The 121,896-nt window shown below is 39.4% G+C and overlaps 18 protein-coding genes and 3 long non-coding RNA genes across 35 annotated transcripts; 9 read left to right on the top strand and 12 right to left on the bottom strand.

Moving 5' to 3' along the window:
• Nucleotides 1-2,025: 2,025 nt before the first annotated feature.
• LOC103404130 (nodulation receptor kinase-like) lies at nt 2,026-5,899 on the top strand. 2 transcript variants are annotated; one of them, XM_070816856.1, is made up of 9 exons: nt 2,026-2,318; nt 2,646-2,718; nt 3,100-3,317; nt 3,423-3,631; nt 3,998-4,124; nt 4,248-4,319; nt 4,538-4,724; nt 4,896-5,028; nt 5,342-5,899. In XM_070816856.1, the coding sequence occupies exons 3-9, from the start codon at nt 3,167-3,169 to the stop codon at nt 5,603-5,605; spliced, it is 1,143 nt and encodes a 380-aa protein (XP_070672957.1). In that variant the 5' UTR covers nt 2,026-2,318; nt 2,646-2,718; nt 3,100-3,166; the 3' UTR covers nt 5,606-5,899. The 2 variants fall into 2 exon arrangements, with proteins under 2 accessions (XP_070672957.1, XP_070672956.1); XM_070816855.1 differs by lacking the exon at nt 2,026-2,318 and having other exon boundaries at nt 2,463-2,718.
• A 1,050-nt stretch (nt 5,900-6,949) lies between these two features.
• Nucleotides 6,950-10,702, bottom strand: LOC103404131 (uncharacterized). Its single transcript, XM_008342990.4, has 15 exons — nt 10,231-10,702; nt 10,016-10,110; nt 9,756-9,869; nt 9,511-9,615; nt 9,309-9,380; nt 9,094-9,206; nt 8,770-8,886; nt 8,478-8,546; nt 8,290-8,377; nt 8,095-8,166; nt 7,879-7,979; nt 7,656-7,773; nt 7,506-7,565; nt 7,267-7,377; nt 6,950-7,191 (listed from the first exon to the last, which is right to left on the bottom strand). The coding sequence occupies exons 1-15, from the start codon at nt 10,319-10,321 to the stop codon at nt 7,078-7,080; spliced, it is 1,440 nt and encodes a 479-aa protein (XP_008341212.1). The 5' UTR covers nt 10,322-10,702; the 3' UTR covers nt 6,950-7,077.
• Nucleotides 10,703-11,560: 858 nt separating this feature from the next.
• Nucleotides 11,561-17,479, bottom strand: LOC103404132 (uncharacterized). 2 transcript variants are annotated; one of them, XM_008342992.4, is made up of 10 exons: nt 17,102-17,479; nt 16,044-16,449; nt 15,817-15,953; nt 15,249-15,362; nt 15,057-15,140; nt 14,687-14,854; nt 14,334-14,490; nt 13,623-13,783; nt 13,410-13,536; nt 11,561-13,244 (listed from the first exon to the last, which is right to left on the bottom strand). In XM_008342992.4, the coding sequence occupies exons 2-10, from the start codon at nt 16,359-16,361 to the stop codon at nt 11,910-11,912; spliced, it is 2,601 nt and encodes an 866-aa protein (XP_008341214.3). In that variant the 5' UTR covers nt 16,362-16,449; nt 17,102-17,479; the 3' UTR covers nt 11,561-11,909. The 2 variants fall into 2 exon arrangements, with proteins under 2 accessions (XP_008341214.3, XP_008341215.3); XM_008342993.4 differs by having other exon boundaries at nt 16,044-16,418; nt 17,102-17,424.
• Nucleotides 17,480-18,617: 1,138 nt separating this feature from the next.
• On the bottom strand, nt 18,618-19,698 carry LOC103404133 (N-alpha-acetyltransferase MAK3-like). Its single transcript, XM_008342994.4, has 2 exons — nt 19,125-19,698; nt 18,618-19,006 (listed from the first exon to the last, which is right to left on the bottom strand). The coding sequence occupies exons 1-2, from the start codon at nt 19,545-19,547 to the stop codon at nt 18,794-18,796; spliced, it is 636 nt and encodes a 211-aa protein (XP_008341216.3). The 5' UTR covers nt 19,548-19,698; the 3' UTR covers nt 18,618-18,793.
• Nucleotides 19,699-21,853: 2,155 nt separating this feature from the next.
• LOC103416934 (cytochrome b-c1 complex subunit Rieske-4, mitochondrial-like) lies at nt 21,854-23,703 on the top strand. Its single transcript, XM_008355141.4, has 2 exons — nt 21,854-22,261; nt 22,766-23,703. The coding sequence occupies exons 1-2, from the start codon at nt 22,081-22,083 to the stop codon at nt 23,407-23,409; spliced, it is 825 nt and encodes a 274-aa protein (XP_008353363.2). The 5' UTR covers nt 21,854-22,080; the 3' UTR covers nt 23,410-23,703.
• A 1,277-nt stretch (nt 23,704-24,980) lies between these two features.
• LOC103416935 (protein COFACTOR ASSEMBLY OF COMPLEX C SUBUNIT B CCB1, chloroplastic-like) lies at nt 24,981-26,645 on the bottom strand. The gene is made up of 4 exons (XM_008355142.4): nt 26,107-26,645; nt 25,896-26,014; nt 25,421-25,573; nt 24,981-25,305 (listed from the first exon to the last, which is right to left on the bottom strand). The coding sequence occupies exons 1-4, from the start codon at nt 26,515-26,517 to the stop codon at nt 25,119-25,121; spliced, it is 870 nt and encodes a 289-aa protein (XP_008353364.1). The 5' UTR covers nt 26,518-26,645; the 3' UTR covers nt 24,981-25,118.
• A 1,867-nt stretch (nt 26,646-28,512) lies between these two features.
• LOC103404509 (histone-lysine N-methyltransferase, H3 lysine-9 specific SUVH4) lies at nt 28,513-48,845 on the top strand. Of its 2 annotated transcripts, XM_029097972.2 has the most exons (16): nt 28,567-28,717; nt 28,943-29,392; nt 29,500-29,589; nt 29,689-29,751; nt 30,424-30,478; nt 30,653-30,768; nt 44,293-44,469; nt 44,962-45,060; nt 45,273-45,371; nt 46,152-46,201; nt 46,293-46,381; nt 46,667-46,826; nt 46,958-47,063; nt 47,180-47,362; nt 47,877-48,113; nt 48,509-48,845. In XM_029097972.2, the coding sequence occupies exons 2-16, from the start codon at nt 28,964-28,966 to the stop codon at nt 48,620-48,622; spliced, it is 2,067 nt and encodes a 688-aa protein (XP_028953805.2). In that variant the 5' UTR covers nt 28,567-28,717; nt 28,943-28,963; the 3' UTR covers nt 48,623-48,845. The 2 variants fall into 2 exon arrangements, with proteins under 2 accessions (XP_028953804.2, XP_028953805.2); XM_029097971.2 differs by having other exon boundaries at nt 28,513-29,392.
• Nucleotides 38,474-39,689, bottom strand: LOC139193525 (uncharacterized). Its single transcript, XR_011577724.1, has 5 exons — nt 39,597-39,689; nt 39,416-39,513; nt 39,235-39,332; nt 39,054-39,151; nt 38,474-38,878 (listed from the first exon to the last, which is right to left on the bottom strand). It is a non-coding gene; the product is annotated as an uncharacterized lncRNA (long non-coding RNA).
• A 159-nt stretch (nt 48,846-49,004) lies between the features above and the next one.
• Nucleotides 49,005-50,803, bottom strand: LOC103425761 (uncharacterized). The gene is made up of 2 exons (XM_008363860.4): nt 50,279-50,803; nt 49,005-50,005 (listed from the first exon to the last, which is right to left on the bottom strand). The coding sequence occupies exons 1-2, from the start codon at nt 50,684-50,686 to the stop codon at nt 49,139-49,141; spliced, it is 1,275 nt and encodes a 424-aa protein (XP_008362082.3). The 5' UTR covers nt 50,687-50,803; the 3' UTR covers nt 49,005-49,138.
• A 926-nt stretch (nt 50,804-51,729) lies between these two features.
• On the top strand, nt 51,730-59,694 carry LOC103425762 (probable alpha-mannosidase At5g13980). Of its 2 annotated transcripts, XM_070816578.1 has the most exons (28): nt 51,730-51,871; nt 51,962-52,036; nt 52,244-52,332; nt 52,417-52,591; nt 52,741-52,860; nt 53,050-53,133; nt 53,231-53,302; nt 53,409-53,522; nt 53,900-54,000; nt 54,085-54,178; nt 54,277-54,444; nt 54,532-54,621; nt 55,311-55,376; nt 55,487-55,543; nt 55,830-56,186; nt 56,403-56,483; nt 56,652-56,711; nt 56,798-56,869; nt 56,997-57,044; nt 57,143-57,262; nt 57,454-57,519; nt 57,921-58,033; nt 58,141-58,225; nt 58,394-58,504; nt 58,597-58,692; nt 58,875-58,922; nt 59,081-59,149; nt 59,229-59,694. In XM_070816578.1, exons 4-28 carry the CDS (start codon nt 52,427-52,429, stop codon nt 59,454-59,456), a joined length of 2,685 nt encoding a protein of 894 aa, XP_070672679.1. In that variant the 5' UTR covers nt 51,730-51,871; nt 51,962-52,036; nt 52,244-52,332; nt 52,417-52,426; the 3' UTR covers nt 59,457-59,694. The 2 variants fall into 2 exon arrangements, with proteins under 2 accessions (XP_070672679.1, XP_070672680.1); XM_070816579.1 differs by lacking the exon at nt 52,741-52,860.
• A 499-nt stretch (nt 59,695-60,193) lies between these two features.
• LOC103425763 (uncharacterized) lies at nt 60,194-64,524 on the top strand. Of its 6 annotated transcripts, none has more exons than XM_029097970.2 (10): nt 60,222-60,543; nt 60,755-60,807; nt 60,928-62,038; nt 62,114-62,235; nt 62,506-62,594; nt 62,838-62,940; nt 63,037-63,141; nt 63,231-63,348; nt 63,808-63,984; nt 64,147-64,524. In XM_029097970.2, the coding sequence occupies exons 1-10, from the start codon at nt 60,321-60,323 to the stop codon at nt 64,305-64,307; spliced, it is 2,262 nt and encodes a 753-aa protein (XP_028953803.2). In that variant the 5' UTR covers nt 60,222-60,320; the 3' UTR covers nt 64,308-64,524. The 6 variants fall into 6 exon arrangements, with proteins under 6 accessions (XP_008362083.3, XP_028953802.2, XP_008362084.3 ...); XM_070816581.1 differs by having other exon boundaries at nt 64,150-64,524; XM_070816582.1 differs by having other exon boundaries at nt 64,153-64,524.
• A 939-nt stretch (nt 64,525-65,463) lies between these two features.
• On the top strand, nt 65,464-69,006 carry LOC103425765 (sialyltransferase-like protein 1). Its single transcript, XM_008363863.3, has 11 exons — nt 65,464-65,787; nt 65,897-65,976; nt 66,218-66,304; nt 66,403-66,480; nt 66,570-66,661; nt 66,789-66,990; nt 67,184-67,274; nt 67,436-67,494; nt 67,610-67,758; nt 68,003-68,084; nt 68,190-69,006. The coding sequence occupies exons 1-11, from the start codon at nt 65,661-65,663 to the stop codon at nt 68,568-68,570; spliced, it is 1,428 nt and encodes a 475-aa protein (XP_008362085.3). The 5' UTR covers nt 65,464-65,660; the 3' UTR covers nt 68,571-69,006.
• Nucleotides 69,007-70,397: 1,391 nt separating this feature from the next.
• LOC103425766 (aspartokinase 2, chloroplastic-like) lies at nt 70,398-75,017 on the bottom strand. 2 transcript variants are annotated; one of them, XM_008363864.4, is made up of 14 exons: nt 74,439-75,017; nt 73,746-74,261; nt 73,557-73,639; nt 73,419-73,459; nt 73,058-73,212; nt 72,769-72,918; nt 72,586-72,681; nt 72,383-72,499; nt 72,004-72,123; nt 71,828-71,920; nt 71,622-71,744; nt 71,243-71,359; nt 71,031-71,093; nt 70,398-70,789 (listed from the first exon to the last, which is right to left on the bottom strand). In XM_008363864.4, exons 2-14 carry the CDS (start codon nt 74,151-74,153, stop codon nt 70,649-70,651), a joined length of 1,707 nt encoding a protein of 568 aa, XP_008362086.1. In that variant the 5' UTR covers nt 74,154-74,261; nt 74,439-75,017; the 3' UTR covers nt 70,398-70,648. The 2 variants fall into 2 exon arrangements, with proteins under 2 accessions (XP_008362086.1, XP_008362087.1); XM_008363865.4 differs by having other exon boundaries at nt 71,628-71,744; nt 74,439-75,009.
• Nucleotides 75,018-75,616: 599 nt separating this feature from the next.
• Nucleotides 75,617-79,229, bottom strand: LOC103425767 (transcription factor ICE1-like). The gene is made up of 4 exons (XM_008363866.4): nt 77,887-79,229; nt 77,167-77,388; nt 76,901-77,071; nt 75,617-76,043 (listed from the first exon to the last, which is right to left on the bottom strand). The coding sequence occupies exons 1-4, from the start codon at nt 78,967-78,969 to the stop codon at nt 75,960-75,962; spliced, it is 1,560 nt and encodes a 519-aa protein (XP_008362088.3). The 5' UTR covers nt 78,970-79,229; the 3' UTR covers nt 75,617-75,959.
• Nucleotides 79,230-80,544: 1,315 nt separating this feature from the next.
• LOC103425768 (momilactone A synthase-like) lies at nt 80,545-83,528 on the bottom strand. 5 transcript variants are annotated; one of them, XM_029097836.2, is made up of 3 exons: nt 83,231-83,528; nt 82,999-83,082; nt 80,545-81,595 (listed from the first exon to the last, which is right to left on the bottom strand). In XM_029097836.2, exons 1-3 carry the CDS (start codon nt 83,248-83,250, stop codon nt 80,785-80,787), a joined length of 915 nt encoding a protein of 304 aa, XP_028953669.1. In that variant the 5' UTR covers nt 83,251-83,528; the 3' UTR covers nt 80,545-80,784. The 5 variants fall into 5 exon arrangements, with proteins under 5 accessions (XP_028953669.1, XP_028953670.1, XP_008362092.3 ...); XM_029097837.2 differs by having other exon boundaries at nt 80,545-81,592; nt 83,231-83,516; XM_008363870.4 differs by having other exon boundaries at nt 80,545-81,592; nt 82,999-83,148; nt 83,231-83,516.
• A 5,543-nt stretch (nt 83,529-89,071) lies between these two features.
• Nucleotides 89,072-92,073, top strand: LOC103416938 (uncharacterized). The gene is made up of 2 exons (XM_008355149.4): nt 89,072-89,972; nt 91,037-92,073. The coding sequence occupies exons 1-2, from the start codon at nt 89,412-89,414 to the stop codon at nt 91,751-91,753; spliced, it is 1,278 nt and encodes a 425-aa protein (XP_008353371.3). The 5' UTR covers nt 89,072-89,411; the 3' UTR covers nt 91,754-92,073.
• A 1,367-nt stretch (nt 92,074-93,440) lies between these two features.
• On the bottom strand, nt 93,441-94,221 carry LOC139193523 (uncharacterized). The gene is made up of 3 exons (XR_011577722.1): nt 94,036-94,221; nt 93,838-93,907; nt 93,441-93,752 (listed from the first exon to the last, which is right to left on the bottom strand). It is a non-coding gene; the product is annotated as an uncharacterized lncRNA (long non-coding RNA).
• A 4,788-nt stretch (nt 94,222-99,009) lies between these two features.
• On the bottom strand, nt 99,010-103,337 carry LOC139193522 (uncharacterized). The gene is made up of 7 exons (XM_070816583.1): nt 102,872-103,337; nt 101,092-101,227; nt 100,877-100,985; nt 100,608-100,730; nt 100,269-100,348; nt 99,524-99,649; nt 99,010-99,420 (listed from the first exon to the last, which is right to left on the bottom strand). Exons 3-7 carry the CDS (start codon nt 100,918-100,920, stop codon nt 99,386-99,388), a joined length of 408 nt encoding a protein of 135 aa, XP_070672684.1. The 5' UTR covers nt 100,921-100,985; nt 101,092-101,227; nt 102,872-103,337; the 3' UTR covers nt 99,010-99,385.
• A 297-nt stretch (nt 103,338-103,634) lies between these two features.
• On the top strand, nt 103,635-106,577 carry LOC103404138 (pentatricopeptide repeat-containing protein At3g26782, mitochondrial). The gene is made up of 2 exons (XM_008343021.4): nt 103,635-105,203; nt 105,305-106,577. The coding sequence occupies exons 1-2, from the start codon at nt 104,286-104,288 to the stop codon at nt 106,346-106,348; spliced, it is 1,962 nt and encodes a 653-aa protein (XP_008341243.3). The 5' UTR covers nt 103,635-104,285; the 3' UTR covers nt 106,349-106,577.
• Nucleotides 106,578-107,282: 705 nt separating this feature from the next.
• Nucleotides 107,283-110,333, top strand: LOC103404139 (mitochondrial phosphate carrier protein 3, mitochondrial-like). The gene is made up of 6 exons (XM_008343022.4): nt 107,283-107,937; nt 108,423-108,784; nt 108,898-108,941; nt 109,471-109,685; nt 109,770-109,894; nt 109,985-110,333. Exons 1-6 carry the CDS (start codon nt 107,632-107,634, stop codon nt 110,043-110,045), a joined length of 1,113 nt encoding a protein of 370 aa, XP_008341244.1. The 5' UTR covers nt 107,283-107,631; the 3' UTR covers nt 110,046-110,333.
• Nucleotides 110,334-118,767: 8,434 nt separating this feature from the next.
• Nucleotides 118,768-119,495, bottom strand: LOC139193524 (uncharacterized). Its single transcript, XR_011577723.1, has 4 exons — nt 119,309-119,495; nt 119,128-119,225; nt 118,947-119,044; nt 118,768-118,863 (listed from the first exon to the last, which is right to left on the bottom strand). It is a non-coding gene; the product is annotated as an uncharacterized lncRNA (long non-coding RNA).
• Between the last annotated feature and the right edge of the window lie 2,401 nt (nt 119,496-121,896).

Below are 121,896 nucleotides of genomic sequence, written 5' to 3' on the forward strand. Positions count from 1 at the left end.
TTGATTTCAGCTTATTCTCACAGCAGCTTCCAAAATAAGCCATTTTTTTCAGTTTACCAAACACCTAAAACCCTCACAACTTTTTTTTATGAATGTGTTTTTTTTTAAGCACTTCACTCCCAAACCAGCCCTTACTCTCACTCTCCGGTAACATATACATATGTACACCTCGGGAAGGGCTGAAAACAGAACAAGGTAGACTTGACACTTGCCTTTATTCTAGTCAGACTGTTGTATGATGTCCAATGTTGACAGCCCACCTTTTCACATTAAATTTCTTACCAAATTTTATATGGCTATGTAACCTCCATAGTTGAATTCGATCATATGTGGAACGGAGTGGAACATTGTTCATTGAATATATGCTGTTCAATTCTCCGCAAACTGATGTTGCGCAGTAAAATATGTTTGAATTAAATTTCAATGAGCTTTTACTGGTATTTTTTTTCATAACGTTAGAAGAGATGTCAAATTTAAATATATAAAGATTAGTATAATTATTAGAGACACGAGAAAGAAATACAAAAAATAAAATAAAATAAAAAAATCAAAGGTTGCAATTAGTATTAAAAGATTGGAAATTATTGAACCCCCAAATAATTTTAGACGTTGACATTAACAACTAGTTAGGTTTTTTCTGGTTGGTACATATCATCATTATTTATCTAATATCATTCTTCCCGCTTCGCTTTGGTGTCGCATAACACTTGCAGTCGTGGATGTTATTAAACAAGTTACATTCCAATCATACTCATCAGATTCATACTATAAAATCCAAAAGCCTCGATGTTTTTTTGTTTTGGTTGTTTGTTCAAGAGCCAAGAAAAAAGAAACAATGAAACATGTTAGTTTCTCATGCAAACAACTCTGGCTGGTTTTTAAATATTGTTGTTATTATTATTTGTTAGCAATCATCAATCATCATTGTGGTGGTGGTAATGATATGATAAGAGGATGAATGAGAATCCTTTCGACGAGTTTATTACATGACATGAGTAAAAGGATTTAAAGAATGAAATTTTAACGAAAAGCTCTTGGTACTGTTCATTTTAACGAAAAATCATATTTTTACACTAAAAAGTCAATCTTGGTACTATTTATTTTATTATTTATTTTGTCCTTATCGTTAAAACTCAAAATTTTCAACCATTTTCATTAGTTTTTTTTTTAAGAAACTAATGGTGAAAAAGGCAGGAGAGAGACTGTGAAAGCGCCGTAGAGGTTACATTGCTTATTATGGTTTGTATATAATATATGCATTTAGTTAATAGTTTAATGTCTTATTTAATTGCTCAGTAGGAGCCATGTCAACATAGCTGATAGCTGGGCGGCCCAACTCCCTCTCCCTCTCTCTCTCTCTCTCTCTCTCTCTCTCTCTCTCTCTCTCTCTCTCTCTCTCTCTCCCCGTCTCTTTTTATATTCTTTGTTGAATGCCTTTATACACAAAAACAGAAAAAGAGATATATATGAGTATATACGTATTACACTAATGTATATGTGTCTAAAATTTGTAGTCAAGGTGGGCTTGTATTGTTCTCATCTTTCTGTTTTTTTTTGTGCAATCAAGTTTTAAGTTAATTGTGCATTATTACGTTTTTAATTTTTTTAGATTGTTGTAGTGTGTAATTGACTTGGATAAAATGGCGAGCTTGGCGCAGGAGTAAACAGTTTTTTTTATTGTGCCGCTAGTCCCACCAGTGGTGTAAAGTAACGTAATGTAATTTGAAGAGATGTGTTTAGACTAGAGCCAGCCAAAGATGTCCTGTATTGGTATTTGCTGTACACGACACGAAATAAGACCACTCCCTCTCAGAGTTCCCAACTTGCATAATTGCATTAGCAGACAACTTATTATTTATTCTGCTTTACAGCCCACACAAAAAAGAAAAAAAAACACTAAATTCAATTATTATTTTTTCTTTTTTGAAAAAAAAGAAAGATAAAATATAAATACAGAGAGACTGACAGACACGCACTCTCTCTGTCTCTCTCTTATTCTGGTTCATACTTGATCCATATGCCTTTATTGTATTGTTTTGGTGCTTGAGAATAAACATTTGGTGGGTTGATTGCAATTGCCTGGGGTGGGGTGGGGTGGGTTTTCCGTCTGGCTCTTTGATTGATTGAACTAGAGTCTACAACTATAATTATATATCCATCATCATCAAAATTCAAGAGAGAGAGAAAGAGAATATAATTTGTATTTAATTTGGTTTGTTATATTAGTATACGATGAGTTTGTACTGATCAAGTTGAGTTTAGGTGGTTTGGTAGAGAGAGAGAGGGAGAAGTAGCAGTACAAGTGTTGTCGGCGCAAGGTCACTTTCTGTCGCCATTGTCTGTATCCAACGATGATATTGATATTTGAATGTCTGATTGCATTTCCCTTTAATATCCAAATTACAACCCGAATTGATGCTTCTCCGCTTCCCGTCTCTTCTCCTCTTCTCTTCACATTTTGATTTCCACCTGCATATTCTTCCATTCATTCATTCCTCCATTCAACCTGCATATTCTTCCATTCATTCATTCCTCCATTCAAACATGCCTCTTTTCTTACTGTAATTATATCTCCTGCCTGCAACTTTTTATGTCATGAAATTTCAATTGGATTTGGGTGGCAATTGCCTTTGTTGTTGTTGTAGTATTGGCAAATGAAGTTCGAGTTTTTAGACATCCGGCTGCCTTCCTTCTCTGGGACTGGGACTGGGACTACAGGTATATTTTGTTACTACCATTTCTGTTTGTGTTTATCTGCGTTTAAATCAAATAAATTGTTTATATGGCCTTATAGATATACTGCTACTCAGTTGGCATTTTAAAGGCTCTGACTTTGATTTCTAATGATTTAAAGTTTCCAACTTTCACGTCTGATTTGCTTTTTCCAAAACACTGCTTTTGCCTGGCACCCTTGATTCTCAATCCTTGTCTCACAACTTGCTGCCCAACTTGTTTTCTAGATATCTAATTGTGGACCAATGATAAGGATACAGGAATTGAAAAGAAATAGATAGATCTGATGGATTTAAATTCACTTGCTTTCTATGGACACCTTCTGTAGATTATCATCTTCTAAATTTTGTATCCTCTGTATTCCAGGTTCAATGTATGATAATTCGTTTTACAACAATACTACCCCGCATAGTTGAAGTGGTTCCCATACCAAATGTCAGCGTCTCTTGCAGCAATATTAGGAGGTGCTGCAGGAGCCGTGGCTTTGGTGGGGATAAGTATCTTACTCATATGGTTCTGTATATCTCGCAGTAGGAGTGTTTCAAGAACTTCTGAAACGGGTTCTTCTGATCCTTCTGTTCAAGGTGATTCTCATCAGTCTTATGTCATATATGTTTTCTTCCTAGGGGAAACACACTTAGTGTAGTGTAAAGAACAACCTTTTGATTATCTGTTTTGATAACTCGCAGTGGGAAGACATGGTGGGGTTGAGTTGTCAATGCGAGAAACAAGGCGTTTTCAGATGGAAGAACTGTCTCTGGCCACCAAAAATTTCAGTGACAAAAATTTGATTGGGCAAGGGAAATTTGGGGAGGTGTATATGGGATTTCTCCAGGATGGGATGCTCGTAGCCATCAAAAAGCGACCTGGAACAGCTAGTCAGGAATTTATCAATGAGGTAATGATCACCGTCCTAATCTTACAAGGTCTCTTGATGGATTACGGTTTTCTTCTTTAACGGCATTCGAGTATTATATGTGATTTTGAGTTTGTTTTAAGGTGTCAGGGGTTTGCATTGACTTATATGTATATATTTGAAGAGTGACTACTATATGCTGTTTGAACAAAAACATAAGAACAAAAAACTCCTTGTACAAGTCGTAAATTTTGAATGAGATTTTTCTTTTGAAGCTTCATTTTTCTTCCTTACCAACTTGGATGGACTGGTATATGCTTTAGTTTTTTCTCTCTTTGAATTCCTATTTGTGTTTTTGCATTGAACATTGTATCATGGTTGATCTAACTGGACTGAATATTATATCAGGTACACTATCTCTCAGCTATTCAGCATCGGAATATTGTTACTCTCTTGGGTTACTGCCAAGAAAATAATCTACAGTTTCTTGTGTACGAGTACATTCATAGTGGAAGTGTTTCCAGTCACTTGTACGGTAACTCTCTATCCCCCATTTTTTAATTCGTGAGTCAAAATTATACCCTTTTGTTTTTGCAATTGTTGCATATATAATGCCTAAATTTGAGCATATGGAGTTTTTCAATTTTTTTCTTTGCAGGCACTGGTCAGCATTCACGTGAAAAGCTAGAATTCAAGAATCGTCTAACAATAGCTCAAGGGGCCGCTAAAGGTGATCATCTGCAAAATCAGTGAGCATTTGTGGCTTTCCTGGTATCAGGTTTTCATCTCTTTAGACAAAATATCCGAATATGAGTATTGGTCCCTCAAATTCTTTGGTCAGCAACTGTAAGACTTTCACTTGTTTCAAAGTTCCAGCTTCTTTTTGTGAGAAGTCTGGAAGCAACGCTCTCCTATTTGTTAGCACTCATTAAACTGCTCTGGTTGCAGGTTTGGCTCATCTTCACTCTCTGAGTCCCCGTCTGGTGCACAAGGATTTTAAGACAGCCAATGTTCTCGTAGATGAAAACTTCATAGCTAAGGTTGCAGATGCAGGAATTCGCAATTTCCTGGGAAGAGTTGATATTGCAGGCTCGTCTTCTCAAGTGACTGCTGATGAGATGTTCCTTGCTCCAGAGTAATAGTTTCTCCCTCTCTCTTTGTTTTTGTTTCTCTTTTTGTTGGATAAGGTTGGGGGAGGGGGGTGTTGAAGGTTATTGCTCTTTTGGTTCTCGGTGTTTCATATAACCTTCAAGTGACTGCTGAGAATAGTTATCATTCTTAGTCAAATTTCCGTTTGATTTTGCAGGGTCAGAGAGTTCGGACGATTTTCAGAAAAAAGTGACGTATATAGTTTTGGTGTCTTCCTTCTGGAGTTAGTGAGTGGGCGAGAGGCTAGAGATTTTGCATCTTCTGACTCAACCCAGAACATGGTTGAATGGGTATGTGCTTGTCTCATTGCAAATGTTGGTACAATGTTGGAATGCATTAATCATGTGATCCTATATATGCATTCAAATGTTTGCATATATTAGTTTCTCTTCTCTAGATCATTCTTGAAGGACCGGGGATGGTACACTAAAAAGTAAAAACTTGCTGAGGTGAATGTTACTGTTTATAATAGATAGCTAAAAGTTTAATTGCTACAACTTGTCAACATCACGGTTGAATCTTGAATGCGTTGGTAATTTCTTGTTAACGTGTGAAAATCTTAAACTAAAGTTGTTTAATATTGTTGTTGGGTCTTGTATAAAGGTGCAAAATATTCAAGAGGGCAGCAATGTATCGTGCATCATCGATGAGAGGTTGGGGAATAGCTTCACAGGAGAAGCTATGGAAGGGTTGATACAGTTGATCATGCGATGTGTGGAGGCTTCAAGTGAGAGGCGACCGGGCATGAGCCATGTGGTAATGGAGCTGGACCGGATAGTTGAGAAAGAGATGAGCTTGACAACAATCATGGGGGAAGGAACCTCTACGGTGATCCCGGGAAGTCAGTTATTTAAAGCAACAAAATAAAAGACATTGTGTTCATATGGCATCGCATACCCCAAATTTTTCAGTGTGTGATATTTGTGAAATAGTTTTTTGTTTTTTGTTTTTGTTCTTCTTTGAAAAGAAAAAGGAAATTGTTATACTTTTTTTGGTTTCCTTTACTTGGTGAAACATGAAAGAAGAAGAGAAGAGAAAAGAAGGGAAGCGAAGTGGAGAGGAGATATATCAGGTGGTGTTTGATAAGTGTATAAAGAAAGAAGGGGTGATTTGATAAAAATGTAAGGAAGTGTTGTTAATATAAATTGGAATTTGGATGGAGCTGTTTTGGTTTGGCATTTAATTTTGGAAGAGACAAAAGCGTAGTCATGTATGCTTAAGACTCTCATGAGAGAGACTTATGAGTGACTGAATTAGAAATTGCGATTCCTTTCATTTCATACTCTCTAAATATTATTGTAATAGAGTGGAAAGGAGAGGAGAGGAGAGGATGCTGCAAATGCAAATGTTTCTCACCGAATTCGTCGTCGTCGTTGTAGTCGCCCTCCTCCTTCTCATCACCTACAGCACCTCCCAGTGGCAATACTCATCCTCATTTACCTCCCCCATCGCAAGGTACTGCTCCGGCTTTGCCATTCGCTTTCTCAGTGCAATTTTAACAATTTGGTGGACAATTTCAGGAGCAACGAGCTCGGAGGCGTCGCCCTCCACCATTCTCATCCACGAGTACACCCGCGCCGTCCAAAGCCAATCCTACAATGAGATTTGGTCCAAAGTTCAGCTCCATGACCATGATCAGCTGCAGCTGCAGCTGCAGGAGGACGACGACAATTCGCACCACCACCAGTCAGAGGCAGCAGCAGCTTCTGTTGGGGCAAGTGCTTCAGTCCAACTGAGAGTGCGTCCAAGAGGCGCTTCGCCTCGCCAAGCCCAACACCCTCACTCGCCTAGCATCCAACTACTTTGACCAGAGCGAGAACACCACCCAAACCTGCCCGCTGCAGCTGCTCATCCACCGCAGCGTTTATTGGAAGAAAACGTCAAGTTTGATGCGGTCATCCGGTTGATGTGAATGCTTACTGTACCCAAAACCTCACCAGGAAAATGCTTGAAATTCAAATTGGATGTTGGGAATTTCGTTGTGGCTGTGACCGAAGGACTGTCTAATATTTGTGAATTGATAACTTGGATCTTTCTCAAAGTAAAGTCCACTCTAATCTCAAGATTAACTTACAATCAAAGCTTGTCATGTTTTGTCGAGTGGTTGCTTGCTTGGAATATTTGCAATATTATTATTAACACCACCTCTCAACATGCCCTTTATATTTAGTTTTTACTTGAACCAAAAAGTATTTTAAAGAAAAGAAATGATGATCTAGGACAGTATGCCATTTATTATTAACAAACTGTGACTAGGAATTCCAAACAAGGAAACAAATTTAATGGAGTTAAAAGATGACAAACACTTGTGAGTTTTGAGTTGTCAGCAGCACAAAATATCAAGCATTGGCCGTGAAGTCTTGTTTTGCCTTAAGAACAACCTCCTCTGTGGTGGTGCCAATGATCTCGTTCGCACGTTTCAGCCCTACGCAGTTATATCGTCCAAGGGTATCCTAATTCATTCATAGCCATAGGTAATTAATTACAACGAGTCAGTAATAGGACTAATGTTTCATCATAAGCCTTACCCGAGTTACAATTCCCAATTTCTCCAACTTCTGAACTGCATCGTCCACATCAAAATTACAGTCGTCGTTAAACTGTTCTTTGATTAGTTCCTCACACCACTTATCCAGATCCTACAACACATACATATATATAAGACTTCAATTCACCTTTACTACTACAGCAGTGTTACTACTGCATATTACATATTTGTTGCAATATTATTATGATAGGAAGAGATCCAAGAGGAGATATATCATACTAGTGCGGTAGCTTTCCCTTGTTCCATTAGTATGTAAAAAGCAATTATCACCTCCTTCACCTGCAAAAACATTCAACAAAAATTTGTTGCTGCACCAATGAAAAAAAACATTAATGTCCAACCAAAATTCATCCGAAAGTAGCGGCTTACTTCCTGTTGAATCACATCATCGCACAAGTGAAGGAGAGTACCCCGTCCGCTATCCAATTGTTTTTCGTACATGGACTGTGTTATCAAGTTCTGATACTGAGCCAAGTTCTGCTGATAACTACACGTATGGCCATGGGGATGCATATTATTGAAATTGAAAGAAAACGTGCCAACCCAAGCAACCAATTTGAGGAAATATGAATATTAGAACAACAGAATTAACCTGAAGTATGTCTTAGCAAAGTAACCAATCACAGTGGAAATAATCGCAAACATGACCCAAACATCAATTTTAGGCATTTCAATCGAAGTAATAACTGCAACCTGCAGTAAACAAACACATGGTGATTAGGATTAAGCTGTATTTTCACAAGATTAAAAAAATGACAAGATTACAGTGCACCAACACAAACTTTATTGCTGCTATCAAGAAACTGACCAGCCCTACTACAGCAGAGCCAACGAACGTGAGCCAATCCATTGGAGTTAATCCCGGGTTCTTCTTCTCAGGCTGTGAAAAGGCCAAAGGTTTCAATCCATATACTCGGGTCATCTTTTGAAAAGAGAGAGAGAGAGAGAGAGAGAGAGAGAGAGAGAGAGAGAGAGAGAGAGAGAGAGAGAGAGAGAGACTCACAAGAACAATCTCCATATCAGCCATTGGAATGTTTTTGAAATGTTTAACATATATTCCCCGCTCTGCATTATCTTCGGCACTTGCTCGCCTGAAAAGTCATAATTCTTCTCGTCAATAAATTACTTTTCAAGGTCCTTTCGAAAAAGTTTGTGCAAAAGAAGATAGTTCATGAAAAAGAAAAGCAGTACCTGTAAACAACAATAATCCTATCAAAAGTTGGCTCTTGGATTGTGTTTTTGCACAGCAAATTTTGAATGCTGAAGGACACACAGCATATATTTGTCATGAAGTTGGAATAATCAACATCAGATTGAAACGAAGGCATGCTTGCAGGAAAGTCAAAAGAAACGTCTCCAGTTATTTGTATATCCGTGTCGAATGCACATGGAATCAATTTTTTTTTTTTTTTTTATATATAAAAACATTGTAGTTGCTGTTGTATTTTGCCAAATGAAGGGAAGAAGGCATATAAAAGTCAACCTCAGTTCCATTTTTTCAAGACGGATTCGTTCAACAAACAAGTCCTCTTCGTCAAGGAGGCTAATATTCTTCTTCTTGCGCTGTGCCTTTTTCTTCTTCGAAAAGAACTTGTCCATCCTGCAGGAACAAAATAATCAACAAGACTCTATCTGCACAATGACGTTTCGAATTTATACTTGGTCAAGTGACTTGAAGTTGTTCAAGTATGTTGGATTAAGATTATTAATCATAACTAGTTTCCAAGCTACAAATACGAATATTCCATTCAGAAATTAAGAAGAATGACAGACAACAGGCAAAATTTAAAGCAAGCAAGCAACTTACTTGGTTAGTCGTAAAAGATATTTCCAGCAACGTGCAATGATAATGTCCACTTTCTCCATGATAAAGTAATCTGCCGTCTTATCAAGTCCAATGCCACGTCGGAAGATGACGTACTGAAGCAAGACAACATCAAATGAGGATATATATAAACACCCACTCGAATTTTAGGAAGGGATTTGAAACTTGCAGATGTTTGTTGCAGTATTTGAAAATACCTTATCAGCAAAATCTGGAATGTTTGGGCAAGGATGCTTGTCAAAGTATTTCCTCAAAAGTTTATTGTCAAGCTACATAACATATTGGGATCAGCAAGCAAACGTGAGGATCGCATCCCATAAAAACCAAAGTTCCACTGAAGCAATAACTGAACTGAAACTAGTGATGGAGGGAATACATTTTGATGAGTACGATACAAACCTTAGATTCATCAACAACGATGGGAAGATTTAGAAGATACTGCCCCGACTGCGCAACCTCAACTTCTTCATTAGTTGCAATCTTGAAATTACTCTTTTCCATCACCTGTATCATATAAAAACTAAAAGGAGTATAGAAATGAAGATTTCCTGTTTCTTTTTCTCTTGTTTATTTTAGTTGTATGGGGCGGCGGGTGTATAGAAATGAAAAAAGAATAAGAAGGGGAAGCAGCCATAGAATAGAACCTGAAACAAGTACTTGAGGAAGTTCTGTTCAAGTACATCAACTTCTTGAGGAGAAAGCTTCTGCTGCTCCAATTTCTGACTCCCATGGACAGGATCAAACAGGGAGTATAGTTGCTATGTTTATAGAATAGACAAATATTCTATGTCAAACAAAACTTAATAAGATATCGGAAATAAATGAATAATTGAAATGCCTGAATAATATCTGGAAAAAGGTGAAAAGATGATCCGGAGCATAGCATATTTTCGCATATGCATACCATCAAATCCTCAAATTGAAGAAGATACCAAGCCCGAATTGTGTACTCGACTCTCTTGCAGAGCTTGAGAAACTCAGCACGATCAGAACTTTCCTCTAGAGAATATTTGAGAACAAGGTTCGATCCAGTTAGCAAATATTATGAAGACAGACAAAGGCAAAGGCAATGGCAATGGCAATGGCATGATTAGATGATTACAAGTACAAAGTACAAACCGATGAGGTTAGCCAAGGTCATGATGAGTTTGGGCTTGAGAACTTGAATGGCGGATTCACGCTCTAACCGAATCACCTCATTCTTCCCCATTTTGATTTTGTATTTCCTCTTCTTGTTGGGCCGTTGGCTTTGAGATTAATTCAACTCAGTTGTATTTGCAAACAATGGAAGTCTTGTCTGTAGCTTTGTACGTGTAAGTCTTAGCCTAACTAATTCAATGCATGCATTTAAGGGAAGGGAAGGGAAGAGAAAAGAAGAAGGCAGGGACTATATTAGAAATCCAAGTGTAACAGCCGCCACATTTTTCTCCTCATTGACGACTGACGACCCTGTAAACATTTCCCTTCCGACAATAGTGTGTCTTTAAAGTCTCAAGTCTGATCTGGGATTCGGGGGGATCCCCCTTTTTTTAGTACCTCTCCTCTCTTCTGCTCCACCTCCGCTTTATCCTCTTCTCTTCTTGTATCTAGCGGCCCTACACTTAATAAAATCATAACTTATAACTGCAATTTTTAAACCACAAAGATAAATAAATAAATACGCATAATTTTTAGGTTAATGCAGGTTTAATTTTTCGACTCCTTTTTGTTCGTTTGGAGGGGGCTGTTAATTTTCAGCATGGAGTCACTGGATTTAGGTGCTGTGCTAACATATGAATGCTGACGTTTTTTTTTCCGGCATGTGCGATGGCAAGTGCCTTCGCCCATGAGCGGTAGGTCTCGGGTTCGAGACTTGGGAGCAGCCTCTCCATAAATGGGGGTAAGGCTCGCCGACATTCACCTCTCCCAGACCCTGAGTAAAGCGGGAGCCTTGTACACTGGGTACGACCTTTTTTTTCTTATTCTCTTCAAACAATAAACCAAAAAAAATTCCATTTATCTTTCTCGTGACAAATGTCTTTCATTTTGTCTGTTTATGTTTCAATTCACATTGACCTTTTTTTTGGTTTGGAATTGGCATTCATGTTGACGTTTTTTGTTATAGTAAAATTAGCAAATAAAATCATTAGGCGTCCGCGGGGAATCAATCCTCTCGTTCAATTCATACGGACCTGTCTACACCTCCTCAAGTCTACTGTAAAACAAGGTTGCCCACCAAAAGCTGCTGGTGTTATAAACAGCGTCACCCCAGAAAGCACCACCTACCTACGAGGCTACGAGACTCGTGTTTGATCATCTCAGTGGATGATAATGGTGACGGGGCATACTCAAACAGCATGTAATATTGAGAAATCTTTTTTGGACGATAATGGTAAAAGCATTCAACATTTCATGAGAGGAAGAGAGTTTGGAAATGCCAGCCAACAACCAAAACCACGATATGCTAGTATTCAAGAGAGAAGGAGAGAGCCTTGATTATTTTAAAAAGCATTTGCCTCTACAGAAAACTTTTAAAACCCTCCAAATACTATTCAACGATATTTCTCCAGAAACAGAGAATAAGAAGAAAAAAGAATCCCGACTATCTAACAGACAAATTAGAGATGCCTGGAACTGTCCAATAATCCCAGGTCTCCCCCTACCCCTGCTTGCTGCTATCTGCCTCTGCCCCATCTAACATATATAGCCCTTGTATAGGTATGTACAAAAACCTATCTCCAACTCTGCACTTCCATCTACTCTCACCCTAACTTGTCAACTCACATTTCCCGTTTACGTTACCATGCTAGAAAATTGTCTTACGGGTTCCACGACCTCAAGAATGGTTTTCCCATAGGATCACGTAAACCAGAGTTCTGACGCGGTAAATTCATCCATTGCATATCATCGTGCATCATGGGAGTAGCTGCTTCCCGCCCACCCAAGTAATCAAGTTCATGACCTGCTTGTGGTACAACATTTCCGATCCTTGGAGTGGCCCCACCCACAGTTCCATAGCTCCTAGAGGAAATGAACTGCTCGGTGGAGGCTACGTGCTGATAGGGGCTACTTGATCGCAATTGGTTACAATGGGATAGAACACTGAATAAGCTTTGATCTGCATTCGTTCCATTCGCAATGATCTGACTCATGACACTAGTACCACCTGACGCCGACCATCCACCATGCACTTGATGCTCACCAGAAAACCAATTATGACTCAACATTTCTCCACCATCTAAGTGAGATTGTAGAGGTCTTGGCATGCGAACACTATTGACAGCCCAATCCTGCACATCGACTGGGGCCGGATGTTCTGGCCTCGAATTTAAGTATCTACCTCCATCAGAGTAAACGTTCTCAGATAATCTTGGTTGCATGTAAACCTCGCTCTCTCTCTTCTGGCCTTGCTCCAGAGGCAGTGACTGGTGTTGCTGCTCTTCAAAATGCACTGGAAACTGACCCATAAACACATTGGCTGGTGTCCGGAAATCCAACCCTGTCTGTTTCTTCTCAGGATTGTAAGATAGCATGCTCTGGCCCTTAAAGAGAGATTGAAGCAATTCATTTCGATCTTGGTTATGGTAAGAACTGAAGGAACCATTCTCTGATTGTATGTGCAATAAATCTTTCCCACTGTCTCCTACAGGCAAGTCAGACTCCATAGCAACTAAGTGTGTCTGTTGAACTTCATTAACTTGTAGATGTGCGAGCGATAATTCACTGGCAGATGAATATGCATGACTTGTGGTAGAATCCTTGTAAGAATGTTGCACATTAACTGCCGTCCAGGCATCTCCACTAGCACATAATTGTGCTCCCGCAGTATCTGCAGTACTCAGATACTCCGCATAATCAGGTACATTTGGAGGAGAATGATCTGATTCTATAATGATATGCTTTTCTGAATCATTATCTGACTCTGTACTGAAATGTTCATCTGAATCTATATCTGTGCGGTTGCACTCACGACTGCCAGTAAGCTTCTCTCGAGAATAGTCATCTTCTTCCATGTCTGTGGGGTTGCACTCATCACCCTGTGGGAAACTGGGTACAGACTTTTCATCATCTTCCATGGGAGATTGATGCTTTGTTGCTCCAATAGCTATCTTATCTTGAAGCACGCTTTCAAGGTTGTGATCACCTTTGTCATCCTGAACATCCCATCACAAACCAGGCCATAAAATATCATACCACAATAGGGACTCCGGTTCATTAAGAAATGGATGGCTACCAACCAGGTTGATAAAGATACATCGGCTCAAACAGAAAAAAAAAAAAAAAAAAAAGGGAGGGGAGATAAAGGCAGAATCACAAACCTCTATCAGGGGCTTTAGCCACCTTTTCATGTCCTTCTCCAAAGAGTTTGTCATTTGCCGTCTTTGTAAATGCATTTCAATCCAGTTTGCATAAGCTGCCGGGATATCTTTAATTGCCAATTGCAACCTGTATCAACAAGACAATATTTTGAGAAGGCAGACAATGAAATGTTTCTCCAAAGTATTAAAATATATTTTTCACACCACACTAACCAGTGCTGATGCAACTTCTTCTGTTCTTCTTCCACAAAGACTTCATATGGTTGTACCTCAAAGCTATCAAGGTTACCTAATATCCGGTTGAGAGACCTGGACTGAATGCTTTTGCCAGACTGCTTCAGGCTCTTAACAATTTCGTACTGCTTCGTGCTAATCTGAAATAGTTAAAGCACACATTCAGCAAGAGCCTCATTAAAATTAGAATGTTCAATATCATGACCCAGAGGAACAAGTATACAGCAAAAAGATGGCTCTGTGTGTAGAGAGAGACATAGAGAGAGGAGTGTCTTGTCTATACGTTGGTTTAAGGATGTAAATTATCTGCTTTCTCAAAAAATAAAACAGAAAAAAATTAAGGATGTAAATATCTGCTAGTTGGCATCAGTTACGTAAAATTAAAACCCATTAAAATAAACAACTTCAAGGCACTGACTTCCAAACATAATTGTGTTCAAATCCTAACACCAGAATATTGTGAAAGAACTTTTTTCTAGTTGACTTGACTTATTTGTCCTACTTAACAAGAAAATTATGACAATTCTGAGTCTCTGCTCAGAAGCCATTAAGGTGTCTCTGGCCATTGAAGTTTAACACGGGACCACTGATCCTAAAACTCAAGCCTGAGAGGTGACTGATTAGGTTACCCAGGCTTACATAATCCATCTCAAAATTTTATTATTTCAGAATTACCAAATGAACACCAACCTTAACATATGACATGTATTTAGCACCATCGCTACTACAGATATTGCGCTTGTGTAGATTGTCTCCTTTTTTGGATCTTCCTCCCGCATTATGTGCCCCATCTGGTGTAACCAATAAATTTCTACCTTTGTCCTTTAGGAAGCTTTTCTCACGGATCCTAACACAATAGAAACTCATAGATCTCATGCCGTCCAAAGTAAATTGATAGATAAATGTAACAAAATCATCATAGAAATGTCTAACTAAACATACAGTAAGTAGACATAGCCAAGTATGTTTATAATTTAAGAAAACTAAAATGAACCTGGAGCACAAGGCACTCTGGTATGACTAAACGTGGAAAGCTGAATTACCTGTTCTGAAAATCTCCTCCTTTGTTCACTGAGGAAATCTGGTTATCACTACTGCATGCTTTCTCCCAAGAACAAGATTCAGATGTAACTATGGCATTTTCCTCAAGATCATGCGATCTGGATTCATTTGCATGTGAAAAAAATTGTTTCTCAACATCACTTCTTAACCTGCATAAAGCATAACCCATGAGAATAGCACCCAAAGGCTTCAAGCAGTCTGAACAAATGACTCAATGAAAGGAAAAACACAATTTGAAGAAGAATTTATCCTCCATATTAAATGGTACTTGGTTGAGCATCAAAGGGAAGGCTTGACATTCATTAAGCTCATAATTATGAGATGAAAAAAAAAAACACAGTGAGCATCAACCTCCACATATTCTGCACAATTTCCTGTTCAGGATCCTTACAGCTTGCGCATCTCTTCTTCAACTTCTGTAAATATGCAATCATACTGCCACAAAACAATAAAAAAGATTGTGACGGTATGTTTTAGCGAAAAAGAGCCTTTCAAAAACAGTCTTATATGTATTATACGAAAAAGTGGAAAAGCTTCACGTACTCATTATGATACACCTGCAACTCATTGTAGAATGTTTTCTTATCATTCTTTAGACATTGTTCCCTACGAAGTATTGCATCAGGATGGAAATCACCTGAGCAAAGTGAAGCACCCCTGAAAGCATATATTTCAGTTAAAATCATTGGTACACTATGGACTTAAATTAATAATGACAAAGAAGCTACTTTTTAAAACTCACAAAGCTACAAGAACTTCTTTTTTTCTTTCATGTTAGAAATTAGAATCATCTAAAAGTGATACCTAGTACATGCACAGCAACAGTGTTTGCAAAAAAATAGTAACAGAAAACAATAGAGAAGTTTCTTGTTTCAAATTTTATGCTCAAGAGACCGAACAGTACAATTGATGTAATAAACTTTTCTCAACCACATGAAACCCATTTTCTTACAAGAAACATGAACGTGTTGGAAAATTTTGATTAGTCTACAAAAAGCAATATTCAGCAGTGCAACATTTATTTAGTCTTAAAAATATAAAAGAAACAAAATCAATGGAAAAGAGGAGGAAAGGGATTGCATCAATACAAGTATAACATAACAATACATGCCATTTAAGAAAAGGGCTTCCAAAGTCAAAGCAACCCCCAGCAAGCAATGCTTGCACAACTTCCTCTGCCTCTGCTCTGCTAGGAAGAAACTGCATAAGGTGATTCTTCTCAATCTCAGAAAGATGAGTATTCCAAACCTGCATCATTGTATAAACAAATAGCATATTAGATGCACCAACAACATAAAGTAGATACGGCATTGTGGCTAATCATAAATTAAAAGCTACCTCATATGAAAGCACATCTTCCAAATTTTCCAAATCATAGATTCCCTCAGGAACAGCAAAAACATCTGCCAAAGTATTGTGGCTATTGAAAGCGGAATCAACGAACGGCCTCAAAGTTCTCCTACTTATGCCAATTTGATCCCTTTTGGCAACTACCATATTCTGATTCCCATCCCACTCAAGAGAAATATGTGGTTTTATGTTTGAATCATCCTGAAGCAATCTAATACTTTTCTTTTTTGCTTTATGTTGCTCCCTGGAATTGCAACCGGCAATGATAACACCATTTAGTCGCTTTCTCCGCTGATCAGCCGCCATTGGCACAAGATGTCAAACAAAGCTCCGTCAAAGCATTATACCTTCATACATTATTACCTGTAACACATGCCGTCATTTTTAATGCAACCTGAGATCAAAATTAAATAACAAACCATTTATAATCCATGGCTACAAAATGCCTCATAACTCAACTCAAACTGTAACCCAAAACACATGGTGAACAAAATCAATGCAACTAACTGGGCTGGAGTGAGTCTATCAGTTTAAACTGGGTACTTGTTTTGTTTGGTAAATTGTAAGGCACTTCAAGGGAGTAAGCTACACTATAAAGATTGAGTCAACATCCAAAGTCAATTTATTTATGGAAAATTCAATGGCATTTACCTGAACAATTTAATCCCTCAAATAGGAATCAAACACCCTCGGATTGTACCAATTTAAAACAAAACAAACAGTTAAATTGAAAAGATTAAAAATTGCATGCATTTGAAATAAAGAAAGCTGAAATACCATAAAAAGATTAAAAATTGAAAGCTACAACAGCAACTTCTGAATGAAAGACGCAATCCCCAAACACCCATACAAATTTGCTGACGATTGGAAACCCACTTAGGAATCAAATTGGCAGTGAGAACCAACCCGATATGAAAAATTAAAGAATAAAAAGGATAAAATATACAAGAAACGGCATTCATATGCCTCATGTTGAAATTGAAAACCGGAAGCCTAGACAATGGAAGGCGTAACTTAACAGGAAAAAGAAAAGAAAAGGACAATACCTGAAATATCTGGTGATTAGGCATCGAACAGAAAGCCAAGAATTAGAGTTGCCAAGGTTTGCAATAAGAAACCCAAAAAAATGGGGAATTTTGCCCTAAGAAAACCCAATTAAATGTGGAGAGAGGAGGAGCGTTTCGTATTATCGGATGGGGTTTAGGAGTTGGAAGAGAGACGGACACCCACAGAGCATGAGAGAGCGAGCAAGAGGGAGATGAGACGAGTGTGTGTGGCTTCGGGGAACCGTTAATTTAACATTGAATGGTTCATTCGCGCGCTCGGGCGCGGCGCGGCTCAAGTCTCAGCTTCTACGCTTGCTCGGAGGCTGCGTCGATCCCTCCCTTATCCTGATTCCGGATTTGGAATTTTCTTTTAACCCTAGTATCTCTACACCCAACCTATAAAATTTAAGTTTCACCAAAACCCGACCATGGTAAATCTTGACGGGACAAAACTAATAGTCTAAGTAGAAAATGTGAGTTAATGTACCACGTCGATACTTAACATCTTGAGGATATAAGTAGTAAAAAACGCACACAAAGATATAACCATTTTGATGTGATTGTCTCGTCAAAATCTTATTAGATTAGCAAAAACCCACAAAAAAAAAAAAAAGTGCTTTATCTAAATAATACATTAAGGTAAAGTAAGTATATTTCATGATACTCTCTTGAAATGGACAAAACTCTCCCTAGAAGCATTTCAAATAAGATAGGCATACTAATGCCTTGAACAAACTTATGAAAAGTTGACTTTGGCAGTGACTTCATGAATAGGTCGGCAATGTTATACTGGGATAAAATCAGTTTGACTTCAATTATTCTAACGCTTTTGCTAATGTGATGCAGACGTAATAAGCTTGGTCTTGACTTTGTTGATGTATCCTCGCTTGGTCTCCTCAATACATTCGGCATTATCTTCATAGATCGTCGTTGAGACTCAACGATGGATAAAAAACCACAAGTACTTTGAATACGTTCAACAATGTCGATTTTGTGAACATAGTGAGGTGTAGTGAGCTTGGCACGATTTGAAGATTTCACAACCAATGTCTATTTTGTGTACCTTCAAGATATTGCGATATCCCTAACGATAAAAATATAACCGTATGGTAATGTGTCTGACACTAAGTTGTTTTCGTTTAATTATGAGTTGGACCTTCTTAATGGTATCTATACTGCTACCACCATTGCAGGATTCGTATTCCAGACAGATGGTTTTTAAAGGGAAGTAGTCTACCCAGTTTTGTCCCCATAATCTTTGTTTTCTACTTTGATGTTCAGATGGTATGTCGTTTTCTTATTGTTTCCCCTACCATTATTTACAACACAGAGGTAAGGTTTGAGATCCGCATGGACTATTATCCTCTTACCATTGAAATCTATCAAAGGCTTGAAAGAAACAAGTGATCCCTGGAGGCGCCGCGACTTCTTTGGGGAAGGGCTTAGCAAAGCAGAGGTAACATACTCAAACGCAACCTGGTAATGGTAGCTATATGAATGAATATTATAAGTTCGATCAGTGTAATCTATCTTGACGTTTTCAATTATATTCTCAAGCTCTGAGTTGTTTGATCAAGTAGAAAATTGGTAGGAAGAACAAGTGAATCGAATTCGAGTGCACACAAATTACAAGAAAAGCTTCTTGAATCTCTTGAATCTCATCATGTGAAAAGGTAATGCTGCGAGCCAGAGTCAATCTTCCATGGGCAATGGCATGGCCATGTTGTCATTATTAGCCTGGGATTGGGAAGGAAGAGAGTAAAGAGGGCGGGGAAACAGCAGCTTCAGACGGAAAGCATCCACCCCGTTCAAGTAGTACCGGAATAGCCTCTTTGCCCGTATAAATCCAAGATGCCCGTACAGCGCCAGAGCTCCTTTATTTGTCACTTCTGCCTCCAGCGTTACCTGAATCCAATCCAATCCAATCCAATCCAATCCAATCAAGTCATTCATTCGTGACAACAGCGGCCAGGCTAGGGCTCCAAAAACAGATTGATTTTATTTTACGAAAACAGAGAGATACCTCTTCGCAGCCAGATTCCTTCATGACTTGAATAGATCTGGTGACTAGTTGGGTGGCGATGCCTTTGCCTCTGTACGGCTTGATGACGACAAGCATGGCGATGTACCCTCTGTAGGTGTTGCGGTGCTCCCCCATCTTACACACCACCGTCCCCACGCACCTGCCTCCGTGGAACGCCATGAAACATAGCTGCGGCCACAGATACACGAAGTACCGATAGGTGAAGATGGAGTACGGCTCGCTCAGTTCTTGGTCCACCAGCCCCATTATTAGAGGGAGGTGCTCTTCTCCTCCATAGCTCACGTACTCTATCTCCGACGCCCCCGCCGACGACAAATTTACCTTCTCAATCTCACCCCCTCCTCCTCCTCCGCCGCCGCCGCTTTCTTCTTTCTCTTTCTTACTGATTCCTTCCAATTCCATCACTCACTCTTTCTTCAGTGTTTCTTTTTGCTGTCCCCTCTGTGTTGAGAGATTTTGTGCGGGTGGACTCGACGCTATTTAGACGACGCCGACGACAATGCAATTGGATTGGACTGGACTGGCCTGGCCAAACCTTTTAGGATGTAGGCCCATGTTTGAAACCCAACTCTTAGTGCATATATTTCCTTGACTGGCCCAATCCAAGTCTTTAGTCCACCATAAGTTTTCATATTTAAGTACAGGGACATATTCGGGACGAACGCACTTATTTAAGTTGCAGTTATTTTTTTCCATGTTGGCTTTATACATAGATATAGACATAGTCAGGTAGGTAAAATGGGTTAACTAACGTTATGTAATCCGAAAAAAGCCGAATTATTGTTAACTCTTGTCACTTTGGAGAGGTTCCACTTTGGTCTCAACAGTTATAGTTTTCACAATTTAAATTGGATAAATTATATAGTAGCTCCTTAAATTTGAGGTATATTACAACCTCATACAATATCTTTAAAACATTTTACTTTCATACCTCAAGTACTATTTTATTTCAATATAATACATCTATTAGATTTTCTATTCATTAATCCGTTAAGCGCTGACGTGACTACCACATTTGTGCCACGTGGCAAAACAAATAATTTTTTAATTTTTTTTAAACCTGAATTTTCTCAACAACAACAACAAAAATAAATACAACTCATCCATCTCCCCGCAACCCCCCCCCTCCCACCAAAAACAAACCCATATCCTTTTTCCCCCACCCCCACCCCCACCCCCACCCCCACCCACCCACCTCACAGAAACCTTATTACTCTTCCTCACCCTCTCCTCTCCTCTCTTCTCCCTCATATTCATCTTTTTCCCCCTACAACCCAGCCCAGCCCACCCCCACCTTCCCCGAGCGCATCCGCACCCTTCCTCTGCACCCACCCTCTTCCCTCATCTACACACTTCACTCCTTAAATCCACACACATTCCTCCCATTTTCACCTTACGAACCCGATGATGGCGGACGAGATATGGGTTTTTTTTTTCTTCTAAGTTGCAGGTAGGGGGTTGGGCGGACCCGCACCCACCCTCCACACCCACCCTCTTTCCTACTCTACACACCCCACTCCTTAAATACACAATCATTCCTTCCATTTTCACCTCATGAACCCGACGATGGCGGACGGGATTTGGGTTTTGTTTTTTTTTTCTTTCCCTTTCTTCTAGGTTGCAGATAGGGGTTGGGGGAAGAAGAGAGGGGAGGAGGAGGGGGAAAGACGAACTAAATGGGTTTTTTTTTTTTTTTCTTCTGGATTGCGGAGAAGATGAAGATGGGGAAGAAGATGGGTGCGGTGGGGTGTGTAAAGGGTGGGTGCGCGATGAGTGCGAGGGTGGGTGTGGAGGAGGACGTGGAGGATGGGTGCGGTGGGTTTGGGAAAGACGGGAGGTGCGCGATGGGTGCCATGGGGAAGATGAAGATGAGTTTTTTTTTTTTCCTCCTCTTTTTCTTCTGGGTTGCAGGTTGCAGGTTAGGTTTTGGGGGGTGGGAGGGAGTGGGAAGACGAAGTGGGCTTTGGTTTTTGTTTTGTTTTTTTTATTTTTTAAATTTTATAATTTAGTTAGAAGGTTTAGGTTTTTTTAAAAAAAATTAAAAAATTATTTTGTTAGCCACGTGGCACAAATGTGTCAGCCAGGTCAGCATTTAACGGATTAATGGATAGAAAATCTAACAGATGTATTATATTGAAATAAAATAGTACTTGAAGTATGAAAGTGAAATATTTTAAAAATGTTGTATGGGGTTGTAATAGACCTCAAACTTGAATGGTTACTATGTAATTTACCCATTTAAATTATATAATTCACTAATTATTACAATTTAAGAACAGTGACTTAAATATGTTAAATTTTTTAACAAAATTAGCAAGCTTTGAGCCAATGCGATGTGTTTTAGACTTGTTAGATGTCTAATTTACCCTTGCACTTGGCATTCACCTCCGCTAATTTTATTAACAAAAATTTGACTAAATGATTTTATTGTCCTTAAATTTTAAGAACCAGGAAGTTATATAGGTTACATATCAGAAATTTGTAAATAAGAGGTTTTAAGTTCGATTATTGTCAAAAGTGAATTTGTACCATATTATTGTTAGTTTATTGTGAAGCTTAATTTATTCCCTACTTAAAGTTAAAAATATCGTTTGTTAAAAAAAAATTAATGTTAATAATAATTTTTAACTAAAATTTAGGAAACACAAGAAAAAGATGAATGGGATACTGACGTGCCAAAATCAAGGCCACCAGCTAAATATAAATTTATCGATAACACGGTCATTTCCCTATTGTTCCAAATTCCCATCGCAAAGGGAAAATCTGGTTTGCCCATTTTATCCCTACCCTTTTCTCTCTCTGTACCCCGTCTTTCTCCACAGGCAGCATCTGTATAGCAGCGAAACGCAAAAGACCATTTCGCAGCGCAACAGTCGTAAACCTCAAAACTCAGAAGAATAATTACAAAAAGAAGAAAAATAAAAAGGAAAACAATATGTTGAGGGTTGCAGCGAGGAGGCTCTGTTCTGTGTCCGCGTCGCCATGGAGGTCCAACCAGGCCGCCACCGGCACTGCCACCTCCTCTATCCTGTCTCGAAATCTCATCGACGACCGTGACTCCTCCGATGAGCTCAGATCCGCCTATTTCACCCCTGACTTCTATCTTCCGTCCAGAGGTTAGGATTCCCCTCATTTCTCTCCCTCTTTCGTGGCTACTGGTTATTTAGGGTTTTTCTCCCCAAAATTATCGGCTGGAATTTCATCAGAATTTATCGCTGATTTTTGGGAATGGGTGATTATTGATCTTGATATTGTGTTTGCGTGTATTATCTTTATGAGCTGATCAATGAATATTTTAGTTTAGTTTAAATTGAGCTCCCATTGATGGTGAATTTAACTTTGGTACCGTAATAATGCTGTATATTTGTGTTAGAAATCTGTTTATGCATCCCTTTCACAAATTTCTGTTCTAAATCACGTATTGAAAAAGAAAGAAATAAAAGACAAAGAAAAAAAGGTCATGAAGCATCAAGTTGAAGTCTTTAAAAGCTAACTTTTCTAAAGTTCACAGCTTTTAGTAATTATTCAAGTCTATGCAGAATGATGCATATAGCTCCGTTGGGTCAATCAATGGCTTTTATTTTTATATTGCTCTTGTTCTAATCGATCGATTGCTTCAGGTTTTGTGTCTGGTTCAGTGACCCCATCGCAGGACAACAATCTAGTTCCAGACGTTCCTCCAACTGTCGCAGCCGTCAAGAATCCTAGTTCAAAGATAGTTTATGACGAGTACAACCATGAGCGTTACCCTCCAGGTGACCCCAGCAAGCGTGCATTTGCCTACTTTGTCCTCACAGGTGGTAGGTTTGTCTATGCTTCTCTGATTCGTCTGCTTATCCTTAAGTTTGTGCTAAGCATGTCAGCCAGTAAGGATGTTCTTGCCATGGCCTCGCTCGAGGTTGATCTCTCCAGCATTGAGCCAGGTTCAACTGTGACTGTTAAGTGGCGTGGAAAACCAGTCTTCATCAGACGCCGAACTGACGATGATATCAAGCTGGCAAATAGTGTAGATGTTAATTCTCTCCGTGATCCGCAGCAAGATGCTGAGAGGGTTAAAAACCCGGAATGGCTCATTGTTGTGGGAGTTTGCACGCATCTGGGTTGCATTCCCTTGCCTAATGCTGGTGATTTTGGTGGATGGTTTTGTCCATGCCATGGTTCCCACTATGATATTTCTGGAAGGATCCGCAAGGGACCAGCACCGTACAATCTGGAGGTACCCACTTATTCCTTCTTGGAGGAGAACAAGTTACTGATTGGCTGAAAACCTTGGCCTTGTTCTCTAGCGGACCGGTCGGTTCTGGATGAGTTCTTTTTCATAATCAGATAATGTCGAAGATTTGTTACAAACACTTTTACTTTTAATTTTACTCTCTTTTCCCCCTTTGGGTTGTTTAGAAATAGCGTTTTCATATTATGCTACTCTTTCTGGGTGGTGTTGCTATTGATTGTCAATAAGTTGCCTTGGCTTTGCTGAGCATCAACTGTACCAAAGGCTCCAAACTTTGCTGAACTGAGGATTCTGTTATTTAAGAATCAAGAAAACTTGATTTATTTATCTATTGAGGTTTATTAGGGTGCGTTTGTTGTATCGGACTGTCTCGGACTGGACTAGCTGCAGGGTCTAAGTTGGACTGGCTTAGACTAGACTAAGCTGGACTAACTTAGTGAAACGTTTGGTGCAGTGTCGGACTAATAACCAAACTAATAAAAAATAACTCTTTTTTCTTTTTTTTTTCATTTTCATTCTCTTTTTTCTAGTCAACTGCATTCCTTCTCCCGAAAACAATGAACTCTGTACATATATAATTGTGCACCAAATGGATCTAAAAAAAAATAAAAAAATTGTGCCCCAATTTCCCTATCTAGAATCTCTATCTCTCTTGAAAGTTGCAGAAGGAATTTGGTATGCAGAGCACCCTTGGGTTTTGGTTATATTCTTTTGGATTTGAGGCCACAAAATTTTCCTATAAAATCTGGGTTTTGCAAAGATTCAAACGAACTTGGTTTTGCAATTCGAATCTGGGTTTGCAATTTGAATATGGGATTTGCAATTCGTGTCTGGGTTTTGCGATTCAAATATGGGTTTTGCAATCTTAGCGAATTTGGGTTTTGTGATTCGAGCGGATTTGCGAAGATGTGCAGATGTGTGCAAAAAGAGGACGCTATGGTTGCAAAGAAGATGAAGTTGTGGTTGCAAAGAAGATGAAGCTGCGGTTGCAGAGAGGGCGCCAACAGAGCAATGGGAGTAGGACGAAGCATGCCTTAGCTAGTCCTGTGGTTTTCGGGGACTCTCACTAAAAACTGCTAGCGATGCCGTTAGTCTGGGCGAGTCCCAGCTAATCTCATTAATATTAGTCCCTCATCACAATAAACGCTGGACTACACTAAAAGCTAATCCAGTATAGTCCAATGAAACTTAGTGAAGCCAAACAAACGGGTCCTTATTGTTTTTACCAAATTGCATGATGGTGCTCTCGGCCTCGTTCATTAGATGTGTTTGGATGAGGGATTGCAAAGTAATAAGGGACATGGATTACTACGGTACTACGGTAGTATGAATTGTTTTAAAAACATGAGATAAAGGGATTTGTAAATGACTTGTTGGAATGATTATATAGTGCATTTTCAATCCCTATAACTAATGTTTTCTTATAGTACATTTCTTACTAATTGAGCCTAAATCCGCGAAGGTGTCGGTACTCAAATGCATGATAAGAGTTTGTGACAACCCTCTAAGGGAGCAGAGTTTTGAAGACAACTGAACCAATCTATTTAGTAGTAGCTTATAGCTATACATATATATACACACACACACACACACACACACACATATTTAGGTCAAATTGAATGATTGTGTCTACATATCTCAAAATCTTTCAAGGATCTAATACAAGAACAGCTTCATTTCCTAATTTCCTCTCTGACTCTGAGCAAAACATTGAAATTGAATATAGAGATAGAGGTATTTCTTTATCTCTCGAATATGCCCTTAACATACACCATTCCTTTCTCACTCAGTTGAAGCTCCTTTCTCATTTGCTCTACTTGCTGGTCATCCCCTTGAACGATGATCTCTGACTGTTCACCATCGTCAATGACCATCATTTTGACCTTGATCTGCTCCTTTCGCGACGCTCGCTTCCAGTAATATGCGCCCCTGTGTTCCATTTTGAAAACATCAGTACATTTTTTAGTTTTGGAGCACTCGTATGCAATTTGACACAGATAAGTGAATTGGAATTGAAGCGTGTGGGTGCTTTTGCACTACTTACGCCAACGGACTTAAGGTGGTGAGCCAAAACCAGTTATTGCCGAAATCGGGAACAGTTATGGTAAGAACAAGAGCTACGCTTGCGAGGCTGATGCAGGTGCAAAAAGTGAGCAATGCCGCCTGGCCTCGACTTGGAACCATCATGCCTTCAAACCTTCATACCATTCAAAGACAAGACAGAAATATCTGAGCATGTCTATTCACTCACTATTATGTATAGATATTGTTACAACACCCAAACTCCTTGGCAATTTGGCAATGGCAAGGCAAACAATAGAAACCACAGTAGTATATGCATATATGATGATGTTCATGGAGAATGCAACACATGGAAATTCCCAAAGAAACAGATAACATGTCCATATATAATTGCAGCATCATCTCGTCACTAGATTCAATGTACATTGAACGAAGAAATGGATGTCAACTTTCAAATTGTGTAAGTTGAAAGTAGGTAAGGTGGAGTTGTGGATTACGTAATGGTCTCCCCTCGATCAGTGACCACGAAATTGTTGCGAGTGAAAAAAGAGAGGATTTCACCGGCGACTTGGCTTGGTGCCTTCTTCTCTTCACCTACAAACGTCTTCTGCACGACCTGATATCCTCGCGTTTACATATGTTCATATTCAGTTCGGGCGCCCATGTTGTTTAAGTGAAAATTGAGGGCATAATTACAAAATTACAGACCTTGGATTTAACAGAACGTTTGATGAGGGACCAAAGGCCAGGAACAGAGATGACGAAGAGACCCAGGGATGTGTAGTAACTGGCCAACGAATAACCTACGGCGCCGTCTGCAGCTGCAACCACAAACATGAGGGAGCTGCTGATGCTGCTGCTGGATGCATTCAGTTGCTGCGGTGGTTCCAGTAAGAGAGGTACCAGAGACGACGACGTACTAACAAGAGACTCGTGGAGGGAGCTCATCACCACCTCTCTCTTCTTGTTGGTTCCTGAACTTCCTGATGAACGCTGGCTCAGCCGCCATGGCTGCTGCTGCCTCTGCTGGTGGTGGGTTACGTGGAGTATTTTCAGAGGACGGGAACTAAGAGGATTTGGATGCGGGTGCGGAGGGGATGATAGCACTTTCGCTGCCATAGCGCTCGCCCCCTCTCCCTCAAGAAAAAAGAGAGAGACAGATGGAGAGAGATAAGGATTGAGTTTTTCTGTTTACTAGCATAGAGACGCCTGGCTCTTCCTGTCTGTGGACTGTGGAGGTCCAACTCCTAAAGTACAGAGTGAAATATGTGAACGTGATAGACTGACTGACAGCCAAGCCAAGCCAAGCCAGCTGCCGGCTCCCTACGAACGAGGTGGATAATGGGCGTGTTGGTGTTTGGGCCTATTCCCTCGCAAATGGCCCAAATTTAAGAGCGTTGAGGCAAGTAGTGTTCGCTATTTGGACACACAAATTAACACATTCTTCAGTCCAAGTGGCCTCAAATAATATATAATAGTAAGCTCATCAGTGTGTCAAACAAGTGCACCAATTAAGAAAAACTAACGAAAAGTCTAAAAAAACGTTCATTTTAATGAAAAGCCATTTTAAATGTATAATGAATAGTACTAGGAAAATGTATAAATGTGGTTTTTCGTTAAAAGTGAATATTACCGGAAGTGTTTTGTTAAAGCTCCCTCGTAAAACAAATACAACTTGATAAAGGCCTTTCATAGTAGTGAGTTTGATCTTCTACATATAAGATTAGAAACACATCAGTAGCAAAAATTCATGTTTTTTTAATATAAAGATATATTTACACTACAGAGTGAGAATTTACGCTAAATCACAAAATATGTCTGCAAAATCTCATGTTCAAACACCAAAAAATTGCAATAAAAAAAAAAACTTAAACTAAGTATAGGCCTTGTAGTTCAAGTTCGATAATAGCATTTACTTTTACATTGGATGTCTAAACTTGATTCACCATATCACCAATATTAATAACTAAATGAATGAAAAGTAGATAGGTTTCATAAGTTTTGGGTATGAAAATGAAGGTATCCTAAGTAAACATACCTTAAAATACTTTAATTTAGTATTTATACTTTTTAATGTAGGAGCATCTTCAAGGAATATGTCAAATTTTGAAACATCATAATGATATTTGATGGTTTGTGTGGCAATTTGGTATTTTATACAATTTTTTGCTCCATCCAATATGTTAAATAATAATATTACCCTATAAATTTTTTATTCTCTCGTAGGGTCCAATTATTGAGATAATCAACCAAATACTTAAAACACAGTAACATTTATTAAAAACTTATTAAATGGATTTGACACCTTTTGTCAAATTTGACAGCAAAAGGTCTTGCCTTCAAATGACTCAATGTCACGTAAAAAACTGAAGGCTCGCGTAAAAAACTGAAGGCTCGCTTGAAAAGAATTTGATGTCATTTTTACTGTTATATGTTTATGTGACAATTTTAACATATTTTTTTTAAAGATGCCCTAAGTATCTCACTACACATATGAGGCAAACCTCACTTTTTTTATTAAAAAGCAAAGGGAAATGTTTTTATTTCCAAATTTACCCTTTCGTATCTTTTTTGTTTCTTTCAAAATAATGATGCTACATTTTGTGGACAATTTCTATACCTTCTTTTTGAAAGAGGTAGGATTATAATAAAGTAAATCTCACTTATACTATAGAGATGCTTTAGATATGGACTTAGCATTTTCTTTTTAAAAGTTAGTGGACTACACTTATAGCATTTCCTTTACTTATCTAATTTGATAATGTACTTAGTGCAATGTAAAATAAACTTACTCAAAACTTTATATTACAATTTATTTATCTTAGTGAAATATCAAAAAAGGATTTATAAGCAAGAAAAAATATCCATAAATGTCTAAAAAGATGGTTGCTCAAAGCCCATCTACGGTTGTCATCGCTCGATCACTTCCTTTTTATGTCATAACAGAAGCATAATTAGAAGTGAATTTTGATATTTTCGTTTTACAATTTACAAGGTACCAATAAAAAAAGAAATTGCTATTAATATTTTAAATTTTTCATTCTACAATCTTTATAGTATTTTTCTTCCTAACTATATAAGTTTGGAGTGCAAAATTAAAGTTTGAGTGTTCCAACAACAATTATCTTGAAAAAAAAACAGTTGATAGTGTACCTAATTATGGAAACTCTTGTATTGCTTTGACTAGAATAGCCCCTTCCTTCCTCGGAAAGAGGCCAAATCTGAGGAGCGATCAAGCCTAAAGTGAAGGAGAGAAGGAGCAATGGAGATGAAGGGGCGAGGGCGGTGATTAGGGCCTGTCCGTACTCTTCCGAAACCGGTACTCGACAGTCACTGACGTCAGCAAACCCACGAATACGCGCACACGCACCCCATTAACCTCCCACCCCCCCCACCCCCCCCCCCCACACACACACACACACTCTCTCTCTCTCTCTCTCTCAGAGCTCCCTAAACCAGCGCTCCAATTTTCATGTGCGACTTGATCCTCCTGATAAACCCTAGAATCTCAAGTTTCTCTAAAATCACTCTCTCGCTTCTGCAGATAACTTCGAGTGAGTGGAAAATGGTGGTGAAATCGCTGGTTCAGAGCTCCGCCGATGCTGAAGGAGGCGCTGACGCTGCAGACCCGCATTCCAAAAGCGACATTCCCTCGCCGCCGGGAAGGAGAACTAGTTCTCGCCTTCGGGGCAAAGAGAAACCCCAGAAGGAAATCCTGGTCCGCAAAAGAGTTGCATTACTTGATGAGCACAGAGACGGAGACGGAGACCGAGAGCAAGACGGAGGGGGAGACGGAGGTAGCCTCAGCAAAAGAGCCAATGTCGACGGTGGAAAAAGCTCCCATGCTAAAAATGAGGCCGGGGACGCCGGCTCTAACGGTTGTTTAGAAGGCGGAGCCAGCAAACCCACTGATTCTTCGGCTGAGAAAAGCGACCATGCTAAGGTCAAGGAGACCCTGAGGCTGTTCAACAAGCATTACCTTTATTTCGTACAGGTTTGTCCTTATGAGGATTGAGCTCAGATTTTACCCTATTTGCATGTTTAAATGTTGAAAATGTTTGGGTAAGAAGTACGGTCAACTTTTAGAAATTTGATTCATAGGAAGAAGAAATGAGGTGCAGAAAAGTGGAGGCTGATAAGAAGGCCTCCAAATCCGCAAAGAAGGGCTCGAAATCTTCAAAAAAATCTAAGGTCAGTTTATCTTACTTACTCTTTGCTTAACATGCATGTGGTCTGGAAACTGAGCAATTTGGTCTTTAATATGTTTCCAAAATGGACAAATTTCTGCAGAAAGAGGCTTCCCCGCTAGAGGCAAAGGCGTCAAAACGACATGATTTGAAGGCAATATCGAAGGCAAGTGAACATGATTCTTGCCTCATCACTGTCTTCTCTCGATAGACACACTCTTTGTGTTTTCATAATATATGACATTTTGAAATCAAACGATCTCAGGTGCAAATGCTGTTCAAATACTTCTGTTTTGTAAAGTGATTCTGGTGTACTATACTTAGGAATTCTGAAGTAACATGAAAGTGATTGTAACATTGGTGGTGGTGTCAATTGTTGTGACATGTCTCTTGTTTTATGGGTTTCCTACTTGCTATCCATATGATAACTTTGTTTTGTATTAAGAGCCAATGATGTTCCTGCTCGGGACCTGCAGTGGGAAGTAATAATAGGTTTTTCAAGAGCAAGGAGGATGAGGTGGATTTAATTAGGGATGAAATTAAGTTTTTAGCTTTTCTCTGAACATATTTGTGTAAACATTTTAGAGGTATTCTTTTGAGTTTTATTCTTATTGACTGGGGAATATCTTTGATTTGAATGTAATATAGTTTATCCTGGTTTTGATGGACATCATGTTCGTCTTTCCTACTTGTACCTTTTCTTTTCTAATAGAATTCATGTTGATCATTAAAAGAGTGATGTTCCTGTTTGGGATACGATGGTCAGTATTTATGATTATAACGTCTGATATAATCTGCCCCTGTTTTTCTTTGGCTTTTAAATAATAATGTCTAGCAGATGATGGAGAGAAAAGAAATCTTGAATGCCCCTAAAAGAATCGGAAGCATTCCAGGTTTGCGACTCTCACCTGGTTAATTTTCCCTTTGCTCTATGTGCTTTTGAGGGTTTGTTGACTGAAATACATTATGAGATTGATAATTGAACACAGTTGCCTTTGAAATATGTCCTCTTTTTTTTTTTTCCAAAGATTTTAATTTGTGGGTGCTAAAGTTTCCCTTCCTGGTAGGTATTGATGTTGGGCATCAGTTCTATTCTCGGGCTGAAATGGTTGCTGTTGGTTTTCACAGCCACTGGCTCAACGGCATTGACTTTATGGGGCAAAACTACGACAAAGTCAAAGGGGTAATTCATACTTTTCCTCTTTGGACATAAACACTTGAGAATGAACCTGCATTTGTTTAATTATAACTAGGGGTATTTTTCTGAAGGATCGGATTGGAACAATGTTTCCAATTCCCATTCCAAAATTTTGAATTAGAGTGGATCAGATCACAATTTTTAAATTTGAAAATTTTGGCATATCGGGAAATTTCAAAGTCGGAGTAATCTTGGAAATTTCAGAACATAATTCAGAAGTTCATATATTTTATAAGTTTTTGAATAGTCTCAAACTTTCCACACGTGGAATTTATTGTTCTTTCTTAATATTTGGTGTATGCTGATGTATGAATTCAATTAATTTTGTGGTATACTAGAATGCTTATACTTTTTAATATATATATATATATATAAGTGTGTTTGTACCATACTTGACCAATCCCGAAACTACCGAGCACCGGCCAACACTATACTGTCAAGGACCCAGAAGAGTTCCCCTCCGACCAGGAGGCCAATCACTACTCGACACGTGTCAAGATTAGAAGCCAATCAGAGCGCAGCACGTGTCGACATCAAGAACCAATCATAACATGACACATGTCAATGTGACAAAGCTACAAGTTTTTCTATAAATAGGGGTCATTCCCCCACAATATTGCCGAATGCCATTTTGTGTTAAATCATTCACAAGAACTCACTAAATTGAGAGCTTGATCCTTTGTACTTGTGTAAGCCCTTCACTACTAATAAGAACTCCTCTACTCCGTGGACGTAGCCAATCTGGGTGAACCACGTACATCCTGTGTTTGCTTCTCTGTCTCTATTCATTTACGTACTTATCCTCACTAGTGACCGAAGCAACCAAGCGAAGGTCACAAAACCTGACACTTTCTGTTGTACCAAAGTCTTCGCTGATTTTGTGCATCAACATTTGGCGCCGTCTGTGGGAAACGACACTTATTCCTACTCTCTTCAGCTGTGTCAAGCTGGTTTCTATCATTCGTACACTTTCTTTTGACCAGGCATCCCTCTCCAGCATGGGAAGCGAAGGAAGCCACAGCACACAGAATGACATCCCCCTTGCACATAGTGCGAAACAACGAAAGAAGGAAGGAAAACGAGTTATTCTTCAAGCTAAAGTCGATGAGTTGGAAGCTCAGAACAACAAAATAGCAATGAGGAATGAGGTCCTCCAGGAGCAATATGAGAAGCTCTTCGAGACACTCCACGAAGCTAGGCAAGCTCAGACACGCGAGCTTGTTGCCCCCGTGGAAGTCAACCATCAACTGGGTGCCCTCCAACATGGAGGGTCACATGCATTCGACATAGATATCCCTGATAGGGAACAGATTACCCCTCGACTTGATAATCAACATGAGGCTTCTCTTAACCCAGTTGCTTCGACCCGAACCATGAGAAGTGGAGGGAGACACCTCTTTGCTGAAGGGGCAGAGGGATCGAAAGCCGTCTTTCGCGATTGTCGGGATTTCCTGAAGCAACGTCGAGAGAATTCCATCCATATAAGCTCAAAGATTAATGACCCAAGGATTTCTGAGAGACTCGGTCCCCTGCCACGGCCCAAGCCGGCCACCAATTTGGGGAAGGGGCAACAAGTCCCAGAGAGACATGAGGGTACAGGGGACTCAGAGGTGTTCCGACAGACATACCCTGGAAGCCAGTACAGCGAGTCCAGGGAAAAATCACATGCCCTCGATCAAACCTTCCTAATTCCAAGAGGAGATGGAGATTTACGAAAGAAAGCTCCAGTGACACATAACTCCGCTCAGGACCCCCTTGTCCTACAACTTCTTGAGGAAGTAAACAAGTTGAAGGCTGAACGTCAGGCTGAAATACCTGACTGGAACCAACCCAGGCCTGGCCCTCTTACAAGGAGGATCCTCAACACCCCCCTTCAAGCAAAGACAAAGCAAAAGCTTGGCTTGCAACTTTATACTGGAAAAGAGGACCCGATTGAGCACCTTAACCTCTTTGAGTCCACCATGGCATACCGGATGCACACCGACGAAGAGCGATGTCTTCTCTTCCCCTCCACCCTCTCTAGTGGAGCTCTAAATTGGTATTGTCGTCTTACACCTGAGACGGTAGACTCATTTGAGGAATTGAGGAAACTATTTGTTTCCCAACACATTTTCCAAACCGATCGCTTGCACTCTGCAGATGACTTGTACACTATCCGCCAGAAGCCAGACGAGTCATTACGTATGTATGCTGGCCGCTTCAGCCATGAATACTCCCGGTGTGCCGAGGCAGACGACAAGACTGCCCTCAAAGCCTTCACGGCAGGCCTACGTGATTGTTTCTTTAAATACATGATCAATGCCAATACTTGGAAGACTTACTCTGAGGTGATGGCGCAGGCTTATAACCATGCCTCCGCCGAGGCAAAGACATATCAGGAGAAACCCCCTACAACCATCCTTTATCAACAAGTGGGAGGTGGAAGCCAGACTCACCTAAATGAGAAGACCTCGACTTTCCAAACAGCAGTGGCACCTCCCCATGCCTTGCATAATGCTTCACCGAATCAACAGACATATCAATTTCAAGGCAAGAGGAAGGATTTCCATCCTCACCACTCTCCTTTCAGTAAAAAGAGTAAGGGACACTATCCCGATAACCAAGGGTATCGCCACAATAACGCACGCCCCCAGGCAGTCAATGCAGTGGGTCAAACCCGCGTCAAGATACCCCCTACCCCAAGGTATGAGACATACACGCCCTTGAATGCCACATGCGCGGCCATTTACCCCAGCATAGCTCACCTGATACCAAAGCCAAAGCCGAGGCACCCAGATTACACGCCCCCGAATAACGCGGGCATGTTTTGTTGCTACCATGAGCATAACGGCCATGATAGCGAGAAATGTATCATCCTCCGTGATCGTATTGAAGCTTTGGCACGAGAAGGAAAAATTGATCAATTCCTCCTTCACCCTCAAAGGGATAACCGTAACCAACGCCAGGTGAATGTCATATATTCCATAAGCGGCGGCACACCCATATCTGAATCTTCCAATAGGGCCATGAAAAACAGTGAACGAATTCTGAGGCCTGGTCACCAAGTGTTTCACGTGGAAGACATCAGGGGAGGGAAGTATCAAAAGCCTAACTGGGATCCGATATGTTTCTACCCTGAGGAAGAAAGAGGCATCATCTACCCTCATAACGACCCATTGATCGTGGAGGCTCACATAGCCAACTTTGATGTTCGACGAATCCTCGTAGACACAGGGGCTTCGGTCAATATCATGTTTGCCGAAGCTTTCAGGGCACTCAGTGTAGCTGAACACTTGCTCGATCGCTCGATTTCTCCTCTGATAAGCTTCTCCGGTGATATCGTGCAACCCTTAGGGAGCATACATTTACCCTTTACTATTGGTACAGGCCCTTACACGGCTACCATTACCACTAACTTCCTAGTGGTTGACTGCCCAACGGCATACAATGTCATATTTGGGCGCACAGGCATCAATGATCTCAAGGCTATGGTATCCACGCATATGCTGTTGATGAAATTTCCAACCCCCCATGGCAACGGCTACATCAGAGGAGATCAGCTTAGTGCACGATCATGTTACAACACTTCAGTTAAGCAACAACACTTGCCCGGACCCAAGGAAACCCTGTCTGTACATGACCAAGTCACAAAGACCAGCCTAGATGAAGCGAACTTGGATCTTCCTGATAGCAACAATCAACCGGATGATCCTCGAGATGACTCTTTCACCCAGCAAGCCCAACCTGCTGAAGAGTTGGAGAAGGTACCTATCTCAAGAGATTATCCAGATCGCATGGTGAAGATTGGCACCACATTGTCACCACCCCTTCGGTTAGCATTGATATCTTTTTTGAAAGAGAACACTGAAGTCTTCGCCTGGTCATACGAGGACATGCCAGGCATCTCTCCCGATGTCATCTGTCATCGTTTGAGTATTGACCCCAAGATCAAGCCGGTGAGACAGAAGCGAAGATCTTATGACGCTGAACGATACGAGGCAATGAAAGCAGAAGTTGAAAAACTCAAAGGCATAGGCTTTGTCCGCGAAGTCAATTACCCGACATGGGTAGCAAATGTGGTCCTTGTTAAGAAAAATCCGACCAAAGAAAGTCTTTTGCTTCAAAAGGTCTTGTGGAGAATGTGTGTTGACTACACCGACCTAAACAAAGGGTGTCCGAAAGATAGTTTCCCTCTTCCTCTTATTGACAGACTTATAGACTCTACGGCCGGGTGTGAACTCCTGAGCTTCATGGATGCTTACTCAGGATACAACCAAATCCTCATGAACCCTTCGGATCAAGAACACACAGCCTTCACTACCGACAGAGGACTATACTGCTACAAAGTCATGCCTTTCGGCCTAAAGAATGCAGGAGCGACTTATCAGAGACTAGTCAACTCAATGTTCGCCGAGCAGATTGGGAAGAGCATGGAAGTTTACGTTGATGATATGTTAGTCAAGAGCAAACATGCTGACCAACACATCACCAACCTATATGAAACTTTCACTATTTTGAAGAGGTATCGAATGAGGTTAAACCCCAACAAATGTGCCTTCGGCGTAGGCTCTGGCAAATTCTTAGGTTTCATGATTAGCCAACGAGGCATTGAAGCTAATCCCGAGAAGATCAAAGCAATCCTCGACATGAAGGAACCGGTAACTTCAAAGGACATCCAGAGCCTTACCGGCAAGGTGGCAGCCTTAACCAGGTTCATTTCTAAGGCCACAGACAAATGTGCTCCCTTTTTTAAAGCACTTAAGGGAAGTAGGAAGTACATTACATGGACTGATGAATGTGCCGAGGCATTCAAAAACCTCAAGGAGTACATGAGTAAAGCCCCTCTACTCTCCAAGCCCGAGGTAGGAGACATTCTCATTATCTACCTATCGGTATCAGCTTCAGCCGTAAGTTCCGTTCTCATTCGAAAGGATGGGAATATTGAGCGACATGTCTACTACGCTAGCAAAGCCTTACAAGATGCGGAGACACGGTACTCTAACATTGAGAAATTGGCTCTGGCATTGGTCATGTCTGCTCGAAAACTCCGCCCTTACTTCCAAGCGCACTCCATCATCGTGCTTACCAATTATCCTCTTCGACAGATACTCCAAAGTCCTGACACTTCAGGGCGAATGATCAAATGGGCAATAGCGTTGGGTGAGTTTGACATCTCCTACCAACCAAAGCCAGCTGAGAAGGGCCAAGCAGTAGCAGATTTCATCGCCGACTTCACATATCCTGTTGACATTGCTTCTACATCTGAAGCAGTAGCTTCATTACCATCGGAAGCTCAGAAGGTAGAATCAACAACCTCAGCTTGGAGTCTGTATGTTGATGGCTCATCCAACCAACAGGGCTGTGGAGCGGGACTAGTCTTGACTACGCCCGACAAGGTAGCAATGGAGTATGCTCTTCGTTTCAAATTCAAGGCATCAAACAATGAGGCCGAGTATGAAGCCCTTCTGGCAGGATTACGTTTGGCCAAACACCTCGGGGTTAAACAAATTGATATTTTCAGTGACTCCCAATTAGTGGTCAACCAGGTTACCAACAACTTTGATGCTAAGGACAGCTCCATGGCAGCATATCTTGCGCAAACACAACTTTTGCTCAAGCACTTCCACTACCAGATCACCCAAGTTCCTCGAGCGGCAAACAGTCATGCAGACGCCCTGGCTCGCCTCGCCTCAGCTGTGGAAGACAAGATTGGAAGAAAAATTCATGTCGAACTGTTGGCAACACCAAGCACCATGGCCGCAGAAGTATGCAACTTACAACGGGGGGATAGTTGGATCACCCCGATCTATAATTTCCTTGCTCATGGCACCCTCCCAAATGATAAAGTCCAGGCTAAGCAAATTCGATACAAGTCTACTCGCTACCTGATCATCAATGATCAACTCTATAAGCGAGGTTTTAGCCTGCCATACTTAAGGTGTCTTACGCCTGCCGAGGCGGAAATCGTCCTTCGGGAAATACATGAGGGAGTCTGTGGAGATCATGCTGGATCTCGGTCCCTAGCACACAAGACTTTTCGCCAAGGATATTACTGGCCAACACTCCACCAGGATGCCATCAAAGTATCCCGCTCATGTGACAAATGTCAACGATATGCGGCTATTCCTCATTCCCCTCCAGAGCCTCTTACTCCTATGATCAGCCCTTGGCCCTTCGCCCAGTGGGGACTTGATTTGATCGGCCCAATGCCGGCAGGGAAGGGCAAAGTCTGTTACGCAGTCGTTGCAGTGGACTACTTCACAAAGTGGGCCGAAGTAGAACCCTTGGCAACCATTACTGAGGCAAAGATAGAAGACTTCGTGTGGAAGAACATCCTTTGTAGATTCGGCATTCCCAATGCGATAGTCACTGACAATGGGCGACAGTTTGACAACAAGAAGTTCAGGTTGTTCTGCTCTAAGTTCAACATCAACTTATGCTTTGCCTCTCCAGCTCATCCCCAGTCTAATGGACAAGTTGAGGCCATCAACAAAATAATCAAGCGCACTTTGAAAACCAGCTTGGACAAAGCTAAAGGCTGTTGGCTAGAATTTGTACCCCAAGTTCTTTGGTCATATCGCACTTCATATCGGACTTCAACAGGAGAAACTCCATTCTCACTTGCCTTTGGCACAGAGGCGGTTGTCCCTGTTGAGCTCGAGCAAGCAACATTCCGAGTCCAGAACTACATTCAAAGTGAAAATGACAAACAACTCACCCTCAACTTGGATTTAGTCGAGGAACACAGAAACCAAGCTCACTTGAGGAATGTCGCCTACAAGCAGCGCATCTCCAACTATTATGACTCTAGGGTCAAGCCTCGTTCTTTCAAAATAGGAGACTGGGTCTTAAAGAAAAGATTACTCTGCGACAGAGTCCCGAGTGAAAGCACACTTAGTCCAAACTGGGATGGACCGTATGAAGTCATTGGCATCAGTCGCCCTGGCTCTTACACACTTAGAAGCTCCGATGGCAAGACCCTTGGCCATCCATGGAACGCTGATCACTTGAAGTACTACTACAAATAGACTCACGATGTACAAGTGTTGAGCTATAGCCGTTCGGCATCCTATGTAATGAAGGCCATTTGGCAATGAATTCAATAAAGAGGTAATTTAGCCAACTCAGCCCTCACTCTTTTACATTCATAGCAAGCGATGCCGGAACCCTTCTCAATCAGAAAGCAATATGTCTTCCACAGTCACTACAAAACAAGCAAATGAAGACCGTGTCAAGCGCCAAAAAAAAAAAAAAAAAAAAAAAAAAAACAACTTCATCCAAAAAGCTTCACCCGAAAAGCTTCACCTCCAAAGCTTCACCCACAAAGCTTCACCTAAAAAGCTTCACCCAAAAAGCTTCACCATCAAAGCTTCACCTAAAAAGCTTCACCCAAAAAGCTTCACCTAAAAAGCTTCACCCAAAAAGCTTCACCATCAAAGCTTCACCTAAAAAGCTTCACCCAAAAAGCTTCACCCGAAAAGCTTCACCTAAAAAGCTTCACCCACAAAGCTTCACCTAAAAAGCTTCACCCAACAAGCTTCACCCTCAAAGCTTCACCCACAAAGCTTCAACACCAAAGCTTCACCTACAAAGCTTCAACACAAAACCTTGCTCCAAATAAACAAATTTTGTTCACAAAACCCAAGATGCCCTTGAACTTGTACAAAAACACTTGGGTAAACATAAACATTTTTTGTTTTACACCCACAAGGGCCCAAAATTTTCCTTCTTATTTATTCACTTATATATGTTCCCAAACATATTATAATAGATCCAACAACAAGCCAAAGTCCCAAATTTCATAATGGACAAAAGTACAAGCAATTCATCAATAATGAAGGTGCTACAAAAATTGGAATCTGCCCCAAAATAGAAATCCAACCCAAGAGACTTTTTCTCTCTCTCCCTCTTCCGCCTCCTTTCATCTATCAAATTTCTGCAACCTCTGCTCTTCTCCAATGGAGCTGAATTTTGGACACCCTATAGTTCTTGAGCATATGAACAACTTTCAAGAAGGAACCATTTCTGTTTGAGCGACGGAAATTAAAGTGTTGAAGCTCCAAACATGATAGTCGGCTTCTTGCAGATTTCGAAGCTGTTGTGATGTTTCGAAGATCTGGAAATATTTAACCGTTAGTTCATCCTGAATTTTTGATATGTTATGAAAGAGTCGATGAGGAACAACTTCAATGAAGAAAGCATACCGATCTGAACAAGAGAAAATGGAGTTTCGAAGCTCACAACAAATCTGACGGGTTGACAGACAAATAATAACCAGTCATTCATCATACCTGAATTTCTTGAGTTATACAGCTCCGAGGGATCTCAAATTTGGATATGTTGTAGTTCACAAGCTGAGGAACAACTTCAATGAAGAAAGCATACCGATCTGAACAAGAGAAAATGGAGTTTCGAAGCTCACAACAAATCTGACGGGTTGACAGAAAAATAATAACCAGTCATTCATCATACCTGAGTTTCTTGAGTTATACAGCTCCGAGGGATCTCCAATTTGGATATGTTGTAGTTCACAAGCTGAGGAACAACTTCAATGAAGAAAGCATACCGATCTGAACAAGATAAAATGGAGTTTCGAAGCTCACAACAAATCTGACGGGTTGACAGAAAAATAATAACCAGTCATTCATCATACCTGAGTTTCTTGAGTTATACAGCTCCGAGGGATCTCAAATTTGGATATGTTGTAGTTCACAAGCTGAGGAACAACTTCAATGAAGAAAGCATGCTGATCTGAGCAAGAGAAAATAGAGTTTCAAAGCTCACAACAAATCTGACGGGTTGACAGACAAATGATAAACAGTCACTCATCATACCTGGATTTCTGGAGTTGTACTGCTCCGATGGCTCTCTAATTTGGATATGTTGTAGTTAAGGAATTAACGAACAACTTTCATGAAGACAACTTTGTGATTCGACCTACAGATGATGGTGTTATGTTGAAAAACAATTCCGGTTGTTAGGGGAAATGAAAAACAATTCCACCAAAGAAACATCATTATGATGTTTCATCATTATGGTGTTTTCATCATTATGATGCTTTCATCATTGTGATGCTTCCATCATTGTGATGCTTCCATTATGATGTTAATGCACCAACGGTTACACCTTCTGCAATTCCACTTATTCGGGCCTAGCAACCTTCATCAACAAAATCTATGAAGAAAAAGTCCGGGGCTACCACTTAGAAAACAAAAGAATGAAGTTTTGGTACTTACGACATGGACTATTAGCAAGACACCTCATTCGTCAACTCCCTCGACTAGAGACTTGGGGGACTCCCACCATATGCTACTACGCCTTGGTACTCAAAAGTTCGTGACTACTCAGTGACTTGGATTTTTCAAGTCTCCAACCGAGAAGTTTTCCTCACTCGGGAAATTAAGGGAACACTACCTCAAACTACATGCTTCACTCACAAAGCTTCAACAATACAGGTTTCAACAAAAGCAAAAATTCAAAGAACTTTATGAAGAAGGCTTTGGTGTATTTAACACAATATGTTGAAATGAAGCAAAGCTTATTTATTAATATTTTCGATAAGCCACAAATATGTACATATACATGAGTCAAAATAAACAAACAAAAGGGAGCCTTCACAAAGGTTGCTTAGGGGAAGTCTCAGCAGTCGGTAGAGCCCCAGAAAGAGAAAGCACCGGAGGGTGGTTATCCGGAGCCTCAGTACTTGACAAAACCCCAGAAGGAGGAGGCATTGGAGGTTCATCATTTGAAGCTTCATTACCAGGTACAGCCCCAGAGGACGAAGGCAATAAATGCCTTTGGAACAAACCCACAAACCGCTGATGATCAAGTAAAACCTTACCATCAGATTCCTTCATCTGGTCAAGCTTCCTCTTCATGTTTGTAGCATAGTCATGGGCGAGCCGGTGCAACTGCTTATTCTCATGCTTGAGCCCTCTAATCTCCTGTTTGAGACTCATCACTTCAGCAGCCAATGATTCAACTTGGCGGGTTCTAGCAAATAGGCGTTGGGCCATATTAGACACAGAACCTGCACACTGAACACTAAGAGCCAGAGAGTCCTTAACAGCCAACTCATCAGACCGTTTGGAAAGTAGTCTGTTATCTTTGGGAGTGAGAAGGTTCCTGGCCACCACTGCAGCGGTCATATCATTCTTCATCACAGAATCCCCAACGGTAAGAGGACCAGTAGGGGATATGAAGGATGGGCGCCATATGTTGTCTGGAGAAGGCATGGCTGTCTCTTCTCCAAGGTTCAAGTCAAAACGACGGTCGGAGGGTCCAGACATTTTCAAATGTGTTGAAGAAGGAAGAGGTCAGACAAATCAAGATCTTAGAAGTGCAAGAAATGAGCTTCTACTGGTAGAGATTCAAGTGTGCTGTGGAACTTAATGCCAGCCTCTATAAAAATCTGCACTCGACGGAGCTTCAGAAATCGAAGAGGCGTTTGCTTTCTCAAAAGCTGGACTGCTCAGAGACCACGAGGGCCGATCTCAGAAATCGAAGAGGCGTTTGCTTTCTCAAAAGCTGGACTGCTCAGAGACCACGAGGGCCGATCTCAGAAATCGAAGAGGCGTTTGCTTTCTCAAAAGCTGGGCTGCTCAGAGACCACCAGGGCCGATCTCAGAAATCGAAGAAGCACCTGCTTTTTCAGCCTCGTCAGCACCTGTCACATGCACAATCAGCTTTGCGGAAATTACGGGCACTCTGTCGAAGATTTATGGTGAAGTAGAAAGCACGTGAATCTTACTGATCAATCACCGCTTTCCATATGCACCATCAACTCCTCGGGTACCACATATAACTTTGTCAAAGATTTCTGACAAAGTTTAGGCACGAGAATTTCGAAGTTCCAGCTACCCTACTATTACCCATAAGGGTAAAGGAACAGCACCACTGCTTGACAACTGGAAAGTCCCTATGTGTGTCGACCTCCGTGTTTTGCGGCAAGACAGGTTGGCAAGAACGTCCAACCTTTACTCACATTCGAGAAAAGACTCCCAACATAATTACTTTCTCAAAAACCGGAGTAGCACCGCTTTCCGAATCTCGAGAGTCAGATCCTCGACGGGATTGCTTGTTCGAAAACCGAAGAGGCACAACTCTCAGAACTTCGAGAGCCAGATTTCCTTAGATAAAGCTTGTCTGTAATCTCCACACGTAATATCAGCTTTCCAGATACCACATACCACTTTTTCAAAGTGCTCTGACAAAATTAAAACACGTGAAGCTGGCAGCTCCCACTACATTGCTGTGACCAAGAAGGGTAAAGGAATAGCATTACTACTTGTTATTGGGAAATCCCTATATACATTGACCTCCCTCCTCAACGGACAGGCAAACCTGCAAAAATGCTCAACCCTTTCTCGCATTCGAAAAGGCACCCTCAACATAACCTCTCGAAATACTCAGCTTTATTTCCCCCCGATAATACCTCAGCAAATAAGCCACACCAAGAACAAGAGTATCTCATATCATCAGGGTCGAAAGCAAGAGTATCCCATATCATGCTTTCTCCCTGTCTTTGTCTTTGTCATTGTCCACACCTGCAGGACAAGGAGAAAGAGAGCAGTCAGTCGGAACCTGAAATCAAACCTCCAATTTGGAACTGACTGCCTGGAGCCTTTGCCTGGTTGCTTACTTAGCATTGCTCTCGAGTACTCATCCTCAACTGCTGTCAAGGTCACGAATTCCACCGGCAAATGCCTCATGACAGTTGATCAGATATTGGCTCTTTACACTGAAGCTGCCAAGCGTGGATGAGTCACTATGAAGGAATGTTCTGAAGGACCATTTAAATGCAAAGGTTGCACACCACTTCTGCCATGCAAAAGATTGAAGCAGAAGGTTCAACGGTGAGCTGAAACAGATCACTACAGCACGACACCTTTCCATACCACATTCATTATTCCGTCAACAGCAAAAGTATCCCATATCATCAAGGTCGAACGTACTCTAGATTTGATGGACTTGTTTTGACCCTCAAATTTTTGAGTCGGCCTTATACTCTGAAGGGCACCAGAAAACCCTCCAGCACAGTTCAAGAATAAGCCTGTGGAAAGTTACTTCTTCAAAAGCAAAAGTATCTCATATCATCTCTTATCCATTTGCTTCTCCTTATCCTGGCAGTTGAATGAGAGACAAGGAGAAGGAGAACAATCAACCGGAAGCCGAAGTCAAACCTTTGATCCTGGGTTGCTTACTTGGAAGTTTGACTGCTTACCTTGTCTGTCACCTCTTTCGGCAGATCTCCTAGCTCGGCGACTTGGGGGACTCCTACTATAGGGTTTGTATCACACTTGACTAAGCCCGAAACTACAACTAAGCTTCATCCAAAATTGATACATTACCTTGTGCGTCAACATCAGCTAAATACACCATTCCCGGATGGAGGAAAGGTACTTCCAGAGAAGGGCAGATGAAGATCAGACCACACTTCGGTACTTAGAAGTTTCGTGATTACTCAAGGGATTGGATCTTGCAAGTCCCCAACCGAGGAGTTTCCCTCACTCGGGAACTTAGGGGAGCACTGTTTGTACCATACTTGACCAATCCCGAAACTACCGAGCACCGGCCAACACTATACTGTCAAGGACCCAGAAGAGTTCCCCTCCGACCAGGAGGCCAATCACTACTCGACACGTGTCAAGATTAGAAGCCAATCAGAGCGCAGCACGTGTCGACATCAAGAACCAATCATAACATGACACATGTCAATGTGACAAAGCTACAAGTTTTTCTATAAATAGGGGTCATTCCCCCACAATATTGCCGAATGCCATTTTGTGTTAAATCATTCACAAGAACTCACTAAATTGAGAGCTTGATCCTTTGTACTTGTGTAAGCCCTTCACTACTAATAAGAACTCCTCTACTCCGTGGACGTAGCCAATCTGGGTGAACCACGTACATCCTGTGTTTGCTTCTCTGTCTCTATTCATTTACGTACTTATCCTCACTAGTGACCGAAGCAACCAAGCGAAGGTCACAAAACCTGACACTTTCTGTTGTACCAAAGTCTTCGCTGATTTTGTGCATCAACAAAGTGTATGTTTAATATGAAACCAATGCACAAAATGTATTCAAAACTAACATTAACATACAAAATTTTATTACAAAATATAGAATTTGAGCAAATAACTATAAAATATTGGAATAGTTCGGAAGTTTTTCATCGGGATAAGTTCGGAACACTTCAGAAAAATTCGGATTGGAAATTCAAAATTTTCAGAATCTCTAAATGCATTCCAATTTCCATTCCAATTTTTTGGAAAAATATTTGGATTCGGAAGCTTTACAATCGGAACCAGAAACAATATTCCAACTTGCATGCCTAATGATAACTTAAATACTTATTTCATTGTTAAGGTTTTGTCCAGTGGGGAGGGGATTGTCCTTACTGTGACTGGTATGTAATTTACAAAGTCATCCAAAAGTGTTGATGTTGGTCCTTTTTACTTTTGCTTGTATGATGTTCTAGTCTAAGTTACTAAGAAGCAACTTCAGATTTTCCCCTTGTTGATAATGCAGGAGTACAGTAGCTATACATTCCCACTTGCAGTGGCCATTGTTATATCTGGCATGTATGAGGATGATTTGGATAACGCAGAGGATGTTGTGTATACTGGCCAAGGTGGTCATAATTTGTCAGGTGATAAGCGTCAAATTCGAGACCAAGTTCTAGAACGTGGTAATTTGGCACTCAAGGTGTGTATTGAGAGTCTTCTCGTTTTTGTTTTACAAATTTGTCCTCATTTTCCACTTGTAATGGTAGTTGTTTATACATTCAACGATTTTTTGTTGTTCATCCCATGTGTTTATAATGTGAGTTGGCCATAGCAGATACGTTTACTTCTGTTGGTTTCTTGTTAGTTGACACCGTTTCAAAGTAACTTAGTCCTATGTATCTGGTATTTTTATGAATTTAATCTATAAACTGATAGTTATAAGTTCTCTGTTAACTGATATTAAGTTCTCTAACAAGGACCACATATGTATGAGTTCTCTGTTCAAAACTTCAAATGTATTAGTTATTCTCTAACAAGGACCACAAATAAAGATTCGGTTTTAACTGTCAAACCTGAGATGATTTGATGATCTGAACCTTTGGTCTATAGGTCCCTATGGATAATTACAAACATGTTTCTACGTGTGGGTTCACATGTTATCTAAGAATTTATATGTTCTCACAAATTGCAGAATTGCGTGGAGCAATGTGTACCTGTTAGAGTAGTTCGTGGCCATGAATGTAAAAGTAGTTATGTTGGAAAACTTTACACGTATGATGGTTTGTACAAGGTAAAATCCTTTGAAGCTTGTTGTTTTATTATTTTTACTATTTGTTTACTCTATATCTCACTAAAACCATATCTATCACTTTAAATATAAAAAACTACTTGTTTGTTGAACTTTCTGCTGATGTTAACAATGAAAGAATTAGTTATATTTGCAAATAAAGAAATGGTAGATAGACCCTTTTGTTTCTGACTAACTTAACATTCATTTTACAGGTTGTTCAGTATTGGGCGGAGAAGGGTATTTCTGGATTTACTGTTTTTAAGTATCGTCTTAGGCGTATGGAAGGGCAACCAGTTTTGACCACTAACCAGGTTATATATTTTGCTGTACTATCTTTTTCTCCATTACCGATCAAGAAAAGCCTTATTTGAGGCAACTTAGTCAGGAAATTAATCTGTTATGATAGGATTAGTGTTTATTCGGGAAATATATATCTTGAAATTTATAAGGCAGAATAGATATTTAGAGTTTACTTAAGTCTTATTTGGTACTATAAATATTCATAATAAGGTGCACCAGAGTTCTCTTTTTTCTTAGTCCGTGCTGGTGTCACATCATTTGAAGTCACAATTCTCTTTTAATTTTGGAAAATCTCTCATTCCTTTCCTAGCAAGCATGCTTTAGTCCATGATGTAATTTGTTATGCTACTGCTGTTATTTTTAGTTCCTCTGTTTTAACGAACCAATGTTTTGGCCCGCTTTTCTGTTTCAATTTATTTTTTTCAGCTTTGTTGTTGTGCTTGTGATCCACAATTGAACTAGATAGCATTATTATAGGCGTGTGTTATCCACACACCCCTTTTTACTTTATAGTTTATACACACCCTCTTAACTTGCAGCCCTTGGATCGGCTGAATTAAAGAAGATCAAAGGACAGAAATTAACAAGGGGTGTGTGAGAAGTAAAAAGGGGTGTGTGGATAGCACAACCCTTATTATAACTGGGTATCGTAATATATCTCAGTGGGTTATTCCTGCTTATATTCAGAATGTCATGTCCAATTTTCATTTTGACATGTCTAGCACGGTGAATCATTGAGCAACTACGTATCGAGAGATAATTTTCTTTAACATACTCGACTTCTCCAACAGGTTCAATTCATCACTCGACGTGTACCACAGTCTGTTGCAGAAATACGCGGGTATTTGTTGGAACACAATTATAATGTTGAAAGTTTTTAAACTTGATTGCAAATTGTAATTGTAATTACATTCTTTTGTTTTATTGCTCAGATTGGTGTGCGAAGACATCAGTGGGGGCCAAGAGGATGTTCCCATTCCGGCTACCAATTTGGTTGATGATCCACCTGTTTCACCCACAGGCAAGTTGAATTATCAAATCTTCGAATTGTTGTCTTGGTCGCACATGAATAACTGAATAAAATATTTTCTTTTCCTAATCATCATTGACTTGTCAATCACAGATTTAACATCTCATTAATAATCTATTCACACTACATGCATGATTGTAACCAATTACTAGCTGTGGTGGTTGAACTTTTTCATGGACATGTGGCCTCCTCAAATTTGTTAAAAAGTCACTTAAATGATTTATATTCTATACTAACGTGAGTACAACAATCTGGTGTCAAATTCGTAAATTTCAGGTTTTACGTATTGTAAGTCTATCCAAGTTGCGCAAAATGTGAAGCTTCCCACAGATGTCACTGGATGCAATTGCAAAGGTTCTTGCACGGACCCTAAGACTTGTGCATGCACCATGCTAAATGGCGATGACTTCCCATATGTGCGGCGTGATGGTGGCAGGTGAGCAATACATTAAACATGCCATTATATATCAACATGAAATTTTGATATTAGATGCATAATAGTTTTGGCTGATTTTATTACTTTATGTTCTTATTTGAGGGTACTCTTGCTTATGTTGCATCTTCCAGATTAATTGAGGCGAAGGATGTAGTGTTTGAATGTGGTCCAAAATGTGGTTGTGGACTTTCTTGCCTCAATCGTACTTCTCAGAGAGGGCTGAAGTATCGGTTCGAGGTGGTGTTATTGTAGCTACTTTGTTTGGTTATTTGGAAACACAGACACACATGATTACACGAATCACTGCTTGGCTATTGTCAAAGTGGCACATTCTAAATAGTGGGCATTAGCAGGTTTTCCGGACACCAATGAGAGGATGGGCTGTTAGATCATGGGATTTTATCCCTTCTGGAGCACCAGTCTGTGAGTACATAGGAGTAATTAGAAGGACAGAAGATGTAGATAGTGCCTTAGAGAACTATTACATATTTGACATGGATTGTTTGCAAACTATGAAGGGGCTTGACGGAAGAGAGGTATTGCCACTAGCTGTATTCAACTATCCAATATGATATGCCTTGGCAATTCCAGTTTGAAGTCTCTCTGTGTCGATAAAAGATCACTTCTTAATTTTGATAACTTTTAAAACCTGGATCTCCTACTTGGTTTCTGCATGTATGAATTAATTGTCTCATTAGAAGGTTAGATAATGCTTGTTCTGGTATATTTTCAAAGATTGTTTGATGATGGTTTATATTTTGGCTTTAATGTATAAAATAATATAACTATAAAGTTTTGTATGTAGAAACAAATTGAGAATGAAATGTAGGCAAATGACTCTTTTGTAGCTGTTAGAACATGGATATTTTTGGATGAACACTGCCCATATGTGGCTGTCTAACTACATCACCTTCATGAGGAAATAGTCGTTTGTATATTTTCGCTAGAAGTCAATTACAGTTTACCATTTCATATGACATATTTCTTTGTCAGTTATGTATTTTGATCTTGCTGAGCTGGGAAATTTTGTCTCATTTATCTTTCTGACAGAGGCGTTCACAAGCTGTATCCATACCAGCAGCTAATTCACTGGAGAGACCTGATGATCAGAGCTCTGATAGCGGGCCAGAGTTCTGCATTGATGCAGGTTCAACTGGAAACATAGCCAGATTTATAAATCACAGTTGTGAGCCTAATCTGTTTGTCCAGTCGGTGTTGAGCTCACACCATGACTTAAAACTAGCTCGGGTGATGCTGTTTGCTGCGGACAACATACCTCCTCTGCAGGTGTCTCTTGTTCTCTCTCTCTCTCTCTGATTGTCGTTTTCATCACATTCAATCTTGTTTGATTGAAGTTGGAAATGAGAATGAGAATGTTCCAAGATAAGAATGCTGGTGATATTCCAAAAATAGTAATAGGTTGTGTGTTTATGAACTATGTAGCCAACAAGGTTAATGTCTTGATGCCTTAAATTCAATGTTAAAGTCGTCGTGATGAAGTGAATGTTTATTATCTGTATGGTACCATCACCAAGCGGCTGCTACTTATAGGATCCTGATAGGAATTTGTTCTGTTGCACGCACTTGGAATCTTCTTTATGTGGACTTTAACTACGAGTTCCAGTAATTGGATCTTAAACTTAATTTTGGAGTGGCTGACATTATTGTTGGATTTATGACAGGAGCTCACATACGACTATGGCTATGCCCTTGATAGCGTCTTGGGTCCCGATGGGAAAGTAAAAAAGATGTTCTGCCATTGTGGTGCGACAGGTTGCAGGAAGCGCTTATTCTAGTTGATGAAACTGATATTTAGACTCGGACTTCGCAACAATTCCAGGTTATGGGTTTATACTTTATTGTTGTATTCCTTTGTAATTCCGCCGGGCTGATCTAACCTCCATGCTCTGGGAGATTGTGCTTCAAATGCACAGAAAAGGTACATGTCAAACCATGGACACTCATTTGTAACACTCACATGTCGAGAGAGAATTGAAATATCAATATTTCGGTCAAAAACTAGGAACCTTGCAACGATTTGTACGTACTATCATTGCCTTGATCGGTTCCTCATCGATCCAGATTTCCTTATTTTTTGTTTCGGCATGAAAAAAACTGCTCCCCAGACATCCATCTTCCAAAAAAGTTGGATTCTTGCTCGAATACTAAGACAAGAAAAATTGCAAACCAGTAACCATTCAATCGCTATACGTGTTACAAACTAGACTGCCAATAAGCAGCTTTGTTAGAGAAATACATCAAATACATAATACGATAAATGGCAGTCTACTTAACTCTGAAGCAATTATTATTCACTCATCCAATCCCAAACTGGTTTTTGTACGGTATTGGCGTCCAGTTCTCTGTATACTGCTTCTTCCATCCATTGCTGTATCCGGTTCATCTTCCTCCATTGCACAAACATCTTCATTATCCTCTGCTGCAATGGCAAGTGGCATCACTTTGCAAGCCGCAGTTTCCCTTCGAGCACCCCCTGGTCTCTCTGACTCCCCATCGTTTTCTATCATTAAAGCATCACTTGATTTCTTTCTTGGTATAAATGTGACAGGTTTTGAAAGATCAACAGAAGCATCCTCTGCCTGTGGTTCCGTAGAATTTGACTTCCTCACCAGATTAAGGAATTCCATGTAGGCTTGCTTGTTAGACTCCTCGTCCACATCACCTGATGAATCAAACGTGTAATGCGTATATCTTGAAGGATTTCGTATATAATCCGGAACTGGAGGATTTTCATTTGAATGAGTTTCTACAGGAACATCTTTGGCTCCGTCTTCATCTTCATTACTTTTGCAGTTGGAGTCAAACCGGACACGTTTTTGTGTTTTGGACGAGTCTAACTGATTATCATTCTTCCTCTTCAGAATCGACTTTAGGTTGGCAGCATCTTCAGAGATGTTTTCAGCAGCTATAGAAGACGATGTGCCGTTCCCAGAAACCCTGAGGGAGTCACTTTTTTGAGCTGCTTCAGCATCTTGTTGGAGCCTAATCTTAGCTGCCAGGTGATTAGCACGCGGGTCTCTAGTGAAATCCTTAATGGAACTAGGAACCTTCTCTTGAGTATCAATATCGATCCCATAGTCGTTGACATCCCTCATATACAAGCGATCTCCGGCGGTCTCCTTGCCAACAGCCACTTTGTCATATCCATCTTCCTCTTCCTGTATACAGAATACAAATACATGTTAATACAAGTTAAAACAGGCAGTCCCAACTCCCGACCCTCAAGCAAATCGGAGAATTAATAACTACGAAAGCTTATAATTTGATTCAGCATAAACATCTGCACCTCTATCTTGCCTGCCTAGTTAGTGTTCACGGGCATTCCGATTTGCTCTTGCTCATACATCGAATTTGAATTACACTACACAGTGATGGCATGAGATCCTAATCGATCAAATTGTAAAGAGCAGCAAAGTGAGAGAGATAAATACCTCGAAGTCGAGAGTACAGTCCCTGCCGATTGAGGATTTAATTTCCCACTCCTCTTCATTGTAGCCGTCTGGCTTATCCTCAGTTGCGGGCTGACTGGGAGAACCAGATGCCTCTTGCTCCTCCTCGCCTTCGTCTTCGTCTTCGACGTCGTCGTCAAGGTCTAGAAGGTCCTTCTCCAGGTCGTCACTGAAATCATTCTTCGACCTTGAATTTGATTTTGAGTAGAAGGGTAGGGGTTCGGGTTCGGGTTCGGGGCTGCCCTTGTCTCTGTTCCATTCCCTCCTCTCGATTTCCTCGTCGGTTAGGGACCATAGCGAGCTCAGACACGACTGTTGACCGGACGACGACGATGAAACTGGGAGAGAGCCGAAGATTTTGCCTACTCGAACGTTGAACGTGTCTTCCATAGTGGGTGGGATTTCGAATTCCGATAGCTGAAATTCTCAATTAGGGTTTTAAAAGGGGAAACCTCCGGTTTTGGATTGCACCGACTAATAATGAGGCACGTACCGAGTTGAGTGGGCCTAGTCCAATTTAGGTGATTTCTCTCTCACATAAGCCTATGACGAGTCCGGCCCATGCTTTGCCCATGTACTAATGATAGCACTCCAGTTCATTAAAAAAGAAATAAAAACAAAGCATCAGTTGGGCAAGAGAGGTGTCTCCGCTTCTTTTGGCCTTCACAGAAGAGTTGAGGAAGACCTTGAAGTTGATCATTGTGCCCGAATGCTCAAATGGTGAACTTTCATTTTGCAGGATGGAAATGATTGGGTGAATTCTCATGCAACAACTTCCTCTGGATTGATCCTTCCTGTGCTTTACCAAACATGAGTGTTGTGAACTAAAGAAGTTGTTCCCAACGAAGAAGGTAGAAGCAGCGGATAAATATATGGTCCCGAATACTGAAATTGAATGCTCTTTCTTCTTTGATAAGAGTAGTATTTTTATAAAAAGGTAAGCTTGGTGAATAAAAAGACAAAGCCACCCATGAGATGACCCACCAAAGAGTAGAGTAGAGTAGAGTAGAGTACACTTGCAATAAGAAAACTACTAAAATTATTAAAAAAAAAGTCGAGAGAAAAGGCACACAGAGAAAACAGAGTGAGTAGAATTAGAAATATAAATGGCAGGTTGATCGACCAGCGAGTGATCATTTCATCGCCTCTCTTCTCTAGCTTCTCTCTTCTTTCTCTTCTCTCTTCAACGGTGTGTGTGTCATGCTGTTTGCGGCGACACTTCCCATCCATGCAATTTAACGCTGCTTTCTTACGTTAATAAGCGTGAATTGCTCTTGTTTCTGGAAAATGAGTCACTCTTTTTACTCTTGACAGCTGCTGCTGAGAGCTGACCTTCATCGGAGGAGAAGAGCTCTGCTCGTGCTTCCGCTAATGGCCACGACTTGGTCCCTCTTGTGCATGCTTACGTTGGTCGTCGGATTTCTAGTCGCCGACTCCAAGTTTATTGCATACAACACTTCCCAAGGCATAGTCCCCGGCAAAATCAATGTCCATTTGGTCCCTCACACCCACGACGACGTTGGCTGGTTAAAGACCGTTGATCAGTATTATGTTGGCTCCAACAATTCCATCCAGGTTTCTTCTGGATTTTGGATTCTGACTCTCTGACTTCTCTGAGGGTTGTTTGTTTCTTCTGATGATTTGATTTCAATGGATGGATAATAGGGGGCTTGCGTGCAAAATGTGTTGGATTCTTTAGTTCCTGCTCTGCTGGCTGACAAGAATCGCAAATTCATTTAGGTTGAACAGGCAACCCTCTTTCTCTTTCTTTACTTGCTTCTTCTTTCTGTTCTGCTTCCAAGTTGTATACCTCCAATCTTACCAAATTTATATATCCACGGTTAAAACTGGCACTTGGTACTTACTGCAAGATGACTACATAACATATATAACTTGTATCTCTTGCTGCTTAATCAATGCATTGAATTGCATTGCATTGCACTGCAGGCATTCTTCCAGCGGTGGTGGAGAGATCAGAGTGACGCCGTCCAGAGTATAGTCAAGCAGCTAGTCACCTCGGGTCAATTAGAATTCATGTAATCTAATATGCCAAAAACAGCAAGGCAGGTTTCTTTTCATTTCTTTTGGTACTAATGCTTTGTTTTTTCCCCATGCTTCAGAAATGGGGGAATGTGTATGCATGATGAGGCTGCAACGCATTATATCGATATGATAGATCAGACGACTCTAGGGCATCGCTTTATTAAAAAGGAATTTGACATGACTCCAAGAATTGGTTGGCAAATTGACCCCTTTGGGCATTCGGCAGTCCAGGCTTATTTGTTGGGAGCAGAAGTAAGCACGCCTTTGGCTTTACCTTTGAAGTTTGAACACAAAATTTCCTTTTTCTATGCCTAGAGTACACCTTTTGAAATTGTGGCCGGAGCATTTTTGCCAGAAAGTATTACTCATACACTGTGAACAACATTTTGGTGTTGTTGTAGGCGGGATTCGACTCACTTTTCTTTGGTCGAATAGATTACCAGGATAGGGCTAAGCGCAAAAATGACAAGAGCCTTGAATTTATTTGGCAGGGTTCGAAGAGTCTCGGTTCATCTGCTCAGGTGATGAACAACAATTGCTTTTTGTTTTATATAACATTTTTACATCTGGGATTCTGGGTTTGTCCAAGTCATCATGGATATGCTTCCTTTTAGTCATTATGTAATATTTAGTGGTGTTATTTTTATTTTATTGGCAGCAGAAGAAATATTATGTGCTGACTACTTCATTATTCTTCTAAACTGTTCCAGATTTTTTCTGGTGCATTCCCTGAGGCTTATGAGCCTCCATCTGGTTTCTATTTTGAAGTTAATGATGATTCCCCAATTGTTCAGGTAACATCATGATTTGCAAACAAGTTTTTATATTTCATTTGGGTTATTGAATATTTACTTGTTTGAATTGTTAAACTTAATTGCTGTTCTATTGAAGGATGACATCACTTTGTTTGATTACAATGTACATGATCGTGTTAATGACTTTGTTGCTACTGCAGTATCACAGGTAAATTACCTGGTTGTCTTCATCAAACACTTTTTTCTCTTTTCTTTTCTTTTTTCTATCATACAGGGCATTATTTTGGTGGCTGACAGCAATGATTTATTCTCAGGCTAACATAACTCGAACGAATCATATAATGTGGACCATGGGAACAGATTTCATGTATCAGTATGCACACACATGGTTCCGACAAATGGACAAACTCATTCACTATGTCAACATGGTAATAATCGCTTAATACTTTTTATTGATGCTGAGTTGGTTTTATGAAATTATTACAGTCTCACACCTTTTGTGCCTCTAAATATCATCATAACTGGTACTGATGATATTGGACATTTATGCTTGTGCCTGAGAGGCCAAATTGGTCGATTCAACCTTTCTGTAGTCTCTGTTCTGAGGTAAAAACGTAAAATGATAAACTGGATACGTTATTTCCAGCTATTACCTTCATTTTCTAACGCGTTCCCAAAAGATGCAATATATAAAGATGTTAACTGATTAGGAATGCATTTCCTTGTTGTCTTGTATGGGTTTGTTGATTATATTATGCTGTTATTAAAATCCAATTGTTCTTACTTTTTTTTGGAAACTTCCAAGGATGGACGTGTTAATGCTCTGTATTCTACTCCATCCATATATACGGATGCAAAGTATGCTACAAATGAATCATGGCCAATCAAGACCGGTGATTTCTTTCCGTGAGTTTTAGGTTTATTTTGTTTTGTAATCTTTCCTTTGATGTGTCAACCTTACAGTAAAACTGAAGTATGTCACCATACCAGTTATGCAGATCGTGCAAATGCATACTGGACAGGGTACTTCACAAGTAGACCAGCCTTGAAACATTACGTTAGAACAATGAGTGGCTATTATTTGGTATCTCCCTGCAACTTTTCTCTGTATCATGAATTAGTGTTTACAGTTAATTGACAGCTTTTCTATTGTCATACATATATGTCTCTCTTGACAAAAAGGCTGCAAGGCAACTAGAATTTTTTATAGGAAGGACTGATTCAGGGCCCAACACAGATTCATTGGCAGATGCCTTGGCAATTGCTCAACATCATGATGCAGTCACTGGTACAGAGAAGCAGCATGTTGCCAATGATTATGCAAAAAGATTGGCCATAGGCTACACGGAGGTGCGAATTAGCCTTAACTTCCATGTTCTTTTCAGTCCTCAACTATTTTACTCAAATTTCACTCTCTTGTTCATTGTCTTCCTGTAGGCCGAGCAAGTAGTTGCCACGTCACTTGCTCACTTGGTTGAGTCTGCATCATACACTGGATCTGTAAATCCAACTACGAAGTTTCAACAGGTAATTAATTTTGACCCCTTGAGCTTGTATGCTATTTTCATATCCTAGTACTTGACCTTCAACTAGACTTGTAAACGGGTCGGGTTTATTGGTTTGGGTCGGGTTCAACCCGACCTGTTAAGTTAACGGGTCATCCGAATCCAACCCGTTAAGCTAACGGGTCACCCGAACCCGACCCGTTAAGCTAACGGGTCACCCGTTTCACCCGTTAACAATTATTATTATTATTTTTTTGCATAAAGTTTATTTTTTGTTATTAAGACTTTACTAAAATTACTAAAATATCCTCAACTAACGGGTGTTAACGGGTCTAACGGGTTGACCCAAAGTGACCCGTTATTTAACGGGTTCACCCGTTAGCGACCCGATCCGTTAAGCATCCACCCAAATACAAATATTAACGGGTTGGGTCGGATCGGGTTAACAGGTTGGGTCCAAAATGCCAGGCCTACCTTAAACTGCATGGATGGTGATAATTTGGATATTGAACTTTAGTATGACTCATGAGGTAGTTGCAAAGATGGATAGGATTAGTATGTTTAAAACGTTCATGCCAGTAAGAAGGATTTTGATAACTGAAACAATGAAGTGAATGAGTGAAATTTCAAATTCAAGCTAAGAAGAACGGTTGATCTATCCATCATCTTTTCTGCCTTTTGTCATTTACTTTGTTTTCATTGATTCTCCAGTGCCCACTTCTGAATATCAGCTATTGCCCTGCATCAGAAATGAATTTTTCTGAAGCGAAACAATTGGTAAGGAAAATAAAGTACCTAATGCCATGCTCTTAAGTGTATCGACTATTAAGTGTTACTTTAATTCCACTTGTGAAATATATTTTCTGATGGTGTTTTCTTGTCTATAGATTGTCATGGTGTACAATTCCCTAGGATGGAAGAGGGATGATGTAATTCGAATTCCTGTGAGTACTTCCTTTTCCAAGTTCTATCTTAATGCTTTCTGTTGTGCTAGTGTTTCCTTTCCATTTATTTATTTTAGAAATAAATAAATATAAGAACGAGGAGGAGAATCCATGCAAGTGCTTAGATCATATATATATGTTAACCAGGGTTGGGTGAAGTCTTAGCGTATTTGGGGTACAAAACTTCTATAAATGGCCGCTTTATATTGATCGTGCGAACAAGCCGATGTGAATGCAAAGTTGATAATCAATGACTCCCTTCGTAATATTTATGTTAATAATGTAGATTATCAATGAAGATGTCACTGTTCATGATTCTGAGGGAAGAGAAATTGAATCACAGCTTCTCCCACTAGATGATGCCCATGTGGGCTTAAGGAACTACTATGCTAAGGCATACTTGGGTCAAACTCCAACAAAGACACCAAACTATTGGCTTGCGTTTACAGTATCCGTGCCACCACTCGGTTTCAACACATACACTATCTCGCTTTTGGGTAAAGGTGCTGGTTCCACCAGATCATCTGTACAGACATTTCAAAGTAGGGAAGAGTCCACTATTGAAGTTGGTCAAGGAAATGTGAAACTCACGTTTTCTACAAATCAAGGCAAAATGACTAAATATGTCAATAGAAGAAGCTTGGTAAGTATGCACCTAACAGTTGCGTAGATACTATACCTGATGATTGCATTTCCTTCTCCAATTGTATTTCCTTTTTACATATTTGTTTTTCATTGGTGCGATTCAGTATCAGGTTATCGACGTTGTGATAGCTCTGTTAATCCAACTGCCAAAAACGGCAATGGAATAGAAAACAAAAATTGTTGTAGCTAACTCAACTATTCATTCCTTTTGAAGGTTGAAGAATTGGTCGAACAGTCTTACGGTTTTTATAATGGATATAATGGCAGTGATGATAAAGCTCCTCTGATTCCTCAGGTATATAAATGCTGATAGAAGCTAGTGCTCTGTTGCAATATTTCTTATTTTCTATTTTTATGTTTTTAATTTGAAGGTCATGAAAACTGATTATTAAGTGACCCTTTCTATGGTATCTACTTGTTTCGATATAAAACGCTTTATTGTTCTTTTTTTCTATTTTTCTAGAATGCCGGGGCATATATCTTCCGTCCAAATGGCACGTTTCTCATAAAACCTGGAGAAAAGGTGTGTACTTTTACCTTGTGAAATATATTTAGACTCAGGCATAAGTTGGGAGATTGTTGATTAGCAACTGTTGTTTAAAATTTCAGGCTTCTCTGACTGTCGTGCGTGGACCAGTAATAGATGAAGTGCATCAACAAATTAATGCATGGATATATCAGGTGCCTTGCTTGTCAAGTGCTTGCTATCTCTGTATACGTTTTCTCTTTGTTCTCTTGCAGCAACAGTAGCATCATTATTATGTTCTAAAATAAAATCTCAGTAATGTTTCATTGGATGTGTGTACAGGTCACCAGAATTCACAAAGAGAAGGAGCATGTTGAATTCGAGTTTATTGTAAGTTTACAAATAAAGACAAAAAGGAAATAAGAAAGTTCGAATAAAAATTGAAAATTATTATTAGGCCTGTTCATTGAAAACGTTTGCATATTCAGGTTGGGCCATTACCTACTGATGACGGAATTGGCAAAGAAGTTGTAACTCAACTAGCCACTACCATGGCTACCAATAAAACGTTCTACACTGATTCTAATGGGCGTGATTTTATTGAAAGGGTACACAAATTACTTGCTCTTACAATATATTATCTAGTAGTTTTGATATCATGTTGATGCTCAAAATTTATTTATCTTGTAGACTTATAGTTTTATACTTTTAGAAAGCTATCAGAGTGCCTCTTAGGAGTTAATACGCATTCCTAATTATTGTTGGCATATAATAATGCAAGGATCCCTCTCTTTTGCAGATTCGCGACTATAGAACAGATTGGGACCTGAAAGTGCACCAACCTATAGCCGGAAATTATTATCCAGTATGTTTATTTTTCCTTCCTCAAAGTAAACCTCCTTTTTATGTGGCTTTACGGGGGCTATTTCTGTTGGTCTTATTAACTTTCAGTAAAAAAACTAGCAAACTGAGTTGAAGTTTGTATCAACATTTGGTTTGCACTTGCACAGTGTTGTGCATATGGCTGAAAGAATACGGTGTCCCACTCTTTAATTAGTAGAATTTCATGAATTGTAAGACATGATAGTTCTGTTTCCACTATATTCTTTTAAATAGAACAATAATTTCTCCGTCTCAAGATTTTCTATATCAAATGCATATGTTTCTTTATACATATTTTGGCTCCGTTGCCATCCGGTAGTCATTGGATAGGTGAGTGTTGTACTAGTTATTAGCTTCACATGTTTTTTTATGTTGTCTTTGCAGATTAATCTTGGGATATACATGCAAGATAACAGTACAGAATTTTCGGTTTTGGTGGATCGATCTATAGGAGGGTCCAGCACAGTGGATGGACAGATAGAGCTGATGCTCCACAGGCATGTTTTTATTCTTCAATAAGATTGACATTCATGAATGTAACTTTTTCATAGAGCATACAAATTAAAGTCATGATTGGGATTTCCTTGTTTCTCTTACCACACAGGAGACTACTACTTGATGACTCAAGAGGTGTGGCAGAGGCTCTAAATGAAACTGTCTGTATTGACAATGTTTGCAGTGGACTAAGAGTAAGTGCATGCTACCTGCTTTGCAACGACTACTGTGCGGTGTTATAGACCAAACTGGAGTTTTGGTTGCGACCATATCTAGATGTGGTATAACTATTTTGACTATCCTAAGAGTTTAAGGTTGCCTAACTTTTGTGTCCACCTCTTGCTTCTGTTAAAACTTATCAGATCCAAGGAAAATTTTATTTCAGAATCGACCCCCTGGGAGAAGGTGCCAAGTGGCGTCGCACTTTTGGTCAGGAGATATATTCCCCTCTTTTACTGGCCTTTTCTGAACAGGTGAAAATATAAAATACAAAAAAACGAAAAGACATTTAAGTTTGGTTTTAACCTTGTGAGCTGCTCAATAATAGGTGGCTCCCTTTCTGTAGGATGGAGATAACTGGAAGAATTCTCATGTAACCACTTTTTCAGGGGTTGGTTCCTCGTACAGTTTACCTAATAACGTCGCTCTTATAACTCTTCAGGTAACTTGGGGCTTATCTAGAATTTCGGATGTTATTTCTCTTTAGCTTTTTAATTTTAATTTTACCTAGTTAAGAATGGGGTCCAATTCAACTTTCCTAGAATATTGAATCGAAACCACAACGATAGCAGCAGAATACAGACTTGTGATATCCTGGTTTCCTGGTTTCTTTAATTTGCATAGGAGCTTGATGATGGAAAAGTTCTCCTTCGATTAGCACATTTATATGAGGTTCTAATCTCTCACTCGTTCTACTTCAACTATCTATTTCTGCTCTAGTACCTCATTCATTTATTTATAATGTACTCTGTTAGAGCCAGCATCTTCACTTCCGATCCTCCGCATTTTATTTACTACTATTGTTTTTTCTTGTTCAAAATTGTGCTCAGATTGGAGAGGACAGGGATCTTTCTGTAATGGCAAATGTAGAGTTGAAGCAGCTCTTCCCCAGGAAGAAGGTAAAAGAAAGAGCCACAAACATTAACCAGAGTTCATTATTGAATTCTTTTCTTATAATATCGTGCTTTTCCGGTACAGATTGGTAAACTTACAGAGATGAACTTATCGGCAAATCAAGAACGGACAGGAATGGAGAAAAAGAGACTCAATTGGAAGGTGGAAGAAGGCTCTTCATCAGAAGCAAAGGTTGCGAGGGGTGGAACTGTTGATCCTGCAAAACTGGTTGTGGAACTTGCACCAATGGAAATCCGAACCTTTCTCGTTGAGTTTAACCAAAGCTTCAATCATTATTCATTTGATGCCTAACCGAATGAGACTGAAAACGTAGAGGAGACTTGAGAGGCCCTTGGCTTCTGGAGTCCTGAGACTTTTTCTGTCATGTAAATAGACATTGAGTTATGTTTCTAGTGTTGAACGAAACAAGCAGAGGAAAAACGATAAACGCGTAAAAATCAGGGAACGATGTGGTTTATGAAATGAGGTTGTACTAAGTATTGAGTTGATAAGCTACTATTAAATGGCAGCTGCTATGTGACTTTTGAAACTCCTGCGTACAGATTGATCTTGATGGCCTCTAAGAAATGGAAGAATAAGAGGCTCATCATGTACCCTCCCTAGTAAATAGCTCACAAGATCGCTCCTCTTCGCCCTCCCATGATTCCATCTTATCCACATGCTTTGGTTGAGGGTCAACAGCCTATGGTGCCTCAACCCCCTTTGGTTCAACTATATATCATCGACTTTTATTCCTTCTAGTAGACGAGGCTGTACGGGCGCACATGAGAGACCCTTGTGCACCATATCTATAAAATCTACAAAAAGTATCTTAAAATTAAAGGAAAGTAATTACTAACATGTAACAACAAAGCTTAAATACCACCAAAACTTGTAATAATAATTGTTCGATGGTAGGGATCTGTTCGGCAAAACTCTACCGAAAATTTCTTCAAACATATAGCTTAAATTTGCTGAGGAAAGTCTACCGAAGCCATCTAAGCCCAGGGGTTAAAATGTAATTGTAGCGGTGGCCGAACCGATATTCGGTGAAGATGCTGAAGGATAGATTGGCGGGTCTGTCGGATAAATACATGAAAATAATAAATAGGGAAAGGCAAATGCTTGACTGGTGAGCCGATTAGCGAGAAGAACAGAGTTTTTGGAAGAATTTTCATGTCCATCTTGCCCAACCAAGACCAAGGATCTATATCATCGTCTACCTCTTCAGCTCCCTCTATAAACCCTAACTCCCAACATGGACACCGCCATCACCACGTTTCCCTTTCTCAATCCCAATCCCAGTCGCTGTCTCCGCCGGATCCCTCCCGCCAAATTCTCCAATTTGGATCGCTTCGGATCTCCGACTCTCAATCTAGCTCCTCCGCTACTTCTTCAGGTGTTTGATTTTCAACTTCTTCAATCTGTTTCTTTTCCGTTACCTTGTTTATTAGAAAGTAAATACCCTAGAATTTGGGCAAATTGGAAAGAATCAATCTTTTCTTGGATAAGTACAGCAGTTTGGAGTCCATTATTGATCTTCGCTCTGCTTGAAGGTGTTTGATTTTTACTACTTGAAATAGAATGTTGTTTAAATTATTCGTCTGCAGGCCTGTCGCCATCGGCACCAGCTGCAGAAGATTCTGGTGGATCTTCCCAGCAGGTATATTGACTTTATGTTTTGAATGTTTCGTTTTTCTGCAGTACCCACGCTTGTATGATCTGAGAGAGCAATTGAGTAATGACTTTCAGTTCTTTGTCGTTGTTTGTTTCTTTTATCTAGGTGACTGAGTTAGGGATGCCTTGGGGTAACCAGGCTTTACCCAATAACCTCCACCACACACATTCACAGTGTCACTCTGGTGGAGGTGGACGAGGGGTTGGATCACCCTGGTCTAGAGGGAAAAGGTCAGGAACCGATGGTTCTAGTTCAACTCAACATAGTATGGGGTCTGTTGCTTCTCATGGAAACTCCACTCATCAAACAGGAAGGAAAACCCAGCTGATGAATGGCAACCACTTGTTGAATTTTTATTATGACCCCATATCTCGTCCTCAGCATAGAGCTGCTCCTCCTTCTTCAAGAAGGCAACACAAGAGGAAGCCATACAACAAAGATCTATTTCTTCAGGCTAACTACAAATTCGTAGTGTTAGATTCAGTAAACTACTCAGCTGAAGCGATGGATCCAGATAAGGTGTTACAGTGGGAGGACATCATTTGCGTGAGATATTCCACCCCAACTGTGGTTCAGTGTCCCATTTGTCTGGAATATCCTCTATGTCCGCAGATAACCTCATGTGGACATATCTTCTGTTTCCCATGTATTCTGCAATACTTGTTGATGGGGAAGGAGGATCATAAAGGAGACTGTTGGAAAAGTTGCCCATTGTGTTTTGTGATGATATCCCCGAAGGATTTATACACTCTATTCGTGGAGAATGTTAAGCAGTATTGTGTTGGTGATACTATAGAGTTTATGCTTATTAGTCGACAAAAGGATTCATTTACTTTATCCCATAAAAGTAAACAAGAGAAAGGTGCTGTTGGAGGTTGCGATGATGAAAGCTATGATCCATTTTCAAAGTTAACATTTACTTCAGATGTAGATCTTTCAGTCAGAAAAGCAATATCAGAGTTAGATGGTTGGTTGGTCAGGGCAGAGTCGGGGCTTGTTGATGACCTAGAGAAGCTTCCATATGTATGTGCTGCAATGGAACAATTAGAACAGAGGAAGAAATATTGGAACGAGCACGGGGCTAGCAACAGTAATAAATCTTGTAAATATAATAATCATAATACTGGTTCCATCTTGTCAACTGAAAAAGCTACAATTGGTAACAATGAAGCATCTACATTTGGACAGGCAAATCCGTCCAATGAAGTCTATGACGGTAATGTGTGTTCGGACATTATATCTGTGGAGAAGTCAGATGATGGAACTTGTTCTGACCAATCTGTGGATGCAGCTGAATCTTTGGAAGGCCAAGAAAATGTTTTGTCTTCTTCATATGATGAAAGCAACAGTGCCCGAGGGGACTCACATGACTCTGGAAGTGTAAAGGAGAAGGAATCATACAATTTCTACCAGGTGACTGATACTTAGATATCATGTTTCCCTTTTGTCTTTTGCAATTAATTTCTACGGTTCACATTTTACTAACCTGCTCATTTCTATACATAGTAATTGCAACTATCTTTGTCTTGTTTGCAACAGTTGTTTAACTTTTTAAAACTGTTTTCCTACTGGTTTGTATTTGGTGTGTTAGTCGGTCATGTGCTCCTTTCTCTCTCTTTGAACCTTAAGATTGAAGAAAGTTTTCAGTGGTTTAGCTATTTATATTTTATGTCTCTATATCAGGCAGCTGATGGTCAGCACATCATTATTCATCCGTTGAACATGAAATGCCTTCTACACCACTATGGGAGCCATGATATGCTACCACACAGGTATGGTTGAAAGTTTACTGATTGTTTCTGTTGTATGGATAGAATATGCAAAATCTATTATAAGGGCCCCCTATATCCAGAAGGATATTCTTCTATAGGATGCATATTCTTTACAGTTCTACTTGTCTGACATTAGAAGACGGTATTTGAGTCATTTTTATTAAATATGGGGTCTTCTTATTTCTGAAATGTGGGGTCTTCTTATTTCTGAAATGTGAAAATGGGTCAAATTCGTTATTGCAGGGTAAGTGGAAAAATTTTGCAATTGGAGACTGTGACTCAGACAGAAGCTATGAGGAGGCGCTACCGCTACTTGAGTCATTTTTCTTTAACAACAATATTCCAGGTAGCTTTGATACATGATCCGAATGACATCACACTATAAGAGCATTATTGTTTCAGGTTGCGCATAGTATCTAATCACTATACACTCACATTTCAGTTTTGTGAGATTGATCTCAGTGAGGTATTGTCTCCTGATGCGTTGTCTCCCTTTATGGAAGACATAAAGAAGCGTGAACAGAAGAGGAAGCAACTTGCTAGGAAGGTATTATTAATTGCTTTTTCATTATATACTGTATAAAAATAACATTAGTTTGTTCATGCTTTAAAATTATATGCTATTCCTATTTATAGGAGCAAAAGGAGAAAATGAAGGCTGAATCTACCATGGCATATCCCATCCCCATAGTAGCAGGTTATGGGCAGTCCTTGCATGAGGGATCCCCTACATTCTCCATGGATGACTTCGAGGGTAATATAATGTTCCTTGTATATGTTGTATATGTTGTATATATTTAGACGCATGACCTTTTTTATGTAAATTTATTCCACTCAAGCAGTACCATTGGGTTGTTTTGGAATAAATGTATTGTCCAAATAAGGAAAAACAAAATTGAAGTATGGTGTGGCATCCTAGTTCTGAAACCTTCAGCATTTCTGGCATACTAGATCAGAGTTTTATCTTGTTGTCCTAAAGCCCGCAATGCATTCAAACATTTTAAGTTAGGTGTGCTTGAAAACTAGGCTTCTGAATTTTTTGTTATTGTTTATTGTTGAAGTTTGCAGATTCATATCTATATGTATGTTTGCTCTAAGCTGTTGTATTAATTATTACCCCTTCTTGTTGAAGTTTGCCGAAGTATATTTGTATATACTGTGCTCTTATTTTAAATATCATTTAATAGTTTATGCATATGCTTCCTGTTTTCAGCTTTGGGAAGTTGTACAGTGACATCATCAAGCCCTCCTGTTGTTGGGGAAAGGAAGCTCTTCTCGAGTGTTACAAAGCTTGGTTTTGCTGCTGCGCATGATTCTCCAGCGCTGAAACTAGAAGGAAGCAATTCTCTGAATGGCAATGATGCAGGGAGAGTCTTTCCCAAGACAAATGGTATTTATGAAAATCTTGTTATGCTGGTTGTTTTTTCTGCTTGAGATTAAACGGTTATGCAATCAAATCTGGGGAATATTTGATCAGGGTCATACTAAGATAATAGTATGTTGTATCTCGAGAGTAGTGGTTGCTCAACCCTGTTTCATGTTTTTTCTCCATCAGCAGGTACCCAGAATGCGGGTGTTGCGTCATTTGCTAATATAATCGCCAGAGCTAAGCCTGGTGAAAATATGGATCCACCCAAGATAAATGATTCGGGAAAGAAGGGAAAGAAACAGAGTCGAGTCCTTTTGTCAACCGCTAGTGGTCGGCGCTACTGATATCTAGTGAAAATCTCGTGAACGATAATGGTGTCGTCTTGTATCTATTAACCTTTGATGGCACAAAAGCTTGTGAATGTGTGATCATTATGTAGATGGGGTAGATGTAAAAAAATAAGAGCCATTACCGAAGTCCTCCGCCTCTTTTCTTGTGTTTGTTTTTGTATTTTTTTCTAGCTAATACAGAGACTCAATAAATGGTACGACTTATATGGAAGGGCTTCTTACATTGTTCTGAATGCGCATGCAGAAGATCTTTACCCACGTTTAACGGTTGCATCTTTTATAATAACCGTGAGCTTCATGTTACCAATTGGGTTTTGCCCATGTATAAAATTGGAATCCGTTGGTATTTTTATTCAACTTTCTAGGACAGTGTCCAATGCTCGAAAGATCACTTCCGTTCTCTAATAATTTCTTTTATTATTATTATTATTATTATTTTTTTTTTTTTTTTACTTACTTAATCTATAAAAATATAAAAAGAAAAAAGAAAGTAGTAATTGCTGTGGCATGTATTCAAGGAGGGGGAAGAGAGGAGAGGAAAATTGGTAAAGGGGGAGAAATTTGTTTTTTAAGTAGGAAAGGGATACTCTCCGGATCCCTTTCTCCTAATTTATAAAGTTCGGGGATCTGGACTGTTGAAATTTAATCCAACGACTAAAGTTATTATAACTTTTAAAGTAGGTTCCTGTTTATAATCGTTGGATCAAATTTCAATGGTCCGGATCCCATACTTGGTGAATTAGGAAGAAGGGATCCGAACTCCCTTCCCTTTTAAGTAATACAAACACTAATAGGAAAGATTTTCTAGATTTTATAAAATTCATATACATAATCGACTAAGATTTATAATGTCAAACGTATCATAATTTTAACTACACCAGTAACGTGAAAATTTAATGGAGGCAAATTGTCTGCGCTCCTGTTTGGGTGCCCTTCTCATCCCCTTCTATTTGTGCGGTCATTTTTAAGTCACGTCAACATTTTATTTTTTTATTATTTTTTATCTTATCATCTTTATAAAATAAATTAATATAAAATGTTGACGTGAATTAAGTAAAAAAAAAAAAAAAAAAAGGATGAGAATGGTAGCAAACAGAGGGCAGACAATCTGCCTCCAAATTTAATAGAATCGAGTACCAGTCATGTTATTATTTTGAATTATATATATGATAGTTTAGGCGAGTGAAGAATCAATTGCGTTGCTTGTCTGGTAATTCAACTGGTTTCCTTGGCAAATTGTCCTGGCTTGTATCCTTCACTGAATCACAAGCTCAGCCTCGAATCTCGAGCTACTAGAACAGACTTGATGCTGTTATTGTTCGTTCGAGGAGTAGTAGTAGTGGAGCAATGAGAAGTCACAAAGCGGCGTCGAGTAACAACCACCTCAACCGGCGGCCCACTATACTCTACCTGGTTTGCGCCGTCGCCTTCTTCTCTCTTTTCCTTTTCGCCATCCAATCCTCTTTATTCGCAGGTCCTCCCTCCTCACTCACCTTCATATCATTTCCTTTAAATCAAAACTAAACACTGTGTTTCACTCGTAATTCCAAATCTTTAGCATTAATTATATGTATCCAATCCAGGTAATCAGAAGTTACATCTCCACACTCAACATGATGTTCGGGTTTTATCGGAATTTCAGTCTACTGTGAAGCAATGCGTGGTTAGTTTCTCTTAATTTCCTTTATTTTCACTCGATCTGATCCTGCCCTTTTTAATCTGTCTTTTCTTTTAAATCCCTAATTCAAGTTGTTGATTCAGTTTTAGCACTTCAATTTTGCCATTTTTGCGTTGTGCTCATATAAGAAATCTTTTGTTTCTCTCCTTCCTTTCTTCATTTTTCTGTAATTTTGGTGAGTTTTTGTGTTGGATATGAGTTCTTACGAAGGTTAAGGTAAATGTAGGCAAACAGAGGGCTTGGTTTGACTGCACACATTATCGACCATTGCAATCTGACTCTTAAGTTCCCGGAAGGAACTAACAGCACCTGGGTCCGTATTCTACCCTTTACCTTCTCACCACAGTTTCATCTTGAATTCTTGTACTATTCTGGTCTCCGAGTGCTAACTACTTGAGACTCGAATTGCAGTATAACGAGCAGTTTAAAACTTTTGAAGCACTCGAGTACCACTACAATGTTTGCGAGGCACTTCTTTTATGGGAGCAGGTTTGTCTCTCTGCTACCATCTGTCTCTAAGTTTAATTACCCCCTTATGCCAATTCTTTGTACTGATGCTTTTTTAAGGATGGATGCAGTACCGGAACATGACGACTGTATTGACAAGGGAGTATCTAGATGTTCGGCCTAAAGGTTGGGAGGAGTATGCAGCACAAAGGATAGCACAATTGTACGTTCGTCTACACATTATCTCTTCCCAACCTGTGCTTGATTTCTGCCAATAGATTATAGCATACAAATGCCTACGAACCTACACTCCATCTGTTTTTTTCTTTCCTATGTTTTTTTGGTTGTAGGGGAACTAAGAAATGCTACAATAAGACACTTTGTGAGGAACATCTTAATGTGATACTACCAGCAAAGCCACCTTTTCATCCTCGGCAATTTCGCACATGTGCAGTTGTTGGAAATTCAGGAGATCTTTTGAAGACGGAGTTTGGAGAAGAGATTGATAGTCATGATGCTGTTATAAGGGATAATGAGGCTCCTGTTAATGAGGTAAAATAGCATGTCTGTTTCGTAGCATTGGTGAATATATGGATTTATTCTTTCATGACAGCCTTTGATTCTTCTGTGGTTCTAATTGGAACCACAGGTATACTGTTACGTTCACTGCTTTTATAGGCAATAGAAGGAATAATAGGCACTAGTTTGGTTGATAAAATTCTTATTTAGTCTTTCATATGTGTAGAAATATGCCAAGTATGTGGGTCTGAAGAGGGATTTTCGGCTTGTTGTAAGGGGTGCTGCTCGAAACATGGTTGCCATATTAAATGGGTCCGGTATGCTTCTAATATTTTGTGTGTATAAATTTTTATTTCTTACTTTTGTGTGGCCAAGTTAAGTTGTGCCTGCTGTATTAGATAAGTCCTAACCTTCGTGGCGCTTCACGAAAAGTTACTCAAGTGTGTTTTCATATTTGCAACTTTCCCTTCTTATGCAGCTGATGAGGTACTTATAATCAAAAGTGTTACACACAAAGACTTTAATGCAATGATCAAGGTGAAGTTCACATCTAAGGAGGCCAATATATTTCTTTCTTTCTTTCTTTAGAATATAGTTAACACACCCCATTTTCTGAGATTTCACAAACATTTTGGATCCTAACATATTGCAGGGTATTACAAATCCAGTCTACCTTTTCCAAGGTATTGTGCTCCGCCGAGGTGCCAAAGGAACTGGAATGAAATCAATAGAATTAGCACTATCTATGTGCGACGTTGTTGACATATATGGTTTCACTGTTGATCCTGGCTATACTGAATGGTTTGTTTCCTTTGGCTTTTACTTGATACATTGTTGTTATTTATTGGCTGGCATTATTATAGCAAGCAAGGAACCTGTTTATATTCATGCCTTTGCATGTGAATATAAGTTTCTTTTGCATTTCTGATCACGCAGTGTTATGGTTCAGTAGATGCCCTCTAGTTTATATATTATTTGTATCAACTCAGGTGTGACATTGTTTATATGTCTTCTTATGGCTTACCAATTTGCTGCTTTATTGTAGGACACGCTACTTCTCTACACCTAGGAAGGGGCATAATCCACTTCAAGGAAGGGCATACTACCAGCTCCTAGAGTGCCTTGGTGTAAGAACATACACATTTTTTCTTTATAGATATCGAAAATGCAGGCGCATGCCTGAATTCTCATCACCGAATGTTTCAACTTTTAGCTTTTTTTTTATATGTCAGGTTATTAGAATCCATTCTCCCATGAGATCTAAGAGGAAGCAAGATTGGTCAGATGTTCCAAGTCGAGAAATGATAGGCAGAGCTCATGCAGCTGCATTGCGATTAAAGAGGGGTGAGGCTGGTGACTTGGGACAGTTTGGTAGTTGCAAGGTGTCCGGCAATGTGGACCCTGACAAAGTTGGGCCTGTCTCAGGCTCTCCAGACATGAGTGATAAAAGAAAGTTTTCAAATTACAATAAATGGGAAGTTTTGCCTTTCAAGAGTCTGAGGAAGGAGGCACAGGACCACTATATTCAAATGGAAGGTGTTTCTCTCTACAAAATGGATGGCAATAAGTTGGATGACCTAGTATGCGTGAGGCATTCCTTATCAGATGTCTAGCCAAGAAATATCCTGTGTTTGAGTCTTTATGGATTTAACTTGGATGGTTAAGAGCAGACCCAGCCGTGTGTTACCGGTTTCTCCTTGACTTGTGGAATTTTCAGTGAGATGGTCTTCATCCCGGTGGATTATGGAGTGCGGCTTGTTTTACTTCTCTCGTTATACTTGGATCAGTGGTCGTGACATGGGAGGAATCTGAAGCTGCCTTAAGCAGTGGGAAAGATGTCGACAGAAATCGAATTCTTGTATTTTTTGGGTTACATTTGTAGAGATTTTTGGAAGTGGAAAGATGTCTGGAATACGCATATAAGGTGGCTTAATTAACGTTTGTAATAGATTCTTTTCAGTACATACTACATAGATATTCATTATCCAACGGAGGAATGTAAACTGATTTAAGTGACATTTTGTTTTATTTGAGGAAATTTCAGTGTCATTTTGTGTAGACAATTAAGCTTGTATTTTGGGTTGTATGGTTGTTTCGTTGATGTTTGAGCATCACCATACAACAATATATGACATACGTTGGCGCATCTTTCAACCATACAACAATATATGACATACGTTGTATATTCAACTGCAAGTATCATTTAATATTTTGGAAGAAAAGGTGATCCCGTCTCATCTAATGGTTAAGACATCTGCTGCATAACATACCATGGGACCCACTCACTAATCTATGTTAAGTACCTCTAGCATCCATGTCTTTTTACAAAAGGAACATGCAGGATGCAGCTGCGCGCTTCGCCTTCACTTCCTCAACCATCCATTGTTTTCCAAGTTCCATATGATACGAGTCATGTGACGGCACTTGGATCGTCAAAAGCGCTCCTCAAATTTAAAACTCCAACTCCAAGAGTGTATGAATCCCCAAAACCGTTCCTTAATCCCAACCTCAACGCCCAGAAATCCGTTGATTCCCGTACCGTTCGATCCCCACACATTCCGCTCCAATTTTCTGGTCAAGAACTTCCTAAATCGAGACAATTGTTCGACCAAATGCCTCACCAAAACACCATCTCCACAAACATGATGATTTCCAGCTACGTCGACTCCAGCAATCTTTCCAAAGCCGACATGCATAGGTGGGGAACTAAGCCGGATTATGTGGTCATCAGTTCTGAACTCGTGCAAAATTCTTAAGAACCAAGAATTGGCAGAGAGAGCAGCAGACCGACTTTTCAATATGGCAAAGCTTAGCGATGCAGGTGCTTATGTCAGCATGTCAAATATCTATGCAGCAACAGTTCAGTGGGAGAGTGTTGGCAAGGTGAAGAAGGCAATGAGGGAGAGAGGAATCAGAAAGGCTACAGCATATAGTTGGGTTGAAATCAATCACAAAACTTATGACCAGAGCCACCAGCAGAGTGTGAAGATAATGAAAAAGATTGACGTGTTGGCCTAGGAGATGGAAAAGGAAGGATACAAGCCAGATACAAGCTGTGCCCTGCACGACGAGGATGAGGAAATAAAAGTGAAGTCCCTGAAATATCACAGCGAACGCTTAGCAATTTGCTTTTGCATTGATCAGCGCACCAGAAGGATCACCGATGGTGGTGATGAAGAACTTGCGAGCTTGCATGGACTGCCATGCCGCAGTTTAAGGTGATCACGAAGATTGTTGGGCGGGAAGTAACAGTTAGAGACTCAAGCAGTTTCCATCATTTTAGAGACGGGCTGGCATCTTTTCATTAACACCATGGCATAATCCTTAAGCCACATTGAAAGTTTGAGAAAGTGATGGGGAAATGTTTCGCTCTTGCGATTGTAGGTTTTTCCCGCAAATCCTTCGTCCAGGTACCAGAACAACCATTTAATCAAAAACAATTTTCACAAGAATGACAATTCTTTATTTCACCAAAAATACAATTCATTCCTAGTTAACTCCTTGCAACACAAGCATTACATCATCCAACATGATACAATATTGGTGGCGATGCCACGTCTTCAATTCTAAGCTGACAGCCGAAGGGGCAGAGATTTTCCCCATAAATGGTCAAACTAATGACTAAAGCTGAAAATCATAAGCTGTTTAAACTAACAGATCATTTTCAAAGAATCGAAGAATTGAATCTCGTTCAATGTTGCTCTGACACTAAGACAGAACCATTCTTGGATCCACGTTCTACTTCAAAGAGATCATTTCCAAAGAAAGCCTGGTGGAGAGCCCTAACGCACTGCTCCGCTTCATTGTCATTTACAACCAAAGAGATATTAACCTGGCCGGTGGTAATAGGTAAACGGTGAGTTCATCTACCACAACGATCAAATGCATAAACATTTCATAGGAAGTCAACTGTAACCACACTATTCATTCATGAATCACGTCCAATGGAAAATTAACCAGGATTTAGGAGAGTGAGAAAAATCACAGATAGACACAAACAGTCAAATCAAAATTTGGCTTTCCGTTTTACTGTTAATAGGAAAAGGGACAGAACTATTGTTGCTAGGAGATACCTTGGATGCACCCTGAGAGATCATCTGAACATTGACTCCAATGGTTCGAAGAACCTGAAATGCCTGCCACATACGACCAAAAATGTCAATACCAAAATCAAATATACATGAACAAAGGGGTAGCTAATGTTGACTGAACAATTGCAGTCGACCAGAGAACAAAAGAAATTTAGGGGACTTTTTTAACTACTTAGCAAAACACAATACAGCACCTTCTCTAGTATCAGTGATGACCTCTGCACATTTCCAATGAGAGATATAATTGATCTGTGCTGAAGAAGATTGACAACAGCAATTTTCTCAAGTTCCTCCACAACATGGTCAAGTTCCTGCAAGGAAGATGCAGTATTCAATGAGATTTTATGTAACAATTCCATGCAAAAATTGACTGGTCAACCATCTTCACTTCAAATATGTTGTGCACGTGATTGGCTACAATTTTTCCATAACATGCACCAACAAGAAGGAACATACATAAAATGAAAAATCATAAAAAAACACACGCAGACAATTTAATAAAGCTTAGATGCATGGGTCAAGTAACTCCAGAAAATCATAACCAGTAAGAGCAAATGGAAGATGAGATCATACGCTTGCCTGCTGAATAAGCTCTCTGCTCCAAAGCTTTGAGGGATCCAGTGTCAAGGAAATACTAACTTCACTGGTAGCAACAACATCAACTGATATGCCCAAATCTTCGAAAGTTGTAAATACCTACATGGAAAATATTATAAATAAAAGCCACCAAGTTATCAAGAGGGACAACCAACAGAAACAAGGTAATTTGTTTTCTTCACCTTAGCAAGAAATCCATATTGACCCAGCATGCGAGTGCTAACAATATCCAACATAGTCACGTTCCTTTTCAAAACAATGCTTGTTAATACAGCCTGCAATAGAGACAGAAAAATTCAATGAAGTCTCGAGCATTTTATGACAGTGGTGCTCAATTTTCCAGCAGACTACTACAAACCTTGCTCATATCTCTTGCATGGGTAATGACAGTACCGGGAGCGTTGGGGTTGTATGAATTTTTAACCCTCACTGGAATATCAGCCTCTCTGGCTGGTCTCATGGACTGTGGATGCAAGACCTGCAAGAAGGAAAGAAAAATTATTAAATCATGTTTTTTTTCTTGTTGAAAGAACACAAGTGTAACTAAAATACAGGTGGTTTAAGAGCTTATTGACTACTCCAAAGCACAACAAATCATTAGAACAGGAAAACTAAGTATTTAAAGTCAGAAAAAAAAACCGGATTAAATAAGTTGGAGAACCTTGCACCTAATATTGGCACTTGTTAATAAGAGAAGTATTGCGGATATTATCAACATTTAGCATCACTGTTGATACCTGAGCACCAAAATATGCTAGTTCGGCAGCCTCTTCAAATGTCAAATAAGGTACAGGTTCAGCACGCGGATATATGTTAGGATCACATGTCAAAACGCCATCAACATCCTTCCACACCTGTAAGACATTGAAAAATAGGTCATATTTTGCTACTTTTAAAAGAACTAGGAACTTGAGCAAAATTATTTTTTATTCAAACACACCTGAATTTCTCGTAACCCCAATGCTTTACCAAGGGTTGTAGCTGTCAAATCACTGCCACCTCTACCCAATGTAGTCACAGCACATGATTTCCATCCCTGCAACCAGAAAAACAGTGTCAATGGTGTTAATAGTTGAACCTTTTCAAAAACAGAATACATGTTGAAGTTAGCCAGAAGAGACACCTTTCCAAGGAAACCAGTAACAATTGGAATAGCAGGATCACATATCCAATCACCCTGTACCCTCTTTGCGACAGCTGGATAAGTTGCCTCCAAGATGTCCGCATTTGTGAAGTCATCTGTGGTTATAAACCCAATTTCAAAAGCATCATACTGCCAAAACAACAAACACGATTATATTAACTTGCTATCCGCAAGAATGGTGCTAACAAACAATTAGGAATTCCTCAGAAATTACAGCTGGAAATTTGAAATCACTTCCACAATTACATTAAATTGGGAAAGAACATACCTGGCGGGCTTTAACACCAATCTTATTCAGATAGGCAGCAAAGAGCCTTGTGGACATGCATTCCCCAAATGAAACCAGATAGTCTTTTGTTCGTAAAGTCAACTCTTTCATCATAGCAATTCCCTTCAGAAGTTGTTCCAGTTCTTCCAGGTGTGCTGCAAATCAGAGATAACAGGAAAAGCCATATAAATCAGTAGGATTACAATGAACAATGTATACACAGCCATGCTAACAGAACAGCCAAGGCTTTAGGCTGCTTAAAACTTTGGACAAATTTGGACTTGCTAATATGCAAAACAAGGATCATATTTTGCATTAAAAAAACAATGGACTTTACGTGCAGATAAGAAAAGAAACTCACATGATATGATAGAGCTGTCCACTCCAAGTTCTTCCACGGTCCTATTCAAAATAGGATGGTGCACAGTGAGGAAATCAAAAATTGAATTATTTTTCCTAAAACATCGCACTAGAAAAATAAATATTCCGCTGCACTCACCTGAGATGTAATTCTTTTATGAAGCTCAACTCATCAATCATAGATACATTGGTGACACCGCAAGTGACAGCCTTTTCTCCTGCCTACTCATGAGCAACCAATTTGACCATCATTTGTTGTTATTCATAAGAAATGAAGGGATAAAAGGTTGGATGACAATATCTAAGTAATATTCATATAATGTGGTACCAGTAAGAGTTTGTTAGTTGTCTTTCCCATGGCAGAAAGAACAATGACAGGCCTCTCTTGTGGGAAGCTGAGTATAAGATCAGCAACCTCTCTCATTCTCTCTGCAGTGGCCACCGAGGAGCCACCAAACTTCATGACGCAAGTCAATTGTTTCTCATTGTCACCAAGGCTTTGATTGTCAGTCTGTTTCTTTTCAAGAACATCCGCAATTCCTCCCTCGCAACTGACTCTCAAAACCCTGCTCGTACAAGAAAAGCTTTTAGCACTTGCAAAGAATCCATTGCTGGAAGCGACACCAGTAGCGAAACGAAGACTTTGCGACCATAGTGGTTGCTTGAATCGCAAAGATCTTTCTGGGGATGCAGGGCACAGAGTTTTAACTCGGGAAAAATGCAAGGCAGTTTCCATTCTAAAAGAAGTTATTTCGACGAATGATGTGAATGGCGTACAGAGCTACGAACTCAAGATCCCAACACAACCGGTTTGACGAATTCGAACTTTTAGCTGCAGCTCAATCTGCAAAATTCCATAACTTCACTGAAAATTTTCTGAACTAAACAAACGGCTAAAACAACATAAAGATGTAATTTCACAATTTATTTTTGTTTGAAGTAAAAGTAAAAGACAGAGAAGGAATTAACTCATTTGCATTGATATTAAATGCATTCATATATTAGAGAGGTTGAAAAGTACCTTGAGATGATTGGCAGATCAATGAGATGAGAGCAAACCAGACGTAAAGCCTCCAAGCCTACAACAAGGGAACGAGAGTGGTGGCAGAGGAGGCGGCAGAGGCTCTGTGGTCCGTCGTAGATTCAGAGCATTGAGAGGGGGAGCTGGCGGCGAATCTCTCTCAATACTCGAGGAATGCGGAAGGAACACCGGAAAGACAACACACAACAAACAAACCAAACCAAACCAAACCAAACCAAACCCTGGCGGCGCCTCTTCTTTTTAACCGCGTTGTGTTATGTTGTTTGTTGAATGAACGAATGGAAATTGTGGAATGCCCAACGTGTTTCTTATTTTATTTTAATTTCTTTTTCTTTTTCATTAAATAAATTAGTTCTCTTATGTGTTTTCATATTTTTATGAAAATCGTCTCGTCGTTTTCAGTGGAACCGACGGTGGAGACTCAATCTTTATAGGTTCACAGGATACGAGCGTTATTGGCGGTTCGATGAGGATGGCGGGGGTAGATCTCACGGTGGAAAATGGTTATGTCTTGAATAATTTCGTTGGTGAGCGCACTTAGTGAGGAATCGAGACGCCGCTGACAGAAAATGTGAGGTTGGCGATTTAAAAATAGAAAAGTTCAATCTTTGACCAAAATAAACAAAAGAAATTCAAATTAAATTAAATTTACTTGAATTTAAGGTTTTTTCTTTCCAAAAGAAAATTGAAAAACTGAAAGAAGTTGTATCAAACGTGGACCATACTTGCCTTTGTCTCCCAAGGTGCGGTCCGCGTAGACACGGATGTCGGCTGCTGTGTGAACTTAATTTATTTGGAAGTTACTTTTAAAATAATTAAAAATATTTTTAGTGAGAGTGCTGTGCTTTTTATGGGAAGGTTCATTTTTAGAATTCACTTGTATTTTAACTAAAGGTAATTTCAAAAGCGTTTTCAATTATTTTAAAAACGTTTGCAAACAAATCACTAGTACTGTAATCTTCTTTGCCTTCTGGCACCAATTGCAAAAGAAGAAGTGGGCTGTTTATTCTTTCTCGGGTACTAAATTGCATCTCAAGTTTTAAGCTTGATCTGATCTAGCTTAGAGTAGTAACATTGCTTATAAATAAAAACAAACTCACCAACACACATTGTAGCCTACTGATCATATCACTCATGCATGCACAAGTAAACTACAGTTGAGACGAAGAAATTAACTTCAAGAGCTGAAGTTAGCTACTGAAGATAACAGAGCAGTTTTGCCTGATGATTCTACATAACATAATCCACTGCAACAAACCAGATGATAAAAACAACTAAACCTACGGACATCGTCGGCTTACATAGTTCGAGTTGAGCTCTATAGGCTCTACCGATGGAACGAAGAGAGGAGAAGAAAGCCGCTGCATTTACAAACTAGCTACTCCATTAGTTGAGTTGAGGGAGGTACAAACAAACCACACTACTAGTTAGTTAGTGTCAGCCTGCCAGCCTTCATGTCTCCCAATTGTAAGGCTCCAATTTGTATTGCTCGAGTAACAGTTACATCATCATATTATGAAATCCAGCTGAATCCAAAAGTAGTGCTTTTATTTGCTCTGGCAAGAACTGGTTTTCCATGCATTGCTGTTTAACATACAAGGGATTAGGTTTTGTGTGTCCCTAAGAATACCATATTTTTGTTTCATGGCATTCCCGGAACAATGCCTCAGACGCTACCAAAACAGTTTTAATGCCAATCAATTGTGACCAACCACAAAAAATCTTTTCGGGATTAAAATCTTTATTTGAGTTCATCTTCCGAACAAAATGGACTCAAAAATTGAAGTTCAGAAGCAGCAAACATGGAAAACTCAACATTCATATCTCCCACAGTAAAATAGAAGATTTTACACAAAGTCAGGGTAATACTATATTTTAAGTCTGGATGTCAAAGGGTAAAGCACCAAGAATGAAAAAGAACATAGATACATACACCAAGAATGAAAAAGATTTACTAGAACGAAAGATACAATAAGAATACCATATTTTTGTTTCATGGCATTTCCGGAACAATGCCTCAGACTCTACCAAAACAGTTTTAATGCCAATCAATTATGGCCAACACAAATAATCTCTTCGGGATTAAAATCTTTATTTGATGGTCTATCTTCCGAACAAAATGGACTCATAAATTGAAGTTCAGAAGCAGCAAACAAGGAAAACTCAACATTCATATCTCCTACAGTAAAATAGAAGATTTTTACACATAGTCAGGGTAATACTATATATTAAGTCTGGATGTCAAAAGGTAAGGCACCAAGAATGAAAACGAACATACATACATACACAAAGTCACATATATATATATATATATATATATATATATATATATATATATATTTATACACGTGTGCGTGTGCTATTTGTGTTAATACAAGTCACCCTTATACTTCATATGTAGAAACAGTCTCAGCAATTCGCTATCCGGAAAAGAAACATACCTCAGCACGGAACACGTCTAAAGCAAACCCATTGAAGCAGCTGATCACAGCCTGCTGGATGTCCAAATCAAGGTTATCCAAGGCCCTCATGGTCGAGAGAAAGAGACCTGGTCTCCGAGCACAGAACATGTGGATGTTAACAGTTCGCCCTTCCCTTACCCGAACCTCCACCTGCAAAATACATTGAAGATTACAAGTTAAGGAAATCTTCTTGATCATACTTTACATATTGCATGCTTCAAATTATACGGGTGAATAAAAGTTACCTTCGGTTGAGTTTTGGGGCTAGGCAAGGAGCTTGGGCAGAGCTCTTCTTTGACACGGCAGGGAAGGGTGGATGGAGGGGGTGTCAACGGATGAAAGCTTGTTGAAGGTGGCAGCAAAGAGCTAGGTGGAGCTGAATCCAGCTCGTTATGGAGGTCATTGATCCTTTGTAGAAGTTCTTTCAAATAATCAATTGCATCCCCTAGTATGGACGCCCTATCCATCTGTGTACAACATGACAGAATACTCATCATGTATTAGGACTGATAAGCAAGAAGCCACGAATCACACAGGAAGCTGAATCCCCCAAACAATGGCCCAACTTAAGGCAATATCAAGAGCCACTGGATCTGTCATGGATTTTCCGAACTATTAATTTCCTTCGAGTAAAAAGACCAATTCGATGTAAAACAACGTGAGTACTTCTCTTAATACATCAATACAATAGTATGTATACATTACCTTTTAGGTGGCTTAAATTCTTTGTAATTCTAAGGCGCACATCCGGCTGTTACATTCAGCTAATTTCCGTACTTATAGTACTAGTTAAAATGAAAAATGAAAAAAAAAAAAACACAAAAGTAGAGCAAGAAACTCACATAAACTAACATAAAAAGATAGGGAAAGCACACAAAGACTGCATCTTCAAAGGAACAAGGCAAAAAGAAATTAATGGAGAACTATGTCCACTGTCTAGTATAGATGGTACAGAAAATGACTACCTTGCTTATCTTGGGTACAACAGACCTAAGCATGTAGAGCCTGTCATTGAGCTTCTTCCTCCGCCTTCTCTCCGCCATCAGATTTTTGGCCGGCAAACCCTTCTTCTTGCCCTTGCGGTCACCTCCCTCTACTCCGGTGACAGTGCAGTTGGCATTCGAATTGTTTCCACCATTCTTCGCATTGTCCTCCACCTCCACTTGACTGTGCTCATTAAAATCGTTCGAGTCATAATTCAAACCAGACACATCCAGACTCTCTTCCTCCACCTCACCCTCCTCGTTCCTCCTCTTCTTCTCCAAATTCTCCACTAGTCCTCCGTATCTGGGGGCCGAAATCTCCAAATTCCCCAATTTATCAGCCCCATCACCGCCAGAGTTTTGGCGGCGCTTCTGGAAAAGAGTGGGCTGAGCACCCATGGGAGGGAACAGGAGCTTAGCCCCGTTCAGCAGCTGAGCACCGGCGGAGCCATCGAAGCCTTCGAAGCCAAAGTCGCCGTCGAGTATATTGGCGTTGTCGGTCACTGGCAGCAACCGACTCGCCGGAAACTCGGCGCTCGAACTGAACTCGGGAGTACCCATCTGAGAGTGAGAATTGAGAGCCGTGAAACCCATCAGAAGAGAGGACTTGGAAGGCTGATTTCCCTGAAAGGAGCCCAGAAACCCAGCGTCGCAGCCCAGGTCGAAGCTGCTATCAAGAGGGTTGGAGCAGACGACGTTGAGGAGAGAGGAGAAGCAGGATTTTGGAGGCAAAAACTGCTGTGACGGCTGTGAAGAGTCGATAGAGAATGCCTGCGACAGAGAACAGGAGGCGGAGGAGTCGTTTGGTTGCAGAGGAGCAAATGTAGTTTCAGAAGCTTGGGTGGAAGAGAAGGTATGGAGGTCTTGAGCTGGGTTGCTGAGAATGTTGTTCGTGTACCAGTCACCTTCCAGCATTAATTTGACGTTTGAAAAAGAAACTCCCAAGCTCGAATCTTGGTCGTTTCTTCTGGGTTCTGCCTCATTGTTATTATTGTTTCTGGTCCAAGACGCTGCTTCGTGTTCGTCTCCGCCCATACAAGCGGCGCCGCTGGACATGGGAAGCATGACTGTCTTTCTTCACTTGTCAAGACTTTTTTTTTTTTGGTCAAGACTTTGTTATACGATTATACCCTTTAGGAAAAGTTGTCTGAAAGAGACAAAACAAAAGGCGGGGTTCGGTTACAGAGGTTCGATAGAAAACGCAGAAAAGGACAGCAACTTTTTGCTCAGAGTCGGGTCATCATTTTGAGAAGAAACGGAGACATAGATTCCCGATGTTTTTTCTCTAATTTTTAGCTGGGAAATGGAAATGGAAATGGATTCTTTCAAGTTCGAACGTTCAGTTTCATCAGTTTTGTGGAAGGGAAATATCGTATTGGTCTCTAAACTAATTGTAATTATTGATTCATCTAATTGTCACAACGTGAAATAATGTTCTTCCATTTTAAATAACTTCATTAGAAAAATATCGCATTGATCTCTAATTTTTGAACAGATAAAAATTTAGTTTTTTAACCAAAAATTTGTACATATTAATTCATAAAATTGTCTCACGGTGTGGTTATGTTTCTTCTTTTTAGGTAACTTTTGCCATAGATTTTTGTACCTTATTATCCCTTAAAACCCTTCATTTTAAAAGTGTTACCAAAAGAATCGTTGAGTCACATTGTGACAAATTCATTAAAATCTAACTTTTCGTTTAAAACAGTCTTAAATTACAAAACCAACATCAACAACAACAGAGCAAAGCTAGCTAGGTGGACCAACTTTTTAACCAAATTTTCAAACTATAAATGTATCATCACTATGAAATTACATACATTAATATTTTGATAATAATCTAATCATCAATAACACTATGGATAGAATTTCAACTCGCACAATAAAACTAGATGATTCCTCTCTGTTCACGTGACCAGACTAACTAGTCCAGGGTAGACTGCTGTGGATAACTTGGCTGCATACGTGGCATGCATGCAACTCATTAACAAGTCGGGAGATGAGATATACCCGCCATTCACTGCCAAATCTTGAGGGTTTAATTGTTTTTAACGTACAAATTAATATAATCAAGTAAACAATAAATGTAGACAAATAACAAAAAGTAAAATAAAAATCTTCCGAGTTTTAACTTGGCTGTTTGGTGGACATCGAAATGCATGCATGTGAAGTCTGAAGATTGAAGAGTACTAACGATCGAAGACCCGTCCAAAGCGGTTGGGATTACGATGTGGCTGTGGTCGATCTCCAAACTTTCCTCCAATAAATAAGCTAAAATTTTGAAAATTTTATCTGATCTCTCATTATCTATCATTCATCCGCACAAAGAAAAAAGCCCAAGGTGGTTCATTTTCTAAACAGTAATAACAAAAGGAAAGGAAACTAACAAGCTGCAAGCGGGTCCATGACAGCTAAAAGATTACAGACAGAAGACCATGCAGGCATATTGTATACCATTTGTATATATTCATTATTCATTCAGGCTTTCAGCTGTGTGAACTGCGGGACCACTGTTACTAATAATACTTGTTCGTGATGTCGATGGCCTCGCTCTCTTCCTCTCTGAAAATATGACGTTGAGGAGTGAACTCAAAGAAGGTCCTGATCGAGCGAGCAGTATATTAACTTACTAATCAGTAATATCGGTAATATATACTTGATCATTCAGGCGTTCCCATACGTACACCACTTTATAGCTTCCCGGGCAGCCAATTCAACAACATTTAAATATAGTACGTAATATAATCAAGCTGCTTGAAATAAAAAAGACACATGCATGATAAGCATGTACGCAAACAACAATTAACTTGTGTACGTTTGTAACGAAAACAAGTCTAAACCTTATTGGAGTCTTGACTCTAGGCATATACTAGGATTACATTACACAGGTTGATCCCGAGAAGAAGGGAAGCTAAGACTTTTGAAGCTGGTGAACCCTCCATCCAGCACTAGATTATGACCCGTCACATATTTTGCTTCATCCGACGCCAGATACACCGCCGCTTGCGCCACATCTATCTCCTCACACTTCGCACCCTTGAGCTCTCCCAGCCCATTCACTATCTCTTTAACTTGCTCCTCCGTTGCCCCCGGATAAAACTGCTTTATTTCCCGCACCGCCATTGGCGTCGGTATTGGACCCGGCGATATGCAATTGACTCGGATCCCGTTTCGGCACAGCTCGCTCGCCAGTGATTTCACCAGGCCAGGTATCGTAAATTTCGATATCGAGTAGGAGTGAGGCCCAAGGCCACCCAACAGCCCAGCTATGCTGGACGTGCACAGTATGGAGCCTGAGCCCGCAGGTTTCATGACTCGGGCCGCATGCTTTATCCCAGCAACCGCGCCCCTCAAGTTGACCCGGATCACTCTGTCAAACTCTTCAAGGTTCAGGTCAGCGATGCTGGGCGGGAATGCTGGGCCTGTTATTCCCGCGTTGTTGTACATTATGTCAAGTTTTCCATGACGGGCCATGGCGGTTTCTACAGCCTCTGCTATCTGGGACTCAATGGTAACGTCGCACTGGACAAAGTAGGCTGCGGGGCCCAGCTCTTTGGCAACTTGTGGACCCAGCTCAGAATCTGAGTCTGCAATGATGACGTGTGCTCCATGTCGGATGAACTCGTGGGCCGTGGCCTTCCCAAGCCCGCTAGCTGATCCTGTTATTATGGCTACCTTGCCTTCCAACCTTCTTTTATCAAACAAAGTATGCACATGGATGATTAGATTCTTAATGCATCGAAACAGATGTTAATATTATCACTTTAATGTTAATGTACTCGGAAAAATAAAAGGCAAGAAAAGAAAGGAACAACACGCGTGTTGAATATGCAATGAAAAGACAAGATCAGTCATGTCGTTTGAAAATGAGGTCTGCGAAACGACGTCCGATCAAGAAAATGATTATAGGGCAGATTGATCATTCAATCATGAAGCGGTGGATCGTTTTCCACGCCGGAAATCACCCAAAAAGCAACACCGCCCACATTCAATATTTGACTCATGTTCATATAAAGTGGGATTTTTGTGCACGGAAATTTTTTTATTAGAGAGTAGTAGTCCATCCATTTGAATTCGATGCCCGACAATGATGAAAGTTTGAAATTTAACGTGAGTGTAAAACTGGAAGTAACTTATATACAAAAAAAATGTTATTATAACTGTATTTTAAATTAATTATATATTGTTATGACAAAATGTGATTAATTTGATAATTAGCACAACGGTATCCTCGTTTTAAGTAAGATATTTCCATAAAAATGAAGACATGCGCTATGAGTTGTTACTTTTGATCTGACCAGGGCTAGATTTTTTTTTTTTTTTTTTTTTTTTTTTTTGGAAAAACTGACCAGGACTAGTTTAAGCTTGAAAGCATTGCATGTGCTGCACGGTGTCTTAAACATCACTGTCAAACATAATTATTGATCAAATACTTAAGTTGACCTTACTAAACTAAACTATATAATATTGAAGATGGCAGAGGAACTGCCGAGATTAATTACTATGAAATGGAATTTTAATCATGGGATCACTCATAGCTCCACGGTATATGCATAATTTACTTAGAAACTGCTGTCAGAATAGCTAGGTACAATTTTACTACAAAATTGAGCATGTTAATTTCTCACAAATATATTTTTAATCAGACTTTGTTTGTTGCTAAAACTTTCGCTATGGATGATCTCAAGATGGTTATGTTTTTCTTTTAGTTTTAAACCCTCAACAATAAATATGAGACTTCCCTTGCATTACACTATATATAAAATGGTATCTTAAGATGTATAACAGTTTAAGTAACCTTATAATAATATAGTACTCCTACTGGGACTTAAATATATTATATATGCTGGGCCGGGTGACTACTACTATCTGATAAAAACGATAGAAGAAAACAGAAAATAATAATGCACAAAAACTGTGCGACAATAGTCACGGTGAATAAGGTACCGATCGAGGTAGAACTAGAAGAGATTTCCATTAATAAGAGAGAAGATGGACAAAAGAAGGGAAATATTAATAGGATCAACCATGTTTTTGGAATCGATCGATCTGCAGCTACCAGATCATGTATAATAAACTGTAAAATATACATACCTTCCATGGCCAGATGCACCAAACGTTGAAAAGGGCATCGCTCGCTTACAGAGAAAATCATTGCAGCTGATCAGCTTAAACTCTCTGAGAATAAAACAAATATTCCACATCTATCCCTCAGTTTCCGTGAATTTCCAGCGCATATAGCTACTATTAGGGTAGCATATATAATTATTTTGGTCATGTCAAATAGCATATATGGTATTATTGGTAAAATAAGGCGTGAACTGACCTGGTTAGTGATCTGAGCATATCTGTAGCAAAGATCTGATGAATTGATGCGAGAGAGAGAGAGAGAGAGAGAGAGAGAGAGAGATGCTTGACCCTAATTATCTAACTGATGATCAGTGGTAGAACTCAATAGCTGGAAAGAAACAAGGACCAGAATTTATTGGAGAGCAGGAAGAAAACGTTATAAATTGCAGTTGTAGATACGCGTTTTCATGCAGAGAGAGAGAGAGAGAGAGAGAGAGAGAGAGAGAGAGAGAGAGCGCAAATTTGATATTGAAGTTGAACATGGTTTACAAAATATGTGACCTGTCGTATTTAATGATCCTAAGTTAAAACAGCAGAAGGAAGCCGAGTGCTAAAGAATCAATGTGAAGGTTTTTGGATGTGAGTAAGATTTTCTCTCTTTCTATTCTCATATCTTTGCCTCCCGTACTCCCATACTTTGAAAAGATTTTTCAGCGTGATCGGTACTACTGTGTTACTGTATAAATGATAGGATAAATTTACTAAAAAATTAATAACTTAAAAAATAAAATTTCTCACAACTTTTATAAAAACACGTAGTATACCACTTGTGTTCCCGTCACAATGAAAAATTTCTCTACACTTTACTTTTTGTCTTCTTGTCTTTATAAAAAAAATCAATATAAAACGTTGATGTGACTTAATCCTAACCGTTCAAATAGAATGAGCAAGAATGAGAGAGAGATTAGGAAGGGAAATAATTCTCTTGCTTTGGATGTAGCAGGCTGCAGACTGCAGACTGCGGTAGCTGGAGGTGTACGTTAGCAAGCCAAACCGAGCTAACAAAAAAATAAGATTTCTAAGAAAAAAAAGAAATTAAAAGGAACAGCAACGATCGTAAATAATGGTGTAATTAATATTAGTTTAAAGATACATATAATTGGATATCAATATATACTGAAGGAACAACTAAGCTATAAAATTAAGCAGATTGTCATTGTATTGAGTTAGTGGAGACAAACAACGGACAAGTGAGTGAAGCTACAATCTCGTAGTGCGGGATTGCATATTTTTGGTCTCTTAAACAAAACTTAAGTAACTCCTTCGTGTTCTTTTTCTTGGCCTGACTTGCCTTATCATGTTCTGTACCCGCATACAAACAATTAATGAAATGTTAATTAATTAATTTGTCATTAACAAACCCCACTTATATATGATCATGAGTAATTAAAGTAGTTCAATACTAGCAACTGGAGCAACATATGTATAATGCATACATGCATGCATGCGTTGATGAAAGCTTTAATTTGGTGATTGTATAGTACGTATTTCACTATTTCGTGTGCGAATATAAGTACTATAAATATGTATTATGGAGGTTGTAATGATCGATGGGTGTTAATTAAAGTAGTTACTAGCTATTAACCATAGTCATTAGTGATGACATGGTTACTTAGTAATGAAGAATATAGTTAGTTGAAATGTGTTGGTAGGTTGTCATAAGGATAAGATTGGTTAGTATAGTTAGAAGGGTATTATTGTAATTAGGTTATATGACTATATAAGGGATTGTATAGCTATCATTTCCTTAAGTTCTTTTGTATACATTTTCTCCATTTTAATCAATACAATCTTTCTGATTTTTTCTCTATCATCTTCATCTTCCTTTGTACCAATTCTTCATCTTTTACAATGTAGTTAATATGGTATCAGAGCCACCAGGCTCACGCCATGGATTCTAGTGGTTCCGCTTCTCAGTTGTTTTCATTTTTTTTCCCTGTTTAGCTTTCCTTCAAATTTTCATTAGATATTTCGATAAGTTTTTCGGTGGGCATTCTCCTCGTTGTTGTGTTCTTGGACGGCGAAGCGAGCGAGGTCTTCAACTTGGGCGCTATTCTGGGTGCCGCGGGATTCTTGGATTCCACCGAGTATGGTCATTAGAAGTCGCCATTGAAGACAACAAAGCTGAAATCTTGAAGAATGGAAGTGGGTTGTTTGGATTTCTGGGAAACAGGGTTTCTGCAGGCTCTGTTCAATTTATACAACGAGCTTCTGAGATGGGTTTTGGTCTTAAACGCTGCGAGAGAGCTGCAAGCGGAGAACCAATCGAAGTGCAGACATTTTCTGGGAAATTTGGTGGTCTTCTCAGATCACTTTCTGAATTCTTTGGTGGTGTTTGATTGTTCAAGATTGCAAATCTTGGAAGTTCTTCAGTTTTTAATACCACCGACTCGGATTCCCATTCTAGATCCGTTTTGTGGGTCTTCATCCCCACCGCCCTCCGCCAACGGCACAGCCACATCTGGGTTTCCCGGAGCTTCCTGGTTTGAAGAAACGAGTTTTCGTACAAGCTGGGTTTTCAAGATTCAAGTTCTCAGGTTTTGTTTTCGGTTACTGGTTTGCTTTCTAGCATATCAACTGTTTGTGATAATGTCTCAGTGAGAATTTTCTGGGTTTCGTGTTCATTGGGATTTGCTGCTCATATATCCTCGATATCATATATCCTCAAAATTTCCTCAGAATTTGGTTTTTCTGCGATTGTTCTGGTTGTGTGTTCTTGTTGGGTTGATCGTTCTTGGGAAAGTCATGTAGCAGCCTTGTTGACGACAGCCTTGCCGTCGAGTCACTCGGTCTTGGCGGAAGACAACGATGCATGAGACTCTGTGTGACTGAGAGCAAAGTTTGCTTTCTTTGCACTGTTGATTATCTACTTCTTCATTCATCTTGGTGGTGTTTTCAGAGCAGTCTTCTGAATTCGATTTTCTGTGATTTTGATCCGTGCTCTGTTTTCTGGTATGGCAGAACGTTTAGACTATGTGCAGCCTAAGTGTTTGACGAATTGCCCATATTTTCTTCATCTGGATTCTTTTCTCGAATTTGATTTGGGATTTTGGTTATGTGTTCTTCTGAATTGGTAAATGAATTCTGGTATATGGGTTGTGAGATAGATCATCGAAGTGTTGATAGCAGTCATTTGGAATTGTTTGGTGATCTGCAACACTTATTTCTTGAAGCTGTGATTTTTGATGTACTTTCGAGTTTTAATTGAAGTGAAGCTGTGGTCTTGATGTGTTGATCTCTGCAAGTATTAGTTTTCTTGTCGATTTAAAGAAGAAAATGTCATTCTTTCTATGAATCTTGGAGTTTCATTCTCCTAAGTTGCAGTATGATTTGGAGTTTCAATCTCCTCAGTTGCAGTATGATTTGTGTTCATGGAGTGTCAGTCTCTTTATTTGGTATTTTTTAGTAGAAGTTTGAGATTTGTGTTGTGCTTTGGAGTGTCATTCTCCTTGGCTGATTAGGTTTCTTGGAGTGTCATTCTCCATGGTAGTTTAGTTTCTTGGGAGTGTCATTCTCCTTGGTAGATTTAGTTTCTTGGCAGTGTCAACTATGGCTTCTCAGTTCACAGTAAAAAATTTGTTGGGTATGTTCAGACCAAGACCACGAAGCACAGCTCTTTCTCCCGCAACCATCATGTACTTTGGAACATCCTGTGCCATCACAGAACCACCACCAATAAATGAGAAATAGCCAACATGGCAGAATTGATGAACGACAACAGCCCCTGCATACATCTTGGTCTTGCAGTTCCAGATCAGTTTCAGCGTTCTAGCTCGTTCAACCTTCACTTGGCTACACCAAGTTCAGTTTGAGGGGGGAGTATTAACCATAGTCATTAGTGATGACATGGTTACTTAGTAATGAAGAATATAGTTAGTTGAAATGTGTTGGTAGGTTGTCATAAGGATAAGATTGGTTAGTATAGTTAGAAGGGTATTATTGTAATTAGGTTATATGGCTATATAAGGGATTGTATAGCTATCATTTCCTTAAGTTCTTTTGTATACATTTTCTCCATTTTAATCAATACAATCTTTCTGGTTTTTTCTCTATCATCTTCATCTTCCTTTGTACCAATTCTTCATCTTTTACAATGTAGTTAATACTAGCTAATCCGGATATGTATATTCTCCATTCTCTATCCTAGCAGACTAGTCTAGCTAGTTGGGCCTATATGAAGTAATCACCAACACCACGCCTAGCTCTGTATTGCTGAGGATTACGAAAGATGAGAATTGGATGGCTTCAGCTTGACGATCACACGAGGGAGGGATATGTATATAAATTTTTGTTTGGGAATGAATTTCACATTAATGAGATGACGAATTTTGCATTAGCTTATAAGAGGTTGGACTATTCCTTATATTTCCAATTAGTTTTCTGGTGGAACCTCAATTTTTTTCATGGTATCAGAGTAGATTATTCACGTGTAAAGCCCAACGGTCACACTTGATCAACGTCACCTAATTGTGTTGTCTACGTATTAGGCTTGAAAGTTCACCACACGCAAGGGGTGTGTTGAAAATGAATCCCACACTGATGAGAATAAGAACTTTGCATGTGTTTATAAGTAGTTTAGCTACTTCACATATTGTCAATTAATATTATAGTGGAACCTCAACTTTCTTCATTTATATCAACTAAGATAAGGATTGCGTTATGCCCTTAAAGGTAGGCGTGAGTACGGTTTGGTTCAATCTAGTTCACTCCTTAAACCATAATAGAAATTAAATATTATTGCTGGTTTGGTCTAGTTGGATTTGATATAAAATTATAACTAAAACCATACGGTTTGGTTTACGTCATTTCCAGTTCAGTTTCGCGGTTTTTATGCCCACCCCTTGGGGAATGAGCTTATTGCACCGCTTTTAAATAATGTATATTTTCATATAAATTTCATAACCAAAATTGTTCAGTTTCATAAACATGATTGGAATTCTTATAAACATACATTAATCGGAGTTTGTTTAGTCATATAAATGTATCAAATAAATTAACGGTTCTTCATTAATATATTACTTGGTACCTACACTGTTGATGTATATGATAAATTTGAATGACTAAACGAACTATGATTTGCATGATTATTTTGTAAGAATAATCTTCTTATGAACATTAAGAAATTGACAACCAGCTTCCCTTTAATAACCATTACGTTTATAGTATATAATTTTTGTGTTAGAAATGGAGGGAAAGTATATGAAACAACTGAACAATGAAGAAAGATGAAGCGAAGTCGTGGGACGAATGAGACAAACTTACAAATGAAGAATATTATACGAAGGAGAAAAAAAAAATGTGAAAACAACATAAAATTGTTTTCAGTTAATGAAACACTCATGATATTATTCATTTTTAATATTAAAAACATTTTAAGCATGAAAAGTCACTCCTAATATTATTCACTTACAACAATATTTTGTCATTTTGATTAAAACTAAAGTTTTTGAGAAATTTTGGTTAGTTTTTCTCTTAGCTTTTATTTGTGCGGTGTTTCATATATTATTTTTCAACATTAGTACCATCATATCTCTACCTTTTGTTAATTTTTATTTCTTTTATACTTTTCCTCTATTATAATACAAAAAAAAAAAAAAAAAGTGGTGATTAATCAAAATCTCATGTTAGTTCATTTACATAGAAATGTTGTCAGATCAAGAGACAGTCCACAACGATACCAGAGTATTCCAGCAGAAAAATAAAAAAAACAACGAATACCAGTGTTACGCGTCCATTAGACCGAGAAATTTTTATTTGTGATGTGAATATGGATATTACATCACGTGTTTTATGTATGTGGTGGAAAATTTTAATTTTTAAGTTATTAATCTTTTAACACACATATTCCATAATTTATATAGAAACACGTAATATACCACCTTATGTGACGGTCACATTGAAAAATCTCCCAATTAGACTGGAACGTTTTCATTTGGAATCCAAAAGAAAATAAATAAACGGGCCAGTCGCTAACTGGGCTAATCACGTGGACTTAAGGTCCGGTATTCCGAGGGGATATGACATCGGCTCGTACGTGCCTTCCTTTGAACATAGTCGATTCTTCAACAGTAGAACTTGATAACTGTAATTTCTCTGTTTTGTCCGAGTGCTGTGTTGATTGTGCCAAGGAAGGAAACTGAAACTATGAAAAGTTGAAAGGGAACAAATGTAAAAGAAGCAGTTGCATTGATATAATGATTACGATATAACAGGTGGCGGTGGCGGTGGGGATGCGGGAATAGCTTTGTCTGTCCAATTTCCAAATCGACATCGAACCATCCCCACATTCATATATACAACAAGTCAAACGAAGCAGAAGCAGATCTAATTTCACAAGTCAGTGCGCGGGCGCAGATCTCATTCCCTCTGGTAGATTAATGGGTGCAGCTCAGTCCGTACAAGAGCCCGAAGAGAGCGAAGAGGAAGACGAAGAAGGAGAAGGAGGAGAAGAGGGCGGCATCAATGGCGAGCCCAACATTCGAAGTGGATTGGAATTGGACAAGGATTTGATCAAAAAGGTTTTAGAACAAGAGCCCGAGATGCTCTGCCACGCATCCGCTTCCCCTCTCTCCCCTCAGCTCTCCTCCTTCGGCACCCCGCGCCTGGGACCCTCCATCAAGGTGTGGGACCCCTACAACGTCCTCGGCCCGCCTTCGCCTCTGCCCCCGCCTCCCGGATTCTCCCGCAGCTTCTCGTCCAATGCTATGGAGGACGACCAATTCGTCACGGAGGTGTTTTTGATTAGTCACGGCGAGTGCGAGTTGAATTTGAGGCCCGATTTGGTGGGCGGGCGGTGCCCCCAGGCGGCTCTGACCCCCAACGGCAAGCGCCAGGCCAGGGCCCTGGCGGTTTTCTTGAACTCCCAGAGGGTTAGCTTCAGTGCCGTTTACTCGTCCCCGCTGGATCGTGGGCGCTCCATGGCGGTTTCTGTCTGTCAGGTAATTTTTGAATCGAACTTATTCGAGTTTAGAATTCTGATTGTTCTTTGGAAATTGTAGACAACTGACGATGCTGAGTATATTTTATTTTGCTTACTTGTTTTAGAATGTGATTAAGCATCGAATTCTGCCTACTTATGCTGATACGATTCACTTATGAGTGAGAGAGAGGGATATGTGAATTTGTTTGTTAACTACTTGCTGAACATGAACCCTTTTTTTTTTTTTTCGTTTTAAGCCTAGTGCTATTTAACAAACCTAGGTGAATTTTCTTGGAATCATCAAGCAACCAAGCTTTTAAAACCTACGTACAATTTCAAGCAGGATAAGAACACCTTGAAACTGGCAGGGGGAAATGGTAGCCTATAATTTGGTAGGTTTTGCAATTTATATTTCATGGTACATAAAAGGATTTGTATAGCCGACAACACACATTTGGGATGAAAAGCATCTTCAAGTCGAGTTAATTGGCTTGTGGCTTGGAATGAAAGCTTTAAGTGCTAATTGTGTCACTACTGTTGCGGTCCCTCATTGGCTCAGTTACATGATTGATTGGTGTTGAAGCTGTCACAGTTATGGCTCTTAGATTTGAAGACATGGCTTCTATAACTTCTTGGTACATGGATCCTTAGTCCAAGTAATGTGTTCAGAACGATGAATATCCAAGAAGGCGTAGGGGGATAATTGGAATCAGTATCCTTTTGGCTGAGTATATGTTGTCCTTGACTGTTTTGACCAAAAGAATTCTCAGGATTTGAAAGTTGGGTCATATTTGATAGTATTTGATTAACTTCTCGTTCACTCCTCCTTCTCCTTCATTAAATGTTAGATCCCCAGCCCTTCTATTCTTCTTATTCTTCATTATGAATCATATTGGTAGGTTCCCCTTTTAGCTGACGATATGAAATAAACCGCTTTGTAGTTATTGGTTCCTAATATGAGCAGCTAAAGAGATAATGCAAGGTATAGTGTATCTGATATGTGATATTCCTTACCCTAGAATTTTGGTATTTAAGATGTTCTACATGTGTCTAAATAGTTTTGTCGGTTATAAAATCATGCAGGAAATGAACTTTCCAGTTGGACAGATACAAACTTCAGATGCGCTTGCAGAGATGAGTCAGGGGGATTGGGAGGGGTGCCCCCGATCCGAAATATACACAGCTGAAGTTTTGAGCTTCATGGAAAGAGTTCAGCCTGATTTCTCTGCACCATCGGGAGAGTCACTTCGGCAAGTGGAATTTCAAATGGTTAGTTTTTTAAACGGGACAGTCCTTGGGCTTCCAGAAAAGTTGAGAGCATACTACTCATTCTCATCACACAATCAGAATGAGAGTCAAGGCTTTGCACACCATAGTTCTCATGTATTAACCAACTCAGTTCATGACCGAGATGGGCCTTCCCTCCCTTCACCTAACTGGGATCTGCTTCACAGGCAGCGGCAGGGGCTCTTAAGGAAAAAGTCTGGCAAGAGCAGGTTACAAGTTGTGACTACAACTGGAGTTCAGGAGGTTGAGGATGAAATTTCCCCTCGGGATGTCACTCACCAAAGTTCCCCTCATGATTTAAGTGGGAGAAGCTCCTCTTCTGCGTCTTGTATTGGTATATTCAGTCATGCAGTGCCAATCCAATGTCTCCTCACAGGAATCCTTGGATGCAGCCCATTAATGTCGCATAAGATTTGCATAGAAGACTCTTCTGTGACAGTTTTGCAGCATTCATGGAGAACCGGTTGGCAGATAAAGAGGTTGAATGATACTGCACACCTCAGGCTTATGTAGTAGTTAGAGACTTGGGAGTATCATAACTTGTTACATTATATCGACAATGCGAAAGTAAAGTTTCATTTCCCGGGATCAGTGGGTTACAAAACACGATAGTTTTGCTTGAATATGCAATGCCCTGCCATTTGTTGTAACATTTGCTATATTTATTTCCGAATTGTTCAACTCCGCAAAAGAAGAATGACATGTTGTTGGAGTTGGATCCTTGTATCGGGTGATTCTTTTGATTTGTGGCAATTACAGGAGATGGTGTGAAGAATCATGTATTTCCTGTATATTTTAAAGAAAATTCATAATTCAGAAACTTTGATCATGCATTCATCAGCTATGTAGATCTCAGTAGGAACAATCTCACTTTGTTTTTTTTTTTTTTTTTAGTAGATCGATATTTTTACACTAAGGGGAAGGGAGTTTGGTTAAGCTACACAATGGGCAGCTTAATTTGGTATCGAATTTGCCATCCACGAGATTCGAACCTAAAACCTTACTTTCAAGTGGAGAGGAATACTACCAGACCGTAGTACTAAGTGGTTAAGCCACACGATGCTCTTTTCCTTTTTATGTTTATATCTTTTTATTTTAGTACTTAATGGTTTGAAGTTGAATGCTAGGTTAGATAGTTCAGGGCTGAAATCTTCATTTCAATTCAATACAAGTTTCTGTGTGTTTTTTATTTTTTAAATTTATATTTTTTGGCCTTTTTGATGCAAAACCATGTTAGAGAAAGGAAGAAAAAGAAAGGGCATGTGGTTATTTTGGACTGCTAGAGTGAGTTGTCCTGTTTCTTTTCTTTAACAAGTTGCATCAGACAGGACACACAGTTGCGGTGCGTGGGTCACCAGACACTCACAACTCTCACATGGGATGGATGGATGGATGGATGGATGGATGGGGCTGGCAGCCGCAGCCGATGGTTGCAATTTCAGACCTAAAAAAATAAGGCAATGAATTATGCAGCATGTTGTGGCTACATCCTCGCTTATTACGAGACTAGCTACAAGCAGAACCAGTTGCCGAACTCATCACAAATCTCTCTCTCGCGTTCATAACTTAATCATGAGACATCCTCTTACCAAGCAGAGAACTAGCATTACACCACGAGCTAGTCAGCGATGAAGCAAAGCAAGTGCTGTTAGGAGTTGGGACTTAGCATATTAGAGACGATGATTGGTATACAAATACAATGAGGGACATGGCATATTTGAGACGATGATTGGTATATAAATACAATGACCTAAATTTCTCAGATATAATAGTATATACTAGTAATAAGCCCGCGCGATGCCGCGGGACTTGAATTCACCAGCCTTAACTACATGAATAAGACACATTTAACCTGAAAAACATTCAACATAATCATGAACGAACAAAAATGATAGATCTAGGAAATTATAAAAGCATTGTAACCGTAGATCCAAGAAATTATAAAAATTCATCCAATCAAGAGACTAATAGTTGTCGGAAGGTGGGTATGCAACCAAGAATCTTAAGATATACTTGACTTGCAATTCCATTATAATTTCACACAAAAAAAAAAGGATCAAATTTTGATTGAAACATTAAACAAAACAATCTCATCTGTTACAAATTGGACCAACTAAATAAAGAATATATCGATAAGATTTTCAACCTAACTATAAAAAAGAGCTTTATAACAATGCAATCAACATTATTTGAACTCAACTAAACATAAACTAATTGCATGTTATAAATTCCATAGGTAATTGAATGGTAGTGCAGCCCCTACAGAATGTTTTTTTAATCGATTTAGTAGTTAACACTGGACAATTGCACAATACAAATCTTAGAAACTATTCCAACTTAGAGCAAAAATTACCTCCCTAGTGCTGCGCAACTATAGAAAGAAAGATAGCACTCATAAAGAGAGAAAGACAGAGAGAGAGAGAGAGAGAGAGAGAGAGAGAGAGAGAGAGAGAGAGAGAGAGAGAAGAGAAAGATGATATCTCCATATGGTATTCTGGAGCCAAAAGAAAAGCTGCAGACGGAAATAAGCTAGAAAGAATCAATTTAAGATAAACATTCAACAACAGAAATCAAGAAATCAATTTAAGATTACTGACCCAGGTAGGTAAGCTGCTGTGAAGGTAAAAGAGGCCCAAGAAGCTGATATGAATGAAAGGATTTTGCTTGCTGCACACCAATGTATTAAAAGTGTGAGGCGTGGGTGAGGCGTTCGAGGGATAGCCCAACCTAAGAGTGAGGCGTGAGGCGAAGCCTTACAGGACCTTAAATAAGAACCAAAGTGGAGTAACACTTACAGGTCGCGAAAGGAGATTAGGACGTTGTCGGATTTCAGGCGAACCAGATTATGGAAATTGCATCTCGGATCGGGCTTTCAAACTTCATGGTGGACCCAAGCAACTCTCCTTCTGTCCCCCTAATCGTGCATCTGCCCTCACCCTCTCTGCACCCAACCCCCTCCCCTATCTCCCCCAAATCACACCCTCACAACATCCCATCAGTGAAGAATCAAATCCAAAAGTAAATTGTAGTTACCTATTATGGTAGGATTTAAATAAGAGTTTCCGCTTATTACGCATGGCCTTTTCAATTATAATTTCTTGCTTCTCCTGCAGAAAAAACACAACAGAACAGATTTCAATAACCACTCATACCTATTCCATCTCTAGAACTAAAACTTTTAGTTATTTATCTATATATAAATATTGATTATGATCACATTTTGATCATAGACATAAAATACAAATCATTATATATTTGCACAATCAAATATTTATGGAACTCACAACCGAGAGCCAGAGCTTCAATTCCGGTGAAACCACCCTTCTCTCAAACCCTTGGCGACCAATTCTTACATCATCTATACGGTAAAATTGATCAATCAATCAAAGATTTAAAAAGATATGTCGATGTAGTGGTTTGAGAACACAGCTTGGGAAACCTTGGGTAGGAAATATGCTCGCAAGGAAAACCAACAATGGGTGAGTATGACTCTCAAAGCTGGTTTATGTTTAAATTACCGAATCACCATAATCGTTGTTGGTTGGTTTTCACTCATGGTCTACTTTTTATTAAAGTTCTTGTAAAGAAAATTGGTCTTTTAACATTCTTTTCTAAATTTTAAAAAGGATCGTAATTTTGTAAATAAATTCAATTCCCAAATTGAAATTGCAGTGTAAGCAAGCCATAGTTGATCGCACGGTTTTTTATTGTAGCCATAATTAGACTAATGTGATTTATACTTAGAGACTAATGTGTTTTTTCACATGGTTTTTTCTGTCAAAATTTATAGAAATATGAAAACGATCATCACAAATTTGAAAACCTGCATTAACCAAAATTCAAAGGAAATGAACACCATGAGTGCTTGCAAGATGAGAGAAGGGAAACAAAAAGGAAATGGTGCATTTGAACAGAACGATGATAATTTAAAACTTTAGGTATGAAAATGCTTAATTTTTATGTGTTAAAGGAATGAGGATATCTTAAAACTTTAATTAAATGGAATGACCAGGATATTTTAAAACCTGTTTAAAAAACAGAATCACAAAGACATAATTGAAAGAAAAAAAAAAAACCATCCAACATCTGGATAATCAGAGGATCACAGAGAGAAGAAAAAAAAAAGAAACAAAGCAGAAACCAAATGAATAATATAAGGCGATCAAACTGAGCAATAAATAAAAAACTCATAAAGTCGCATTGTTTGAAATGGAAAACACCGGAAAAGAAAATTACATTTGTTAAAACAGTGGACTTATAAAGGTGGTTTATTTTTGCTTCAGGTTAATAGAGTGTTAACTGCAGAACTCGAGGTTAACATGCACTGTGAGGCTTGTGCAAAGCAACTCAAGAAAGAGATATTCAAACTAAACCCCATTACCAATGCAGAATGTGAGACACTTCTGCAGATTTGTTTTGGTTTCAGTGTAGTACAGCACTGCAGGTTCAAGTTTGTTTTAAAAAACTGCTAACAATTTTTCCTATGATATTTTATATTTCCCCTTAGATGTTTGTAGTAGTGCTTTATTTTGTCATAACTCCACCCTGAACCTAAAATGCACTGTGCTTCCATGAGACAAAGTATGTAATAGTATTAGAAACTTACCAGTTAACCATATAATAATCTAAGATGATCCTAAAATGATGTAGTCGTGGACAAAAGTAAAATTTCATCATAGAACACATAAACATAGGATGCGATCTTGTAAGTCCTACTATCTTAATATTATTTTAAAAAATGAAGAATTACTATCTGCCTTCTATAATTAGATAAAATAAAAACCAGTTGCTTCTAAGTTTTGGTCTCCCATTGTATATGGATATAAATTTGGCTCATTTCTTTCCTAAACATGGTCTTTTATAAGCATCATTTGATTGAGGGAGGTGCAAATGATTTTATTTCAATCTAGTCAATGGAGATGCTTCCTATAAATTTGCTTTCTACATGGATTTAATTACCTGAAACCGATAAAAATGTTTAACAGAGACAAAGGCATGTATTTATTGTGCTATAAATAGATTGTGGTTAGTCATTTGAGAGAGTTTTTTTGAAAGTTTTTTTTTTTCCACAACTCTAAGCTCATTTGCTACAGTATCTCTGCTCCCCCAGCCGTAAAAATAACCTCACAAACAATATTAAGCAGCACTATTTAAGAATCTAAAAACCGCCCAAACTAACTACACAAATGTAATATATTTCAACTGAATGCTATATTTTACTGTAACTCACAGATGTAATATATTCACAACACATTCAATACCTTTTGTGCTTTTGCCTTAAGCAAGCCTTGTTTATCAAGCGCATGAAACCTGCAACAGTGTCAGTCCACATCTCAGATTACAGGAACCCGTTGCACTTAAGTCACACATAAATTTGCATTCAAATCATAGAAGTAAACAACATTGTAAAGCACTATCATTCATCACAAAAATCTTATCTTTGTTATCCTAATTAATCGAAATCCGAAACCCAATTTACAAATGTTGCTTCTTTTTCCTCCTCCTCCAAATTTTCTCAGCAAAATAGTAAATACAACAATTCCACATCCAAAACAAATTCAACTTTTTTCTCTTAATTCACAACTAAAATAACAATTCAACAAAAGTATAAAAATTTCCAAATGTAGAGAAATTTGTGGTGACTTGGAATAAATTAAGCAGTGGAATAACAATCATGTACATTATTTTTTTTCAATTCATGCTTCAGTGCAGTTGGCTATGTATGCATGGGTTTCTCTTAACATCAAGGAAAATCATGATGCTGAATGTAAATCAATCATTTTTCATGTAGACAACAAAAAGGAACCCCTAAAACCCGACCTAGCAGCACAACAAATTCTGGAAATAATTCACAGCAAAAGGGAAGAAATGATGACAATCTACGCTAACAGTAGAGAATTGAATTAAAAATTGAACTTAGCTAAAAAACACTTACCCTTCAAGGTTTGGAGCCTCAGAAAAATTTATGAAGTTCACGCACATATTTTAGGTCTCAATGCACCTATCCTGCAAACCAACAAAAATGCAAATGCATTAATACAAATGCCAATACCGATTTCTAAGATTTTAGTATTCTCTTTACCCTTGCAACTGAAAACCAAAAATCCCAAAAAAAATGAGCAAGAAGCTTAAGTAGAAAAATACCCATTTAACCTGAGATTTCAGTGTTCTCTTTACCCTTACAACTGAAAACAAAAAATTCCAGGAAAATAAGCAATATTTTGAACCACCAATACCCATTTAATCATACACGAATGAAAAATCTAAATACAGAGTCATAGAGCAACGAACTGAAACCCCCCCCCCCCCAAAAAAAAAAAAAAACTGACTTTGAAACAAAGAACAATACACAGAACAGAGAGATGCATCCCCAAAACCTGACCTAACAGTGCAACAAAATCCGAAAATAATTCACAGCAAAAAGGCTGAAATGATAACAATCTATGCTAATAGTAAAGAATGGAATAAAAAATGGAACTTAGCTTTCCAAATCCAGCCATTCATCCGACATGCATAAGGGAACGGACGATCCAGAGTGATTCATGCATAATAGCCACATGGACATCGCGCATATAAATTGTTGTAGAGATAATTTGCAATAGAAAACGTAGTTATAAATAAGATATATGAAATACCAACATTGCAATGGTTTTTTTTTTTCCATTTGATTGTACTGAAGCATGCATCTTAAATTAAGTACTACGTGAGGTCTCTATAATGAAATGGGAGATTGAATACACTTGAGGAAACTGAAAATTTAAATATGCACACACTTCATAGTGTATCTTCAGAACCCAAAAGAAACGTTTATATATACGACATGTTTTGACATTCTTTTTCCCCACTCAAATCGTCTTGAAAAATTTGACTACATTGAGAATAAGCAAAAGAGTACTTAAAACCAAGGGTGAATTCAGCACTCTAAATAAGTGGAAGCATTTGTACCGCAAATGAATTTACAGCTTAATTTTCTTGCTGAAAAACCTTGACCTACAAAAGCAAATTACATTTATCAACAAAAAGGAATCCATTCAAGTCAGCTCTATTTAGATTATAATAACTCTCAGTTTAAGAAACTAAATACAATACAGAAAAAGCAAATATAATCCAAATTACCTTGATTTCCAGTCTGACAGGCTGTTAAAACATCACAAAAACGAAGAAAACCAATCAGTACAAAATTAGAACACCAAATCTCAAATAATATTACAAACTCCAATATCTACCGAACTATGGGACAGTTAAGAACAACGATAAAATGGAGATATTACAGATTTTGATAATATAATTTTCTATAAGAAATTGTGTTAACAAAGATATTAGATGCTAATCCCAAAAGGGTCTGTTCCACCACTTAAAATTTGCAATACTAATTTTGAGCACTCAAATCATATTACGGTATATCACAAACTATGCCATTTGATAATCGATAAATTTTAAGAAAATTTAAAATGAATACCATAATCTGAAATGTCCTAATTTTCTCAAACACTTTCTCAAAAGCCAAAAAAAACAAAAAAACAAAAAAAACAAAACAAAAGGAGATAAAGGAGAAATGAGAAATCGAGTAATCGAGTAATTACCATGTCTGGATTTGGATGAGGCAGGAAGAGAAGCGCATGATTGGCGCTCAGTCTTCCTGTTCTTCTTGTAATTTATTTCCCCTTTCAAATTTCAAAAACACAAAAACCACCCATACTTAATTCCCATAAAATAAAACTGGTATAAAAATTTCATTAACACCTATAAAAATCGACCGTGCATAGCTCTTTTAATTCTAACACAGAACCTTCATTTTAAATTAACATTCACACAATCCTAATCATTTGTGAATAACCATATTCTTATCATTATTTGAATATGTTTTCTTATATATAGGGTGAGCTCAGACCAGGCACTAAACTCGCTAATGTATTTAGTGATTAGGCTTGATTTACAATCTTCTTCAGTATCATCTCCATTCGGAATTGTTGGCGCAGATCATAGCCACACCTCAGAAGCTATCCAATCTCTTCCCTGGATTGGATTTGATTGCCTCAGATTCTAACTTTTCAGCCGCACCCTTCGAAGTTTGGAGTTTATTTGGAAAACATTGTGGAGTCCAGTTTTTCGGGGAGATTCACGCAGATGCTACAGCGCGAGCCGTCAGATTTGGACAAAGTGGTGGTGGTGGCGGCTGTCTAGAGGCAGAACAAAGCAAAAATTTAAACCACAATCCATCCGAAACATGCTCTCAGAATCAGAACAAAAAAAGACATGAGGCAGGGATGAAACTCATCTTACAGACGAAGAGCTGAGCAGCTCTGCAATTCATGGGCGCACCCCACCCCCTACCGCCCCTGAAACCCCTACACCCTACGCACACGTCCTGCACCCTCACTTTAGAATTCAACCCCAATATAATCAAACCTAAACAAAACCAAATTAGCCAAATTGGAATAGTTAGATCAAACAAAGATTTGAGCCAACCAATTACAAATTAATCCATACAAAGGAATATGAAAATTTTGAGCCAACCAATTACACATAGCAATCCATATAAAGATTTGAACCAAACAATTACACAAATTTCAGAATGAAGATTAAAATTTACAAAAAATCTATACAATTGACACCTAAAAAACTTGCAATTTTCTCCTCAACCTAACAGTGAAGATTTAGGAAATACCAAATTAACAAACCAGAAAACCCTAACAATCAGTGTTGTTAAAAGCAGGTATATACATGGTCCAGCTCTTCATCAACACATTTGCAGTTGGACTACAGAATAATCTAGCAGAACTTAATTCTTGCAACATGAATGTCAATCTTCAAACGCAAAAGCATATTTAACTAATGATTATTCACAGAAAAGCACTTTTACCAAATAATCAGGCAAGCAATTGAGTTGTACTCATTCTAAAAACAACTAAAACAAAAGTTAAAATAAATAAACAGATAGATAAGCTTAAGCACTTCTAGCATCATTTCCCTGAAGCTTATAAAATTATGTGGCCAAGAATTTGGGGAGAGAAAGAGATGCAGGAACCTTTAGGTGGAGTTGATGACGCGTTAAATTGGATTTGGAACTTCGAAACCCAGGCATGGTAGAACAACATTGTGTAGATGCTGAGAGAAAAATGTACAACAACCAAACCCAATTCACCAAATGAAAAAATAAATTCTGGGTTATGTCTACAGCAATTAAAAGAAAGTTTTAAATCGCTTTTTTAGATTCAGAAGCAAAAAAAATGGAGAACTACATAGCTAGGAAAATTTGAAAACAAAACTATTGGATCTGAAACTATTGCTCATAGATCCGTGAATGTTCGAACTCAAACAATAAAACCCAAATTAAATATTCAAAAATTGATTGAAAAGTCCTTACCTTGAGGAGGAAGATGAATGCCAACAACCAGAGACGCAAATTGGGAAATGAAGGATATAGAAAGAGAAAATGACTGCACCCACCCTCTCTCTCTCTCTCCCCCTGTAATTGCACACCCAAACTCTATGGAAAATACAACGGTCAAATAAGGAATTGAATGGCAAATCCAACAGTGAGATAAGGAATTGTAACCTATATTTATATTAGAGATAAGCATAAATATAGGAAAAGATATATAAGATCTTCGAAAAGTGTAGAGAAATGAGTACCTATGCATGTATAGCACAATTTCTTGAAATGGTTGAAGAACCATTTCAATCAAAACAGAAAGGTATATGCAATTTTTAACACCCCAACCACCATTATCACTTTTATACCCTGTTGTGATTTCATAAACTTCTCATTTTCTTAGTAGCAAGCTCTCTTTGTGGGCAAAAATTATAATAATAATAACAATACTAATTTAAAAAGTAATGGAGATTACCAAGGAAATAAGTTTTAGGTTCTGAATGGTTTACTGATCCTCATCCATTTGGTGTGAAGACTTTCTTTGTTTCATGTTAGGTGACGCACAAACTCTCACAAATGATGTTTCGACGACCGACCTTGCTCCTAACAAACTAAAAGAACAGAAATTACATCATATGAAAATAGTTAAAATTATTCTTTAATCGTAAGTCATAAAGCAATGCAGGCTCAGGCTAAGGATGTCTGCATCTGCTAGACAAAAAAGTCAATGCCTACAAACAGTTAGTAGGCAAACTCAGACTGTCAAACAGAACCATTAAAGATGCTTACTTCGAACTTAAGCTGATTCTTCACATATAAGATGGAAAAATACCTTTTCCTAGAACACAGACACATTGAAAAAAAAATCTCTCCAAAATTAGAGTTCGTTGTTTTTAGCATGTAAAATACAAAAAAATTTCAGTATGATTGTCGCACCACCATGTGATATTATGTTTATATTTCATATAAATAATACATATCTAATTAATGTATATCAACTGTCATTCACTCATAATTTAGCTAATGAATATGCGTACCCATTTGACTGTGACATTCTACCACTAATTAAAATGGTAAAAGTGGGAGATAATATAAACCCAGCAAAGCTGACAGAAGAACATCTAGGGAAGGGAGAATGGGACCAGCCAAAGCAGACAACTTTGAAAACCCAGCCTCATGTAAATCCCATTTCTCCCTTGCGGCAAGAAGTAAAGAAAAACGGAAATCAGTCCCATTTCCCCTATGTTAGAATTACTGTTACAGTGAATGCAGCACCTCGGCCTTCCAGTGTTAGAATTAAAATCATGTGCAATCGAATCAAGCGTTGAAAAAGCAAAGAAGGAGATATGGGATAAAGAAGCCAAATTTACTTCAAGATACAGGTCTAGTTGAGAAACTGCCTCACGAATATGGTCAAAGTGACGCTAATCATATGCATAGGTTGTCAACACTCCAAATGTTTAAAACAACCTTTACATAGAATATTTTCCATTTTAAAATAGCATATATTGGTACAATTAAGACAATTTTTACATATAATTCATCATAGTATTTGGTAGAGGAAAATAAAATAATTTTTCTGTTTACACCACAACATTGAAACCATAAATATTAGCAATATTCAAAGGCAGTCAGTCCCTTTCATTATGCAACCTATGGTAGGAAAAAACAGAAAGCTCAAATATGTCAGCTTGCTTTGCAATAGTAGATATTGTACTAATAATTTAGGAGGCTCTTGTCTCCAAATTTTCTCAATAACTTTCGTTTTTGTATAGCTGGTAAGAATGCAACTCTAATCCAAATTTTCTCAATAACTTCCCTTTTGTATAGCCAGTAAGAATGCAACTCGAAGAATTGTTCTGAAGAGAAATATACAATCAAAACCAACTAAAAGTAAGCTATTGGAAGAAATTTAGAAACACATAAACACCACCACAACTCAGACGTAAACTCAACATAAACCAAATAGTAGAAATTGAAAAAAAAATATATATGCTCTTGAATCGAGAACTCCATCAAAGAAGACTGAAATATCGTTCAACATTGTTTTGGCCAATCAAAGTTAAAACATAACAAACCAATAAAAAAAAACATAGACTGAAATGGAATCCCATGGTCAATGAGGTATCAGATTCTAAAAAAAAACCCTAAATCCCTAAACCAGAAATTCACATAAAAATAATAATAAAAAAAAACCCTAAATCCCTAAACCATAAATTCACATAAAAAAAAAAAAACCCTAATTCAGAAATTACCAAATCTTTTGCAGAATGATGGTATGGTAGTGTTTTCGACGGCGGTGATGGGGTGACAATGGTGAATCGTGATGGTCTGAGCTGCACAACGGCGATCGCATCCGCCTCATCTTCCGAATGCTTCGATTTCTGAGCTTCTTCTTCTTCTCTGGCTTTTAGGGTTCCTCCGACTTGGCGTATCAGACTTCTGAGCTTCTTCTTCTTCCATCATCGAGATTCTGCAAGCCGCAGGCTCTCTCTCCCTCTCTGCAAGTCGAAGCTCTCTGTCGTAAAACCAAAATTACAATCTGAACGGAAATGAATTTTGTGAATAACGTGAAACCCACTCTCTCCCATACCTCCCTCAGCCATTCTCTCCTTACCAATCCCGTTTTCTCAAAAAGTGGACAAAATCCCTAAATCTCTCTCCCACTCAGTCGAAACCATGCTTTCTGCCCTCTCTCTCTCTATCGAAGGCATGGCTCCCATCCCTGAAACCCTCACTGAATGACAGCAAACCTAAACCCACCCCAATCCATCTCAAACGCAAAGGACAAAATTGCCCTTCCAACCCAGCCCCAATATCATCACAAACCTGACGGCTTTGTTGTAAATAGCATGAAATCGAGTGGCTTCCTGATAAGCCATATGGACAAAATTACCCTCTGAAATTTTGAGAATTACCCTCCCATTCGGCTGGTATTGTTGCATGGCTTTGTTGTAAATAAAGCAAAATCAAAAGAAACATGAACAGTGCCTGCCCTCCCCCCTACTTTAGAATAAGTAATTATTGAATCCCCAGTTCAGCTAAGATTCTCAGACATCTACGGAAATTACTGGCTCTGTCTATCAGTAAATTATATGCACAGCCATCTTGTTTGCTAATTTACATGCTCTGTGCAACTCAACTAGTGCGGTGCTAACGATTTCAGCTTCTCCGATGGTTTTACCATATGGAAATCCACCCAATAACAATATGTAATCCTTCTTCCCTTCTCCAGGTGATGAATCTACTCCTAATTCGGCAGATGCATTTACAGCAGTCCCAAGCGCAGGCCAGTTTGTTGGCAAACATTGAAGAACTGACGTGCAAGTCCATTTTTATTCGGTATTCTTGAGAATGTTCATCTTGTATCAATACTTCTTTTGGATAACACGTTGATACGTTTTATTAATAAACATAGATAACATTAAACCGATGTCATACGAGACCAGAGTTTCTTCACAACAACAGGGGGTAGTGCCGACTTGTATAATTGTAATTCTCACAACATTTGCAAACTCGTTGACCAATGTTTGACTTTGGAAGGGCGGGCAGAAGAGCTTTCTTTCTTGCAAACAGCTCCAAAAAGATCCCACATTTGCAACCAGTTTGTTCGCTCAGCGGGAATCCAAAGCCACGAAAATCCCCCGGGAACGAAAGAATGATGAATGAATGAAGATTTCAAAATCGAGTTTTTGTCGCATCCGCAGGCACCAATATTCGGTCGCAGTTAACAACCTCAACCTTGCAACCTGGTTCAACAAATACGTCGACAAAGACGATGTCGCTTCCTGGAACTCCGTCATTGCCGACTTGGCCCGGAGCGGCGACTCCCTCGAAGCCCTCCGGGCATTTTCGTCCATGCGAAAGCTTTCCCTCAGACCAAACCGCTCCTCCTTCCCCTGCGCCATCAAATCCTGCTCGGCTTTGCTGGACCTTCACTCCGGCAAGCAAGCTCACCAGCAGGCGTTGGTCTTCGGCTTTGAGTCCGATCTCTTTGTCTCCTCTGCACTCATCGATATGTACTCCAGATGTGGTCGATTGACGGATGCATGGAAACTGTTCGATACAATTCCTCACAGGAACGTGGTTACTTGGACGTCAATGATCACCGGGTGCGTCCAGAACGACGATGCCTGCCAAGCCTTGGCTCTCTTTAAAGAGTTGTTGATTGAGGAAATTGACAATGAGGATGTTTCTTTAGATCCTGTTGTACTGGTTTCTGTTCTGTCGGCTTGTTCTCGCGTGTCAAGTAAGGGACTTGCTCAAAGTGTTCATGGGTTGGTGGTGAAGAGAGGCTTTGATGGGGATTTATGGGTTGGGAATACTTTGATGGATGCATATGCCAAATGTGGCGAGCTCGGTCTTGTTAGAAAGGTGTTTGATGGAATGTCTCAAAAGGATTTGGTTTCTTGGAACTCCATGATTGCAACTTATGCACAGAGTGGATTATCTTCTGAGGCATGGCAAGTCTTCTACGGGATGGCAAGGGATGGTGACGTCCACTACAATGCGGTGACGTTGTCCACTTTGTTATTAGCTTGTGCACATGCTGGGCCTCTGCTAGTTGGGAAGTCTATACATGATCAGGTATTCAAGTTTCTCGCAAGCCCTTAATTTCGCATCATGTGGAATAGGTTATTACTGCAGGCTGTCTCTACTAATGCAATCTTTGGTCTTTTTATTTATAGGTTCTGAAAAAGGGCTTGGAAGAGAATGTGATAGTGTCTACCTCTATTATCGACATGTACTGCAAACGTGGGAGAGTTGACTTGGCAAGGAAGGCATTTGATTGCATGAAGGAGAAGAATGTCAGGACATGGACTGCCATGGTTGCAGGTTATGGAATGCATGGCCGTGCCAAAGAAGCGTTGGAGGTCTTCTATAAGATGATAAGAGATGGTGTGACACCAAATTACATAACATTTGTGTCACTTCTAAATGCTTGCAGCCATGCTGGTCTATTAGAACAGGGTTGGTATTGGTTTAATGCCATGAGCCGCAAATTCGGTGTAGAACCTGGAATTGAGCACTACGGGTGCATGGTTGATCTTCTTGGACGTTCTGGTGATCTTAACAAGGCTTATGATTTAATAAAGGGAATGAGGATCATGCCAGATTGTGTTGTCTGGGGTTCGTTTCTTGGGGCTTGCAGGGTACACAAAAATGTGACATTTGCAGAGATTTCTGCAAGAAAACTATTTGAGCTTGACCCTCATAATTGTGGGTACTACATCTTGCTTTCAAATATATATGCCGATGCTGGGAGATGGGAAGATGTTGAGAGGATGAGAGTACTCATGAAGAATCGTGGGTTGGTAAAACCTCCTGGATTCAGTTTGGTTGAACTGAGAGGTATTGTGCATTTATTTTTAGTTGGAGACAGAGAGCATCCTCAGCATGAGAAGATTTACGAGTATTTGGAAAAACTGACAATCAAGCTGCAAGAGGTTGGCTATGCACCCAATATCAGTTCAGTTCTTCATGACGTTGATGAGGAAGAGAAGGAAATGGTCCTAAGAGTACATAGTGAGAAGCTGGCCGTTGCCTTTGGAATCATGAATTCTGTATCTGGTGCGACGATTCAGATAATCAAGAATCTTCGAGTTTGTGCCAATTGTCATACTGTTATTAAGTTGATTACGAAGGTTGTTGATCGGGAAATTGTGGTCAGAGATTCAAAGCGGTTTCATCACTTCAGGAATGGGTTGTGTTCTTGTGGAGATTATTGGTGATGGCTCTGTAAGAAGATGGCGGTTGCTAGGCAAATTTGGCTCGATAAATAGCCTCATTGATAAGGTGTAGAATAGATAGCACGTAATGGCTCTGTAGGAATGTTGTGACTACTATTCATATAATCAGTTTTGGTGAAACTGAATGCCACTTCTGATAAGATTGTTTCTGATTAACAGAAGACTGAGTAAATTATAGATCAGCCTTGATAAGGATTCTTATCAACCTTAACTCATAATCTAATTATCAAAAACACATCATATAATTTATAAAATGTGGTTTAAAAAGTCAGTTTACCGTGCATTCTTCTATGAATAATGGAAGGTATTGAAATTTACCGGGAGAAAGTAAGGGTTTTCTTTCCTAAATCAAAAGGGTATGATCCCTTAACTAGTCTAATGTAGGATCAAAAGGGTATGATCCCTTGACTAGTCTAATGTAGGCGCAAACGAAGTACCGTTTGCAAATTGCCAATTTGTCAAATTGGAAATACCGTAACAATTGAATTTCCCGAGATATGCCTACGAATATGCCAACGAATATGCCAATCCAGCTCCCATTGAGTTGGTAACTTGGTAGCATTCATGCCTTTCTATGAGGGAACAAATGCCAGCTTCAAAATAAAATTAGTAGCCACAATGTTTACTTAATTTCGATGTTACACTTATTCTGATTTTTAACGTTTTTATTTTTGTTTACATGTATATGTAAAATTAAAAAGTATTTTGTTTATAAATTATGATTTGCGATCAAATACGCACAAAATAGAATTATATTGATTATTAGAATAGTTAATTTCGCTCCTCGTCCTCTAGTCGACTGATCTAGACTTTTCCGATTCATAATATCATAAGGGGCAGCTCCTCCTCCATTGAATCGATTCAAATCCTTCCCTTGAAATTTGACCAAACAAACCTAATTTGGTACTGATCAAATAAAAAGGAAGAGAAAATAAAAACCTAGTTTGATGGGCCGCCGGCCCCAATGCGCTTTTTTGGGAGTGAGCAAGCGAAAGGTCAGCCAGGCTAAGTGGAAGAATAGTAAATAAATGCGATCAACAGGGTCATGTCGTAGAAATGACGCGAGGGTTTAGCTAACTTTGGACCAAGAGGCGCATATAGCAAAAACCGGAATCAACAAGGGCAAGAGGAGAGGAGAGGAGAGCCCCATTTCTAACAAAGCATCTGGCAGCGAGAGTTTGGGAGAGAATACCTCTCTTCTTCCATTTCCCTCACTCTCTCTCCTTCTTCATCTCCCAAATCTCAGAGCAATCACTCTCTCTACCATGGCTCTCTCAGATAAGCAGTCGCGTCAGGCTCTGATCCCGAGCTTCCTCTACAGATCCTCATCCTCCATCGCGCTGGAGAAGATGCTCTACGCCAGGCCTAACGGCGGCTTCACGCCGAATGCCACCGTCGAAGGAGTCTCCGCCAGGAAGGGCCTCGTCATTCCGTCGCCCAGCGAGCCCTTGGGGAAGATCGAGATGTACTCGCCTTCCTTCTACGCTGCCTGTACTTTTGGAGGAATTCTTAGCTGTGGTCTCACTCACATGGCCGTCACTCCCCTTGACCTCGTCAAGTGCAATATGCAGGTCAGATCCCGAGATTTTTCTTCTCCCAGCTCTTATCTCTGATTTTATTTCAGTTATGTATGCTTATCATACAATGCTTCTTTTATCTGATTAGATCTGTGCTATTTTTCCTTGGATTTTGCTCGTAACATTTCATTTTTGTATGTACCTGTGTATGTTCATCCAGAAATGTTGTCCAGGTTTTTGGACTGCTTAGGTATCGATTTATTATCCATGGCTCACATATTGGCTGTTAATATTGTATATTTTGTTTCTTAATTCCACTGCATCATGATCTAAACTGGATCTGTATCGATTGATCGCTTTCAATCTGACATTTGTATTAATTCGTTCATTTAGTTATTTAGCTTGTAAGGTCTTTAATGTAAGATGTTTGTTTGGTTTGTATCGGAGACATTTGTGACTTGCACATAGTTCTTACTTCACTTAACGGCATAGGTAGATAATTTGATTGACAATGTGGCTATTATTCGTTGATTTTTCAGATTGATCCTGCAAAGTACAAAAGCATCACATCTGGTTTTGGAATTCTGCTCAAGGAGCAGGGAGTTAAGGGCTTTTTCAGGGGATGGGTGCCTACCCTCCTTGGTTACAGTGCTCAGGGTGCCTGCAAGTTTGGATTCTATGAGTTTTTCAAGAAGTACTACTCTGACCTTGCTGGACCAGAGTTTGCTGCCAAGTACAAGACCTTGATCTACCTTGCTGGTTCTGCATCTGCTGAGGTCATTGCCGATGTTGCTCTTTGCCCCTTTGAGGCAGTCAAGGTCCGTGTGCAAACTCAGCCTGGATTTGCTAGAGGTTTGTCAGATGGACTTCCTAAGTTTGTCAGATCTGAAGGTGCTCTTGGGTAAGTTGTACTGCTTCATCGTTGTATGTGTATTATCACACACAGATGCATGTTTTGTTGCTTTAGGTTTCAAACAAAATTCTGTCGTTAAGATTAACATGTTTCAATTACAGGTTGTACAAGGGTCTTGTTCCACTATGGGGACGTCAAATTCCTTGTAAGTTGGAAAGATCTGAATACATGACCGTTTTTATCTTGATACTCATGTGAACTGCAGCTTTGACATTTCTGTATATGATTTGAAAGGATTATTCTGTTGTACTGTGATGCACCATGCATGGAACCCCTTTTAAACATGAAAGTGATTGTTTCAGAGATGCAATTGATAACCACAAACTTGAAAACTTTAGCTTTGAACTTTTGAGTACCACTTCTATGTCATGTTTAGTCTGAAGTTTGTATGTTGTTCCATCTCTTCTTCTTCCGTGCTTCCGCGAGTTACTTGGATTGTTTGCACAATAAGCAATTGAGGTCATGCTACTGTTGCATTTTTCTAGATTTAGACAGATAGCAAGAATTTTTTGTTGCTGCGTTTTCATTAAGCTGTTTCTGAAACTTGCCAAATAGGTGCTGAAATTATATACTTGGAGTTATGATCTGTAAGCGGTATTTCTCGTTATGGAATGCTTTACTTGAGAACTTGAGAACAAAATTGCATTTACTTATCTACTTGTTCTTTCTTGTAGACACCATGATGAAGTTTGCCTCATTTGAAACAATTGTGGAGATGATCTATAAATATGCCATCCCTAGGCCTAAGAGCGAGTGCTCCAAATCTTTGCAGCTTGGTGTGAGTTTTGCTGGTGGATACGTGGCCGGTGTATTCTGTGCTATTGTATCTCATCCTGCTGACAATCTTGTCTCTTTCCTCAACAATGCCAAAGGAGCAACAGTTGGTGATGTGAGTGCTATGGTTTCTGGACAATGTTTGTTGTACATCTTCATCCCTGCTCTGTTTTGACTGTTTTGATTTCTGGCTGTGCAGGCTGTGAAGAAGATTGGAGTGGTTGGTCTCTTTACCCGTGGGCTTCCTCTTCGGATTGTCATGATTGGAACTCTTACTGGAGCTCAGTGGGGTATCTATGATGCATTCAAAGTTTTTGTCGGGCTGTAAGTCAATCCTTCATGCTACTATTTGTTTTATTATTAGTTCATTTAAATGGATGGTTAGGTGATTTTTGTGAAATTGGTATATTTCAGGCCAACAACTGGTGGTGCTCCCCCTCCAGTTGCTGCTGCTTCTGAGCTTTCTAAGGTGTAAACTGCTGGGTGATTAACCGCATCAACTTCGTTGTTTTTGGAACTGAAAATTTGTCATACGAAATAAGCGTAGGATTGCTGAAGTTGTTTAAATGGCTTCAAAGAGGAGTATTGTTTCTTTTACATTTGGAAACCGGATCCATTTTCCCCCATATTTGACTAGTCTGGTTTTGTGGGGATGGTTTTGCTCTCATCCTCTTTTAAAAGACGTATTTGTAGTTAGATGAGATATGAATTTGAAATTTGATTGTTAAAGAGTAGGCAATAAAAAATCATGTTAGATGGGGTATTTTCGTTGCCATCCCGAAAGGCGTGGGAATTATGACGGACTATTTATATTTCTTCTCGAGGAGAAATTTTCAGGTACCGGTCACATTTGGTGAGCTGGAATTCTTCACTAATAACTGTTTGACATCTGTCATACCACTCAATTAACTGTGATTAATGAATTTCATTGAAATACCTATTTTATCCTTGTATATTCATTTTAGTCGGTTTGCAAATTCGAACATAAGTCATCGATCAATCTATATCTTTTCACCTTTGCCTCATTGTGAAGTTTTGAAAAATTAAGGTAAGACCTTTCTTTGCTATTCTTGGGGGTGGAATCTCATTTTAAGTTTTTAACATTTTTTTAGGCCTCACTATATTTTTTCACTTACTTTCAGCTTAAATATTATCCTAAACATACATTTATTGCTCAATAAACTGTAAAATCGTTTCCAAATGCCTTATAAAGTTGTCTTTAATGCTCAAGGAAAATATTAAAGTTGTCTTTAATACTCACGGTTTTTAGTTGTTAAGCAAATTTGTACATAAATCATCATTCAATTTATTTCTTTTCTCCTTCGTCTCACCATGAAGTTTTGAAAATTAAGGTAAAACTTTCCGTTGATATTCTTGTGGGTGATACCCCATTTAAGTTTTTAACAATGTTTTGGGCCTCACTATTTTATTTTTTTCCCTTATTTTCTTAGTTTTCAGCTTAAATATTATACTTTACATGTATTTATTGCTCAATAAACTGTAAAATCATTTCTAAATGCCTTATAAAGTTTTCTTTAATGCTCAAGGAAAATATTTCGCAAAAACAAAAAATTTGAATTTTTAACAAGAAACGTGGGTTATGCAAATTCGTACATAAATCATCATTTAATCTATTTCTTTTCATCTTCACCTCACCATGAAGTTTTGAAAATTAAGGTAAGACTTTCCGTTGATATTCTTGAGGGTAGAGCCCCATATGACAATGTTTTGGGCCTCATTACTATATTTTTTTTACTTATTTTATTAGTTTTCGTCTTAAATATTATTATATTATACTAAACATACAATTATTGCTCAATAAACCGTTAAACCACTTCCAAATGCCTTATAAAGTTGTCCTTAATCCTCAAGAAACATATTTTGTGAAAAAAAAAATTGAATTTTTTTACAAAAAAAACATGGGTTAACACTTATGGTTTTCAGTCAATTTTGCAAATCCATACATAAATCTTCGTTCAATCTATTTCTTTTCACCTTCGCCTCACCGTGAAGTTTTGAAAATTAAGGTAAGACTTTCCATTGATATTCTTGAGGGTAGAATCCCATATGACAATGTTTTTTGCCTCACCAATATATTTTTCATTTATTTTTTAATTTTTCGGATTAATTATTATATTAAATATACATTTGTTGCTCAATAAATCGTAAATCCGCTTCCAAATGCCTTAAAAAGTTTTACTTAATAGTCATGGACAACATTTCCCTAAAAAAAATAATTTGCATTTTTGACAAAAAAAGTGGTTTAACACTTGCGGTTTTTAGTCGGTTTTGCATATCCATATATAAATCATCGTTCAATCTATTTCTTTTCACCTTCGCCTCACCTGGAAGTCCTAATAATTAAGGTTAGACTTTTTGTTGATATTGTGGAGGGCGGAACCCCATTTTAACAAGGTTTTGGGACTCACTACTACATTTTTTTTAGTTTTCGGCTTAATTATTCTACTAAATATACATTTGTTGCTCAATAAATTGTAAACCCGCTTCCAAATGCTTTAAAAAGTTTTACTTAATAGTCATGGACAACGTTTCACAAAAATAAATAATTTGCATTTTTCGCAAAAAAAAAAACCGTGGTTTAACACTTACGGTTTTTAATCGATTTTGCAAATTCATACATAAATGATCGTTCAATCTATTCCTTGTCAACTTCGCCTCACCATGAAGTTTTGAAAATTAAGGTAAGACTTTTCATTGAAATTCTTGAGGGTGGACCCCACTTTAAGTTTTTAACAATGTTTTGGTCCCCACTACTATATTTTTCACTTATTTTCTTAGTTTCCGGCTTAAATATTATTCTAAATATACATTTATTGATCAATAAACCATAAAACCACTTCTAAATGCCTTATAAAGTTTTCCTTAGAGCTTAAGAAAAATATTTTGTGAAATAAAAAAATTTGAATTTTTAACAAAAAACGTGGGTTAACACTCACGATTTTTAGTCGGCTTAACAAATTCGTACATAAATCATCGATCAATCTATTTCTATTCACCTTCACCTCACTGTGAAGTTTTGAAAATTAGGGTAAGACTTTCCGTTGATATTCTTGAGGATAGAATGTAAGATCCTACATCGACTAACGGAGAGAGGGTGATGTGCCTTATATGTACATGCCCACCTCCCTATAGCAGGAGGCCTTTTGGGAACTCACTAGCTTTAGGTTTCATCAAAACTCCGAAGTTAAGCGAGTTTAGGCGAGAGCATTCCTAGGATGGGTGACCCACTGAGAAGTTCTTGTGTCAGTTTCCAGAAACAAAACCATGAGGCAATGGTAAGCCCAAAACGAACAATAACGTGTTATGGCAGAGCCGAGACTGGGATGTGACAATGAATCCCATTTGACAATGTTTTTGCTCGCTACTATATTTTTTTCACTTATTTCTTTAGTTTTCAGCATACTAAACAAACATTTATTACTCAATAAACCGTAAAACCACTTCTAAATGCCTTATAAAGTTATCCTTAAAGGTCAAGGAAAATATTTTACGAAAATAAAAAATTTGAATTTTTAACAAGAAAAGTGGGTTAGCACTAACGATTTCTAGTTGTTTTGCAAATTCGTACTTGAATCATCGTTCAATATATTTCTTTTCACCTTCATCTCATTGTGAAATTTAAAAAAAAAAATCAAGGTATGACTTTTCATTGATATTCTTGAGGGTGGACCCCATTTTAAGTTTTTAACAATGTTTTGGTTCTCACTACTATATTTTCCACTTATTTTCTTTGTTTCGGCTTAAATATTATACTAAATATGCATTTATTGCTCAATAAATCGTAAAATCGCTTCTAAATGACTTATAAAGTTTTTCTTAATGCTGAAGAAAAATATTTCGTGAAAATAAAAAAGAATTGAATTTTTAACAAAAAACGTGGGTTAACACTCATGATTTTTAGTTGGCTTTGCAAATTTGTACACAAATCATCTTTAAATCTATTTCCTTTCACCTTCACCTCACTGTGAACTTTTGAAAATTAAGGTAAGACTTTCCGTTGATATTCTTCACGGTAGAACCTCATATGACAATGTTTTGGGCCTTACTACTATATTTTTTCACTTATTTTCTTAGTTTTCAGCTTTGTTTGTACCATACTTGACCAATCCCGAAACTACCGAGCACCGGCCAACGCTATACTGTCAAGGACCCAGAAGAGTTCCCCTCCGACCAGGAGGCCAATCACTACTCGACACGTGTCAAGATTAGAAGCCAATCAGAGCGCAGCACGTGTCAACATCAAGAACCAATCATAACATGACACATGTCAATGTGACAAAGCTACAAGTTTTTCTATAAATAGGGGTCATTCCCCCACAATATTGCCTAATGCCATTTTGTGTTAAATCATTCACAAGAACTCACTAAATTGAGAGCATGATCCTTTGTACTTGTGTAAGCCCTTCACTACTAATAAGAACTCCTCTACTCCGTGGACGTAGCCAATCTGGGTGAACCACGTACATCCTGTGTTTGCTTCTCTGTCTCTATTCATTTACGTACTTATCCTCACTAGTGACTGAAGCAACCAAGCAACCAAGCGAAGGTCACAAAACCTGACACTTTCTGTTGTACCAAAGTCTTCGCTGATTTTGTGCATCAACATTTGGCGCCGTCTGTGGGAAACGACACTTATTCCTACTCTCTTCAGCTGTGTCAAGCTGGTTTCTATCATTCGTACACTTTCTTTTGATCAGGCATCCCTCTCCAACATGGGAAGCGAAGGAAGCCACAGCACACAGAATGACACCCCCCTTGCACATAGTGCGAAACAACGAAAGAAGGAAGGAAAACGAGTTCTTCTTCAAGCTAAAGTCGATGAGTTGGAAGCTCAGAACAACAAGATAGCAATGAGGAATGAGGTCCTCCAGGAGCAATATGAGAAGCTCTTCGAGACACTCCACAAAGCTAGGCAAGCTCAGACACGCGAGCTTGTTGCCCCCGTGGGAGAGCTTGTTGCCCCCGTGGAAGTCAACCATCAACTGGGTGCCCTCCAACATGGAGGGTCACATGCATTCGACATAGATATCCCTGATAGGGAACAGATTACCCCTCGACTTGATAATCAACATGAGGCTTCTCTTAACCCAGTTGCTTCGACCCGAACCATGAGAAGTGGAGGGAGACACCTCTTTGCTGAAGGGGCAGAAGGATCGAAAGCCGTATTTCGCGATTGTCGGGATTTCCTGAAGCAACGTCGAGAGAATTCCATCCATATAAGCTCAAAGATCAATGACCCAAGGATTTCTGAGAGACTCGGTCCCCTGCCACGGCCCAAGCCGGCCACCAATTTGGGGAAGGGGCAACAAGTCCTAGAGAGACATGAGGGTACAGGGGACTCAGAGGTGTTCCGACAGACATACCCTGGAAGCCAGTACAGCGAGTCCAGGGAAAAATCACATGCCCTTGATCAAACCTTCCTAATTCCAATAGGAGATGGAGATTTACGAAAGAAAGCTCCAGTGACACATAACTCCGCTCAGGACCCCCTTGTCCTACAACTTCTTGAGGAAGTAAACAAGTTGAAGGCTGAACGTCAGGCTGAAATACCTGACTGGAACCAACCCAGGCCTGGCCCTCTTACAAGGAGGATCCTCAACACCCCCCTTCAAGCAAAGACAAAGCAAAAGCTTGGCTTGCAACTTTATACTGGAAAAGAGGACCCGATTGAGCACCTTAACCTCTTTGAGTCCACCATGGCATACCGGATGCACACCGACGAAGAGCGATGTCTTCTCTTCCCCTCCACCCTCTCTGGCAGAGCTCTAAATTGGTATTGTCGTCTTACACCTGAGACGGTAGACTCATTTGAGGAATTGAGGAAACTATTTGTTTCCCAACACATTTTCCAAACCGATCGCTTGCACTCTGCAGATGACCTGTACACTATCCGCCAGAAGCCAGACGAGTCATTACGTATGTATGCTGGCCGCTTCAGCCATGAATACTCCCGGTGTGCCGAGGCAGACGACAAGACTGCCCTCAAAGCCTTCACGGCAGGCCTACGTGATTGTTTCTTTAAATACATGATCAATGCCAATACTTGGAAGACTTACTCTGAGGTGATGGCGCAGGCTTATAACCATGCCTCCGCCGAGGCAAAGACATATCAGGAGAAACCCCCTACAACCATCCTTTATCAACAAGTGGGAGGTGGAAGCCAGACTCACCTAAATGAGAAGACCTCGACTTTCCAAACAGCAGTGGCACCTCCCCATGCCTTGCATAATGCTTCACCGAATCAACAGACATATCAATTTCAAGGCAAGAGGAAGGATTTCCATCCTCACCACTCTCCTTTCAGTAAAAAGAGTAAGGGACACTATCCCGATAACCAAGGGTATCGCCACAATAGCGCTCGCCCCCAGGCAGTCAATGCAGTGGGTCAAACCCGCGTCAAGGGTATCGCCACAATAGCGAGGTTTTAGCCTGCCATACTTAAGGTGTCTTAAGCCTGCCGAGGCGGAAATCGTCCTTCGGGAAATACATGAGGGAGTCTGTAGAGATCATGCTGGATCTCGGTCCCTAGCACACAAGACTTTTTCGCCAAGGATATTACTGGCCAACACTCCACCAGGATGCCATCAAAGTATCCCGCTCATGTGACAAATGTCAACGATATGCAACTATTCCTCATTCCCCTCCAGAGCCTCTTACTCCTATGATCAGCCCTTGGCCCTTCGCCCAGTGGGGACTTGATTTGATCGGCCCAATGCCGGCAGGGAAGGGCAAAGTCTGTTACGCAGTCGTTGCAGTGGACTACTTCACAAAGTGGGCCGAAGTAGAACCCTTGGCAACCATTACTGAGGCAAAGATAGAAGACTTCGTGTGGAAGAACATCCTTTGTAGATTCGGCATTCCCAATGCGATAGTCACTGACAATGGGCGACAGTTCGACAACAAGAAGTTCAGGTTGTTCTGCTCTAAGTTCAACATCAACTTATGCTTTGCCTCTCCAGCTCATCCCCAGTCTAATGGACAAGTTGAGGCCATCAACAAAATAATCAAGCGCACTTTGAAAACCAGCTTGGACAAAGCTAAAGGTTGTTGGCCAGAATTTGTACCCCAAGTTCTTTGGTCATATCGCACTTCATATCGGACTTCAACAGGAGAAACTCCATTCTCACTTGCCTTTGGCACAGAGGCGGTTGTCCCTGTTGAGCTCGAGCAAGCAACATTCCGAGTCCAGAACTACATTCAAAGTGAAAATGACAAACAACTCACCCTCAACTTGGATTTAGTCGAGGAACACAGAAACCAAGCTCACTTGAGGAATGTCGCCTACAAGCAGCGCATCTCCAACTATTATGACTCTAGGGTCAAGCCTCGTTCTTTCAAAATAGGAGACTGGGTCTTAAAGAAAAGATTACTCTGCGACAGAGTCCCGAGTGAAGGCACACTTAGTCCAAACTGGGATGGACCGTATGAAGTCATTGGCATCAGTCGCCCTGGCTCTTACACACTTAGAAGCTCTGATGGCAAGACCCTTGGCCATCCATGGAACGCTGATCACTTGAAGTACTACTACAAATAGACTCACGATGTACAAGTGTTAAGCTATAGCCGTTCGGCATCCTATGTAATGAAGGCCATTTGGCAATGAATTCAATAAAGAGGTAATTTAGCCAACTCAGCCTTCACTCTTTTACATTCATAGCAAGCGATGCCAGAACCCTTCTCAATCAGAAAGCAATCCGTCTTCCACAGTCACTACAAAACAAGCAAATGAAGACCGTGTCAAGCGCCAAAAAAAAAAAAAAAAAAAAAAAAACAACTTCATCCAAAAAGCTTCACCCGAAAAGCTTCACCTCCAAAGCTTCACCCACAAAGCTTCACCTAAAAAGCTTCACCCAAAAAGCTTCACCCAAAAAGCTTCACCTAAAAAGCTTCACCCAAAAAGCTTCACCATCAAAGCTTCACCTAAAAAAGCTTCACCCAAAAAGCTTCACCCGAAAAGCTTCACCTAAAAAGCTTCACCCGAAAAGCTTCACCTCCAAAGCTTCACCCACAAAGCTTCACCTAAAAAGCTTCACCCAAAAAGCTTCACCATCAAAGCTTCACCTAAAAAGCTTCACCCAAAAAGCTTCACCTAAAAAGCTTCACCCAAAAAGCTTCACCATCAAAGCTTCACCTAAAAAAGCTTCACCCAAAAAGCTTCACCTAAAAAGCTTCACCCAAAAAGCTTCACCATCAAAGCTTCACCTAAAAAGCTTCACCCAAAAAGCTTCACCTAAAAAGCTTCACCCAAAAAGCTTCACCATCAAAGCTTCACCTAAAAAAGCTTCACCCAAAAAGCTTCACCCGAAAAGCTTCACCTAAAAAGCTTCACCCAAAAAGCTTCACCCGAAAAGCTTCACCTAAAAAGCTTCACCCACAAAGCTTCACCTAAAAAGCTTCACCCAACAAGCTTCACCCGAAAAGCTTCACCTCCAAAGCTTCACCCACAAAGCTTCAACACCAAAGCTTCACCTACAAAGCTTCAACACAAAACCTTGCTCCAAATAAACAAATTTTGTTCACAAAACCCAAGATGCCCTTGAACTTGTACAAAAACACTTGGGTAAACATAAACATTTTTTGTTTTACACCCACAAGGGCCCAAAATTTTCCTTCTTATTTATTCACTTATATATGTTCCCAAACATATTATAATAGATCCAACAACAAGCCAAAGTCCCAAATTTCATAATGGACAAAAGTACAAGCAATTCATCAATAATGAAGGTGCTACAAAAATTGGAATCTGCCCCAAAATAGAAATCCAACCCAAGAGACTTTTTCTCTCTCTCCCTCTTCCGCCTCCTTTCATCTATCAAATTTCTGCAACCTCTGCTCTTCTCCAATGGAGCTGAATTTTGGACACCCTATAGTTCTTGAGCATATGAACAACTTTCAAGAAGGAACCATTTCTGTTTGAGCGACGGAAATTAAAGTGTTGAAGCTCCAAACATGATAGTCGGCTTCTTGCAGATTTCGAAGCTGTTGTGATGTTTCGCAGATCTGGAAATATTTAACCGTTAGTTCATCCTGAATTTTTGATATGTTATGAAAGAGTCGATGAGGAACAACTTCAATGAAGAAAGCATACCGATCTGAACAAGAGAAAATGGAGTTTCGAAGCTCACAACAAATCTGACGGGTTGACAGACAAATAATAACCAGTCATTCATCATACCGAATTTCTTGAGTTATACAGCTCCGAGGGATCTCAAATTTGGATATGTTGTAGTTCACAAGCTGAGGAACAACTTCAATGAAGAAAGCATACCGATCTGAACAAGAGAAAATGGAGTTTCGAAGCTCACAACAAATCTGACGGGTTGACAGAAAAATAATAACCAGTCATTCATCATACCTGAGTTTCTTGAGTTATACAGCTCCGAGGGATCTCAAATTTGGATATGTTGTAGTTCACAAGCTGAGGAACAACTTCAATGAAGAAAGCATACCGATCTGAACAAGAGAAAATGGAGTTTCGAAGCTCACAACAAATCTGACGGGTTGACAGAAAAATAATAACCAGTCATTCATCATACCTGAGTTTCTTGAGTTATACAGCTCCGAGGGATCTCAAATTTGGATATGTTGTAGTTCACAAGCTGAGGAACAACTTCAATGAAGAAAGCATGCTGATCTGAGCAAGAGAAAATAGAGTTTCAAAGCTCACAACAAATCTGACGGGTTGACAGACAAATGATAAACAGTCACTCATCATACCTGGATTTCTGGAGTTGTACTGCTCCGATGGCTCTCCAATTTGGATATGTTGTAGTTAAGGAATTAACGAACAACTTTCATGAAGACAACTTTGTGATTCGACCTACAGATGATGGTGTTATGTTGAAAAACAATTCCGGTTGTTAGGGGAAATGAAAAACAATTCCACCAAAGAAACATCATTATGATGTTTCATCATTATGGTGTTTTCATCATTATGATGCTTTCATCATTGTGATGCTTCCATCATTGTGATGCTTCCATTATGATGTTAATGCACCAACGGTTACACCTTCTGCAATTCCACTTATTCGGGCCTAGCAACCTTCATCAACAAAATCTATGAAGAAAAAGTCCGGGGCTACCACTTAGAAAACAAAAGAATGAAGTTTTGGTACTTACGACATGGACTATTAGCAAGACACCTCATTCGTCAACTCCCTCGACTAGAGACTTGGGGGACTCCCACCATATGCTACTACGCCTTGGTACTCAAAAGTTCGTGACTACTCAGTGACTTGGATTTTTCAAGTCTCCAACCGAGAAGTTTTCCTCACTCGGGAAATTAAGGGAACACTACCTCAAACTACATGCTTCACTCACAAAGCTTCAACAATACAGGTTTCAACAAAAGCAAAAATTCAAAGAACTTTATGAAGAAGGCTTTGGTGTATTTAACACAATATGTTGAAATGAAGCAAAGCTTATTTATTAATATTTTCGATAAGCCACAAATATGTACATATACATGAGTCAAAATAAACAAACAAAAGGGAGCCTTCACAAAGGTTGCTTAGGGGAAGTCTCAGCAGTCGGTAGAGCCCCAGAAAGAGAAAGCACCGGAGGGTGGTTATCCGGAGCCTCAGTACTTGACAAAACCCCAGAAGGAGGAGGCATTGGAGGTTCATCATTTGAAGCTTCATTACCAGGTACAGCCCCAGAGGACGAAGGCAATAAATGCCTTTGGAACAAACCCACAAACCGCTGATGATCAAGTAAAACCTTACCATCAGATTCCTTCATCTGGTCAAGCTTCCTCTTCATGTTTGTAGCATAGTCATGGGCGAGCCGGTGCAACTGCTTATTCTCATGCTTGAGCCCTCTAATCTCCTGTTTGAGACTCATCACTTCAGCAGCCAATGATTCAACTTGGCGGGTTCTAGCAAATAGGCGTTGGGCCATATTAGACACAGAACCTGCACACTGAACACTAAGAGCCAGAGAGTCCTTAACAGCCAACTCATCAGACCGTTTGGAAAGTAGTCTGTTATCTTTGGGAGTGAGAAGGTTCCTGGCCACCACTGCAGCGGTCATATCATTCTTCATCACAGAATCCCCAACGGTAAGAGGACCAGTAGGGGATATGAAGGATGGGCGCCATATGTTGTCTGGAGAAGGCATGGCTGTCTCTTCTCCAAGGTTCAAGTCAAAACGACGGTCGGAGGGTCCAGACATTTTCAAATGTGTTGAAGAAGGAAGAGGTCAGACAAATCAAGATCTTAGAAGTGCAAGAAATGAGCTTCTACTGGTAGAGATTCAAGTGTGCTGTGGAACTTAATGCCAGCCTCTATAAAAATCTGCACTCGACGGAGCTTCAGAAATCGAAGAGGCGTTTGCTTTCTCAAAAGCTGGGCTGCTCAGAGACCACGAGGGCCGATCTCAGAAATCGAAGAAGCACCTGCTTTTGCAGCCTCATCAGCACCTGTCACATGCACAATCAGCTTTGCGGAAATTACGGGCAATCTGTCGAAGATTTCTGGTGAAGTAGAAAGCACGTGAATCTTACTGATCAATCACCGCTCTCCATATGCACCATCAACTCCTCGGGTACCACATATAACTTTGTCAAAGATCTCTGACAAAGTTTAGGCACGAGAATTTCGAAGTGCCAGCTACCCTACTATTACCCATAAGGGTAAAGGAACAGCACCACTGCTTGACAACTGGAAAGTCCCTATGTGTGTCGACCTCCGTGTTTTGTGGCAAGACAGGTTGGCAAGAACGACCAACCTTTACTCACATTCGAGAAAAGACTCCCAACATAATTACTTTCTCAAAAACCGGAGTAGCACCGCTTTCCGAATCTCGAGAGTCAGATCCTCGACGGGATTGCTTGTTCGAAAACCGAAGAGGCACAACTCTCAGAACTTCGAGAGCCAGATTTCCTTAGATAAAGCTTGTCTGTAATCTCCACACGTAATATCAGCTTTCCAGATACCACATACCACTTTTTCAAAGTGCTCTGACAAAATTAAAACACGTGAAGCTGGCAGCTCCCACTACATTGCTGTGACCAAGAAGGGTAAAGGAATAGCATTACTACTTGTTATTGGGAAATCCCTATATACATTGACCTCCCTCCTCAACGGACAGGCAAACCTGCAAAAATGCTCAACCCTTTCTCGCATTCGAAAAGGCACCCTCAACATAACCTCTCGAAATACTCAGCTTTATTTCCCCCCGATAATACCTCAGCAAATAAGCCACACCAAGAACAAGAGTATCTCATATCATCAGGGTCGAAAGCAAGAGTATCCCATATCATGCTTTCTCTTTGTCTTTGTCCTTGTCCACACCTGCAGGACAAG

The sequence above is a fragment of the Malus domestica genome, chromosome 17 (assembly GCF_042453785.1).
Source record: "Malus domestica chromosome 17, GDT2T_hap1".
Lineage (NCBI taxonomy): Eukaryota > Viridiplantae > Streptophyta > Magnoliopsida > Rosales > Rosaceae > Malus > Malus domestica.

Excerpts from the sequence above, each read along its gene's own strand:
- LOC103404130 (XM_070816856.1), top strand. The coding sequence starts at position 3,167 with ATGTCAGCGTCTCTTGCAGCAATATTAGGAGGTGCTGCAGGAGCCGTG. Across the intron at positions 3,318-3,422 it reads TTCTGATCCTTCTGTTCAAG|TGGGAAGACATGGTGGGGTT; the intron begins GTGATTCTCATC and ends GATAACTCGCAG. Across the intron at positions 5,029-5,341 it reads CCCAGAACATGGTTGAATGG|GTGCAAAATATTCAAGAGGG; the intron begins GTATGTGCTTGT and ends TCTTGTATAAAG.
- LOC103404131 (XM_008342990.4), bottom strand. The coding sequence starts at position 10,321 with ATGGGGAAGAATGAGGTGATTCGGTTAGAGCGTGAATCCGCCATTCAA. Across the intron at positions 10,111-10,230 it reads GACCTTGGCTAACCTCATCG|AGGAAAGTTCTGATCGTGCT; the intron begins GTTTGTACTTTG and ends AATATTCTCTAG. Across the intron at positions 8,378-8,477 it reads AGGATTATTGTTGTTTACAG|GCGAGCAAGTGCCGAAGATA; the intron begins GTACTGCTTTTC and ends ATGACTTTTCAG.
- LOC103404132 (XM_008342992.4), bottom strand. The coding sequence starts at position 16,361 with ATGGCGGCTGATCAGCGGAGAAAGCGACTAAATGGTGTTATCATTGCC. Across the intron at positions 15,141-15,248 it reads TTGCAGGTGTATCATAATGA|TATGATTGCATATTTACAGA; the intron begins GTACGTGAAGCT and ends GTTTTGTGGCAG. Across the intron at positions 14,491-14,686 it reads GGAGGAGATTTTCAGAACAG|GATCCGTGAGAAAAGCTTCC; the intron begins GTAATTCAGCTT and ends CTATTGTGTTAG.
- LOC103404133 (XM_008342994.4), bottom strand. The coding sequence starts at position 19,547 with ATGGAATTGGAAGGAATCAGTAAGAAAGAGAAAGAAGAAAGCGGCGGC. Across the intron at positions 19,007-19,124 it reads AGGAATCTGGCTGCGAAGAG|GTAACGCTGGAGGCAGAAGT; the intron begins GTATCTCTCTGT and ends GATTGGATTCAG.
- LOC103416934 (XM_008355141.4), top strand. The coding sequence starts at position 22,081 with ATGTTGAGGGTTGCAGCGAGGAGGCTCTGTTCTGTGTCCGCGTCGCCA. Across the intron at positions 22,262-22,765 it reads CTTCTATCTTCCGTCCAGAG|GTTTTGTGTCTGGTTCAGTG; the intron begins GTTAGGATTCCC and ends CGATTGCTTCAG.
- LOC103416935 (XM_008355142.4), bottom strand. The coding sequence starts at position 26,517 with ATGGCAGCGAAAGTGCTATCATCCCCTCCGCACCCGCATCCAAATCCT. Across the intron at positions 25,574-25,895 it reads GATCGAGGGGAGACCATTAC|GTTTGAAGGCATGATGGTTC; the intron begins GTAATCCACAAC and ends AATGGTATGAAG. Across the intron at positions 25,306-25,420 it reads ACCACCTTAAGTCCGTTGGC|GGGCGCATATTACTGGAAGC; the intron begins GTAAGTAGTGCA and ends AATGGAACACAG.
- LOC103404509 (XM_029097971.2), top strand. The coding sequence starts at position 28,871 with ATGTGCGACTTGATCCTCCTGATAAACCCTAGAATCTCAAGTTTCTCT. Across the intron at positions 29,393-29,499 it reads ATTACCTTTATTTCGTACAG|GAAGAAGAAATGAGGTGCAG; the intron begins GTTTGTCCTTAT and ends TTTGATTCATAG. Across the intron at positions 46,827-46,957 it reads GTGCGGCGTGATGGTGGCAG|ATTAATTGAGGCGAAGGATG; the intron begins GTGAGCAATACA and ends TGCATCTTCCAG.
- LOC103425761 (XM_008363860.4), bottom strand. The coding sequence starts at position 50,686 with ATGGAAGACACGTTCAACGTTCGAGTAGGCAAAATCTTCGGCTCTCTC. Across the intron at positions 50,006-50,278 it reads ACTGTACTCTCGACTTCGAG|GAAGAGGAAGATGGATATGA; the intron begins GTATTTATCTCT and ends TTCTGTATACAG.
- LOC103425762 (XM_070816578.1), top strand. The coding sequence starts at position 52,427 with ATGTGTATGCATGATGAGGCTGCAACGCATTATATCGATATGATAGAT. Across the intron at positions 54,179-54,276 it reads CAATGAGTGGCTATTATTTG|GCTGCAAGGCAACTAGAATT; the intron begins GTATCTCCCTGC and ends CTTGACAAAAAG. Across the intron at positions 57,520-57,920 it reads TAGCCGGAAATTATTATCCA|ATTAATCTTGGGATATACAT; the intron begins GTATGTTTATTT and ends TTGTCTTTGCAG.
- LOC103425763 (XM_029097969.2), top strand. The coding sequence starts at position 60,321 with ATGTCCATCTTGCCCAACCAAGACCAAGGATCTATATCATCGTCTACC. Across the intron at positions 60,544-60,754 it reads CTCCTCCGCTACTTCTTCAG|GCCTGTCGCCATCGGCACCA; the intron begins GTGTTTGATTTT and ends ATTCGTCTGCAG. Across the intron at positions 63,349-63,807 it reads CTCCATGGATGACTTCGAGG|CTTTGGGAAGTTGTACAGTG; the intron begins GTAATATAATGT and ends TCCTGTTTTCAG.
- LOC103425765 (XM_008363863.3), top strand. The coding sequence starts at position 65,661 with ATGAGAAGTCACAAAGCGGCGTCGAGTAACAACCACCTCAACCGGCGG. Across the intron at positions 66,305-66,402 it reads AAGGAACTAACAGCACCTGG|TATAACGAGCAGTTTAAAAC; the intron begins GTCCGTATTCTA and ends CTCGAATTGCAG. Across the intron at positions 68,085-68,189 it reads AGCTCCTAGAGTGCCTTGGT|GTTATTAGAATCCATTCTCC; the intron begins GTAAGAACATAC and ends TTTATATGTCAG.
- LOC103425766 (XM_008363864.4), bottom strand. The coding sequence starts at position 74,153 with ATGGAAACTGCCTTGCATTTTTCCCGAGTTAAAACTCTGTGCCCTGCA. Across the intron at positions 73,213-73,418 it reads GGACAGCTCTATCATATCAT|CACACCTGGAAGAACTGGAA; the intron begins GTGAGTTTCTTT and ends TCTGATTTGCAG. Across the intron at positions 71,921-72,003 it reads ATGCAAGAGATATGAGCAAG|GCTGTATTAACAAGCATTGT; the intron begins GTTTGTAGTAGT and ends TCTCTATTGCAG.
- LOC103425767 (XM_008363866.4), bottom strand. The coding sequence starts at position 78,969 with ATGCTTCCCATGTCCAGCGGCGCCGCTTGTATGGGCGGAGACGAACAC. Across the intron at positions 77,072-77,166 it reads GCCCCAAAACTCAACCGAAG|GTGGAGGTTCGGGTAAGGGA; the intron begins GTAACTTTTATT and ends TGTATTTTGCAG. Across the intron at positions 76,044-76,900 it reads TAGACGTGTTCCGTGCTGAG|CAATGCATGGAAAACCAGTT; the intron begins GTATGTTTCTTT and ends TATGTTAAACAG.
- LOC103425768 (XM_008363869.4), bottom strand. The coding sequence starts at position 83,108 with ATGTGGAATATTTGTTTTATTCTCAGAGAGTTTAAGCTGATCAGCTGC. Across the intron at positions 81,596-82,998 it reads GGTGCATCTGGCCATGGAAG|AAGGTTGGAAGGCAAGGTAG; the intron begins GTATGTATATTT and ends GTTTGATAAAAG.
- LOC103416938 (XM_008355149.4), top strand. The coding sequence starts at position 89,412 with ATGGGTGCAGCTCAGTCCGTACAAGAGCCCGAAGAGAGCGAAGAGGAA. Across the intron at positions 89,973-91,036 it reads TGGCGGTTTCTGTCTGTCAG|GAAATGAACTTTCCAGTTGG; the intron begins GTAATTTTTGAA and ends AAAATCATGCAG.
- LOC139193522 (XM_070816583.1), bottom strand. The coding sequence starts at position 100,920 with ATGGTTCTTCAACCATTTCAAGAAATTGTGCTATACATGCATAG. Across the intron at positions 100,731-100,876 it reads ATTGTGCTATACATGCATAG|AGTTTGGGTGTGCAATTACA; the intron begins GTACTCATTTCT and ends TATTTTCCATAG. Across the intron at positions 99,421-99,523 it reads AGCTGCTCAGCTCTTCGTCT|ACAGCCGCCACCACCACCAC; the intron begins GTAAGATGAGTT and ends TTCTGCCTCTAG.
- LOC103404138 (XM_008343021.4), top strand. The coding sequence starts at position 104,286 with ATGAAGATTTCAAAATCGAGTTTTTGTCGCATCCGCAGGCACCAATAT. Across the intron at positions 105,204-105,304 it reads GGAAGTCTATACATGATCAG|GTTCTGAAAAAGGGCTTGGA; the intron begins GTATTCAAGTTT and ends TTTTATTTATAG.
- LOC103404139 (XM_008343022.4), top strand. The coding sequence starts at position 107,632 with ATGGCTCTCTCAGATAAGCAGTCGCGTCAGGCTCTGATCCCGAGCTTC. Across the intron at positions 107,938-108,422 it reads TCGTCAAGTGCAATATGCAG|ATTGATCCTGCAAAGTACAA; the intron begins GTCAGATCCCGA and ends TTGATTTTTCAG. Across the intron at positions 108,942-109,470 it reads ATGGGGACGTCAAATTCCTT|ACACCATGATGAAGTTTGCC; the intron begins GTAAGTTGGAAA and ends TCTTTCTTGTAG.